The following is a 121,896-nucleotide window of genomic DNA, read 5'->3' as shown; positions in this document are numbered from 1 at the left end:
TATTTCTTATTCGTCGAAAATTTGTCCAATCAATTTCATTGTTTGTTATTTTAGCTTTTTTATGTAATTTCTTACGCTTTCGAATCATTTTTCTTATATTCGAATTCATCCAAGGTGGATCATGTTTCCTAACTTGAACCAGTTTGTTTGGGATTGATTTTTCTGCCGCTTCAAGAATTTTTTCCGTAATATTTACTGCCGCGGTATTTATGTTTTGATTATCAATTAGAGTATCCCAGTTAATTTTAAGGAGTTCGTTTTCAAACAAATCATAATCGCCTAATTTTCCTTTTAAAGGATTTTGTTAATTGTTTTTCGATATTTATTACTGCACTTATAGGACAATGATAGCGTACAGAATTTTTAAGGATGTTTTCACCAACTTCTGAGTACAGTATTATATACGGATCATTTACCATAATTAGATCTAGTAACGACACTGACCTTCACAAAAATATGTAGCATCAGTTATTATTTGATATAAGTTATTTTGGTTACATATTTCTCTTAACATTTGTTTGCTATGATTAAGTTGGTCATCGTTAAAATCACCGCAAATTATAATTTTATCTGCATTCGAATTTATGGCGAGATCTATTGAATAATTTATTTTTTCCCAGATTTGGTTATCTGAATCTGGCGGTCTATAAAAATACCCAAACAATATATCTATTCCTTTAACATGAATTTTGACCCATACACATTCCAATCCGTTTATTTTAATTCAGGTTTTTCTTCACTAAAAATATTTTCTTTCACATTATTTGTATATAACTCTCCTTACTCTTTGGAATTAGGGGAATTTGCGACCCAAATAGTTCACCAAAATTAACATTTTTATAGTATAGTAATAAGACACATGGCATCATATCTGACTTTTCCAAAATGCCGCCAATTTAATTTTTTCCGCAACTTCAGAATGGCGGGTTCTAGTATCAGTCACATTGTTGTTTTTAGAAAGTAGCAACAACGGTCGTTTCTAAGGGCTTGCTTTCCGACTGTCTAGGCGAACGACAAGGTAAGAAGGCAGACTTGTATGCTCTATGGTATTTTATTTTCTAGAAAAATGGAAAGGAAATTAAAAAATATATATATATTTAGTCTCCTCGCTTTGAATTATCAATAACAGGTATTGAAGTAAAGGTATGTACTATATACTTAGGATCGTTCGAATCAGTTGCGTAACACACACACAGCTTGTTTATTGATATTTTGCGTGATATAATCCTATTCAGTGTTTCCTTTTTTTTATTTACAGCTCAAATGGTTATCTGTTGACTGTTTACAACAGTATGGAATTTGCTAAAATGCTATACTGTGCTACTGTTTTGATATTCGGATGTATTATGTTGTCGTCTGCTTGCAAACTCTCCGAACATACTATCCTGAGAGTCGAGAAAAAGCTGAAAGAAAAGATGCTAAAAATAAATATAGGAAAGATACTTAGAAAAAATATAGACAAGATACCTACAAAAAAAGTCAAAAAAGGTATGGAAATAATATGAAACTAGTTTAACGAGTTCTGTGCCACAGGGCCGATTATCGGCCCAAAGTCATACTCCTGTCAGTGCCAAAGGGCCGATTCATCGGCCAATTGAAATAATGTTATGAACTACGTAATGTACTATGACGTCGCCGTTTTTGCGCTAAATTTAATTCCTCCATCTTGTAATTTTCGCGCGCTTTTTTACCAATATTAAAAAATATGGATTATGAAATTTATACTGAAAATAAAATTATGTAAGGATCCTTTTATAAATATTATAGAATAATAGATATATAATAATTTTATTATATTTAAAAGTACAGAATCTAAAATTTACTCTCTTTTTTTCGGCGCTTTTGCAGTATATTTTATATATGCATTTTAGGCTTACTTTCCTGAAATTTTCAAGGGTTTATTTCAAAAAATGTATCATAGTAAAAAGAATAAAAGTAAAAATGTAAATACATAAAATATAGAAGATAGTAATTATTAAAATAAGAACAAAATACCTTTACAAAGAACGGGCGAGAAAAAACGCAAGTAAAAAAATTAAAAAAAACCCTCAAAAACGTGAAAAGATGAAAAGTACGCCAAAAAGTGCAGTGCACATTAATGACGTAATTGAGCTAATGACGTCATCCATTAATGCATCCACCGGATTATGGCTTATCCTAACCCTTGGTTTCGTGTTTATCCTCCGGCCGAAGTTAGGGATCACACACAATTTTAGAAATGTAGGACATAAAAGAATGCTGCCGAGAAATGCCAGACCCATTGCCTATTTCATGCTGATTTTCAACAATTCATTCAATGAAGAAGTTTGTCTTCTCGGAAAACAAACAGGTAGTTTTAAGCCCATGTTCCTTTAAAAAAAAAAACACCAGTGAATTTTTATGCATGGAATAAATTTTAATGAAAAAACTTTACTGCGTTCAAATTTTTGAGACTATATTTATATATACGGCATACGATTGGAAAGGCCAAACAGTTAAACAGAAGTAATAAATCAAGGGGTTGGATACAAGAGATACAAATAATCTATCTTCGATCGGTTCATGTGTTTACTCATTTATTTTTTTGTCCCTTCTCTCAACGTATTGTCCCTCCATACTAGTCTTTATAAAAAAAAAGAAAGAAAGAAAAAAAAAAGCGCACACAATCCTCAGAACTTTGTGAACAATTATAAAACTTTAAATTACAATTACAGTGAATAATTATTGTACGCCTGTCCAGAATTAAGAACACGAACACATTATTTTTCATATTAAGGTACGATCCCGGGGGGTGGGGTTACTGACTATCCTTTCGGGTATAACTGTGCCGACAGCACTTGCCAAATCATACCCTGTTATAACCAGAAAACATTGAAAAACATATCCTGTTCTAAACAGAAATATTGAAAATATACCCTGTTCTAGACACGCTCAGAAAATGTATACCCTATTCTAGACACGCTCAGAAATATGCACCGGGAATGATCCTGTTCTAGACCGTATAAAATAGATGCTGTTCTAGACCCGGGTTCTAGACGGTATCTTAAACAGTCAAATAAGCGATCCTGTTCTAGACAAATCCTTTGTTTAAAAAAGACCCTGTTCTCACCAGCAGGGCATGAAAAAGCGACCCTGCTCTAACCAGCAGGACATGAAAAAGGGACCCTGTTCTAACCAGCAGGGCATGAAAAAGTGACCCTGTTTTGCGGCACACTCGTACCACTAAAAATATAGGAAGTAACACCCCCGGGGGTACGATAGAAGTTTTATATTAAGGGAACTCTCACAATGTTAGATCTCGCCTCCATTTTATACAATTATTAATTGATGACATTTTCCGAATTTTCCGAAGATCATATGACAAGAAATCGTGCCTCTCTTGGGGTCTTGAATGATGAAAGAAATAACCAACATTTGAGAAAATTGCCTGGTCGAAACTGAAGAAAGAGATTGTTCTGTATATTCTGTACGATATGTCCCTGGTGGCAGGAAAAGGTCGAAACATATATAATTATATGTGTTCTCTGTCGTAAAGTTGTTCATAAAATATGTTATAAGAAACACAGCAGACGATGTAACACTGATGAATAAAAAATCTTTCTTGATAAATGATTATATGATATGAATCTTGACTTTTGTATCCCAAGCTCATGTAATGAAATTATTCATAAAGAATAATCACAAACTTTCTTTTATAAGTAGTGATAACTTAATTTGAAATAGTTCTTTTTCATATTACGGACTTTTGACTCAGTCTGAAGTATATGATTTTTAGACAGGTTACCTTCTCTGTGGTAGGACATTTCTGGTCTCTATTCAAGTAAGAGCAACTGAAAGAAGTAGGGTCATGCTTACAATCAGTGAAATTAGTTTGTCATGTATAGAAAACATAAATCAGTTTATCCACCCCCCCTCTCCAAAAAAAAAAAGTTTTACCAATTGTAAGCTTGATTTTACTTTATCTAGTTGCTCTTACTCGAACGGGGACCAGAATATCTTTCAACAGAGTAGGTAACCTGTCTAAATATTATTAACTTCGGAGTCAAAAGTCGGTAATATGAAAATAAACTATTAAAAGGTTGAATTCCCGCCAATTTTCAGTTAAAATCTTTTGGCGCTATCAAACCTGTACTATGACGTCGACGTTATTTGCGTAATCGTAAAGACAATAAAAAAAAAGCCTTGGCATTGAAGGGGTTTTGTTTACAATTTGTTTGGCAGCGAAAGGGTTAACCCTTTCACTGCCAAACAAATTGTAAGCAAACCCCTTCAGTGCAAAGGCTTTTTTTGATTGTCTTTACGTTTACGGAATTAACGTCGACGTCACAGTACAGCTTTGATAGCGCCAACAGATTTTAATTGAAAATTGGCGGGAATTCCGGAGAGTTTAATATTTTGACAGGCTACCTACTCTGTTGTAGGACATTCTGGTCCACGTTTGAGTAAGAGCAACTAGATAAAGTAAAATCAAGCTTACAATTGGTAAAAAAAAATGAAATAAATTGTTTTATGTTTTATGTTCTCTATACATGATCAAATAATTGCACCAATTAATAAGCTTGACGTTTACTTCTTCTCTCACTTGAACAGGGACCCGAATGTCCTTCCACAGAGAAAGTAACATGTTGGAAAATCATTTACTCACGAGTCAAAAGTCGGTTATATGAAAAAGAACTATTGCAAATGGATTTGCCACTACTTATAAAAGAAAGTTTGTGATTATTCTTTATGAATAATTTCATTATATGAGCTTGGGATCATACAACATTCAAGACACATTTATCAAGAAAGATATTTTATTCATCAGCATTACATCGTCTGCTGTGTTTCTTATAACATATTTTATGAACACCGTTATGACAGAGAACACATATATGTTTCGACCTTTTCCTACCACCAGGAACATTTCGCACCGAACATACACAACAGTCTTTTTTCTTTTCTTCCCGGCTATTTTCTCAAATGTTGGTTGTTTCTTTCATCATTCAAGACCCCAAGATTGGCAGGGTTTCTTGTCATATGATCTTCGGAAAGGTCATCAATTAACAGTAACTGTTGTATAAAATGGAGACGAGATTTAGCATTGTCGGAGTTTTGTTGATATAAAATATATGCATTTATTACTATCCTGTGTATAATAAACACGATATTCTCCCACATTTTTGTCGATTTTCGCCCGTCTTCGTAAAAACTAGTGATCATGTCGTTCAAGTCAACGCCTCCCATGTATCTATTGTACTCAGTTATCATTTTAGGTTTTCGGTTTGCAACTAATTCTGCATTGTACCGGCTAGACAACAATTTGACATTTTTGCGCTTTTCTTTTTCCTTAAACGCACATACCAAAATTTCCTGCTGCCGCATGAACATACTCTGGGAAGCCCTTAAATTAGCCGATTTGATAAAGTTTGGTAACGGGCGATTACTACGCACAGTTCCAGTTGTATATGTGTGTAAGTTTAACAATCGTTTCGCTAAAGCTAAAGAGGTGAAAAACGAGTCGCAAAACACATGGTACCATTTATTCAGTAAATCAGCAACGCGAAGTAATGATGTAACAACATATGAACCTTGGGTCTCTCCTGCTGGAGTGGGATCATATCTTTTTCCTTTGTAAACATTAAAGTGAAAACAATACACAGTGATGGCTTCTGTCAACATCCATAGTTTGACACCAAATTTAGCGTGCTTTGTCGGAATGTACTGTCGCAAAACTGTACGCGATTTGGTCCCGATTAAGGATTCATCAATAGACAGGTTTTGAGACGGAGAATAATGTGTTTTCGCTTTTAGGTTGAAATGGTCAACGATAGGTTTAAATTTTGCAATTGGATCATAACTTGGTGAATTTCTAGGCGCTATCTTTCTATTGTCAACAAGATGCAGGAATTTCAACAACAATTGGAAGCAATTTCTGGTGAAAACTTTCCGGAACCAAGGAGTTGACCGACTAGAATGTTTTCTGTTCCAGTATTCAGATATTGTCGCCTTTCTGATTAAGCCCATATTCAAAATCACAGCAACGAAGGCTTTAAACTCTATTAATGTTAATTTTCCTTTCTTACGCCAATCATGAACCCTGGATTTATTGCTGATATTGTGCTGATTTCTTGTAATAAAATTTCTTGCGTACCTGGATATGAAAAATAATGAGTTTTTTAATTTCTTGACAACCGTATAATAATTATTCACTGTAATTGTAGTTTAAAATTTCACACTTGTTCAAAAAAATCTAAGGATTGTGTGTGGGTTTTTTTTCCCTTCTCTTTTCTGTGGTGAGATAAAAAGGGACAAACTAATAGATGCGTAAACACATGCATGGACCGATCAAAAACCATATTTTATATCATATATAGTCAAGCTCAATAATCTTTTTGACGATGCAATACTGGACAATGCGTTTTCCCACGATAAATGCAATATTAATTTCATGATGGAATCGAGTGCATAGCACTGTTACTATAGCTCCGTCCCCCGCATTTTGCTTTTCTTTGATATTTTTTTTTCTCTTGTATCCAACCCTTGATTTCTTATTTCTATTTAACTGTTCGGCCTTTTCTAACGTATGCCGCATTGATCTTAATCATTGGACACAGTAAAGTTTTTTGCTTTGAAATTTATTCCGTGCATTGTGTCGTTTTTAAAGGAACAAGGGCTTACACATACCTGTTTGTTTCTAAGACAAACTTCTTCATTAAATCCATTGTAAAAATCAGCATAAAATATGCAATGGGTCTGGAATTTCTTTTAGGTACATTTTGATCAAATTCTGTGTGATCCCGAATTTCAGGAGGATACACTCGAAACCAGGGATTAGGATCAGCCATAGTTCGATAGATGCGTTAATGGATGACGTCATTAGATCAATTACGTCATTTATTGAATATCGTACTTTTTGGCGTATTTTTCATTTTTCGCGTCTCTAAAAAAAAAAAATATTTGCATTTTATCTAAACCTTTCTTTGTAAAGGTATTTTGTTCTTATTCGATTAATTTCTTTATTCTATATCTAATGTATTTACATTTTTACTTGCATTTATATATATATATATATATATTTGTTTTAAGTAACTCCCTTGATGATAACTTTAGGAAAGTAAGCCTAAAATGCATACCGCTGGAAAAAAAGAGAGTGAATTTAAGACTCAATACATATAAAACTTACTTCCATAATATTTATAAAGGAATCCTCACATGATTTTATTTTCATAATTTTCAAGAAAAAAGGTTCCGTACTTTTTAATATTAGAAAAAAACGCGCGAAAATTAGATGTTAGTTATACGTCCTTGGCCACACGTGGGACATAATAAATTGGTATAATAGTCCCAGGCCATACAAATAAAAAGTTGTTGTTGGTGGAAGATTTTTCTGGTGGTTATATCGGTTCACAATCTTTTTATACTATTGTAGAGATACGGGTCTATTTTTTAGACTATTGTAGAGACACCGGTCTATCTTTTATAAGGGGACGAAGTCCCCTATAACGGTAGAAAAATCAATAAAAAAAAAAAAAAAAAAAAAATCGGGAAAATTTCCCGAAATTTTCATTCTACTAATGAACTCAAAATCGTTAACTTTTTTATTTTCAGACTTTTTTATTTTCCCGCATTTGCGCAGAAATCTACTTCCTTTTTCCGGTCTCGTTTGCATGAGTCTTTGAGTAAAATATATATTTATCAGTCTAGTAAAATATAGGAAGGAACGCAATACCAATTCCATTTTCAATAATTCCTTGAATGGATTGATATGAAAAAACGTTACCTGATAGCGTTTCTTTGTTTACATTGAATATGACGTCATAACATAAATAACGTCACAACTAAAATTCCGAACAACAGAACCGAAATCGGAAACGTAAAGGTATTTCCGTTTCTTTTTTGAACAGATTTTGAAGTTAAAATATGTTTGAATTAAAAAAAATAATTCATACAGACTTCGTCCCCTTTCACAGGTAACGCCTGCCTCATATTACTATTGTAGAGACACCGGTCTATTTTTTATACTATTGTAGAGACACCGGTCTATTTTTTTCTCAAGTAGATGTTTTTTTATGTGACGTGACGTCATACAGATTCGGGGTTTGGTAATGTCTTCAGTCGATGACGTGACGCCATACAGATTAAGGGTGTGATAAAGCCTTTACAACCGTGCTGATATCGATATCATCACGGATGGCTGATACAGTACGATTACCATTGATCGTATTGCACATACAATTTACATGCATTTACTACTAAGTATATAATAAAAGACTATATAGGCTATTGATCTCAATATCATGGAATCGCCCAACTTATAAGCAATGCTTTCTTCATCTTGTATACCAGTATACTATATAGATATAAGAAGATGTGGTATGAGTGCCAATGAGACAACTCTCCATCCAAGTCACAATTTGTAAAAGTAAACCAATATAGGTCAATGTACGGCCTTCAACACGGAGCCTTGGCTCACACCGAACAGCAAGCTATAAAGAGCCCCAAAAATGTAAAACCACTCAAACAGGAAAACCAACGGTTTAATCTATATAAAAAACGAGAAACACTTATGAACCACTTCAACTAGTTTGCTCCTTGTATACTAGTTTGATCAACTTTCACTACAACAGATATGATAGAAGTTTCCGTTATGATAAAAATATATTTAAGGTAACAGGTACGTAAATTGCTTGTGCAGCGATTTTTATAAGAAATTGTATACACTTAGAACTTTAAAAAATACAATGAAAAATTGAAAAATTTAAGTGGGTAACCAATCTTCTTTCGGAGTTACAGCTATTTGAAAATGTGAGGAAACCATTTTCAAGTACATAGACATTAGGCCTACGTCAAATGTACCTTAAAAATTTGAAAATTTAATGGTTAATTTATTCTTCCGTGAAAACCAGTCCTACGATTTTTCTATAGAAATTAGATATTGTTAGAATGGAAATTTCGTTTCTATTGGTGTATAATTTTTATGGGGTTACCGAACTCTTTTTTTTATATATATATCAGCCGTCGAAAAAGTGTTGCTGACGTAAAAAAAAAGTTGAAATTGCATGACGCATGCATGGCAGTGACGGATTTAGAGGTGTTTCCAGGGGGCCTGCCCCCCTCTTTTTGGGAAAAATTTGGTTGATTATTTAGGGAATCACTGAAGCATGACTGGAGCGGGCCCCCTCTTAGGCAGTCAGTGGGCCCCCCTTATGAAAATTTCTGGATCCGCCACTGCATGGACTTCGCGACGCCATGTCTACATCAGCAGAATCATTGTCTACCAACAGACCAAACAGTCTATTGTTTATGCGCATTAGCATGGTTAGCTAACGCAACTTGATTGTGACATGAAAGCTCTATGACGTTGTGTCCAGCTCTGTAAAATGGGGTAGATAAAAACGTCTTATTTCGCGTATTTCGCTGATGTACACATGAACATACTTTTTTTTTAAGAAAACTGAAATTTGGCAGCCGCAAATATTTAGTAAAAATCAAACAGAGATGAACTCAAAAGACAAACTTTTGAGAATTTGAACAATAGAACTTTTAATAGTTTAGGCTGACAAAAATAGTTCTTCAGAAGTTTCGATCTACTGGCACCAATTTTGACTTTTGCTGATTCCCGTAAAACATTGTTCGATCTTGTATTGAATGTTAACTTTATTTCTGCTAGGTTGACAAAATCTTTGAAAACAAAAACTGGTGCATTGTATTTTGTCATTGCCGATGATTGGTAACGCTGTCTTAAGGGAAAACATTATAACGATTTCGCTTGCTCTCGCCAAGTATCTTACTATATAGATCCTTACTCTCGCTAATACTAAAGGCAGAATTTTAAAGAAATTTTGACTACTTAAATGTGCATTAGAAAAGCCGTACATATGTAACATTTTAGTATTTATTACCTGATTGTTTCAAATTCCTTAGATTTATAATATCTAAAAATATCTAAAATTATATATCCACAAATTAAATGGAACAGTTGTTATACGCCTGACTTAGTCGGAATATTGTATGGTATATGTAACAGCCACTATGTTCCGTCAGTTACTTTGTTCCGGCGGAACTTTTCAACTAGTTATTTCGTTCCGATGGAACTTTCCAACTAGTTGTTTTATTCCGAGTGCAGTCGAAAAGTTCCGGAAAAAAGTAGCTAGTTGAATAGTCCCGGAACAATGTAGCTAGTTGAATAGTTAACCCTAACACTAACCCTAACCTAACCGTAACCCTAACCCTAACCCTAACCCTAACCCTAACCCTAACCCTAACCCCAACCCTAACCTAACCCTAACCTAACCCTAACCCTAACCCTAACCCTAACCCTAACCCTAACCCTAACCCTAACACTAACCCTAACCTAACCGTAACCCTAACCCTAACCCTAACCCTAACCCTAACCCTAACCCTAACCCTAACCCTAACCCTAACCCTAACCCTAACCCCAACCCTAACCTAACCTAACCCTAACCCTAACAAAGAGGAATTTTGTGACTAGTTGATAAGTGCCGTTTGACTTTTGTGGCTAGTATCTTTGTTCCCCTTTGAAAAGGTTCAAAGATAATATGTTGCGCTTTTACTTTGCATCAATTCTCCAAATGGAACTTGGTGACTGGTTGATAAGTTCCGTTGGAACTTTTGGGCTAGTTTGTTAGTTCCGGTTTTGACTTATTTGCCAAAGAGGAACTTTGTGGCTAGTTGATAAGTTCCTTTTGACTTTTGTAATCAGTATCTTGGTTTCCCTTTGAAAGGTTCAAATATAATATGTTGCGCTTTTACTTTGCATCAATTCTCCAAATGGAACTTTCTGCCTGGTTGATAAGTTCCGTTGGAACTTTTGTGCTAGTTTGTTAGTAACGGTTTTGACTAATTTGACAAAAAGGAACTTTCTAACTAGTTGATATGTTCCGTTGGAACTTTTCAACTAGTCACTTTGTTCCGGAACTTTTAAACCAGAGGAAGAACAAAGTAACTAGTTAATAATTTCCTCCGGAACTTTTCGGCTAGTTAGTTCTTTCCACCCGGAACTTTCCAACGTCGGAACAAAAGAGCATTTACACTTACACTAGTCCGTCCGTCAATACTCTGTAGTCCTATAAATAAGTAGATATGGTATGATTGCCAATGAGAAAACTCTCCACCAGAGATTAAATGACGAAGAAGTTAAACGTAAGTAGCAAAACTAACACTAATAAAACTAAGAGTCTAGAATTTAGACAGAGTGATCTTTCATTTTTTAATTTCAATAAATTAGCCAAAGAAAGGGAGAGAAAACAAACGGCTGATATATAAAAAGGGAATTCGGTAACCCTAGGAAAATTATATATCAATAGAAAGAAAAATTCGACCATAAAACATTTAATTTTTATAGAATTTTTGGCGTAAATTTGACGTTATGTCTATGTACTTTATGGGTGTTTCCCTAACATTTTCAAATGACTGTAACTTTGAAAGTAGATCGGTTACCCACTAAAATTTTTCGATTTTTCTTTGAATTTTTGAAATTCTACGTGTATACAATTTCTTGAAAAATCGTTGGACAAGCCATTTACGTACCTATTACCTTAAAGAGCGTCAGAGCAGTTGGAAAGCAAGTCCTTGGAAACATCCGTTGTCGTCAAGCTCTATCAGCAACAATAGCAGGGGGAATTAATTAGGTGGCGCTACAGTCGTTGGTGACATCAAAAAGTCCGCGAAATCAATCGACTAAAAAATCGACGTTTAAACTATTTTTTTAACTTGTCATGCTTTTATTGTAATTGATTTTTAAAGTTTGTAGGTTTTGTGAGCAATATAGTTTCAATACGACATAGAAACATTGTCCAAAATAACTTTTATTTGCTATTTCTTTATCCTGTCCATTCTGAAAATTATCAGCCATCTTTTTTGTACGCCAAAAACATCGAATTTAAATAACTTGACGTTTGTAAATAATCTCCATGGAAATGAGATATGCCAATGCTTATACAACTGCATACCAAATATCACCACTAGTGGTTCTCCCGCATAAACTGACCTGATCACAAACTAATACATGTAAACTAAGCAAAAGTTTCAAAGTCAATAGACCGACTGAGGGGACAGGGCCAAATAATCTCCATGGAAATGAGATGTGCCAATGCTAATGCAACTGCATACCAAATATGATTGACCCACCACTTGTGGTTCACCAAAAACTAGACCTAATCACAAACTAAATATCGCTGCCTTTTTCATCAGATCATATACAATTTAAACAAACACTTTTTCAAATAACGAACGAGAGAGAGAGAGAGAGAGAGAGAGAGAGAGAGAGATTAGGCAACTTGCACATTACTAGGTATAGTTTCTAAGCAATAATCTGTTGTCAAGCTATCACTTCGACTAATTAAGTTATATGTATAGAAATGTTTTGTGTCTCTTTGACACATTAATTGCCAATCTGCCTCAAAATTTGCAGAATTAAGCAATTAAAGAACTAGACTATTTTACCGACCGTGCGAGGGCTTTATAGTATGTGTCACCATGCTATTTTTCAAGCTACTAGTCGTGCAAAATTGCCAAAATTTGCATATATTGTTCATGAAAAATCACTTTTGTGAATAAAAAGAAATCTATGAGATAAAATAAGATAGGTTTTATAATATGTTTTAAGGAAATGAAAAGAAGAAAAAGGTGTCACCGACCTTGTTTTCTTGCTACTAGTAAAAATCATTTCTTTATTCCAATAAATAATAGCATGGTGACGCATACTTTTAATTATATTTTTGAAAAAATCATGAAAAAATCTACATTCTAGCAAAGTATAAGAAAATTCTATCTGAAGAAATATTACAAATGATCCACCTTAAAATATTTAAGGAATGACTGTACTAGTTTTATTTCGAATAGACAGAAAAAAAATATTACAGTCATTCCTTATAAATTCTAAATTCTATTTTGAAGGGGTAAATTTTGAAGAAAAAAAACTTTGGTGACGTCACGGTCACATAACAAAATTATGTCTATGAGCTGATAGACAAAACACTTTCAGCCATTCAGAAGACGTGTTACATCTAAATTTAAATTATATCTGAATATATCTGAATATATCTGAATTGCGATGGTTTCTAAGAAAGCAAACTTGTTTGTATTGTCGGGTTGCTTCCTTATTGACGTATATCCTGGTTCTCCAAAGTTTGATATGGATTAAGCATTAAACACATTATATTTTCAACTTGCATTATTTCTTTCAACTTGCAGTAGCATAATTAGTTAATGAATAGGCGTTATGGGTTGTGGACTATTGCAATGTTGATATGAATTCGTATTGTTTTTAGATTTTTTCAAACCTGTATACTTCCATACCGTTATGTGTTGACAATACACTTGCAATTCATGCATACATGTATTCATATAACGTTATGAGTTGACATACATTTGCAATTCAGACATTTATTCATATAACGTTATGAGTAGACATGTATTCCTATAACATTTTGAGTAAACATGTATTCATATAACGTTATGAGTAGACATGTATTCATATAACGTTATGAGTAGACGTGTATTAATATATATACAATATATGTACATTGTCGGAAAATATCAAATTTATTTGTATGAGCTTTAGAGACAGGACAAATAGTGAGGCTCGCCGAGCTTTTCTCCTGTTTCGCAGCGAGTACAAATAAATTTTATATTTTCCGACAATGTACATATATTGTTTTTATCTTGAAATTAACACCCAACACTTGAAACTTTAGTTGTTAAAATCTAAATCATTGTCTCTAATTTTTCAAAGAAATCGACATAGTTTACACGCGGACCGCGAAGAGGACCCCAAAATGAACTGGTACGCAAAAAAAAAAATATCCACACTACCGCTTGCTCAACATGGAAGAGGAGTAACAGGAGACTTTATTTGTCCAAGTACATGTACAAGTACAAATAAAGCAAACATTTATTTGTGTACCTGTTATTTGTACAATAGTTGGCTGATTGCAGGATAAAACGTTATGAGTAGATGTATTCATGTAACGTTATATAAAGTTGACATACATTTACAATTAAGCCATGTATTCATATATAACATTATAAGTAGACATGTATTCCTATAAAGTTATGAGATGACATACATTTGCAATGGAGATATGTTTTCATATAAGGTTAATAAGGATTCTCTTCACGTAATTGGTTATATGGTCTTATATGTTTCATACAGAGTTCTTCGTCCTAAATAATACCACCAGCTTACATCGTATTCATATAACATTATGAGACAGCATAATCATTAATGCGTTGTTTGTTGTACACAAATAGTTAAAAGATTCTTAGGAATTTGTATATAGACATAACTAATTTTTACCATATTTAGCAAAACGTCGGTTTGTGACCTTGTTCGATTTTTTTTTAATTGAATCATGACAATTCGGTTGTACGTGTGCTAATTCTTATTATATGATTTGCTTATCAACAAATACTTGAATTTGATTGGTCCGTTAAAGTTTCTTTCCTAGGTTTACACTTCGATAAACTATGTTGGTGAAACTACTTACGATACCTTGTAAAGAAAGTTGAAATCAAAAGAAATAATAAATAACGTTCCGATTTAGAATTATAAGGATTAAGGGGGTACCAAACACTTAATGGGAGTTAACTCTTTAAAAATCAGCTGAACGTTTTAATCATTTACTATTAGTAAAGTTCTCAATGATCAAAATTAGTGTTTGTCAAACTGCTATAATCCAATGAAATTATTCCTGTAAATTGTTTGGTTCAAATTTCTTGAAATTTTTATATTTCTATTATCAGATCCAAGTCACTATTTTATAAAAAATTTATGAAAATTAAACGATCCAAATCTATTTTAGTGAAAGTGTTGGGTACCCCCTTAAACACATTTTTTCTAAAGGTTATTGATGTGTGAACTGTGTCGATGACTCACAAACTAAAAATTCATTTTCTGAGTTAATCGACCAAGTTTACACATCAATAACCTCTAGAAAAAATGAGTTTAATCTTATAATGATCTTTATCATACCCAGACATGTTCTCTGCTTTAAACTGTAGCTATACAAACCCGAGCATCCATATCATGATTCACTTAGATTTAAGGACTGTACTGTATATATTAAGAGCTTGCGTGTGCGTTCATAGCGTAATGAGTCACCATTGCGCTAGGCATGTGTACATACATACAACGCCATGTGTTTAAAATTCGAACAAGATTAGAGAGTTATTTAATTTTATCTTACCTCCTATACATTTCTAGGAATATGATTGGTTAAAAACGTCCGCGTGGAGACCGTGTATATTCCATATTAGGTTAGTAGGGAGGCGGGGCTTATTTCATACACGGTTAGTAGTGGTGTTACGTCCCTTTATAAAAACAAAACGGTACTGAGAAAAAATCCAAAAGGTTTTCAACAGACGAAGAAATTGATGATGAAGATTGAAATAAATTCATAAAACACATTTAAACCTAACAAGTTGTTATTGTTGGCATCTGTTTTTGTAGTATCAATGGAAGTAGTTTCTTAATGCTAACGGTATTGAAGACTTGAGCATTTTGATAGGTCACTAGTCTAAATTTCACACGTTAAGATAGTCGGTAAGATAAATTCCTATGAATATAAAAATTAGAAGATGTGGTATGATTGCCAATGAGACAACTCTCCACAAGAGACCAAATGACATTGTACCCGTACAACAGTGTCAAATCTTATATTTGTCATGATTGTACCCTTACAACAGTGTCACATCTTATATTTGTCATTGTACCCCGTTATATACAACTTATTACACTGTCACATCTTGCATCCATCCTTGTACCCCATTATATACAACTTATCACACCGTCACATCTTACATCCATCCTTGTACACCGTTATCTACAACTTATAATACTGTCACATCACATCCATCCTTGTACTGCTACACCGTTAAATACAACTTACTACACCGTCACATCTTACATCCATCATTGAACCCTTACAGCAGTGTCACTTCTTATATTCGCCATTGTACGACGTTATATACAAATTACTACACAGTTACAACTTACATTCGTCATTGTACCCCGTTATATACAACTTATGTCACTGTCACATATCATATTTGTCATTGTACCCCGTTAAATACAACTTACTACACCGCCACATCTAACATCTATCATTGTACCCCCTTATATACAGAGTATCACACCGCCACATCTTACATCCATCCATATACCCCTTTATATACAGAGTATAACACCGCCACATCTAACATCCATCCTTGTACCCCCTTTATATACAGAGTATCACACCGCCACATCTTACATCCATCCTTGTACCCCTTTATATACAGAGTATCACACCGCCACATCTAACATCCATTCTTGTACCCCTTTATATACAGAGTATCACATCACCACATCTTACATCCATCCTTGTACCCCTTTATATACAGAGTATCACACCGCCACATCTAACATCCATCCTGGTACCCCTTTATATACAGAGTATCACACCGCCACATCTAACATCCATCTTGGTACCCCTTTATGTACAGAGTATCATACCGCCACATCTAACATCCATCCTTGTAGCCCTTTATATACAGAGCAACATTCGGTTATAAATTGCTTTTCAAAACGTATAACTTTGCACACCAATTTTTCTTTTCTGAACAATTTTGTCACGACGAATTGTATATTTATAAATATAGCAGGGCAGCTCAATGACTTTTTATTTTTTTTCACAGAACCGCTTCCACCTAAAACGTGTATCAAAGAAGTGTCATACAAGGTAAAAGCACGTCAAAAGGTAAAAGCACGTCAAAGTTCAACCTTTAAAGGATCACGTATCTACTCTGCAAGTAATGGTATTGACAAGAATCTATATACATTTTTTCATACGAGGTTTCAATCTATACCATATTGGTGGGTATTCCTCGGAAAACCCTACACAATTCATCGTGTCGAAATATGGAATAGAAAATACCACGGTAAGTAAATTAATCCCTGATGTTTGCAAAAATGTACAAAATTGGGAATAAAAATACTGGAAATCAAAGTACCCATATCTATTAAACTATTGTTATTTTAATATCACTCTTATTAAAATTCAGATCTATCGTAACTCGCTTACGAGCATAACGAAATCAGAGATATTTTAATTAGATTGTCTGAATATCGAATTGATGATGACTGGCTGATTTGTTCCATGCACTTTGCAAATGATAGCGGATTGTTGAACAAGCTTATACATGTTATATGGACCTGGGCTGTCGGTCACAAAACTTTACTCAGAACTCGGAGTACAACATTTGTGCTCGAAACACCAAATCCATGATTTTGATTGGATGATTTCTGAGTCTGAGTACGAAAATCGTGCTCGAAAGTTTTATTACCTCAAGGCCAGAACTTTCTTTTATGAAGAAAAAACTGTTCGGAAGTATTTAAAAAAGTTTTTGAGACAAGGGGTTAGATGAACTATTAAAACAAACGAGGATGGCAAATCGTCTTAATGCATACATGATAAAAAAAAAGGTTTTTTTTACTAAAATGAGAAACGAAATCGAAACGAAACGAAATATATAACGTTTGATAGATTTACTTAGAAAAATTCTAAAACGTAAATAGAAGGGTAACCGACAATCTCCAAGAAGGTAATGAATCGCTGACAAACTGTATACGTCATGATTCAAGTACAATGTATTCAAGTATTCAATATTCTATTGTCATATAAACTTTACAGTTTGTGACATATAACAAAACAAATGAAGACAATAACTAAGTAACTCAATATATATATATACAGGTTCAAGTAGATATTAAAGGGTCCCCCGTCCTCAGTTTTATTTACTTTTTAATAAAGGATCCTAGTTTATTCACTTGTATTGGTGTTGATGGGTTAAGTATATATATATAACTTTGTCATTGTCAGTGAGATTAGCAAACGAATTATCTTCTATATATAATGCAATTAAAATATGCTAATCTAATATTAGAATTGTGAAAACAATTTATTCAGAAATGTTTCTCATCATCTAGTACTTTGCATTTTTTGCAAAGTCTCTCTTCGCGAGGAATTTTAAAATGCCTTCCTTTTTCAATTAATAAAGAATGATCACTGATTCTAAGTTTTGTAATTAATTTTCTAAATTCAAAATTTGAGTTAGAGAGGTAAGGTTTTATCAATAGAATTTGATCAAGTCCTTTGTAAAAATTAAGTTTACTTTTATCATCAATAGTACTCAACCTATCAATCAACAGGTTGTTGTAATATGAGTTTATTTGGGGTTTAATATAGTTTTTAATATTTTTTAATTGTTTTAATTTATCACAGGTTTTCAGTCTATCTATATCAATGTTGGTTTCAGAAAGAATATCTTTTGCAAAAGTGAACCACGAATAGGTACCACTAGAATCAAAAGTTTTAGTTAATTGAAAAGATTCATGTAATAAGGGATTCAAATTTGAGGTGAAAAGCCGTGCTAAATACATAATAGTTTGGGTTTTTATATGACATTCAATAGTCTTCCCAATTCATTCCTTGTACCAAAATTTGAGGCGCTCTTGTTAGTGCCAAGGGTAAACTTGCAATAACCAAGATGTAAGTTTTCTATTGGAGTCTTGTCAATAAAATTAAATGGGTCAACATTTTTTCCAGAAACCAAAGCTCTTTTTTTTAGCTTTGAAATATGTTATATATGAATCTAATTATGTTATTTCAGATTTAAAAGTTAATATAGGTCTCACTAAGGCATCAAATAAGTTATTTGACACTCTGATTGGAAGGTTGCTAAGAAAATTATATGATTTAATAGAAAACAAAACCTTTTTTGCCTTTTTTGTTAATTCAGCTGTACTATGACAGAGATTGCCATTTGATTTAATCAGCAGTCCTAAGTATGGATATTCTAAAACATTCTCTATTTTTTCGTTTTTATAGACAAATATAGATGTTTCAGGCTTTTGCTTTGTTGTTGAAAAGACCATACTTTTTGTTTTATTTATGTTTCGAGAAATCTGCCAGTTTTCACAAATCATGGAAACTTTATTCAGACTATTTTGCGGACACACTGTATACGACATTCTCCAAGAAGGTAATGAATCGCGGACAAACTGTATACGACATTCTCCAAGAATGTAATCAATCGCGGACAAACTGTATACGACATTCTCAAAGAAGGCAATTAATCGCTGACAAACTGTATACGACATTCTCCAAGAAGGTAATGAATCGCGGACAAACTGTATACGACATTCTCCAAGAATGTAATCAATCGCGGACAAACTGTATACGACATTCTCAAAGAAGGCAATTAATCGCTGACAAACTGTATACCACAGTCTCCAAGACGGCAATGAATCGCTGACAAACTGTATACGACATTCTCCAAGAAGGTAATGAATCGCTGACAAACTGTATACGACATTCTCCAAGAAGGTAATGAGTCGTGGACAAACTGTTTACGACATTCTCCAAGAAGGCAATGAATCGCGGACAAACTGTATACAGCATTCTCCAAGAAGGTAATGAATCGCGGACAAACTGTATACGACATTCTCCAAGAAGGCAATGAATCGAGGACAAACTGTATACGACATTCTCCAAGAAGCCAATGAATCGCGGACAAACTGTATACGACATTCACAAAGAAGGTAATGAATCGCTGACAAACTGTATACGACATTCACAAAGAAGGTAATGAATCGCTGACAAACTGTATACGACATTCTCGAAGAAGGTAATGAATCGGGGACAAACTGTATACGACATTCTCCAAGAAGGTAATGAATCGCGGACAAACTGTATACGACATTCTCCAAGAATGTAATCAATCGCGGACAAACTGTATACGACATTCTCAAAGAAGGCAATTAATCGCTGACAAACTGTATACGACATTCTCCAAGACGGCAATGAATCGCTGACAAACTGTATACGACATTCTCCAAGAAGGTAATGAATCGCTGACAAACTGTATACGACATTCTCCAAGAAGGTAATGAGTCGTGGACAAACTGTTTACGACATTCTCCAAGAAGGCAATGAATCGCTGACAAACTGTATACAGCATTCTCCAAGAAGGTAATGAATCGCGGACAAACTGTATACGACATTCTCCAAGAAGGCAATGAATCGCGGACAAACTGTATACGACATTCTCCAAGAAGGCAATGAATCGCGGACAAACTGTATACGACATTCACAAAGAAGGTAATGAATCGCTGACAAACTGTATACGACATTCACAAAGAAGGTAATGAATCGCTGACAAACTGTATACGACATTCTCCAAGAAGGCAATGAATCGAGGACAAACTGTATACGACATTCTCCAAGAAGGTAATGAATCGCGGACAAACTGTTTACGACATTCTCCAAGAAGGCAATGAATCGCGGACAAACTGTATACGACATTCTCCAAGAAGGTAATGAATCGCAGACAAACTGTATACGACATTCACAAAGAAGGCAATTAATCGCTGACAAACTATATATGACATTCTCTCTCGCGGACAATATAAAAAATCCCAAGAACAAAACTCTTTATCTTAATATTTTTTTTTATAACTACACCTTTTCTTTTTCTTGCATGAAAAAGCACAATCGTAAGAATAAATCGCAGATATAAAGTGAATTATATAATTTCTGGAATGAAAGAATAATTCAATTCAATTCAATTCAAATGTTTATTGCCATTTAAACTTTACACAATGAGTTTGTGACAAATATAAAATAAGTATACAATATAACTGAAATTCACATATATATACACAATAATTTTAAAATAGAACAAATGAAGCCCAAAAAAAGTCAATTTAACAACCATAACTGTATCACCGTCTGCATGATTCTTAGGTGGAGCTATACTTGATAACATAAAATTGTCCAGAGTCCCCTGTCCTCAGTTTTAATGACTGTGATGGTGTTGATGGATTGAGTATAAAAATCACCTTTTTTTCATCAGACAAATCTTTTACAGAAAATTTTATTTCCAAATTATCAAAAGAGTTGTCTCTCAGTTACCTATTTAATTAACAATCGAATAAAACATGTTTTTCATCTTCTAATATGTTACCTTAGATAGATAATCTCTGTTCTCTATGAATATTAGAATTTCTTCCTTTTCTATATTTAAATTATGGAAACTAACTTATTCTTAGTTTTGTTATTAATTTTCTATATGTAAAGATAGGTTTTCTTAAATAGTCTTCAAAATATAAATTTGGTTTAAGGTTCTTATATAAATAAAGTTTACTTTTTTCATACCTAAAAATAAATACATGTATTTCAATTAAAGGTTATATAAAAACAAGCTCTAAAAACTTCTTTGAAAATTTTCATATAACCTTTAAAGGCCAAACAGCCTATTGATTATGCGCATTAGATAACGCAACTTGATTGTGACATGAAAGCTCTATGAGTTGACGTTGTGTCCAGCTCGGCAAAATGCGGCTGACAAGAACGCCCCATTTCGCGCATTTCACGAATTCCAATATGATGTACGTGTCAGAATACGTTTTATCAAGAAAAATGAGATTTAGCAGCCGCAAATATTTTTATTAAAAATCAAACAAAAAAGCACACAAAAAACTGATTGTAGTTCTACTAGTTTCCATCTACTGGCGCCAATTTTGACTTTAACTGATTCCCGTAAAACATTGTTCGATCTTGTAATGAAGTTCAATTTTAATTATACTGCTAAATTAAAAAAAAATATTTTAAAACATAAAAAGATGCATTGTATTTTGACATTGCCGAAGATTGGGATAATTTAAAATTGTCTTAAGGGAAAAAAATTATAAAGATTTCGCTTGCTCTCGCCAAGTATCTTACTATATAAATCCTTGCTCTTGCTAATGTTTAAGGTAAAATTTTCAAGAAATCAATTCCTGAATGTGAATTAAATTATAAACTTAGGTTTCCAAAGTTCTAATTTCTTAGCTTATTATAAAAAAAAAATGCTCCGAGAATAAAATCAACATTAAATGCTCACTTTTAAGAAGCTTTTAATTTTCAAAAGGACATTTAAATTCATAGGACTATAATCTTTTACATTTATTCTGTTTTAAGAAATACTTTATAGTTTCCGGGAAAGAGTAATAACATAAATCGTATTTTATAATAGACCATATACATATAACATTTTAGTATTATTACCTTTTAAATTAGTATTATTACCTTTTAAATTAGTATTATTACCTTTTAAATTAGTATTATTACCTTTAGTATTTTACCTTTAGTATTATTACCTTTTAAATTAATATTATTACCTTTAGTATTATTACCTTTTAAATTAGTATTATTACCGTTGGTATTATTACCTTTTAAATTAGTATCAATACATTTTAAATTAGTATTTTTACCTTTAGTATTATTACATTTAGTATTATTACCTTTAGTATTATTACCTTTTAAATTAGTATTATTACCTTTAGTATTATTACCTTTAGTATTATTACCTTTCAAATTAGTATTATTACCTTTAGTATTATTACCTAATTCTACCTATCATTTCAAGTTCCTTAGATTTTTGATATCTAGAAATAATGAATCTGCAAATTAAGTTGAATAGTTTTTATACACCCGACTTAATAATCAGAACGTTGTATGCATGGTATACACTTGTCCATCCGTGCATGCTTCTCTGTCCGTCCGTCAACACGCTATAGTCTAATATAAAAATAGGCAAATGTGGTATGATTGCCAATGAGACAACTCTCCACCAAAGACCAAATGACGTAGAAGTTAACCGTACGGCCTTCAACAAGTAGCAAAACTTATACTAATAAAACTAATATAAAAGTAAGAAGATGTGGTATGATTGCCAATGCGACAACTCCCCACAAGAAACCAAATGAAACAGAAATTAACAATTATCGGTCGCCGTACGGCCTTCAACAATGAGTAAAACCCATACCGCATAGTCAGCTATTAAGGGCCCCGAAATGACAAATGTAAAACAATTCAAACAAGAAAACTAACGGCCTGATTTATATACAAAATAATGAACGAAAAACAAATATGATATACAGCAACAAACGAAATAATAGTCGAGAAGTTAGTCAGTGTCATCTTTGATTTTAATTATTTTTAATTTTCAATAATTCTGTCAAAGAGAGGGAGGGGAAAAACAAACGTTCTTTTTTAAAGCGGAGTATAAAGTAGATGTACTAGTATATTGTTGCTATTATCGGAAATTTGAATGTGTGTTTCAAACGTCCAATTTGCAATATTTGCGAAAACTACGTGAAACTTGTATTATGACGTCAGATTCAGTGTAGAAAAACAACTCTTTTCTTAAAAACAAATGAGAAAAAAAACATGAAAATTACTTATAACTGTTTTGAAAGGACGGTGACATATAGTTTTGGGGCCTTATTTGAAAGAGAACACAAAGCACTTTCTTTTCTTGAATTTTTTTAAGAAGAAATCACTGGAAGATATTTTTCAGTAGTGGAAACTGTTTTCTTCTGTATTATTTTTGGCGGGAATGAAATAAATCAAACTTTTAAAGATCAAAACATCAAGAATCTTTAACTCTAGAATCTTAAATTGATAGATCCAAATCTATTGTTCAATGTGAAAAAAGAATTATGCTCCTAGGTTCGGTATTATTGGATTATTTGAAATTTTAAATAACCAAATAATGTTCATATTGCGGAAATACACGAAACTGAGGTTGCTATAGACAGTGACGTAACGAAGTCGGTGACCCCCAAATTTTTTCATCATATTTTATTCTAAAAATCATGAAATACCTTCACTCAAAATTTTAAGAAAATATCACTGGTAGAAATTAATAGGCTGTTTGGTCTTTAAATGAAACACATGTATTTATTTTTAGGTATGAACTAGTATCTTGTTGTATTTGTGCCTTATATCTAAAATAAGTTCACAAAGAATAATTTTTACATAGGTAAATCAGGAGTTTACTCATTTTGTGTCTACGTCTTTGCTAAGCATGTAAGCTTCTTTCAAAAGAGGATTTATCTTACAACATTCAAATCTCTTTAAATATGATAATGTTTGTGTTTTAATATTAAATTTTATAGGAAGTCTCCCCAATTCAGCTCTAGTTGCAAGATTAGAATCATTCTTTTTTTTTCCAAGTAAAAAATTACAAAATTCACAATGCATTTTTCAGTGGGACTTGTTCCATCAAAACTTAAAATGTTTACTTCTTTTCCAGAGTTTAAAGCTCTATCTTTTGCTCTAAAAAGATATCACTGGTGATCCGATGGATAAAATTTGTCGTAGAGTTGTCACTGGTTCAGACGTACTTATACTATAATTATTTCTGTGACTGCATCCTACATTAATTTGTCAGATCCTCTACGATAGATAATTGAGCTGATCTGTAATATTCCATCTTCATGCCTTATATATCATGTTACGACGCTAGACAAAAACTGACCTATGTGCTCCTATGCTCAACTTTGTGTATTTTAAAATAGCACTTTGCATCTGCGGGGCCATCATTTGTGTCTCCCAGACACAATAATATCTCAAAGAAAGTCCTACATTGACTTTGTTATAATATAGTTACTTCAGAGTGGAGTGCGGGGGCATCACTTTGTCTAGTTTTATTAGTTGTTATTGGCTTTGAACTTGCTGTCAGTAACTACGAGTACTCTCAGATCTGTACTTAGTGTCGTTTTGTTGTTGGGATATATAAGTACCCTGCCATGTCCACTCTGTGTTTTTGTTACTTGTTTTTGCTTTGTATCTATCTGATGAGTTAAGCCCTTTTCAATTGAGGGTTGGGCGCCCGCTAACATGTTTAATCCCGCCACATTCTTTTTGTGCCTATCCCAAGTCAGGAGTCTGTAATTAAGTGGTTGTTTTTTTGTTTCTGTATATCATATTTGTTATTCGTTTATTGTTTTGTATAGTTTGTTCTTGTGTTGTGCTGTTGCACCACTGTCCAAGGTAAGGGGAGGGTTTTTCGCCCGTCAAACATGTTTAACCCCGCTACATTCAGTATATGCCTGTCTCAAATCAGGAGCCTGTAATTCAGTGGTTGTCGTTTGTTGGTGTATATCATATTTGTTTTTCGTTCATTATTTTGTACATAGAGCAGGCCTTTAGTTTCTCGTTTGAACAGCTTTACATTTGTCATTTCGGGGACTTTTATAGCTGACTATGCGGTATGGACTTTGCTCTTTGTTGAAGCTCGTACGGTAACCTATAGTTTCTGTGTCATTTGGTCTCTTGTGGAGAGTTGTCTCATTGGCAATCATACCACATCTTCTTATTTTTATATTTACGCTATTATTTGTTTCATGACGTCTTAAAATACAGGATGTTGACTCACCTTTTACCTAAAGGTTATAATTTTCATTTTTATACTTTTTTGTAACTTTCAGTTACTATTATTTTAACGCAAAATTACACGTTCCTACCAACCAATCCGCCTTTTCCGTGTCAATTGAAAGGATCATCGCTTTCTTTCTTCATTTGTCGGACCATTGGGGTGTCGGACTAGATTTTCGTTTGATAAGTTTTTTGTATATAATCTTGTAATAAGCTTAAGTCCGAAATCCTTAAAAAGCGATGCTATGCTGCTGTGATTATAGCTAATTTTACATTACACAAGCAAAGTAGCCATATTTAACAAACGTAGATGAATTTTGGATCTTTCGTCTTAAGTTTCTGGCAAGAACAAACTGCTACTTTATTCCGCATGAAATTTAAAGATTTAGTGATACATGTCAAACATGTTGAATTGAAAAATTTGTCTTGCATGTATTGTTGGAATGACAGGCATACAGTGATATTCTTAACGTTTCTTTTCTGATTTGCACGAATTTCTTTTTAATGCAGGAACTGGTATATTTGTTCAGAGTTGCCTCATGACTATGTATTTATACTGCCTGCACAGTGTTGAACATTTTCATATTCATTTTAGGTAGAAGATTCCATGATGCGGAAATTAGGGTTGGTCAATTTTTAAGAGGCATGTATCTATGCAAGAAATACAAAGGCCCGGCCAAAAATGGAGAGCACTTAACTCTGAATTGCAACCACCCTGTAAAAGGACGGTATGTCAAGATTTCCGCACGTGTCAGGGGATTCTTACATCTAAATGAAGTTAAAGTGTTTGCGAATAGCAATAAATGTTGAATTAACTTATTAAAGATGAAATCTGCTCTGTTTTGTTTTTGGTTTTATAAGAGAATGCATATATCATTCAGTAAGGTCAAGATCACTAAGCTGCTGATAGAGCATCTGGTGATATAGCACCATCAGCTGGCAATATGGCACCTATTTGGTAAATTTGATTTACCTCCCTTTGCACAGAATCTTAAGTTTTCAGAGAAAAATTAAAATATTGGATTGCTAAAAAGAAACATTGACGAGATGTGCGCTTCCACAACCATTTTTAAATTACACATACATCCACAAAATGTATTTTCTCAAAAAGATCTAATATACAACTCTTTTCTTCTCGTTTTAACCTAATTTGAATTGTTTAGTCAGGATTTATTTGAATTGATATTTTGAAAATGTAAGTATTTTTCATTGCATGGCTTTGTAGCAAGGTCATGTTTTTCTCTGATTGTTAATGACGTCTTTACACTAAATCCATTGAATGTTGGATGTGTACTGATTGATATTTTTGTGTTAGAAACATGACTTTTTTTATTAGTTAGCTTTGAACTAGCTGTCAGTAACTGCGAGTACTCTCAGATCTGTACTTAGTGTCTTTTTTGTTGTTAGGGATGAGGGATGGGTAAATACCCTGCCATGTCCGGTCTGTTTTTTTGTTTGATGTTTTTCTGCATTGTATCAATCTGATGAGTTAAGTCTTTTTCAACTGATTTTTATAGATTGTTATAATGTTGTGCTGTTACACTACTGTCCATGGTTAGGGGAGGGTTGAGCGCTCACAAATATGTTTAACCCCGCCTCATTATTTATGTGCCTGTCCATAGTCAGGAGCCTGTAGTTCAGCAGTTGTCGTTGGTTCATGTCTGTCATATATTTGTTTTTCGTAATTTATCTTGTTATAAATTAGGCCGTTGGTTTTCTCAATTGAATTGTTTCATATTTTTAATGTTGGAACCTTTTAAAGTCGACTTTACGGTATGAAGTTTTCTCATTGTTGAAGGCCGTACGGTTGTCTATAATTGTTTACATCCACTTCATTTGAACTTGGGTGGATAGTTGTCTCATTGGCAATCATACCGCATCTCCTTATTTTTATATATAAAATAATGGGGTGCTAAAATATGCAAGTGATTGGTGTTTGCTTTACGCAGCAACAGCACAAAAAGGCTATATCGCGGCGATGCTAACATACAAAGAATAGAGACCATTGGACAAAATGAAAAGAAAAAATGACCAAAATGAATTAAAGAATAACAAAAAAAGATTGATTAAATGGTTGATTAATGGCGTTTAATGCCATTTTAGTTTTTATTGGTGGAGGAAACCGGAATGCCCGGATAAAAAACGCAGACCTTAGGCAGTCAATCAAGATTAGTCAATCAAGATTTAAGTCGAACGCACATCCACTCGAACTCACAACCTCAGCGTTGACAGGCTAGTGATAACTGCCAATAAATTACTTAGACCACTCGACCACAGAAGCCCTACAAATTTGGAGAACCCCCAACCAAACTCTCACGAATACAGTTACTTGAGATGGTTTGTAAGACACGTTTGCTTTCGCTGTCATGGGTTTTAATAGATTCCATAATATAGGACAATTAATTCTAACTACAGTTTTGTTGTTGTTCCTTTCAAACTTATTAGCCCGAGTTCGGATAAGTTTACAGGTGGTATAACATGTAAATGTAATAATGCAAAAACAAGTGCAATAGCTAGTTAACAATTGTTCTTGTGACTGCATGTAGAACTGATGTGATAACTTGAATTTATTAGAGGAAAATTTATTATAAATGCATTTAATATTCATTGAAATTTATCATGAATTTGTTCTTACAACTATTCTAAAATTAATAACAATCATTGAGAACTTAATTGACAATAGAATTTTATGAGAGTGGTACAATTTTTCCTTTCCTTTTGTTAATTTTCAATTACAGTGTTTCTCAAGCTCACGAGTATCTCAAATCATGTTGCCTTTTGATCTTAAATTTACATGGAACTCAAAAACCCTTATACATGACGCAAAACTACATAGTACTCCAAATAGATAGGATAAAGGTTTGGCTAAAATATGTTGCAGTTTATGAGTTGTTGCGGAATCCATATCCAGGAGTTACATACGAATGAACAGATGTACGACCTTCCTTAAGCTGTGGTCACACCTTACCGGATAGCTCGAACGGACGCCAAAATTTTTATCCGTTGGGTGTCCGTTGGTATAACAACTGATCAAATAAAACGAACGGGTAACGAATGCCTAACGGACACTCACAGGATATGCAACGTACGAGAAACTGAAACGTACCGGACAGAACGGACGCCGAACGTACATCCCACGGACGAGTACCGCATAAAACACCTAACAGAAGCATAACGGATAAAACGGATGAACAAGATAAGCGGAAAATTAAAAGCGATAATAATAATACATATCTTTCAGGACTAAGCAATGATCTTGCCCACTATCTCCTTTGTTTTCTCCTTCTTCTCCTTTCGACAACTAGTAGGTTTATATTTGCAACATTTATGTTCAGTCGGACATGAATAAGAGATGCTTGATAGTGAAGACATGCTCTTACTCCAAGATCCATCATGGGTAATAGACGTTCATGACACTCAAGAAATCTGACATATCAATAATTGTCATTTCTGAGTGACGCGAAATTTTCAATTGGCATTTATCCGTTTTACATTCGGTAGGTATCCGTTATCCTTCCGTTCATGTCCGTTTCCCATCCGTTTTATCCGTTATACGTTTGGTAGAAGTCCGTTGGTGAATTTGTCTACCGGACCTCTAACGGATGTATAACGGACAAATAACGGATACAAAACGGAAACGAAACGGACGAGTACCGTACAAAACGGACGCCTACCGGAAGTTCAACGGACACTTCATCCGTTGGACGTCCGTTCAAAGTTTTGAACATGCTCAAAATTTTCCACCGGACAGAACGGACGTCGACGGATAAAACGGACGCTAAACGGACATGAAACGGATATGGACGGACGTCTAACGGATAAGAACGGACGTCTAACGGACATGAACGGATTGAAAAAAAGTTATCCGTTCGGCATCCGTTCGAGCTATCCGTTAAGGTGTGACCGAGGCTTAACGAACAAACTAAATATGTTCCACAAGGATACAAATGTTTATAAAATTTGACTGATCCCTTACAGTAGTATAATAACCCAATTTTCCGACATTAACACCGCCACACCCCTCAATCCATAGAACTTTTGTCTGACAACCCATCTGTCTTACAAATATAAGAAATCCATTCTTATATAAGGAACAAGTAACAAGATTTCTTTGTTATGGCATTTTAAAGGGTATGGACTGTATACGTATTTGGGAAAATAAAAACGAGGGTTACTTTATGTTTGCAAGGCTCATGTAAAATCGCTGAGGATTGTTGAACTATAAGGTTTAACAAGTTACTAGTACACAATGAGTGGCGAAAACTAGAAAATATAACAACACCTAAAAGTTGGCAAATAAATGCAAATGTTTGCGAAATGACACATTGTTTGTGAAATACCGCATTGTTTAATAAAAAATGAAAAAATTAGCAAAGTGATGTTAAATCTTTGTGAAGTTATGAAAATTTGCGAAAAAAAAAACCCCGCAAAATATTTGCGAAATCTTGCAAAATTTCGGAAAAAAAATACCGGAAATAACACAAAAGTTTGTGAATGAACGCAGATGTTTAAAACTGAAACTAGTTATACTAAGAACTATTTGCATAGAGGTGGTCATTGCGGCTTTAGGACTGTATAGTTTATATTTAGTCAACAATACAAACCTATACAGGCTGTAAAACGTTACTCACGCAACATTCCTACAACCCATAGGATTTAAAAAAGAATCTTCGACATTTCCTCCGCAAAACAAAAAACAAAAAAATGTTAGCAAACACTAACCACTATAAAAACAAATTCAGTATATGTTTTCAATAATGTTCTTATAGCTCTTGGTCATATGCTTAGTACTAATATCTAGTATATTTGAGGATGTGAAAAAACGGATGTCCAACGTTACATTTTTGAACAACTGTTTTAACTCTTATGTATAGTGATCCTATTTCTTATTCTCTGATCTTCCTGAAACTTGGCGAGAACAACGACATGTGTCGGTTCTTTGTGGCAATTAAGTCAATATTTTGTCAAATTTCATTTGACTCGGCGGCTGCATATTTAAAAGCTGGAATAAGAAAAATGTCCAACGACGTTTTTCGTTGACTCAACGACTGAGAGTGTATTTTATAAGTAGATATAGCAGAAAATGTCTAAAAATGGTAAGATAATAATAACATCTACCAAAAGTATAAATATTTGCCTCATTGTTCGTGAGTTCAAATATAGTAGATTCTTTAAAATCTTCTCTTTGCAGTCGTTTTTCAAGCGGTAGTCATATTGTCCAAGTTGATATTTCATTTGTCAAAGCAATTAATGCGGGTTTTTACCTGATATTTCAATAAGTTATTTATAATTTATAAAAACAACAGTTAGATACACGAAGAGTACACAATGCCTAGATTTGTTTCTTATTAATTACATGCTTGGGTCTGAAAGGAATAAAATGCTACGAAACATTACAAAACGGTAGTCATTTTGTCCAAACGGGTGAAAACGTCGAAAAATCCGAAAAACGCTTATTTCCGACGTTGCATGTGCTAAATTTGTTTCAATTAAATGTTCCTGATAATAAAAACAAATCGTGTGGTGAAATTTGGAAAAAGATATTGAAGGCTGTCGAAAAAAGAATAGTGCATATTAACAAACTCGGAACATAGATTCGACACAGATTAAATTTTGATATTTTATAACCATTTTTAGCTTTTAGTGATTTATTGTTGCTAGAGGCAAATGTTTGATTCAGAATGCGAATGATATGTACAACTTTTGCAAAGACAATTTGGAGACACCAAGACAGTCCTCTATATGTTAAAGGCGATTTTTTCGGTATGTTGCAGAAGTACCCTGAAATAGATATAGATCATTCAAAGTCGCCCCTTCAGTAAGGTACATTCACAAAATTAAAAGTACAAGTACTCGAAAAGTTTTAGTTCGCGACTTTTCCTGCTACTCATGTTATAACTGTCGTACTGAAACTAATTCATGTACTAGCGAAGCCGGACCTTTTCGTCAAAATAAATTTGTGCATTAAACGGAGGTAACTGAAAGACTTATTGCAAACATCGACGAAAACAGTTTCATTGAAAAAATACAACCCGGGATTGTATTACCCGTTTTTACGGACTATCCAGGAGAAGATTTCTAAAATTTAAAAAGTACACCAGACGTTAGAAAACTTAAGCAAGAAACTATAGATGACTGGGGAAATTATTTTGAAGCTGGGGTTCAAATAATTGAAGGGCTGTATTTCGACAAATTGTGTGTCAAGGAAAGTACAATTCATTTCAATATAATCAAGGGTAAAAAAAAATGATTTACTTGCAGAGTGTCGGATATATTTGTATTGGGGTTGAATCAAGACATATGATATATGATATGCACCATAAAATTTAAGCAGCCTGTGATTAAAGTTTTGTGCTTCTAAAATTATGTTTTAATTTATTTATGGAAAACTGTATACTTAATAATTCCGTCCCATTTTGCCTTCCCACATTATTTACGACAATACAGCATTTTAAGGGGAATTAAGGGTAAACATTGTTAATCGATTTCTACAACTTGAGGTAATTCATGGTAATACATCACAAAAATTACAGAGACAGAATCAACCCATAACATATAAATAAAAAAAACGAATGAAACTAAAAAAATTAATTAATCGACGTCAAAATTTCAGAAAACATGCACTCTTTGACGTCCCATTTTTGGTGTAACATCGTGTTGTAGGAACATCGTAGCGATTCGTGCACAACGTTTTAACACTTTTCTACATTTTAAATCCATGCTATGTATTATTGTTTGGGAAAATGAGGAGGATAAACATTGAAATAATATTCTCATAGGAAAATAACAGCAATTATAAATAAAACGGGCTGGTCATAAAACCATTTTCAAACCATTCTCTAAGATAATCTTGAAATTCTTCAGTTGGGAATGAAATGATGTCATTCTTTATTATGGGCAAAAACATTATTTTACTGACTCATTTCTCGATAGTTTAGCGAAAATAAGCAGGGAAATATTTCAAAGTTTCATTTAAAACATAAATTAACAGTATTAAAACTACAAAAATGCCTGTAATTTCTGCTTTCAGTGTAAAGTTGTAATTTTGATTGCCAAATACCTTAGTCCTTTTATCAGTAAAATAAAGAAAATGAATAAACTGAAATCAAAATTTTATTCAGGGTGTTGTCTTTTGGTTACGAACAAGTATCTGTCTAAACTCTGAAAAAATTCTTGAAGGTATGATAATGTTATTCAAATTTTAAAATTTCGTGAATCTCAGTGAATGTTTGAAAAGTATTCAAAAACCCCATCAGGAACGGGAGCTAAATTACAAATATCACGTCTGTTCTTCTCTCAAATATTTCCGACACACTTTCCTGGGTGCTACTAAATAGTCTAAACAGAAAGATTTCATACTTGGTCGGCAACTTGAAAATGGCGTGATTTTTTTCTTTTGTCTAATCTGTCAGAAATCTACGTCCTGTTTTCCTAAACTTTGAATTAAAAGTGAATGTGTGCTTAGCTAAACAACGCTGTCAGACACGCACTTCTTGTTTTCCTATACTTTGAATTAAAAACCAGTGTATGTTTATCTAGACAACGCTGTCAGACATGTACCTATTTCTTGCTTTCCTAAATTTCAAATTACAAGTGCTTAGCTAGACAACACTGTCAAATATACCTCAGTCTTGTTATCCGAGACTACTAAAAAACAAGTGAATGTATGGTTAGTAGGACAACGATAACAAGTACGCTCTTATTTCTTGCTTTCATATACTTTGAATTACAAGTTATAGTCCAGCTGATTCGTGCATATTTTTAGAAGAATTGTGGGTTTGATGATAAAAGCACGAAACTTTGCACAATTCTAGATATATAATTGATAATTAATTCAAGCTATAAATCCACTCTGAAAAGTCCAATATGGCGGCCATTTTCAAGATGTCTGCCAATCAGTCCAAATTTTACAACCATGTATAATTTACAGCAAATAAAATTCAAACTAAGTCTTTTATACATATAAAATGTAATCCAACGTTTCTAGTAAGTCGTGACGTTATATTAGACTTTTCTTTTTTTTAAATGGAGGAAAATTTAAAAATGGCCGCCAAATAATGAAAATGAACAAAATTAAAACAAGGCTTTGCTGATATTACTTCTATCGAAATGCAGTTTGCAGTGCATACAATATTCTAGGGATTGCGTTTACATGATACATGGTAGCTGATTGTAAGACAATTTAATCAAAGATCCCATAAATGAAAACAATCGACCGTTTTCAGGACGCCATCAGGATTTGTTTGACCGTTAAGTACCATCTGAGTCACATATGATAATGGATAAGTTCCACTTCTCCTTGCCACAATTCTTTCTTTTTCCTCGATTGTGGTAACATCAAGATGATCAATAAAAACGAGGAATCACCGAGTTTCTACTTGCAATGAGTAACACCACGATAAACTACACACCCTTCCGGAACACCTGCGTTGACCCTTGGTTTTGAAGGAAAAGGACTTGGGTTTATGCTGTCAATGTTGTGTTATTTACTCTGTAATTTTCAATGTCTGTGTTGTCACCCAGTGAAAGTCTTGTTTATCCATCGTACAGGCATGATAAACCTTATTTTATTTCAAACGTTCACATTCGGACAAGGTTTAGATATTTTATATGACCACTGTCATATTTTCCATCATCTAAACAACAACATATGTTCAATGTTTCTTCGGGACAGCCCGTTTAGCCTTTGATTCACTCCCCACCACATTTTAAACAGCACCGTACATAACATCATTGGCCCTGCGCATTTTCATCTACCGTGACATCCGTTTTACACTGTCAGCCGCATTTTATTAGCTCATTACAAAATGCTGATAACTTTGTGATAATGTCCAATAGGGTATAAGCCATCCACATTCACTCAAAGTAGAACCTCAGGGTAAAAGGCCGAAACATTCCCCACCTAAAGCTCTCACATGCTTTGAGAATATTGTGGATTTTCTTTTAAAACCGCTCCTTATGTAGAAAATCATGTGGTTTACCTGATCACGTTTTATTTACTCAAAGGTGGATTAAAACTTGTTAATTTCTATGCCTATTTCTAGACAAAACACCATTAAATGCCGTAGTTGTGTGATATTGATGGTCAATCTGATTGACAAACCTTCTCTTTTTACAAGTGTGTAATTCTACTCATGGGCTTGATCTACATTTACCATTTTCAAATTACGTTTGCAACACTTAAAATGTATAGTTAAATAGCATAATATCGCGCACAAGTACTGGAAGCCATTATTTGGATGGAAAATGCAAAAGAGCCAATGAATAAGCAGTATAATGCTTTATTCACCCAGAAGGAACATTCTCTTAATGATCTCACATCAACATGTCCAGTTCAGTCTTTAATGATACAGACCAGTTGTGGTTAAGTGGACTCTCAATTTCTCCCTTATTACTTCACTATTTGAATTCTACATAGTTCTCACCAGAATCTCGTTTCTCAGTAAAAGTCGTGTTAGGATATTTGCCTAAGAATGAAAAGTACATCCACCGTTACCTCATGGACATTTCTTGTAATGATGCATGAGAGCCTCTTAAAAAGAATCTGCTATTCATGAAGCACTATGTTTCCTTGATTGAACACTTGTTCAACCACTGTTTTCTAACCAATCACACAAGGTTCTCATCGATGCCATTTTATATGAAGACCTAAAACAAAACTATTCTTTATTCTGCTAGAAATATGTTTGCCTAGTTCCACTGTTCCGTGCAAAGGCAAACACGATTGATCACACGTGATAATTGTCTCGGAAAAAGTAAACACATTGTTGTATTATATTCATGGAAGGTCGAATCAGTGTGACAGATTTGAACTCTTCCTGAAACAGTGGTCAATGCGGACTAATACATAAAGAAGGATGATCGTTTGTCTTGGCTCTACATGCATGGAATGCTGTCCAGACACATTTATTATTTTCATTATCATCTGCTTCAAGCCATCTTAGTTATCATTTTGTCAACTTATTTATACCATGTAAGGATAGAGTTGCACAATTGACTAATTATACCAGGCTGGCATACATGTATTTCTGGTTAGAAAATTGACAGAGTACATGTCCATAAAACAGATATTAGATGCAAGTATGAAAAGCTTTATTTGGTTAGTATTAAGGATATATCTTATTCTATAGTAATATATATACTAAGCAATTATACGAATTTGCCAAGTAAGACTAAGAACAAAATGCTGAAATATTGAAAGTGTCATACTACAAAATGTATGTACCGATTATTAGCCGTAGATGAACTCTTGTTGTTGTCAATATTGTCCACGGCTGCTGTTTGTAAAACTACCAAGATTCGAGGGAGGAACTACATATTCAATTTAGAATATTTCATAGATTGAATCCTCTAGTACTGTAGACCATTCATAAGCGACAAATGTAAATGTACATTTGGTCATTTAGTACCTCCTTTCCTGGTCCTAGCATTCAAAAGAAGTCATATATTCATTAAGAGATGAATGTAATATTAAAGAAGAATAGAGAACACAAACAGAAGAAACTTTGAATTAGATAGCGACGTATTTGCCTCAATGGAATAACTCGACTGCATCGGAATATTTCCAAACGATTATCAACTACGCAGTGATATTAAGGCACTTTACCGAGAAAAATACGTTAAAAAGCATATTATTTTTAATCAACTTTTAATTAAGATTGCCAAAATAATCTTCAGAGCAGCTGTAGTAGTGTGAATCATTAAAATCTAAATTTAATTTTTCAGTGTTTATTTATATCGAAAGTGAAAGTAGTCACGTGACCCGAGCAGCTACTGAAGGTCGTTCATTTCATTTTCAACTCAAAAGTCCAGCGTGTTGCTGGAATCTTTCAACAAAAATTAAAGTATCAATGAATTCGTCTGAATGTATATTTTCTTAAAACTGCTATCCAAAGACGACACTATACTGACAAAAGGTACAAACTGATGTAAATCTGATAGAAATAGTGACGTTTTTACGAATTACCCCGTGGACACCCATTTTTTGTATTGAAATCAAGATGTATAAGTGTTTGGATAGCAATATTCTGTTAAAAGAGACATTTCTTATTTGAAATTGGTTAAAATCAAGTAAATCTGTCTTCAGGAACACGCTGGACTTTTTAATATTCTTAATCGAGTTTTATTTTGTATCGTTTCAGGTCCATTATCAAACGCTTTGAAGACGTTGTTTGAGAACACCTTGAACATATGCGGACAAATCCAATTTTCCGGAGACCAGAGAAGTGTAAATGCCGCGAAAACTTGAATCGATGGACTGTTTTGCGCCTTTAATGCAATGTGTTATTTGTATTTATTTATATCGTTCATATATTTTTTTATTTATTTAATTGATGTATGCAACTTTTGCTACTGCCAGAATTGAAAAAAAAAATATTTTACTGATCAGATTTCTTTTTCAGTCAAGTCCAAGTACGCTTTTAGGGGTGCAACCTTTCAATGCTTTGTGAAATTTACTAGATTATGTTTTATAAAAAGCATCCAGTTGATAAATTAGAGAATAAAAATGCAGATGTACAAATTGTGTTGACCAGCATTCTTCATCACCTACTTTCACACTTTCCTACATGTGGCCCTTGCTACCTTCTGCCCCACCTTGTAGAGTTGAATATCATTTCCATCGATTCATTTTGAAGAGGACACCTTGAAATTTTCCACCAGCATATTTTGTTTAAATTTCAGTGTTTAAAATTGTATCGATCGACTTAATACCAGAAAAATATTTATATTTGGCTTAGTTTTCCATCATTTGTTGAGAAACACCTACCTTATTCCAGTCATACCTTCATATTTTCCTGAACATCAAGTTTACTATTATCACCAGCATAAAGGTAATATACGTTCTGCATATTTCAAATGTAAAAAAATTTCAGCAAACAACCCACTCTTAAAGTAAGTGTGGAATACTTCATAAAAAATCCAGGAATTAAAACAGGGGAAATGTTGGTTGGGAAAAAAAGGGTGTGTGTGTGTGTGTGTGTTCCAGAATCCAAACATGGTGTATGATTTTTTGGAAACATTTGTTGAGAAGTCTGCTGATCCAGCAAAACTCAAATCATGAATTCACTTCTTTGGTTGAAGAAATACAGATTTATTACAAGATTGCCTGCTTTCTTTTCCAATAACTAATTCCAATTTGTAGATTGAGTAATTATTACAACAATAAGAAATGCAATTATAAAGTTTTCAGGTGTAAAAAAAACAGAAAACCACTTAACACTTTATAGAAAAATCTTTGAGGTACACACTTGTTGATTCCTATTCAAAATACAACATTAGGAAGCTACAATCAAATTGATGTTAGGAGACTAAACAATTTATCTGCATTAGACTGCAATGGTTTAAAATTCCTATAAGGGCTGTTCCAGAAAATACTATGTCCCCACCATGAACAGCACTTTTTTAAACCTCACCACCCACAGAAATTATAATAAATTAGAACAACACTCCCTTTGCATTTTGGTATTTCAAATACAACCAACCACATAATATAAAAAAAAATTGCCTTCCCTGGGGGGTGACATAGTATTTTCTGGAACAGCCCTTAATGAAACATATGTAAAAGAATGAAAATATTATCTTGTCACAATTTTTTTTTATTTGAAGTCCATCCAAAATAGGATACAATAGACACACACCTCCTTGCATTCTGCCAAGTGTGCAGTGTACAAGCTTTAGCTATTTTTTTTGTTGAGACAATATGTGGTTTTTCTCTATTTATCAACTACACACTTCTAACAACCCATGCAATCTGAATCAGACCAGTTAGTAGGTATTACAGGGTTGTTTCAGTGGCAAGCATTCCACACCTCCTTATTTTATACCAAAACAATATCAACAAAAAATAAATAGTGGTTTCACTGAAACATATATACAAAAGGAATGCAGATCCAACCCTCAAATGTTGCAATGAACTTCTAAAAGCTTCCTGCTCATAAAAAGAGGGTGCTGTAAATTTTCATCTTGTTTTGCAATTTGTATTTTGTATATAAAGGAGTTGAAGGTTTGGGGTAGGTTGGTTCGCCTTCAAACTAGTTTAACCCCACCACATTCTGTATGTGCCTGTCCCAAGTCAGGAGCCTGTAATTCAGTGGTTGTCTTTTGTAGCTGTATATCATATAATTTTTTTTGTTTTTCATTCATTATTTGTCATTGTGGGGCCTTTTATAGCAGACTATGCAGTATGGGTTTCACTAACTTTTGAAGGCCATACAGTGACCTATAGTTGTTAATTTCTGTGTCATTTAGTCTCTTATGGATAGTTGTTTCATTGGCATTTATACTATATCCAATTTTTATAAATGCCTTACAACCTTTTTTTTTTTAAAACTTCAGACTGCAAATCAAGGACCTTTAATCACTTAGGTCTCAAATTTTCTAAAGAAAACAAACAAACACTGTTTTTCTCCATCATTTGCTTACAGATATTATAGCAATTGTGAAAATTTGAACCTTCGATATACAATTTCTTATTAATATATTTTTATATCATATGTTCACTGAAATTGTATTAATACCAAATTCATTTTATATTTCACTGAAATTGTACTATCAAATTTATTTCATATTTCTCTGAAATTGTATTATCAAATTTATCAAATTTACACAAAGCTATAAAGCAATATACATGTACATCAAATGCAAACTTCGGATGATTTTAAACAATTCAGTTGTAGTGTTAGTTCTTGGTCCTTTTGTTATTTTTCTCTGTGGGCTGCAACACATAAATTGATCAACCAAGTACGCTCAGGTTTTGAGAAAGTCTGAAATAAGAAATACAAAATAATTGCAGAATTGAGTGTAGAACATAATCCTTGAAGCAATGCACAAAATATAAAGTATAGCAGTCCATTAAAACGTTTAATCCCGCTGCAAATGTTTGCACCTGTCCTAAGTCAGGAATCTGATTACAGTAGTTGTCGTCTGTTTATGTAGTTCATACGTGTTTCTCGTTTTTATATAGATTAGACCGTTGGTTTTTCCGTTTGAATGGTTTTACACTAGTAATTTTTTGGGGTCCTTTATAGCTTGCTGTTCGGTGTGAGCCAATGCTCCGTGTTGAAGGCCGTACCTTGACCTATAATGGTTTACTTTTATAAATTGTAACTTGGATGGAGAGTTGTCTCATTGGCACTCATACCACATCTTCCTATATCTATAAAAACATAAAACTTTAAAAACTGCAGCTGTGCTATTTGTGCAATCAAATTGCATTGATCTTATAATCATTTGTGATCAAGTCACTGACCGTACATATATAGTGGACAAAAGTGAGTTCTCATTAAAAAAAAAAGTCCTATCATTTCAGCTAAAATCAATATTTAAATAAATGGAGAATGTGTCCACATGGACACAGATGATGCCCCTGCTTGCATACAACATTATAAAGGGACATAACTCAAAAACAATAAAAGTGACGCTACCCAAATTTGTACTTGATCTGAGTTTTGTGGTAATTAAAGAACCTCAGTGAGCGCGCTCACATACCCCACGTCCCCACATTGTCATTGGAGAAATAAAATAAGTGTAAGAAAAAAAAATTGTATCAGAAAAAAAAATGAATCATAATTTCCTGTCAATATGCACATCTACATAGTATGTCCTTATTATCTACACAGTTTCATGAAATTCTGTTGTGTGGTTTGAGAGGAGTTGCGATGACAAAAGGTTGCAGTAGTATATTGGGCAAATAAGTTCAAAGGGGTGTAACTCCTGGAAAAAAAATTGAATCGTAATTTCCTGTCGATATGCACATCTACGTAGTATGTCCTTATTATCTGAAAAGGTTTCATGAAATTCTGTTGTGTGGTTTGAGAGGAGTTGCGATGACAAAAGGTTGCAGTAGTATATTGGGCAAATAAGTTCAAAGGTGTAGAAATGACTGGTTTTATTTTTTATTCGGCCAGGAGTTTAATGTGGGTCATTCTCTTTTTCACCATTCTAATTTCATGAATTTGGTAAGATTGCATAGCAAACCTTTCCTAAAATATTTTCCTTTGTGTTCACCTTGTTCGAAATTAAAATGATGAACTTGTCCAAAATAATAAGAATCCTTATTGAAGTTATTCTTTGTATTTTGGTTTAAATCTAACAAGGTTATTGACAATAGTATATCATAACTTTATTTGACAGACATATACAAAAGAACTGTTTCTCCCAAAAATGTCCTAGTTGTAATGTGTAAACACTATTGTAGCAGCAATATTTGACCTTAAATGTTTTCTTTTTTAAATAGTCATCTACTCTTAATAACAAATAATCCCAATGACATCACTTACTGTTGTCCAGTAGTATAGATTATGAGAATGAATGCAGAAGCTCATTTGACTTCTTGTGTGTTGATTTATCAAGTTCCCCTGGTAATTTCACTAGTCTTGGTCATCAGGCTTGTAGATGAATTTGTCTATCGAATTCGATCTCCTTTCAAATCTGTTTTCTATTTTAAATGAAAGAATTAAAGATCAGTGTAAACAACTTGATCTTACTTCCAATACATTTCTAGGAATATGATTGGTTAAAAGCAACCACGTGGAGACCGTTTATATTCCATATTAGGTTATTAGGCGGGCTTATTTCAATACACTGTTAGTAGTGGTGTTATGTCCCTTTATACAAACAACACGGTGTTGATTTATCATTGCGAACATAATACTCAGTGTCAGATTTTTAACATTTATGTAATAGAAACATTGTAATAATTTCTTAATTAACAGTATTCATAATGTATAGGAAAATATGCTCTCAAAATAAATTTTGCCATTATACAATGTATGAATATTGTTTTTATCATGTAATTTAACGTTTTCCCGGAAACATAAAAGTTTTTCTTAATTTCTGGGGGAAAAAAAAGGCTGCTTGATATCCTGTAACTGTTTGAATTTTTTTATAATACTAGTCATGTCCGGGTCTTTTATAGTTTAATATACAGTATGGCTTTTGCTCATTGTTGAGGACTGTCATAACTATACGGTACAGTGACCATAGTTGCTTTCTTCTACTTGATTTGGTCTCTAGTGGATAGTTGTTTCATTGGCAATCACACCACAGCTTATCTATTTAAAACCATAAAATAAAATTAAAAAATACAGGCTGGTAATTTGATTTTTCTTCACAAGAATGTTAATTTTTTTTCTAGTGCCAATCCCAAGTCACAAATGTAATCACTAAATTAAAAAATGAGAGGCTGAAAATACAAAAAGGAAATTCACACTTACTAGTAGAGAACAATCTGACAACCAAAGGAAGAAAAAGACAACGTAAAAAACTTAAGACTGAGAAACACGAACCACAACAAAAATCAGGGATGATCTCATGAAAACTATATATATAACAAATAAAATTATCCATAGCATCAAGTTTAATAGAAGCATTTGGTTCACAGTTAATTGCTAAGAGATGATTTAAACAAATCACACAGTATAGCAAGCTTATATGAATTAAAAAAATATACAAAATTTCAGTATTAAAGTGATTTATATGTAGTTCATGAGGAAAATCTGACTGAACAGTGTATATAGGTTTGGCAGACAAACATGACATTTCTGGGCCTTTCATAGCCCATCCACATTATAGTATGGGTTTTTCTCATTGTTGAAGGGAGTATGGTTGCCAATAATTGCTTACTCCTATTTAATTGAAATTCAGTGGATAGTTGTCTCATTGGAAATCATACCTCATCTCCTTATTTTTATATTTAACAGTTTACCCCCTCATCCTTTGGGACAGGACTATAATCTTTTCATGAATATTGATTACTTTTTTGTGTTGTTGGGTTACTAGTTAATTTACACAAATAAATAGTCTTTTCCCAGTTTGGTTTCAGACTTCACATTAAGTAATATGTGTAAAGGGCAACTTATGCACAGTTATCACAAAAATTTCATTAGCTAAAAATAAAAGCTAACCTTGCTGCCTTAACCTTCCCCCAAAATATTTAAATACAATATGAATTAAATTAATTTTAGGATGAATTACTGTAACTTCGCAAAAGTGATCATCAGCAGATCTACCAAAGATATTGAGACAATAAACTGGTGGAATACACAAAAAGATAAAGAAAATGAGAAGGAGAGACTTACAAATTTTATCAACATGAAAGATAGATACTACAATTATTCAATTTTTATGGAAAAGTATCCCAAAATGTCTTTGAATTTCGATCAATTTAGAAGCAAATCCACAAAGCTACAATCATATCTCTCAGACAAGAAATACTGGAAAAATCTTAACAAATCTGGACAGCAGCATTCTTTCCTTAGCCATTTTTCACTTAAGAATTGGCTTTCACTTAGCTCCAATGAAAGGCTTCAACACCAGCTAGTTGACTGTAGACCTTGTTCCACTGTTCACTACAACTTTTCAAGTCTTCATACATCCATGGCACCTAATTTTGAAAATGCACACCAGCTTTATGAACAAGGGACAGAAAACATTTTGAAGATAACATCACCAAACAGCAATACCACCACCAAGGGAATGAAAGTAATAAAATCTATCGTCAACATCATCCAACCCATAGTAGAGCAACGTTTAGATATGAAATTTCCAAGACCCATTTCAGATTCCATCATGCTTTCCCCACCAGTAACACCAAAGGAATTGCAATCCACAAAGATTAAAGTTATGCAAGAAAGCAGAAAAAAAATCAATGAATCTTTCACCGACGGAGGTAATGACGTTTACAATTTTCTTTCTTCATCAATTTCCTTCCGTGAGCATGACAGGATTCGCCTCGGCAATTTTTTTGAAACCAAAGACCATGCCCAACAGAGAGTAAATAAGAGCCTAGAGAAAGAGAAAACTGCTAAGAGGAAACACAGAAACCACCATGGACAATTTGATTCTTACAGATTTGACAAAACAGAATTTTTGACAGAGATTAAAACCAAAAATGAAGGGGACACTATCAACTGGACAGCTCTGGCGCGTAAATATCACATCACCTGCAACGGCAAATTTCCTGCAAACGGGGGGCAAATTCTACAGGAATATGCAAGAAGCAATGGAATTAACACCATCAAATTCAAATCTAAATTTTATAATAACCATAGGGCATATTTTAGAAGGATAAGGAGGGCAAAAAAAGTGGTAACAGTCAACAGAACAAAATTTTCCCTCCCAACTCCAAGGCAGTCATCCCACTTAAAGAAAGACATAAAGGAAAAGTTAACTTCCGGAGACTTATATTTAGGAGAAGAAATAGCACCAAAGGACATCATTTCAACGACAATAACAGACGGAAAATTGCAGCAGAAAACAACTGTAATACATGGTAGAAAATTCCCCCTCATTAGACTTAGAAGAACAGCTTTGCAGGAACAGGTAAGCAGTGGGGTATTAAGGTATTTTAGTGACCAGGAATATGACAGCTTAACCATGGAACAACTAACATCTCGTTATATCAGGATCGGACAGAAACCACCAGCAGGAACTCTTTCAGATAAAATAGAACATCTCAAAAGCACTGAAAGAACAAGAAAAATGAAACTTTGGCACGACCACAGCAGCATCCTAAACCATTCCTATGTATGTTTCACCATCTCATGGCTATATGATCCTGCCAACTATTTTACTGATATAGAGTACAAAGAGAAAGTATCCAGACCGTAAGCCAATTAACGTTCAAGGTATTGTTGAAAAGCCCAAGTTATATATTTTCGGCCAATCAGGTAGCAGCGACTTAGAACAATCAAGTTACACTGCAGTTAGAAATGAAGACCTGCAAATCTTATCTGAACCTATAACAACGGACAATGGTAAAATAAATATTTTTGATGTAATGCGCGTATTCAGCGGTGACGGTCCTGCAAGACAATTTGAAATTGGACAGCAGAGAGGTGGAAATTATCCCTGTGTATGTGGGGTTCATGCTAATGATCACGGTAATTTTGTTCTCTGTTATGGCATTGAACCCCTTACACTAGATGAACGAGTCGGTGTAATAAAATCCACAAGATGTTTCGACGAGCTGAAAAAGGGAAATTTAAATCCATTCCAAAATTTAAAGAAAGACGACCTTATAGAAGAATTAGAAAGCAGAGATGTCGATATTCACAACATGTTACGTCCCGAACTACAAGAAAATCTTTCCACCCTACTTCATGGAATTTGCAGACCACCAGCTCTTATGACAACAACCCCTACTCTTTCAACCCATCATCTTAACTTGGACAACTATGAAATATTTGGCATGGAACCACTACATGATCTTTCCAACTTTATACAGAACATTATAAATGAATTACCTTCCCATATTAGCGACAAAAAACTTCAAAAAGAATTAGAGGAATACAATATTCAAATACATAGTTACATTAGTCCAGATAAACTTTACTCAATGACAGGTAGCTTTATCTTAACTTCATCATTAGATTGAGACAGTAAATACAGCATCAGCTTCATGTACTTATGAGTCAAACCCATGTATACAGCCAGCTTATTTATCCCATATTGTAGACTTAGATATAAAGTTTCCATTATCATGATCAGGATAAGATCAGTATAACATATTTACGTAGGTCAATACTGATCAGTCTCTTTACTGGATATGACACTACCAATTTGACAAATCAAATTCCTGGATATGACATTATAATCTTCACTAAATGAAATACCAATTTACTGGATATGACATCAATTTTCCAGATATGGCAAAACAATTTACTTGATATGACATAGGAATTTACTGGATATGACATCAATTTACTGGATATGACATAATAATAAATTACTGGATATGATTTTTTAAATTTCCTGGATATGACATGGAATATACCTAATATGACAAATACTACAACATTTCCTTATTAAACAAGTTTCCATGAGGGTAAGGGTAAAAGAGGAATTCCATTATCATGATTATTTTTGTAATTTTATCATATACCAAGGTGACTGTTAGAATTTCTGGACATCTAAAATGTGTTTTATAAAACAGTATCATGGTAGGTTGGCCATAGGGTTGGTCATGTGATTTATTATGATCTGTAGAGTTTTGAACTATTCTGTCTAGTATTTTAACTTATCATCTAGGATGTGATAAAATATTTTGCTAAATTATGATCTTCTTATAAATAAATAATTCTAAAAAGTAATGTTTAATGAACTTTCAAGATTATCTAACAAGTTTTTGTTTTAACTTTTTTCTTTCTTTCAAAAAGTAAAGTTCTACGAAAAAATAACTTCACTAATGACAAGAATTAAAATAAAATGAGAATGCGACACCAAAAATCATGATGACATGCATATAAAAATAGCTGAAAAATTTCATCCATATAAGGTGTTATCTTAAAATAAGGTGTATAAAAACTCAGTAGTTTCAGAGAGGGTGTACTTAAAACATGATAAAATGGCATTTAAAAACTTCCTTGCTGTATAAAATTCCCCTTTCTTTATTTCATGCCATATTTTGTATTGCAATATTTCATTTCAGTCCAAGTCCAGTGGAAATTCTTATATTGAAATAAACTTTTTTTGGTAACTTTTTTCTAGAGTAAATGTGCAAATTTAAATCTGAACAAAAGTTTTTATAAATTAAAGTAAATGATAAACATTTGAATAAGTCATATTCTATTTGAAATTAAACAGGTCAATGTTTTTAGAAAATTTAATTTAGAAAACGTCTGCATGTCATCCATCTTTATTTCTTCAAATAATGAAAAGCATTTAATTTGTTAAAACCCTTAAAATAACAAGTAATTGTAAACCGTCTACTGTTTCTTAGAATAAAAAATAAAGGTGGCCAACAAACATGGGAAAGTTATGCAATATATAAATCATAATTTATACATAAATAGAAACCAAACTAATTATTAAACAGTGATTTTGCTAAAGTGAACAGTATAAAAATAAATTTCCTCTTGGACTGAAATTTGCAATGTGGTGGTGGGTGGGGAATGCAGCCAAGATATGTAAAATCTTGCCAGTCACAAGCCTGGAAGGAAGGTAACTTCAACATATATATGTAAGTGACCTTCTGAATGCAGAGTGAACCACCATATAAGAAGGAATAAACTAGTTTAGTGTGATTTTGACCTAAATGACCTACATGTAGTTTATTTTGAAACTAAGCTACAAAGTTAAAGATTAAGTTCAAACTGTTGAGTAATCCATCAGAAAATAAATTTGTACAAATTAACAGAAGGTGTTTGAAAATGTTGTAACTAGAACAATCTATAGAGATATACTACAGATTCAGTTTTATATTTGTGGGATAAAATTGAGAATGGAAATTGGGAATGAGTCAAAGAGACAACAACCCAACCAAAGAGCAGAAAACAGCTGAAGGCCACCAATGGGTCTTCAACACAGCGAGAAAATCTCGCACCCTGAAGCGGGCTTCAGCTCGACCCTAAAAAAAAAGTTGTAAAAGTAGAACAGGAATAAAAGTCCTGTTCATTGATAATTTTCTATGTTTTCTATGTATTGTGTGCAATTTTGTCCCAAGTACATTTACTCCATATCCTTTCATTTTCTATTATCTCCAAAACATATCTAAATGAACTAAAATACAAAAAATCATACAAGACTAACAAAGGCCAGAGGCTCCTGACTTCGGAGAGGCACAGAAATGCCTATTTTCGGAGATTTCATTGGTTGGTAAAGCCAAAGGTGAACCAAAATATAAATTTTCAATGAAGTACAAATGTTCCTTATGCTAGTATTCAAACTTTGGTTAAACTAAGAAATCAAATATCCTCTAACCAAGAAAAATGGTATCCACAAAAATTGATGAATCCACAGTAAAATTATAATTTTGAAATTTGTTTTTAACATTCACTGTATGAAAACTCTCACCCATTACAATCTCATAGTTCCCATGCATGTTTATACAGGAACAACCCTTACTGGTATTATGATGAAAAACTTTAAATAAAATCAGGAGATGTGGTATAATTGCCAATAAGACAACTAACCAACAGAGTCCAAATGATGTGGATTTAATCAATTATAGGTAAATATAGGTCCATCAGCAATGAGCTGAAACCATACTATGTTAGTATTAGATATCTGCTGTGAGTGCTTGTCATGGGCAAGTCAAATCAAAACTTGACTCATCTGAAAGAAAAGTTTATATGCATGTAAAAATAAGAAGATGTGGTATGCTAATGAGACGACTCTCAATCAAAAACCAATTCACAAAGAAGTTAACAACTATAGGTCACGGTGTGGCCTTCAACATTAAGCAAAACCCATACTGCATTAATAAGCTAAGAAAGATCTGAAATCATGAAAATGACAAAATGTAAAACAATTCAATCGAAAAAGATTAAGGAGATAGAAATCCAACAAAAGAATCAAAGGACATCTAGCATGTCTAGAGGGCAATTTTGCTATGTTTCCACTGTTAAATGATGCTAGACAAAAATGCGAGATTAATTGTTACAATTTAAGAAAGAGCTGTGTACATATATATGTATCAGTTAGCAGAACTGAGTTCTTATAATATTACTGAGATACTCATCAAGTCCTTTTATTTGCATAAATAGAATCTCACAACAATTTCTTAATTTGCAGTATAAAATTTGTAATTTGCACAAAAAGTTTTCAATAATTTAAGCAAAAATGAATAAGTTTTTTCTTAGGGAAAATACCATAGTACAACAGTGTACAATGTACCTGGTAATTCTCCCATATATTTATTTTCATACTTTTGTTATTTTCTCCATGCTATATCTATTTCTTGTCAAAACTATAAGTTTCCGGGATTCAACATTCTGATTTTGTATACCCTGCTAAACTAACAGTTTTGTTTTCATTTATAAAACAATTAACAACACTTCTGGGATTAATGAACAATGATTACTTAATGTTAAGGACACAGGGGCCCATATACTTAATTACCACTGTTTATTTATGGTGTTTATTGATTCATTTAAAGTTTTGTCTAGACCATGTTGACAATTGATGATGTTACCTTATTTAATATCTCAAAATAAATTAAAGCTAGTTAGACTAGGTACATGAACAATATGTGTAGTGGTTAAACCAGTTTAGAGGGGGGGGGGGCTCGGACCTTTATGGGGACTCGGGGATTGTCCATTTTTTAGTTCAGGATTTCGGGAACAAGCTATATTATCATCGGGATTTCAGGATTTAGTTTAATCGAGACACAGGATTTACGTTTATCTACGTCCGGGAATTCAGGATTTTTATTCATAGGGACTCTTAAAAAAAAAATAGCATTAGCTTACCCTTCTGGAGCAGCTGGGTTTACTCATGGTTTTTTGGGAGTTCGTGCACGTTTATTAGTGTTTGGTTTGTGATTGTTCCTTTTGTACCCGCGTTTATTTGTTCAACCAGGAACATATATACGACATACTGTTCCCAGGTTCAGCGATTTATGTTTTTTTTTAAACTACTTGGATATATTTGCACATAAACTGTCCACCCGCTGATTGATACTTCGCCACAGATAAGATTAGAGCGAAACAACAGCAGGGGTCGTTTAATTTGCACATTGCTTGGGTCAAACTTATAAATGTAAGTGTATCAATAATTAGTAAACCAGAGGACAAGATTACACACAGAAACAAAACATGATTTAAACAAGGTGCATCAGCACAAGATAAGTATTCAAAGAAAGTCACCCTTCCAAAGCGTCTAATTTTGACCCCCCATTTAGTTTAGTGTTACACAATCTTAAGTGTCGAAGCATTCTACAAAGTTATTTACAGAATAATGTCAGTCACTGCGGCAGTGATCACCCATACCACAGGGCTAAATAGGGCCCATATTGAATTTTAAAAAAAGATGTCCAACAAAATTAAATGGGAAGACACAAATAAAGAATTACAGTACCCGAAAAAACAACATCGAATTCACTGTATACGCACAAGCAACTACTTGACACTGTATCCTGGCTTCGGACTAGCGCACTCAAAAGTTGCAGAGTAAAGTAGAATGATAACGTATACAATGTACTATCATACTCCAAGTAACTATCGAAAATTTCTTACCTTCTTTTATTGAGCCCAAACAAGCCAACTTATTTATGTGTCTTTTAAGTTTTGGAATGTCGATTTCTCCATGTATATATAATCTGTTTTAAACTAAGCTGACTAGATTATATTAAAAAGATACAGGGAATCTGCACAACAGACTGACTGATAATGCTTTGAAAAGTATACAATCATTAATTAATGTATTTTGCCAATTGTCAAATTATAAAGGCCCTGGAAATTGGGATTAGGCAAAAATAAATTTGGGATGTCGGGATTGGACCCAGTTTAACATGCACATAACCCTCCCCTTTTTTCGCCCTTTTTATACCATATGCTACTACGGATGCTAAATTTTGTATGTATCAAATAAGGCCAAATAAAATAATATGTGTGGTTCCAGTTACATCTAAAAAAAAGTTAGTGTAGGTTGGTAGGTAGTGATTTTTTTTTTATATTATGGTGGTTTTTATACGACCGCAAAAAAAATTTTGAGGTCGTATATTGGTATGACGTTGGCGTCGTCCGAAGACACATTGGTTTTCGCACTCTGGGGATTGATTTTGGGGGTTATGGTACCAACAGTTAAGGAATTAGGGGCCAAAAATAAGCATTTTTGTAACTTCCAGACATACATGTAACTTGTGTGTTAGTGTATGGATCTCTCTGACATTGTACCACAAGGTTCCATATCACAAAGGGAATGCTGGGATTGATTTTGGGGTAATTGCCTCCAAATTTTAGGAATTCGGGGCCAAAAAGGGGAAAAAAACAAGCATTTTTCTAGTTTCATGACAATAACTTGTGTGTAAGTGTATGGATCTTTATGAAATTGTACTACAAGGTTCCATATCACAAAGGGAAAGTTGGAATTGAGTTTGGGGGTAATTGCCCAAAACGTTTAGGAATAAGGGGCCAAAAATAAGCATTTTTCTAGTTTCCAAACAATAACTTGTGTTCAAGTGTATGGATCTCTCTGAAATTGTAGTGCAAGGTACCATACCACAAAGGGAAGGCTAGGATTGATTTTGGGGTAATTCCCTCAAAATTTTAGGAATTAGGGGCCATAAAAGGGCAAAAACACAAGCATTTTTCTAGTTTCAGGACAATAACTTGTGTGTAAGTGTATGGATCTTTATGAAATTGTACTGCAAGGTTCCATATCACAAAGGGAAAGCTGGGTTTGAGTTTGGGGGTAATTGCCCTAAACGTTTAGGAATTAGGGGCAAAAAAGGGACCAAAAAACAAGCATTTTTCTAGTTTCCAGACAATTATAAACTTGTGGTCAAGTGTATGGATCTCTCTGAAATTGTACTGCAAGGTACCATACCACAAAGGGAAGGCTGGGATTGAGTTTGGGGGTGATGAATCATAAGTGGGTTCAAAAAATTGGGGGGGGGGGATTTTTTTTTCTTTAAAATTTTCCATTTTAAATTGGTTATTTCTGATTTATATATAAAAGCAAATAATAATGATATGGTTTGAATAGGTAAATTAAATTTTTTTAAGTTCTTAGACCACATTCATTGTGTGTCAGAAACCTATGCTGTGTCAAATATTTAATTACAATCCAAATTCAGTGCTGTATCAAGCTTGAATGTTGTGTCCATACTTGCCCCAACTGTTCAGGGTTCGACCTCTGCGGTCATTATCAAGCTGCACCCCAGCGGAGCATTTTATTTTACATTGTTTTAGAGTCTATGGGAGCAACATTCTGACTTTAACAGTGCTTAATGAAGAATGCAAAATAAAATCTTAAGGGTAGGCTATTATAAGACTAAAAGATGCACACAAAAAAAAATATGAAATATAAATGAACAATTTTCACGATGCAAGTTGTGAATGGTGTCTTGGCAATCGGTAATGCAAGTGGTAGAAACACTAGTATACACATTTGTTTCATCCGCTACTCTATTAATTTAGAAATGGGAGTCAATTATTCCATTTTAAATATTTTTCCCCCAGTATAACTTCGATCTGACCACGTGTAGCATGTTTGCCAAAGCTAAACTCGTTTTTTTCTAATTCTCCACCTCTTTTCATCTACTGAAATGAATGAAATACAAAGTAAACAACTTATATTCCTTAATGCTTACATATTTTGTAGCTGTCACTTACTTTTGTCGGTATATTTTCACACATTAGAGAAAATAATTGCTCCAGCAAGGTGCTTTCCATTCTGCAAACTTCAAGCATCTAATGACGGCGATCGGCTTCTGATTGGTTGCTACTCGAAAGTAGGCGGGGTCTGATCCCGGCAATAAAAACATCTATTGCAACCATTTATAATATATAGTTTCATCACAAAAATGCCGTAATCGTGTTTCAATAATCAAATAACACCATACCAGTATCATTTTTTTATCCGCATGAACGCATGTAATTTGTATTCAACAATTTTATCGATGGACGCTGCTGACGGAATCCGCCATTGATGAATATATAATGAGGTAATTGCGGAGTTACCTACCCCTGACAAAAATTCCGCGAAATTGCCTTAACATCACTGCGTAATGATTTTATGACTGTTGAAAAGACTTTTGCCTTCAACATGTTTTTTTAACTACCTCCATGTGCAGCTTTTTAAAGTATCGTTGTCATACAAACAAAGTGCTGCGGTTGTTTGCTTAATTGCTACGACAAGATATTCTTTAAACAGAAGAAGCAAGCACCTGCCTTGTTAATGGCTGGGCAAGACTGAGATTACTTCATTCTTTAGGTCCTCTTCCAACTGATCATAAAGAAAACTGTTCGAGTCGAGAAGTATACATTCTAGTTAAATCTAACTTAAATATTGGAATAACGCTATTGACTATACGTGATCCCTCGTTGTAGACTTCTTTTCTGCAAGAATAGCACCGTGGTTACGTTTTTCTATACTTTCCTCACACATCTTCTAATGTTTGGCTTTAGTATATAAATGTGACATACACTTGGTAAAACGTTGGCACTTAGTTTTACTGAAGAAACGTCAACACAAAACACTTTGTACTCTTCTATAAATGATATTTGTTGATTTTGATATTTTATGGCGGCCATCTTTAAAAAGGCCGCCATATTGAAATTTCAATTTGGGTCAATAGCTTGTATTGTTCGAAGCACCCATCACTACTTAAATGTCAAATTTGAACTAATATAAGGGATATTTGTTGATTTTGATATTTTGTGGTGGCCATCTTGAAAAAAGTCGCCATATTGAAATTTCAAGGTGGATTTAAGCTAATATTTTTCGAAACTCCCAGCACTACTATTATACCAAATTTTACCCTAGATGTGAACTTATATAAGTGAAATATGTTGATTTTGTTATATTATGGCGGCCATCTTGGAAATAGCCGCCATTTTAAAATTACACGGTGGGTCCATAGCTGATATGGTTTGAAACACCAAGAACAACTACCATGCCAAACTTGTTGCTTTTATCATCAAACCAACAATTTTATCACCGATCTGCAGGAATATTATATACTGCAACTCCTATAACTGTTTCAAATGAAATATTTAGGGTAAAAACTCAACTTCACTGATGCTCATTTGTGATCTGTAAAAACAAATATTTTATTGAGGTATACAGATGGAGGTCAAATCAAAACTTGCCTCTAGTGGATGCATTAGTTCAGTATATGAATTATATACCATAGTCATCCTTTACCTATTTACAAGCAGAAAATCCAGTTATTATACGACCGCAAAAAAATTTTGCGGTCGTATATTGGTATGACGTTGGCGTCGTCGTCGTCGTCGTCCGAAGACACATTGGTTTTCGCACTCTAACTTTAGTTTAAGTAAATGGATCTCTATGAAATTTTACCATAAGGTTTAATACCACAAAAGCAAGGTTGGGATTGATTTTGGGGGTTATGGTACCAACAGTTAAGGAATTAGGGGCCAAAAAGGGGCTAAAAATAAGCATTTTTGTAACTTCCAGACATAACTTGTGTGTTAGTGTATGGATCTCTCTGACATTATACCACAAGTTTCCATATCACAAAGGGAAAGCTGGGATTGATTTTGGGGGTAAGTGCCTCAAAATTTTAGGAATAAGGGGCCAAAAAGGGGCAAAAACAAGTATTTTTCGAGTTTCATGATAATAACTTGTGTGTAAGTGTATGGATCTTTCTGAAATTGTATTACAAGGTTCCATATCACAAAGGGACAGCTGGAATTGAGTTTGGGTGTAATTGCCCAAAACGTTTAGGAATTAGGGGCCGAAAAGGGGGAAAAAAAGCATTTTTCTAGTTTCAGGACAATAACTTGTGTGTACGTGTATGGATCTTTATGAAATTGTACTACAAGGTTCCATATCACAAAGGGAAAGCTGGGTTTGAGTTTGGGGGTAATTGCCTTAAACGTTTAGGAATTTGGGGCCAACAAGGGGCCAAAAAACAAGCATTTTTCTAGTTTCCAGACAATAACTTGTGTTCAAGTGTATGGATCTCTCTGAAATTGTACTGCAAGGTACCATACCACAAAGGCGAGGTTGGGATTGAGTTAAGGGGTGCTGAATCATAAGGAGGTTAAAAAAATTTGGGGGAGGGATTTTTTTTTCCTTTTTTTTCTTTAAAAGTTTCCAGTTTAAATTGATTATTTCTGATTTATATATAAAAGCAAATAATAATGATATGGTTTGAATAGGTAAATTAATTTTTTTTAAGTTATTAGACCACATTCATTCTGTGTCAGAAACCTATGCTGTGTCAAATATTTAATCCCAATCCAAATTCAGTGCTGTATCAAGCTTGAATGTTGTGTCCATACTTGCACCAACTGTTCAGGATTCGGCCTCTGCGGTCGTATCAAGCTGCGCCCAGCGGACCATTTTATTTTTATATATGTAAGACCAATTACAGTGATTAAAATGATGGGTTATCATTGTATGAATATACGTTAGAACAAACAATATACATGTATTATATGTAAAATATCAGTCAACTTCAGAAAATCCACTTATTGTATGAGGGTTATAAACAGGGGAATGGTAAGTTTTTTCTGACATTGGCCTAATATTGTTGCAGCTAAAATGGCTACATTGACAATGAAAACACAAAAACACATTTTAAGGTATCTCTCTAAGTAAGGGTACCCAACTAATTGTTATAATTAATTTTCTATTTCATTTATTACAGTCAAATCCAGAACACTGATGTCCACTAGTAGGACAATGTTTGACCCAATTAAAACAGAAAAGCGAGACATTTTGACCAGCTTTGCCATTGCCATTAGAGGCATCTTACCAAATGCATGTATATTTAGAGGTATGTTTCTATGATTGTTTCATATTGGTATATTTCAAGCAAAAAAAAAACATATTTAAAGCAAAAGGTATAAATATTACATGTAGGATGTTAACAATAGAAATTGTGAATATGCTGGTTGTGAAAAAGGAAAATCTTTGAAACATGGGTGGATACAGGCTTTTTGAAAAGGGGGTGTATAATTCAATAAATCTGTAGAAAGATGCTTAGCAAGCCGGCAATTTTTTGTTTTGCACAATTTTTTGGTAGAATAGGATATATTTTCCAATCAAATGAGGAGGGGGGACACCCTTTGCACCCCTCCCCCTTAATCCACCACTGAGTATCAGGTAAGATTTAAATAAAATGATCGGCAGGGCGCAACTTGATACGAATTCAGAGGTCAAACCCTGAACAGATGGGGCAAGTATTGACACACCATTGACTAAACATAACAAACTTGATACCGCTCTGAATTTGGATTGTGATTAAATATTTGACACAGAATGAATGGTCTAAGAACTTAAATTTCAAATTGGATAGTTACATATCATGGTCCAATATCAAAAATCTAAATACATGGTTAGATTTAGCATATTAAAGAAACACTAGATATATCAATTTTTATTAAAATAAAAAAAAAGTTTTAATTTTGGACCCTTTGGACCACATTGTGAACCAATTTGAAAAGCAGGTCCAAAAATTAAAAATCTAAATATACTGTTAGAATGAACATATCAAAGAACCCCAACAATTCAATTTTCGTTGAAATCATACAAAAGTTTTATTCTGGACCTTAATGTGGACCAATTTGAAAATGGGACCCAAAATTATAATTCTAAATACTTGGTTGAATTCATCATATCATAGAACCCAAGTTTTTTTATTTTTGGGCTTCAATATTTTTGTAGCAGGATTTTCTTTAATCAAAATACAAATGACATGTTATTAATGAATGAAACTCCTTATATTTTCTAATGCATGATTACCCAAAGAAGATATTAATGAACATCATACAGAAGCAGACGGAGAAATTACAGAAGATCCTACTGGAACAGAAGATCCTACTGGAACAGAAGATCCTACTGGAACAGAAGATCCTACTGGAACAGAAGATCATAAAGAAACAGAAGATCCTACTGGAACAGAAGATCATAAAGAAACAGAAGATCCTACTGGAACAGAAGATCATAAAGAAACAGAAGATCCTACTGGAACAGAAGATCATAAAAAAACAGAAGATCCTACTGGAACAGAAGATCATAAAGAAACAGAAGATCCTACTGGAACAGAAGCTCCTACTGGAACAGAAGATCCCACTGAAACAGAAGATCCCACTGGAACAGAAGATCCTACTGGATCAGAAATAAGCACAGTTCATCAGCCACAGTCAACAGATATTTTATGTATTTCTAATTACACATTGCATGATATAACTTGTAAATTTAAATCACAAACATCGTGTTATGATTTTTTAATTTTTTTACCAAAACTATCAGATGATGAAGTGGTTTTTCTTATTGAGAAATCCACTGTAGGTCAACATGATAATAGTAATTGGTTTTCACTTAGAAAAGGACGTATTACAGCATCTAAATTTTATCAGATTTTTACTAAGGTTAACTCTGTGAAATCTAAATCTTCAGTTGATTGTAATTCTTTAATTAAAATAGTGATGGGATACACACGTGTCAACCCTAATATTAAAGGTTTAAACTATGGTCGTGAAACAGAACCTATTGCAGTAGATAATTATATTTCGATTTACAAAAAAAAAACATACAAATGTGACTTTCAGAAAATGTGGAATGTTTGTAGACCATAATAATTATTTTTTTATCTGTCACACCAGACCTTTTAGTATCTTGTTCATGTTGTGGTGATGGCTTGTTAGAAATCAAATGTTCTGTTGTACCTTTATGTTCAGACTGTACTGGTTTTTGTTCCTGTCATCTTCCAGGATATATTGTTTATAAAAATTGTACATTTTCTGTTAAACAGAATCATTCTTACTTTACGCAAGTTCAGGGTCAGATAGCCATAACTGGCCGAAAATGGTGTGATTTGTTCATTTTCACTGTAAATGGTTACTTACAACAAAGAATTGTGTTAGATGAGAAAACCTATTATAATGTGTTATTTCCTAATTTGAAGTATTTTTTTATAAATAACATTTTGCCAGAACTACTGTTTCCAAAATTAGACTCTGTAGAACAGTCACCAGAATCAATGGAGGTTGAAACATCTGTATGTACCACATAAAGTTATTTTTGTCCTACTTGTAACAATGTAATAAAAGAATCAGAAAATGTCTATAACTACAGTGAAAGAAGTGTGGGATGTGATAAATGTGAATTGTGGTATCATTTTCCTTGTGTCAATTTCAAAAAATCTGATTCAAAGAAAAAGACATGGATTTGTCCTAAATGTTGATAAATATATATAAAACTGTCATTACTATTTTCATGCACCATTACCACAGGTATTTTACTTAACAATAATGCTCTCTTCATTTTCAGTCAATTAGTTGTGTCTGTTATATATTTACCTTCTCAAGCAAAATGAATATGTTGTGTCACACCACTATTAAAATAAAAATCCCTATTTATTTAACATTTTTTTTAAATTTTGACAAACATCAAAATCTTTTATCTTAAGTTAAGAGTTCTTAAAATCATGTATATCCTTAATTATTCAAAATCAACTTTCTACATGCTAATTTTCAACCAATGTCTTGAGTGACACATGATGTGCCAGAAGTCCCATACTACCGGAAAATGTATAATTTTACATAGGGATGTACATGTAAATTGTGGTGTTACATCTACAATATAATTTATCTTACCTTCTATAGATTTATGGGGATATGATTGGTTAATCGACTACACGTGGTGACCATATATATTTCATATAGGGTGTCCTAAAAATGTATGGTTAATTACAATATACGGTTAGCACCATATGGGGTTAGTAAGGGGTTACTTCCCTTTTAAAACAAAAATGACATCTGAAAGGTTTAAACAGACGAAGAAACTGGTAATAAACGATTGAAATACATTCATAAAACAAATTTAAAGCTAACACGTTGTTATTGTTGGCATTTGTTTTTTGTATAGACAAATGGAAGTAGGTTCTTAAACATCATGTTAAAATTAAGTATTGAAGTCTTTTAAATCACTTTGATAGGCCGCTAGTCTTAATACCACATGGGAAGAAAGTCGGTAAGATAAATTCGTTACACGGTGTGCTAGTGACCTAATACGATATATATGGGGTCAGTAATTTCCATATGGGGATTCGAGCTTCGCTCTCACCCCATATGGAATTTACTGACCCCATATATATCGTATTAGGTCACTAACACACCATGTAACTAATAATATATACAACTGAAACTGATGTATGCAAGTATTAAAATACAATATTTTTAAAATTATATACTGATATAAAGTGAGAAATTTTTCCATATAATTCAGCTGTTACAAAGTAAATGTAATTTAATAAAACGAGATAAAATTTTAAGAAATTAGCATATTTTGCTCATTATTCTTATTATATTTTTGATATGATCTGGGATATATTTTTTATCATTAAACATTATTTTTCTACATGCATACCTCTAATTTTAGTTGCATATATAAATTTGTAATATTTTGAATCACATTGTAATATTTCTTATTTGATTTGTTTTATCTGAAAAAACTGGAATTCAATTTGCTTCAGATTTGTTTCCAGAACACTTTAATAGTTTGTTGCTGAAACTATGTGATATATACTTTGTATTATATGAGCAGCGTCAGATAGAATATAAAGCTTATTTAAAACAATCAAATACAAAATAATGTTTTGGCTTTTTTGTATGGTTCTTATATCAACTCAATTTTCAAAAAGTTATAGACTTTGCATGGATATTCACTTTCATAAGGTTGATTTCTATCAAACGCAGCTCATATATTAACATTCTAAACAAATTTTAATACATATTGAATAGCTGTAATATAATACAAGGTATATTGATAAAAATTAAAATGTGTTAGCCTACATCAGAACATGTACTTTTATTATATAAATCATATTGAATGTTGTTTTTGTTGACCAGTGAAAAATGTCTTCAAACGGGGTGCCTTATTGCTTAAAATCCTTTTTCCAAATCTAAGTCATCATTTTGAAAAGGGAAAGAACTTTAGTTAAAAGTGTTATAACAGAATCAAACAGTAACTTGCAAATAGATTTTTACATTTCATACTTTTTAGAAGACCGTTTTGTCATTTTCAAAAATATATTTTAAACAATCAAATACAAAATAATGTTTTGGCTGTTTTTGTATGGTTTTTATATCAACTCAATTTTCAAAAAGTTATAGACTTCGCAAGGATATTCACTTTCATAAGGTTGATTTCTATCAAACGCAGCTCATATATTAACATTCTAAACAAATTTTAATACATATTGAATAGCTGTAATATAATACAAGGTATATTGATAAAAATTAAAATGTGTTAGCCTACATCAGAACATGTACTTTTATTATATAAATCATATTGAATGTTGTTTTTGTTGACCAGTGAAGAAAGTCTTCAAACGGGGTGCCATATTGCTTAAAATCCTTTTTCCAAATCTAAGTCATCATTTTGTAAAGGGAAACAACTTTAGTTAAAAGTGTTATAACAGAATCAAACAGTAACTGGCTAATAGATTTTTACATTAGATACTTTTTAGAAGACCGTTTTGTCATTTTTTAAAATAATTTTTTAAGCAGCTTCATAATATTAAAGAAAATATTTTATTGCTAATACAATACTGGTTTTACAATTCGTTTTCATAATATTTGTTGAGGCAGTATAGACCAATATTTGAAGATGTTCCCTGCTGAAACTGTTCAATAAATCAAGCAAAAGTTTGGTCATTACCTTAAAGTAATTCCAAAAGAGAATATTACTGTGTAATTTTTCACAAAGCAGTTGTTTATCATAAAATAGTTGCGATCTTTCGAAAATAATAGACCACTTTCGAGTTCATCCTTCACCGGAAAAAACTCGTCAATTATGCGCGCCTTTATGACGTCATTTACAAGATAGAGGGGATCGCCTGTATCCCTGCACTATTAACTTTCATCAAGCGTCTTAGTGATCGTCATTGTGAAGGATAAACTAGAAATAATGTTTGCTTTGTAAGAACTTAATCACAATTCCCTAATGACAGTAGTGCTGATTGTCAATTATGAGAATTTAATTTGCCGAATAATTCGTGCAATATAGCATTATAGTTTTCCAACCACTTGCTCAACATTGGAACGGAAGTGACGATGCCCCTAAACGCACGAATGATGTTCACTAAAACCAGAGTTTTTGACGGAAATGAATCGAACTCGAAAGTTGTCTATTGTAACAAGAGGGCAGACTATAGTAAAGGGAGATAATAACTCTTGTCAATCTGTGCTTGCAAATAAAACATTGTACATGTAGCAAAGATTTTGTAAATTTAAGAAACAAATTTTAGTGTCTCAAAAAAGCCTTCAAAATATTTGTATCCACTTCTTTTATCTGTTTTTCAGTCTTTGGATAAAACATCTTGTTACCTCCCTAGTCCTATAGACTATAGTAATAAACACAGGAAATTAAAAATTCTGAAATTATGCTTTCCATGCTGTACCCATATTTTGACTATTTTATTTATAATGTCTGGTTTGTTCACGCATCGTTGTAAATATAACGGAATTTTATAAGACTGTCGTACAAGTGAGAGGTTTAGCGCTATAAAACCAGGTTCAATCCACCATTTTCTACATTTGACAATGCCTGTACCAAGTCAGGAATATGACAGTTGTTGTCCATTCGTTTGATGTGTTTTGTCATTTGATTTTGCCATGTGATTAGGGACTTTCCGATTGAATTTTCCTCGGAGTTCAGTATTTTTGTGATTTTACTTTTTTCCACAAGTGAGAATTTTGTGAATTTTGTCAAAATGTCTATTCATACATATGTAACAGTTTCTCTAATTCTTCGTCAATTTATCCCTTTCTGCACCCATTGTATAAAAAAAATTTAATCAACGTGTGGTTCGTTTGATCTCAGTTCTTCATTGGTTAATTCCGATTATGACGTCGAATTTACTTGCTTTCCTCTGAATTTCTTATTGTGACGGCATGAAAAAAGGCGACCATGCCTGATGACGTCACATAGAAAGAACACATCTTTTTTTTGATCATTCAAAAAGAAGGAATAAGTTTGCCTGCATATTGTTTGAAAATCATTAGAGAAACAGATTCCACCACCAAATCTCGTGTAATACGATATTTATCCACTCTCGACAGTTAAATTTTAAATATTTAAAACGCTCGGCGAGCCTCGCGTTTTAAATTTGAAAATTTAACTGTCTCGAGTGGATAAATATCGTATCACACTCGATGCAGTGGTAGAATCTATATTTATATAACACAGAGTATTATGTTGAAATTAGTTTTAGGTAAATCCTGTTTTTCACTAGATATGCTCGACAAAAACCACTTCTCAACATGATCGATAACTTACAACAGTTTTGTGTAAAAAATGTGCTTCTTTTCAATGTTGCTCAATGTAGAGTAACAAGTAAAGTTTATAGGTATGCTGATTTTTTTTAAATCTGGCAATTGAATTTTGAAATAAAAGATGTCATTAATGAGAGTTACCTCCCATAGTTCATTCCTGTTTTCATTTTCACAAGATAAAAGATCAAACCTTAAGGCATTATAACTGCATGTTTGATTTGGAATATTCAATTTTAACAGCAACAGCAAATTGGTTTTCTGTTAAAAGAATTATACTGAGTTAATTATTCAACATTTGATTGAAATGCATTTCTAAAGTATTTTCTATATCAGATATAAAATTCAATATTTTTTTAAATGAACTATGTTGTGGAAAGCATTTTGTCTGATACATGAATTAACCACAAGTTTTAAAATTCTCAAATCTATGCCAATAAACCAAGCGTTAAAAGCATTTATTTGTTGTTTCCATAACAATATCCTTTGTTGGATTGAACACTAAGCTAGTTAAAACCTTTGATACAACCTTTATCCATGTCTTAAAAATACATGACACATGTGACTGAGATGGTACAAATCTGTCTGCAAGGTCTTGATTAAGAAGACCAAGCCTTAACTTCATGAGTACCATTGCCATTTCTTCTTTTGCTGACAATTTTCGTTAAGGACCACGTTTGTTAATTATTTTGTTCTTCAATATATTGCATTTAAAGTGCTTAGGTCCTTTCCAGTATCTAAGTCTCTGTACCTTCGGTTGAATAATTTGAAACATGTCATTGAATGAAGCAATAGATGGAATTCCAGTATAAAAAGACTGTAAAGCTTTTATCTGCTTTCTTAAAGTGGCTATTGTAGAAGATTTCTCTACATAAGAAAGACAAGTAGATGAATAGTCATGGTCTGCAGGGTTATGTTTGAATGTGTTGATCAAAAAATCTTGATCAATGACAGTTCCATTAGAAACATTATTTTTTTTCTATTTTTTTTTTGGTTGAGTCGGAACTACATTGTTTCGATCAATTGGTGGTGGTCTAGCAAAATTTACTGTAGTAGCCGACTCATGACCAAGACACAATGTTGGATAAGGAAATCCATCTACAAAGTGTTTGGAGCAAATACGAGACTCTTCATTAGGGGTCCAGATTTTATTTCCAATACTTCTGTGTACATTTTTTATCCAGACTCTCCTGTTGTAAGTTTTTTTTTTCATTTGGAAATGTGAATAGTGTAAAGGGTGGTTCCCATACACAAATCTTTCAGAATATTGGTCTTCTGGATAGTATTTGGAAAACATTTTGGTGCAGATTTTTAAAACCTTTTGAGTGATTGGTGCCAACCTGATAAACAGTTAGTGATAATATCAAACACCATCTACAATGTACGTATACACATGCATCAAGGTAGTTCCTGAAAAGGGGGAGGTTAGAGAAAAGTCGTTTTATTTGCAAACATAGTTTACTGCAGTATTGATTTTGTTTATGTCAAAAAATGATTATGACGATCCGTTGGTGTATACATATTTGTTCGCCAATAACAAATGCAAAATTGACACCAGAAAAGCTAGCAAATGTGAAAATTGGAACGCCGGCTTTTAGGTCGTTTACAACTTAAAATCAATCTTTTCCGTTCAAAAAATACTAACGTGTGGTTAAAACTGTATAAATAACAGTATATATAATTATAATCAGTATTAATTGTTATTATGGGGTCTCATTTATTGCACAAAAAAAGCACTGCTGTCATTATCTAGGACGTTAACATTTGGCGGTTGTCCCGGTTGACCTTTTGACCCAAGATGGCGGATAAATAGGGGATAATGAAAGGGGGGGGGGGGGGGGGGGGTAGGGGGGCTAGGATGAAATTTGAAAAAAGGCAGGACAGGAGTTTTGAGTAAAAAAAAGTCAGGTTAAACTAATTAAAAAAAAGGCAGGACCGAATAGAGTGAAAAATAAAAAGGCAGGACAGAGACTACAACTAAAATGATACAACTGTCCACCATAGACTATCAGTCGGAAAGCAAGCCCTTAAAAACGTTGTTGCTACTTTCTAAAGACAACAATGGGACTGATATTAAAACACACCTTCATAAAAAACACATAAAACAACACTCCTGGCCATCGTTTCATAAAAAATCGTACGACAATCTTAGATCTTACGTTGGTCGTTCGTCAAATCGTAAGTTTTTGATCGTTTCATAAACAATCGTAAGTAGAATCTTATCGTAAGTTTGATCGTAAACTTACGAGTGTTAACAGGCAGTCATAAGTCAAATCGTAGTGATTTAACCTGTTGACATTTTGTTAAATTCCTGAAATAATCGTAAATTTACCATTTCTATATTTGAGTTTATTTTAATTGAACTAAAACGATCACCTTGCTTCCAAGAGTCCAAATATTTGACCATAAAAACTTAGAAGTAATTGAGCTAGCACAGCACTGCCACTAGGGACATCTGCTATAATTAAGGGGGATTTGTATACGTGCCATGCAACTTGTTACTAAATATTCTCAAAAAAGAAAATTATAAACGTTTGTTTACTAGTTCTTGATACTGCGTTCACACGTAATTCGAATTCGATTCGCATTAACTAATTCGAATTAGTTTAATTCGCATTCGAAACGTTTTACGTCCGAACGTAAATTCTAATTCGAATTTCAATGTGCGTCAAATTCGCTTTACTGTCCAAACGACGTTAACTTTTAATTCGTATTAACAAAAACGCATTTCTAATGCGAATTGAATAATGCGATTTAGCCGATTCGAATCAATTCGAATTTAAAAAAGAAGAGTGTGTGAAAGCGATTAGCGAATTCGATTCGCATTCGATTCGAATTCAATTCGAATTAAATGTACGTGTGAACGAGGCATTAATCTATGTCATACACAGCATTAAACACCCCAATTGTGGTTTTTTACACGGAGTTTATGAAGTTAACAATATATATATATATATATGTATGTCAAGTTAAAATTGCAATCATCCCCTAAACACTACAGCGGAGGACGGTGTTCTTTATTTAATAGACTTCTTTGTATATAAATTACGATTATTTGCAAACAAATAACAGTCAAGAAATTGAGAAAACAATAATTTATATACATGAATGTAATGGTAGAGTTTTTATAAATCCATAGTTTCAATGTAAAATTTTACACCAGTTGTCATGCGCTCTATCAGGTCCGCGTTTTCTTTTGAGGTACATGATGTATGCTTCAACCCCGTACTCAATACCTGCTTTGTTTTTTTTTTAATTAAATACATTTCTATAATTCTAGGTTAATTTGAAAACTATGATATTTCACTTTGCCAGTATGTGATTGTTTGTGTTAATTCTTTCATTTTCAAATTTAGAATGTTCTAGGTATAAAAAATTGAAGTTTTCAAATCCAAAATATGTTTTCTTCATTTTCAAATTTTTGTTAAGGTGACGAGATTCCTATTTTTAAGCATTTCAGTGGACGGAAGGAAACATTGGAATTTCTCTATTTTTTTCAAGACCCCACTTCCAAAGACATAAAAATACTCCTCATTTCTCAATACTTTCTTGAACACCGGTATACTACTGTTGCCTTTATTTAAGACAGTCCCTAGCATCGTCGATCATTGTACGTCTATGCATAAAAGAACACAGTGATAGAAACATCAACAAATTACAAACAAAGAAATCAACAAATAATACCATAAATTGCATTAGTTATAATACTTGGCAGGAAATTGATGTTCCGTATTGAACATACAGTGGCAATATTTAATGCAGACGAAAACAAAAAAATTCAATTCTGCAAGGTATGTCGGCAAGTATAAATGCATTTTTTTTAAAGATAGCATATTGGATAGGGCAGAAATTTTGCCTTGCAACAGGCCACCAACAGACACATAATGACGTTTGTAGCAAGGAATCTTTAACGTGCAGACAGTGTGAAATTCGCATGCACGGGACATCGTTTTCCATACCGAGTGGACGTGGTTGCGTATTTCCGAACTGACGACCACTTCAGCGAGGGTTTTACTTCGTTCCTATACGGCAATAGTTATGACATAAATGTAAAAGTACAAAAGTATACTCCTCATGTATGAAAACAACTTTTTACGGACTCCACCTATAGCACGAGACAAAATGACCAGACTCAAGCCAGCGAACAATAAGGTGTATCAAGCTAGCCAACAATAAGCTAGCGAACAATAAGAAATACGCGCCAAACTGATCATGCCTAAAAACCGAAGACTTGCATTAACATGACATGTTCATGAAAATGTGATGACAATCATTTCCAGTAGGAAGATAAAAAGCAATATATTTTCATAAGACATAATTGATTATTTATTTATTTATTTATTCATTCATTTATTTTTTTTCTTGTCAGCCGGGCATCTCTTATAGCATTAGCTACTCCTCTCCCTTTTTAGCTCACCTGGACCAAAGGGCCAAGTGAGCTTTTCTCATCACTTGGCGTCCGTCGTCCGTTAACTTTTACAAAAATTTTCTCCTCTGAAACCACTGGGCTAAATTTAACCAAACTTTGCCACAATCATCATTGAGGTATCTAGTTTAAAAAATGTGTCCGGTGACCCGGCCAACCAACCAAGATGGCCACAATGGCTAAAAATAGAACATAGGGGTAAAATGTAGATTTTGGCTTATATCTCTGAAACCAAAGCATATAGAGCAAATCTGACATGGTATAATATTGTTTATCAGGTCAAGATCTATCTGCCCTGAAATTTTCAGACAAATCTGACAACCCGTTGTTGGGTTGCTGCCCCTGAATTGGTAATTTTAAGGAAATTTTGCAGTTTTTGGTTATTATCTTGAATATTATTATGGATAGAGATAAACTGTAAACAGCAATAATGTTCAGCAAAATAAGATCTATAAATAAGTTTCATGACCAAAATTGTCAGTCGACCCCTTTAGGAGTTATTGCCCTTTATAGTCAATTTTTAATAATTTTTCGTAAATTTTTGTAATCTTTTACAAAAATCTTCTTCTCTGAAACTACTGAGACAAATTTAACCCATACTTGGCCATAATCATTATTAGGGTATCTTGTTTAAAAAATTTGTCCGATGACCCCGCCTTCCAACCATCATAGCCGACATGGTTAAAAATAGAACATAGGGGTAAAATGCAGTTTTTGGTTTATATCTCTGAAACTAAAGCATTTAGAGCAAATCTGACAGGTGGCAAAAATGTTCATCAGATTTAGATTTATCTGCCCTGAAATTTTCAGAAGAATCCGACAACCCGTTGTTGGGTTGCTGCCCCTGAGTTAGTAATTTTTCAGAAATTTTGCAGTTTTTTGTTATTATCTTAGATATCATTATAATATCTAATATCTAATACTATTAATTATGATTTTAACCTTATTTTACATGATTTCCAAAGCATCAGTAAATACAGGTGAGCGACACAGGCTCTTGAGAGCCTCTAGTTTATTACCTTTGATAAGAAAATGTTTGTCTTTATAATAATGAATTCATTAATAAAAAAAAAGAAAAATATCGTTTTTGGAACGTCAAGTACATAATTTTTCATTCATAATTATAAGTTGAAGTAAAAGCTAATGGTATCGACAGTTTTCGTTTTGTTACGATTGAAAACTTTTACCTATTAAAATTTAATGTCTACCCTTCGTTTTATGTGATAGTGACCCGCAAGTAGCACGAGATATGAATTAATAGGAAGATTTAACCTAATTTTACCAATAACAATTTCAAATCCAAGATTATTAAAAAAGTTCCTACGGCAAAGCTTTTGTCCACAATAGGTACAATTGATAGGCAATTGCCTAGGGTTGCCTGGAGTAAAAGACTCAGGTGGGTAAATTTACGGAACGTCCACAACTGAGGCTCAAAGTTAGTGTATGGCGACCCTAACCACTCCCGACTTCAATTCATAAAAAAGTCCCTACGGCAAAGCTTTTGCCCACGCTATGTACAATTGATAGGCAATTGCCTAAGGTTGCCTGGACTAAAAAACTGAGGTGGGTAAATGTACGAAACGTCCACAAGTGAGGCCCAAAGATTAGGTATGGCGACCCTACCCCTCCCGACTGTAATTCATAAAAAATTCCTATGGCAAAGGTTTTGGCCACACTAGCAACAATTGGTAAGCAATTGCCTAAAGTTGCCTGGACTAAAGACCCAGGTGGGTAAAGTTACGGAACGTCCAGAACTGATGCCCAAAATAGGGGTATGGCGACCCTACCCCCTCATATAATTTAAAGAATTTATATATGGCGTAGATGTATGAGATTACGAAACAAATATAATGATGAACTATTTCTCTATAAAACCAAGGGATATATTGTATTCCACAAAAGACTATTGACATGCGTTATATTGATTGTTTGATTTCTGATGTTTAAAGCCACTTTTATTACTCTGTGCTATTTCGTGGAAAATCCAAGTCAATTGATGTCAGAGAACGGCAACGAGCAGTGTTAGCAGGCTAGTGATCGCTGTAGTTGAACTACATAGTCAACCCGTCCACCGAGGCCTCTTTTACGTTACAAAATTCTCTTGAATACTTTTTTTTCCTTTAAAACTAAGTTTTATTAACATATTTACATTTGTTAATAGATACATCAAATACCGGTACCTTATCCCGGCCTCGTTAACATTAGTATAGAACATATATTATGGTTAGTTCTCTTGAATACTAGTTATTTATCATCTATAGTTTTGTTTGTTGATAGTATTGAGATTTTTTCTATCTTTGACATTTTCCTTCGAGTTTAGTATATTTACCACATGTATCTACAGAATAGAGAATAAAGGGCTAACATTACAGAAAATGGGTAAAAACAATAATGAATAGAGAAAAAAAAGGCCAAAATAACAAGGATAGAGAATAATGTGCAGAATAGAGAATAATGTGCAAAATTTATAAAGAATAGAGAAAAATGGTTAAAAAAATAAGGAATACAGATTTGAAGGATATTAAATTTGTTAATTAAAAAAAGGGTTATATAAGGGTCTGAATGGAGTTTACAGAATAGAGAATATAAAAGGTTTACTATGGAAAGCCGCAGTGAACCCCCCGATTATCTTTATTTTTCTCATAAGAAATGCATTAAAAATAATTATTCGGCGGCCGACGGCAGATTATAATTATTCCCGCCCGAAGATTATTATCCATCCCGCCCGCAGATTATTATCATTCCCGCCCGCAAATTATTATTTTTCTCGATTCGTTTTGTGGCGGCCGCAGATTTATTTACACAAGGCCGAAAGATTATTTCAACACAAACCCCGCTTTTTTACAACAAGGCCGAAAGATTATTTCTACACAAAACCCGCTTTTTTTCACAAGGCCGAAAGATTTTTTTTAAACAATCAAAAATAATCGGGCGGGAATCCTAAGGCCGCCGAATAATTATATTTAATGCATTTCTTATGGGAAAAATAAAAATAATTGGGGGGTTCACTGCGGCTTTCCATAGTTTTCTGTTTTGTATCGATCTGATGAGTTAAACCCTTTTCGACTGATTTTAATAGTTTGTTCTTATGTTGTACTTTTGCACCACTGTCCCAGGTTAGGAAGAGGGTTTGGCGCCAGTAAACCAGTTTAGCACTACCACATTCTATATGTGCCTCTCCCAAGTCAGGAGACTATAGTTCCGTACATGGTTGTCCTTGGTTCATGTCTGTCATACCGTGGTATTTGTTTCTCGGAAATTGTTTTGTTATAAATTAGGCCGTTTGTTTTCTCAATTCAATTGTTTCATACTTTTGAGGTCAGGACCTTTTATATCCGACTATACGGTAAGGGGTTTTCTCATTATTGAATACCGTACGGTTGCCTATGACTGCTTACATCCACTTCATTTGAACTTTGGTGGATAGATGTCTCATTTGCAATCATACAACATCTCCTAGCTTATTCTTATATGACTTTTTAACGGGATTTTGGAATGTTGTTTTGGGCGTTTATATAGCAAAATATCAGTTGTTCTATAGTAAGTCTCGATGTCGTGTCCCTTTGAAGTAAAAGTCTGATTGAATCAGAATTAAAACTCAGAGACGGATTTGAATGGGATGGGGGATGGGGGATGGGGCGCCCCCTTGTAGAGCTACACATATGTTTATGCATAGCCTTTTTACATGTCCAAGTCCTAACGTTGTCTTGCCAGTGGGTTCCTCTTTAAAAAAAAAAGTCTAGACACGCACCAGAAACTATCACGATGCTTAATGAATTTTATACCAGTTCATAACATTTGAAGATACGTATAATTTCATGTAAACAATTTAGAAATTCATTTTGATTTGGATTCAAGAAATGCCGCCGTCAAGAGTCCTAATGAATTTGTCTGTTTTTTTATGATTTCATCATTCTTCAACAATATCAAAAACAGACCCAGCTTTGCCAAAAGAAAAACCCACCTACAGCCACATTTTCTAATAAAAGCAAAGCAAAAAAATATCTTAAAACTAGACGGGACACTTACCTCACAAAACCTATTTACCATACAAACAAAAACACTGATAACCATTTCAAAATACGACTTTGAAAGCTGAGCTGAAAAAAATCTGTGATATGAATTTTCTTCCTGGTTTTGAAAGAAATATTCTTTTTTTAAACATTAACGCGGCTGTCAAAGAAAGCACCTTTTTTTCTTTGTGAACAGATTGGATTCAAAAAAGGATGCAGAACTAGTGATCACATTCTAACTTTAAAAACTATTATTGATAAAGCTTTTAAATCAAACAAAAGAATATATGCTTGTTTTATTGATTTTAAAAAAGCTTTTGACACTATAAATAGAGTGGCCCTGTTACACAAACTTGCTGAATATAACATAAATGGACCATTCCTCAATATTCTAAAAGATATGTACAAAGAAGTTTTATTTGCAGTTAAAGTCACTGAAGGCATTACTAAGATGTTTCCTTCCACAGTTGGAGTAAAACAAGGCTGCATTTTAAGCCCTACCTTATTTTCTTTTTATATGAAACTTTTTAATTCTTGTGTTAGTCCAATATTACTGTATTGTAGTGAGATATGGTCACTAAATATTGTGAAGAACAACAAAACTCTTGAATCTCAATACTTATCAATGGAATCAGTAAAACTCCAGACCAAATTTGCGAAAAGTTTTCTTAATGTTAATTCAAAGGCAGTAAATACAGCTGTAATAGCTGAATTGGGAATGTACCCTATTGGTATACAGGCCCTTCAGTCTTCTGTAGGATTTTGGTTACATATTTTAAATTCAAATGAAAATGAGTCTTTATTATATAGTGTTTATAAAGTTAACAAGCAGTTAAATGATGGATTTGCTTCAAAAATTAAAATGCTACTATCAAAATTGAATTTCACTCATGTTTGGGAAAATCAATGTACCTTTTCTAAAAAACGATTACTTTAAGCCTTCATGAAGAAGCTCAATGAAAAGTACATTATATTTTGGAAAAATTGTCTCTTTAATGATGATAATTCAATAAATGGAAATAAACTAAGAACCTACAGAAAATTTAAAGTAAAGTATGAACTAGAAAAGTACCTTTTATTGAATTTAGATAAAAATGTTACAAAAAATTATGCCAAAATAAGAATGAGTAATAGTATGCTGGCTGTTGAACGCGGTAGATACAACAAAATAGCCTTGGAAAATAGAATATGTACTTTATGCCATAAAGAGGTGGAAGATGAATACCATTTTATCATAACATGTACAGAAATTAATAAAACTAGGATCAAAATGTTTAATGAAATTTCTAGTATTGTCCCCAGTTTTAATTCAATGAGTAAAGAAAACAAATTTGATTTTATATTTTCTTGTGAAGAATGTGATATTTTACTTATCATTGTTAACAATATAAGTGAAATGTATAATGAGAGAAACAATTATAATGTCAATATATGAACTGTGTGTGATTGGTGGCTTAACTTATAATGTTATATATAATCATAATATTTGAATTGATAATTTTATAGAGGAGGCATGCTGTCAAAAATAGTATAATACTTAAGATTAATAATCTTTATTTTTTTTTCAATGCTACATGTTTGTATTGTTTAATGTCTATCGTTTTGTCATTAATATGCCTGTCTGTCTGTCTGTTTGTTTGTTTTGTTTTTGTTTTGTATTGGTTTGTTTATTTAATACAATCCTATTGTTTGGATTTTAAACTAATAAAATTCTTATTCTTATATTCTTATTCATACACGCCCGTTTTCCAATGTCGTCAAAACTATTTTTGAGAAAACCCCTCAAAGCGACCGTTTCCAAGGCGCTCGTCGTTAGAAACATGCGTTAAAATATGCGCACTGTTAAAGGGCCGAGCCACCTTAAAGGTCAAAGGACAAGACTTTTATGTTTTCATTGTACATATCTAATATCTATTATAGACTAATATATATATACGTCCTTTGCAGTCGGAAAGCAAGTCCTTAGAAACGACCGTTTAATTAATAATACGTATCTCAAAGTTAAAAAAAAATCAAGTCTAATGTTCTGTTACCCCTTAGGAGAATCTAAGAAAACCCGTTTGAACTAATTTCCTAAAGAAAGACATTTTTTGACATTGTAGTTTTTTGGTTTTACACATCGATGTCAACATGCATCTGAACAGACGAGTGTACACACATTTAGTGTCATTTAGTGTGTTTGTTTAAAAAGGCAATGGCGAGTTCAACTGTAAATTTGACTGGATTAATTATTCTCTTTAGTAAAGTGTTTGATGTTAACTAAAACAATACACCTTATCGCTATTTTTCCGCCATTACTGGACATCACAAAAGTTCCCGTAAAATTTTGACGTCATAATAGAAAATATCTGACGCCACAATGGAAAAGTGATTGTTGTATGACGTCAAAAGTTCAATCGGGACAGATTCTCGGGTCAAGCGGGAATAGCGATAAGGTGTATAAGGTAAGGACATTTTATACTGTCTGTGCACCACCTTAAGATGACTAAAAAAACTCATTCTGAGTTGTCCTTTGAACTTTAAACAATCTCTTTCAGACTTGCATTTTAATCACTCTTATTCAAAGCATTTTCATACTGACATGAAGTGTGACTTACTCATGACTTGTGATCTAAAATATAATATTGTTGACTTAGCACTCAGAAACTGCTTTGAAGTATTTTTAATATGCATAGCCAAAGTTATTTATTTTGTTTAAATAGAAGAAGGGAAATATGAAATCGAATCTTTCTCGTTCTTATTTATTCGCGAGTTCATGATTATAAACCATTTAAATCCATTGGTTTAGGCTTTTTTATAATTTGAGTCCATTCAGTAGAACTTGCATGGAATCAATGAGACAAAATTTATTGTTATATTTAAATTAGTTTAATCATACAAGAATTGCAAACCAATTTCCTTTTATTTCAAATTATGAAGAATTTACATTGGGAATACTTTGATTATTATCTCTTTTAAATGTATATCCTATAGGAAAAAGGTAGGATCAGGTATCAGTATATTGAAAAGGAATTCCTGTTTGTGATCATTTTAACCCTGCCTAGGTCAAGTATTCAAGCATATTTTGGCTACCCCTTGTCTTTATGTAGTAGAAATTAGTTCTGTGTTTATATAATTTGGTTAAAGCAGTAAAAATATTTACTAAAATATAAATATTAAAGTTACTCTTGGAATAATATATTATGGCACAGAGTAACCTGAAATTGTTGTAAAAATGATAAAATGTGTTTACCTAATTGTTTTACATATGTCTTTAAAATCAAAATCTATTTAGTAAAAAGATAATAAATTATTTTAATAACATCCACTTGAAAATAACAGCATATGGTGCTTGATAGTATCTATAAGTTTGTAAATGAAAAGTGTCAACAAAGGGACGTAACTCGTAAATTACTATCGGCACCGCTTCGTCAGAAATATCGACACATCGAAGTGGCACATTTGCGTATTACAGCGTATTAAGTGGCACAAATTTGACACGGGCCAGTTTATAAAAAGCCTTATCGCATATTTTAAATTCAGCATAGGTTCCCCAGAAGTTAATAAAGAAATTTCAACTGATGTGTTGAAAAACTTAACTCGACGAGTGACGACCTTTTCAGTACGCTTAATCAAAACAATTTTTATGTGAGAACTTCTAAAAAGTATACACAATTTGCATTTGTAACGTACAGCATGCTTTGGTTTCATTTGATATGACTTTTTTGAGGAAACAGTCGTTTCAGTTGAAGAAAAAATGACCCAAAAAATGCCCAAATATGGTAGTCACATGACTTCCATTGTTGCTTTAAGAAATGGGGTCAAACCGGGGTCAGCTTCCCGACTGTTTGGACGACCAATTTGATTTATATTTTCTTTTATAATAAGACACATGGTTAAGAGATAAAAAAGACATCACATTATTTCTGATTTTTCCAAAATGCTGCCAATTTAATTTTTTCCGCGAAATGCATTAACGCAACTTCAGAATGGCGGGTTCTAGTATCATTGTTGATTTTAGAAAGTAGCAACAGCGGTCGTTTCTAAGGGCTTGCTTTCCGACTGTCTAGGCGAACGACAAGGTAAGAAGGCAGACTTGTATGCTCTATGGTATTTTATTTTCTAGATAAATGGAGAGGGAATTAAAAAAATATATATTTAGTCTCCTCGCTTTGAATTATCAATAACAGGTATTGAAGTAAATGTTTGTACTATATACTTAGGATCGTTCGAATCAGTTGCGTAACACACACATAGCTATTTAATTGATATTTTGCGTGATATTATTCTATTCAGTGTTTCCTTTTTTTTATTTGCAGCTCAAATGGTTATCTGTTGATTGTTTACAACAGTATGAAATTTGCTAAAATGCTATACTGTGCTACTGTTTTGATATTCGGATGTATTATGTTGTCGTCTGCTTGCAAACTTTCCCAAACTATCCTGAAAATCGAGAAAGAGATAAAAGAAGAAATTAACAGTCGAGAAATGATGCTACAAAAAAATATAGGAAACATACTTAAAAAAAATATAGGATGGAAAGGTATGGAAATAATATGAAACTAGTTTAAGAAATATTAACCAAAGTCTAATGATATCATTTCGCGATACCAAGGACGTATAATAGATGTTAGTTATACGTCTTTGGCCACACCTTGGACATAATAATTATATTTGTATAATAGTCCCAGGCCATACAAATAAAAAGTTGTTGTTGGTGGAAGATTTTTCTGGTGGTTATATCGGTTAACTTATTCACACTCTTTTTATACTATTGTAAGTAAGTAAGTAAGTAATCTTTATTTAAAGTCGGGTTGCATATATACATAATAACAAGGAACATGAGGTCTTAACCCTCTAAGTCCCAAGCGGACATATATGTCCTCCACCGGCAGAGTCCCAAGAGGACATATATGTCCATTTCACCTTGTTATGAAATATAATACTAAGAGTAGAACTCTGTAAATAGCAGACAGAACTTTTAAGTATGTACTCATTTTAAAACCGTGTTCTCCGCAAACATTTTATATATATTTTCATGCAGATCTATCCGGGCAATACATCAAAAAGACGGTCAATGTTTTGAAAAATATTGTTACATTTCTCCATTTACCTAAATTCATTTTCTTTATTGGATTTTACTTCTTATAATCTGTGAATTAATTTATTCCCAGGCTGGATTTTGATTTTATTAACAACAGATTCGATATTTGCATTTGAATATTTTTCGGTATAAATGTTTAAAAAATTAAGAATATTGACAAGTTTTGTACTAAGGGTTTGGCGCTTCGTGACGTCAGCGAAATTCATCTAAATGACGTCAAATATTACGTCGTCGATTACTGTCGGGCACTCACCGTCGTCTTCATTTAGTTGATGGCTGAAAAATGCTTATCAAGAATAAATTAATAAAGCTTATAAAATAATAACCAACACAATTTTAAGAGACATATTTAATATTTATTCTTGGCACGAATAAGCTTGACAAAAACATGGTTTTTGAATTAATATATATATACTTCTATATGTCATTTGGTCTCTATAGGATGGTTGTCTCATTGGCAATCATACCACATCATATTTTTTATATTTTTGAATAATCTTAAATTCCAAATCTTAATTACTGGTCACAGAGACTGACTTAACATATATATTTTTTTTAATTTGTCAAACTGGTTCTAAAGAGGTTTTGTTGTTAAAATATACCAAGATTTTCATTTCGAATTTTGAAATGTACACAAAATAAAAATATTATCGACAAAAATTCAATGTCAGGACATCTTCAGAATTTCTAAAAATATATACGTGTAGGCCAAAATATAGATATTTAAGTCATAATTGACTTTTTTGTTCTTCTTTAGACAAACATCAGCACATCAGAATAAAATCTAACCGTAGAATTCAGAGTTTTTTTTTATCAGAGAAGGCTGAATTATGACAAAGAAAATAAACCCAGTTTGAATCAAAGATACAATGAGTTCAAATGTAGATAAAAAATGAATTTGCAAAATATGATATACTAGTAGTTTGCATCTCTATGATTTGAGTAAATTAAAAAATACTAGTAACTAATCAGTATAGTCTGCATATTTATGTTTTGAATTTGATTTGCTTTTTGTTATTTTTTTTCTTTTTAATGCTCTTCAATTTCGTTACTATTTTGGTTTCCATTTTTTTCATTTGAGAGAGACGAAACGGGCGTCTTGCAGACTTAATTATTATAAAAATTAGAAGAAGTGGTATGATTACCAACGAGACAACTCTCCACCAGAGACCGATTGGCGTAGAAGTTAGCAACTATAGGTCACCGTACGGCCTTCAACCTGATATTTTTTTTGTACAATAACCAAACATCATGACGATATATCAAACTATAAATAGCCCTAGTAAAGACAAGTTGTAAGCAACTATCACAGAGGGAGGGGGGGGGGGGGGGGGGGTGTTTATACATATACTAATTCCTCTTCTTTTCTATATCTATTAGTGAAAAATTAAAGCACATTCACACTGTAACCATTGTTCAAAAATATATAATTCTAAATGACCCATTTGAACGAAAGAAATTTGAAATAAAAATCTTTTATGAAATATTATGTTGCAAACTAGATGTTTAACAAGCCACAATCAATCAAAATACAAAGTGAAAGTTATCTGTATTATATATATGAGTATATATATAATATATTCCCCTTTCTTGTAAGATCAAAAAGAAGACAACAACATTTGCTAAATGAAAAACCAATTAACTTAAAATATACATCTCTGGTTTCATTATTTTCATAAACAAGAGTACGCGAATTACGACAGATCTTCATTTTAACCAGACTGAGGAAAAACTTATTTAGGACATTACACAATGTGTTAGTACCAAAAGTGTCTTCTAGATGTCTATTTGGGGTTTTGTTGTTTGCTTGCTGTCTCATTGATACATACCCCCTGCATATCCTTTTATTCATAACTGTTCCGTATTGAAGATATGCCTGTTTCAATAGGCACACCCGGGGCGACCCCTAAACTTAACTTTCCCCAAAACATAGTAAAGCCACACCAATTTGATTTTTAGTTCTTCGGACAAAAGCTCCAAAAAATATGGGGCGAGCGAGCGAAATTTTTTTGATTGTATATATTTCTTGAAAATGAGTTTTGTTGAGGCGGGTACTCTACAAGTGGAGCGAGCGGTATAATTTTTTTTTTAAATTGTGCAATTTAGAATTTTATGTACATATTAAAACTGGGTTTAAATTCAAAGAAAAGGAGGAGAAACATGCTCATATGCATATGATATGATATATTTGTGCCTGTAGTACAGTCTGTACCGTACCCAACTTTCTGGTTCACTTTGGTTTAGGATTATTTTGATTATTTTCGTCAAATAAGCTTTGACTGCGTGAATTTTCATTTAAATTCATACATGTGTATATATTAAGGAAGCATAGCGGATGAAGTTTAGCAAGAGGAATTATGTTAGTTAGGTAAATATATTGTGTGTAATACAATTAAAATATGTGTATATATTCCAAAAAATGCCCTTGAACAATATTAAATTTCTTTGGTATAGTTGTTTTCGTTATATGGTACTGATTGTTTATTGGCTGCTTGACATTTAGTTGGAACTATTTATCCATAATAGGATCAACATAATGAGTGAGGTGAATATTTCAACAAAATCCTGAGTAAAATAGTTATATTGCTATGCATGTAGATCTCAGTGTAATGAAACATTCCCTTAAAATACCTTAAGTTCTTTAACCACATTCACATGCATTATTCTGACTTGGCAAAGTACATTTTCCTTTTGCCCCTGAAACCTGCAATGTATTTCAAACTGGAAGTAATTGCACCAATAATACATCCCTAATTATTATTAGCATGCCAATCTCAATAACACCACTTCGGTCTCGAACGTTGGAACTTTTAAATTTTGCCCTTACAAAAGAGTTCTGATTGCATGTCAATAAACTAACGAGGGGATATGGGGTTTTCATCAAAATAGGATTAATCTGTTAATCTGTCATTTTTTAAAAAATCAGGTGCATTTAATATTAATTTCATCGAAGACAGATAGCTCTATTTATGTCTGTTGTAGTCTGAGATTACTCTGATGACCTTTTATTTACAAATCGATTTATCACACGTGCGTTTGAATCGATCGGCGCAATATATGCACAAGAAAAACGTCTATGAGAAAAAAAATGTCAAGGATAAACTAATTTTGGAGCGGCATGCGGCCCAAAAATTGGCGGAAGCGGTAACTTATTTTTTTTATTGAAGTCAATTTCTCCAAAACAGGAGCGGGAAAAATCCAAAGAACTATTAATCAAATTGGTGTGGCCTAATCACAAACTAATACATGTAAGCTAAGCAAAAGTTTCAAAGTCAATAGACCATGACTGAGGGAGCAGGGCCAAATAATCTCCATGGAAATGAGATGTGCCAATGCTATTACAACTGCATACCAAATATGAATGACCTACCACTTGTGGTTCACCATAAACTAGACCTAATCGCAAAATAAAAATTGTTGACGCCGCCGCCGCCGCCGCCGACGCCGCAAACACTATACCTATGTTTCGCTTTTTTACTCCGTCAAGGCGAGACAAAAATGGATTTTTGTCGAGCCTGCGACTTTTGTCACAGAAAGCTCGACATAGGGATAGTGATCCGGCGGCGGCGTCGGCGTCGGCGTTAGCTAACTTCTTAAAAGCTTTATATTTTAGAAGCTGGAAGATCTGGAAGATCTGGATGCTTCATACTTTGTATATGGATGCCTCATGTTACGAAGTTTTCGTCAGTCACATGTCCAATGTCCTTGACCTCATTTTCATGGTTCAGTGACTACTTGAAAAAAAAGTTAAGATTTTTTTAATGTTAAATTCTCTCTTATTATAAGTAATAAGATAACTATATTTGGTATATGTGTACCTTGCAAGGTCCTCATGCCCGTCAGACAGTTTTCACTTGACCTCGATCTCATTTCATGGATCAGTGAACAAGGTTGAGTTTTCAAGTCTATATCTTAGATCTATACTATAAGTAATAGGTCTAGTATATTCGGTGTATGGAAGGACTGTAAGGTGTACATGTCCAACTGGCAGGTGTCATCTGACCTTGACCTCATTCTCATGGTTCAGTGGTTATAGTTAAGTTTTTGTGTTTTGGTCTGTTTTTCTAATACTGTATGCAATAGGTCTACTATATTTGGTGTATGGAATGATTGTAAGGTGTACATGTCTAGCTGGCAGGTGTCATCTGACCTTGACCTCATTTTCATGGTTCAGTGGTCAAAGTTAAGTTTTTGAGTTTTGGTCTTTTTTTTTAACCCTTTCCTCCATAATGACGCCTTTTGACGCCACCCCCTTTACTCCATAATGACGCCTTTTGACGCCTCTGTATAGTACCTCAGTTGAAACACTTTGACTACGAAATGTCTGTATCAGACTTAATAAAATTTGTATCCAATATAAAACGGATATTCATAAGAATATCTGACTTGAATTGCATTGATGAAATATTTGTTTTCGCAATGCATTAATACTTTAAACGTGCCGATTTTTTTATAAATAGCCGTCGCCATTTTTTCGAGGTTCTTGTTGACAACCAAGTTTCAGAACACTGACATTGTCACGTTAACTACATTTATTGTTGGTTATTAATACCAACTGGTTATAAAATACCTAATAATCAATGTTTACGATACAGTTTGCGTAAAAAAAAATTTTCCGTAAGAAAAACTTAATTTTGCAACTCCGAGTGTTCACTGCCGCTTTTCTCGCTTTGGATTCGTACATTATTGCAACAAAAGCATTTTATTTTTAAACTTACGTTGTAATATCAGAAATTTAATGAACAACGCGGAGATATGCAGTCGAGTCCATACAATTCTTTTCTGACCCATAGAGTTAACAAATATAGCAACTTGTAAAATGTAAACATGTGTTTGGGGAATCCCATTATACGACTTCCGGCGAGTCATTAAGTGGGCGGGAACATACAAATTTTAATGACCACAAAAAAATCATTCAACGTACAATCTTTCAATGTTTTTGCTTATAGAAAGTGACATTTAAGTTTCAATCATAATTATTTTAAGTTCTTCAATTAAATTTACGAGAATAGCGAATTATGCAACAATATTCAGCATCCGTAAGTTGTGATTCTAAGCCCCGCCCACCAATAGAATTTACCGTTTTTACAGTGATGTTTACACAAACAAAAGATGATGAATATTTTTTCAGCGATGTTTATTTCAACAATCATAAAGGCATATGGTTCCGTGAACCACTTTGTTTTAGTAGTAACAATTTGACTAACAAATTACAGAGCCTTAACTTTGCGGTTCACTTCCCATTTATAAAATATGTCAGACTAAAAGAACAGACATACGTGCATTTTTCTCTTCACGATTTTCGCCGTATTTCGGGTTTCAGAGAATCAGAATGCGAGATAGAAGTAAAAATGTAGTTACTCATTTGATTAAAATCTACCTTAAATTTAAGCAACCAACTGATCAGCACATCTTATTATTAATGTTTAGTAGAGGAACAAGAGGGATATTAAATAATATTAGTATCCTAAACTTTAATGAAAGAACATGTCATGTTCATACATTGTATGTTACAAATTTTTTTCAAGTTGATTTTTGAGGAACTTGTTTTCTACTTCCACTGGCTGTTACTGACTAATATTTTGTTAGTCTGGGAGAAAACAAAATACCTATTGATAGTTATAATTAATTGGCTTTAAACTAGCTTTCAGTAACTGTGTACCCTTAGATCAATACTCACTCACTCACATGTTTTGTTTTTTTATTTTTTTTTATATGTACTTCTTGCCAATCTAATGAGTCAAGTCAGCCATTAAAGAGCAGGAGTTTGGATGGATGCTTAGCACTCCTATCGATTCAAGCCATTCAACGCAGACTTTTACATTTTATTCCTTTTTTTATGCCCCTGCCATAGCGGTGGGAGCATTAAGTTTTACCCTTGTCCGTCTATATGTACGTACGTACGTACGTACATCCCAAAATTGGTTTCCGTTCTCTAACTTGAGTTTGCCTCAACCAAATGTTATGAAACTTATACACAATGCTTATTACCACAAAACACAGATCAAATTTGAATTTGGGTAGTGTCACTTTAACCATTATTGAGTTATGCTATACACAATATTCATTACCACAAAACTAAGATCAAGTACAAATTTTTTGTTTCCGTTTTCTAACTTTATGTTGCCAAATGTTATGAAACTTATACACAATGCTTATTACTACATGATACAGATTAAGTACGAAATTTGGTGGCGACACTTTTACCATTCTAGTGTTATGTCCCTTTATTATCATAAAAATTGCTGAATTTTATGAGACTTACACACAACGCTTATTACCACAAAACTCAGATCAAGTTCAAGTTTGGGTAGCGTCACTTTTACCATTCTTCAGTTATGTCTCTTTATAACTATATGATATGCAAGCGGGGGCATCATATGTGTCCACATGCGGGAATTTCTCGCTGCATTGAAGACCTGTTGGTGACCTTCTGCTGTTGTCTGTTCTATGGTCGGGTTGTTATCTCTTTGACACATTCCCCATTTCCATTCTTAATTTTACTATCCACATTTATTGTCTATTTGAATCACTGCCCAAGTTTGTGTTGCTCAGTCTTAAGTTTTCTATATTGTGTTTTGTATACTGTTGCTTGTCTTTTTTCTTTTTCGTTGTTTACCATTGTGTTGTCAGTTTATTTCGACTTATGCGTTTGAATGTCCCTTTTGCCTCTCTTTGGGGAGTAATGTGCGCTCATAATCATAATTAACACAACCACATTATGTATGTTTCTGTCCAAAGTCAGAAGCCTATTATTCCGTGGTTGTTGTTGGTTGCTGTCTATCATCTTTTTGTTTACCCTTTTAGCATAAATCAGGCCGTTGGTTTTCTAGTGTGGATTGCTTCACATTTTGTCATAACATGCATAACACATAAACTATGAATGGTCATTGTCTTACATCCACATCATTTGGACTGTTGAAAAGTTGTCACATTGGCAATCTTACCACATTTCCTTATTTCATTATTGTATGCAAAACAGTCTACAGAAAGGTCTTTAGAAGACTAGCATTGAGAAGAGGTAAACAAATAAGGATTTATAAGGACCTCCTTCTGAATATGCATGAAATATTTGCCACTGGACGTGAAACAAGGAAGGGATTAGCTGAATTCTTTCAAGTTAATGTATTGTTATTTCTGGAGGGGAAGGGGTTTGTCTTTATAGGAAAAAACCTAAATTGAAATAATGTTTTTTTTTATAAATTCAAATTGTGATGAAACGCACAGCAGGGTATCAACATAGGAAAAAGTTTAATACCCTTCTAGATTTCAGGATTGATGTTACATTTTCGAGAGGATTTACAAAGAGAAACAGGCATATGCATAATCAGCATGTAACACCATTAACAATAACAGTGTCAGTGTTCCATTGAACACAACTAAAACCAGATGCAAAATGGTGTACAAAAATGTAATAAAAAGAAACTATACCACATGCTATTATTTTCATATTGCCTTTTCAAACTGTGATACTTATCACTACTGTAGTATACAAAAAGGTCTTTGTTAAACAACTTCACAAACATCATAGATTTTCTTTTAGAAACAAGATATCTGATAACTAATAATGCATTTTCTAATTTGTTGGCCTAAGCACCTACTTTTTAGTCTGATTCTTGGGCCTTATTTGGATGCTAGGAGCACACATATGATAAATCTTTTTCAAGTGCAATGTTGTGATAAAAAGTTTCCATTTGTTATCATCCAAAATATCTAACTGTCAACTGTTCATTTTTTACTTATTATACAGGATTTCAGTTGGTTGCTATGAACAGAAACTGTTGCTAGGGAAAAATAATGTACAATATTATTTTCCATAATATATTCCAATATATGAGTCATCTTGATTAACCTTTAAAAACCTTATTTTTAAATGTTTTCACCAGTTTTTTTTTAAATTCAAAATTTAATCACAATTTTCTTTGGTTGCTATGGAAATACTTCTGTTGCTATGAGGAAAAAAATAGACAATTTTTAAAGAAAATAAAGTTTCCATTCAGATTATTTATGTACATTCAATTCTCTCATTGTTTTCTTAGAAACAAATTGACATTACAAGATTTAACCCAAAATTTAACCATTTTAATTTTATATTTGGATAAATCTCATTATCTGTTACCATGGCAACAATATTAAAAAATTTTTTTTTAGTAAATTTTGAAGATCTGACTTAAATGTATAACTGACAAAAAATTTCAAATGTCTAACTGGTCTATTAGAGGTACAGTTAATATTTCATTAAAGTAAGCATATTTTCAGCATTTTAATGAAAAATGCTATGCAAATCAAGTATGTAAAAAAAAAATTTCCATGGAGGAAAGGGTTAATACCATATGCAATAGTTCAACTATAGTTGGTGTATGGAAATATTTTATGATCTATGTGTCAGTCACGCAGGTTTTATTTGACCTTGACCTCATTTTCAAGGTTCGTTGCTCAGTGTTAAGTTTTTGTGTTTTGGGTCTGTTTTTCTTAAACTATAAGCAATAGGTCAACTATATTTTTTGTATGGAAGAATTGTTAGCTGTACATGCCTGCCTAGCATGGTTTATCTGACCTTGACCTCATTTTCATGGTTCATTGGCCAATTTTTAGTTTACTTGGTTAATGTTAAGTTTATGTGACAGTTGTATCAAAGCTTTATATTTAGGACTATCAACATAATATCAATGATTAGTAAAGAATGCGAGACATTTCAGCGTGTGCACTCTTGTTAAACTATTAGTATTATTTAACTATATGGATTTAAATTATATAAACAAAGATACAGGTTAGTGGGCAAATTTTTTATTGGTATTACTTTTTCAAATAACGAGAGAGAGAGAGAGAGAGAGAGAGAGAGAGAGAAGAGAGAGAGAGAGAGAGAGAGAGAGAGAGAGAGAGAGAGAGAGAGAGAGATCACTTCGACTAATTAAGTTATATGTATAGTCTAGAAATGTTTTGTGTCTCTTTGACACATTCCCCATTTCCATTTTCATTTTCATTTGTGGTCAATAATTCAAAATCAGCTGTTAATTATCAAAAGATCGGTGCCACATGTGGAGCAGGATCTCCCTTTTTGAGTACCCGATATCACACCAGATTTAGAATGGGATTCGTGTTGCTCAGTCTTTAGTTTTATATCTTGAGTTTTATAGACTGTTGTTTGTCCTTTGGTCATTATTCATTTGCCACCTCTCCAGTGTCATTTTGTTTTCGTCTTATGAGACTGGAGTCGGTTTCACGAAAAATCTTACGACTAAGATTGATCGTAAGCCATGATCAATTCAGTATACTAATAGTCGTAAGTTTTATTGTGAATCTGACTCGTTGATATTCTTTTTGTACCATCCGCCTCTTTAGTATATGGACATGCTTTTTTAGGGTAGATTAACTGTATACCGCCATCTTGGATTGTAAAATAGTCTAGTTCTTTGCTTAATTCTGCAAATTTTGAGACAGATTGGCAATTAATGGGTTATACTGTTTATTAGAATAAAGAAAAATGAGTGATTTATTGCAGTAATCAAACTGATTTATCAAATACCAAATATTTGTGTTTGTTGGAATCAAATTATCAACTTAGCCTTTTAAGCGGGATAACTCAAATAGTATTTTTTTTTTATAAAGGAATGATAAGAGAAATTCTTAATGTTTACTAGTAGCAAGAAAACAAGGTCGGTCACCGTGACACCTTTTTTTCTTTTCATTTCCTTAAAGCATATTTTAAAACCTATCTTATTTTATCTCATAGATTTCTTTTTTATCATTTACAAAAATGTGTTTTCATGAACCATCTATGCAAATTTTGGTAATTTTGCACAACTAATAGCTTGAAAAGTAGCATAGTGACACATACTTTTAATTATATTTTTGAAAAATATCATGGAAAAATCTACATTCTAGCAAAGTATAAGAAAATTCTATCTGAAATATATACCAATAATCCACCTTAAAATATATCTGAATTGCGATGGTTACTAAGAAAGCAACTTGTTTGTATTGTCGGGTTGTTTCCTTATTGACGAATATCCTGGTTCTCCAAATAGAAATAAAGTTTGATTTGGATTAACTCAAAAAAGCATTACAACATTTTGTAATAAATTGCTTTTCAAAACGTATATAAACTTTGCACACCAACTTTTCTTTTCTGAATAATTTAGTCACGACGAATTGTATATTTGTATCAGGGCAGTTCAACGACTTTTTCTTTTTTCTTCTTAGTTCCAACTAAAACGTGTATTAAAGAAGTGTCATACAACAGAAAGACAGGTCAAAGTTCAACCCCAACATGGCTCTACTCTTCACGTAATGGTGTTGACCATAATCTGTTAACAATGTTTCGTACGAGGTATGAACAGAATCCATATTGGTGGGTATTCCTCGGAAAAGACTATCCAGTTCGTCATGTCGAAATATGGAATAGAAAACACTTCGGTAAGTAAATTAATCCCTGATGTTTGCAAAAATGTACAAAATTGGGAATAAAAATACTGGAAATCAAAGTACTCATATCTATTAAAATAATATTCAATGGCCATGTTATCTTAATATCAATCTGATTAAAATTCAGATCTATCATAACTCGCTTACGAGCATAACGAAATCACAGATATTTTAATTAGATTGTCTTTATATCGAATTGATGATGACTGGCTGATTTGTTACATGCACTTTGCAAATGATAGCGGATTGTTGAACAAGCTTATACATGTTATATGGACCTGGGCTCTCGGTCATAAAACTTTACTCAGTACTCGGAGTGCATGATTTGTGCTCGAAACACCAAATCCATGACTTTGATTGGTTGATTTCTAAGTCTGCAGTACGAAAATCGTGCTCGAAAGTTTTTTATCGCAAGGCCAGAACTTTCTTTTATAAAGAAAAAACTTTTCAGAAGTATTTAAAGAAGTTTTTGAGACAAGGGGTTAGATGAACAATTAAAACAAACGAGGATGGCAAACCGTCTTAATGCATACATAATAAAAAAGGGTGTTTTTACTAAAATGAGAAACGAAATCGAAACGAAACAAAATATATGACGTTTGATAAATTTACTTAAAACAATTCTAAAACGTTAATGGAAGGGTAACCAACATTCTCCAAGAAAGTAATGAATCGCTGACAAACTGTATACGACATTCTCCAAGAAGGCAATGAATCGCTGACAAACTGTATACGACATTCTCCAAGAAGGTAATGAATCGCGGATAAACTGTATACGACATTCTCCAAGAAGGTAATGAATCGCTGACAAATTGTATACGACATTCTCCAAGAAGGCAATGAATCGCTGACAAACTGTATACGACATTCTCCAAGAAGGCAATGAATCGCTGACAAACTGTATACGACATTCTCCAAGAAGGTAATGAATCGCGGACAAACTGTATACGACATTCTCCAAGAATGTAATGAATCGCGGACAAACTGTATACGACATTCTCCAAGAAGGCAATGAATCGCGGACAAACTGTATACGACATTCTCCAAGAAGGCAATGAATCGCGGACAAACTGTATACGACATTCTCCAAGAAGTTAATGAATCGCGGACAAACTGTATACAGCATTCTCCAAGAAGGTAATTAATCGTTGCATACTGTATATGACATTCTCCAAGAAGGTAATGAATCGCAGACAAACTGTAACCGACATTCTTCATGAAGGTAATGAATCGCAGACAAACTGTATATGACATTCTCCAAGAAGGTAATGAATCGCGGATAAACTGTATACGATATTCTCCAAGAAGGTAATGAATCGCGGACAAACTGTATACGACATTTTTCCAAGAAGGTAATGAATCGCGGACAACTGTATACGGCATTCTCCAAGAAGGTAATGAATCTCGGACAAACTGTATACGAAATTCTCCAAGACGGTAATGAATCGCTGACAAACTGTATACGACATTCTCCAAGAAGGCAATTAATCGCTGCATACTGTATATGACATTCTCCAAGAAGGCAATGAATCGCGGACAAACTGTAAACGAAATTCTCCAAGAAGGCAATGAATCGCGGACAAACTGTATACGACATTCTCGAAGAAGGTAATGAATCGCGGACAAACTATATACAGCATTCTCCAAGAAGGTAATGAATCGCGGACAAACTGTATACGACATTCTCCAAGAAGGTAATGAATCGCGGACAAACTGTATACGACATTCTCCAAGAATGTAATGTATCGCGGACAAACTGTATACGGCATTCTCCAAGAAGGTAATGAATCGCGGACAAACTGTATACGAAATTCTCCAAGACGGTAATGAATCGCGGACAAACTGTATACGACATTCTCCAAGAAGGCAATTAATCGCTGCATACTGTATATGACATTCTCCAAGAAGGCAATGAATCGCGGACAAACTGTAAACGACATTCTCCAAGAAGGCAATGAATCGCGGACAAACTGTAAACGACATTCTCCAAGAAGGTAATGAATCGCGGACAAACTATATACAGCATTCTCCAAGAAGGTAATGAATGGCGGACAAACTGTTTACGACATTCTCCAAGAAGGTAATGAATCGCGAACAAACTGTAACGGCAGTATCCAAGAAGGTAATGAATCGTGGACAAACTGTATACGACATTCTCCAAGAAGGTAATGAATTGCGGACAAACTGTATACGGCAGTCTCCAAGAAGGAAATGAATCGCGGACAAACTGTATACGACATTCTCCAAGAAGGTTATGAATCGCGGACAAACTGTATACGGCAGTCTCCAAGAAGGTAATGAATCGCGGACAAACTGTATACGACATTTTTCTAAGAAGGTTATGAATCGCGGACAACTGTATACGCCATTCTCAAAGAAGGTAATGAATCGCGGACAAATTGTTTTCAACATTCTCATAGAAGGTGATGAATCGCGGACAAACTGTATACGGCAGTCTCCAAGAAGGTAATGAATCGCGGGCAAACTGTATACGGCATTTTCCAAGAAGGTTATGAATCGCGGACAAACTGTATACGGCAGTCTCCAAGAAGGTTATGAATTGCGGACAAACTGTATACGGCAGTCTCCAAGAAGGTAATGAATCGCGGACAAACTGTATACGACATTCTCCAAGAAGGTTATGAATCGCGGACAAACTGTTTACGCCATTCTCAAAGAAGGTAATGAATCGTGGACAAATTGTTTTCGACATTCTCATAGAAGGTAATGAATCGCGGACAAACTGTATACGACATTCTCCAAGAAGGTAATGAATTGCGGACAAACTGTATACGGCAGTCTCCAAGAAGGTAATGAATCGCGGACAAACTGTATACGACATTCTCCAAGAAGGTTATGAATCGCGGACAAACTGTATACGGCAGTCTCCAAGAAGGTAATGAATCGCGGACAAACTGTATACGACATTTTTCTAAGAAGGTAATGAATCGCGGACAACTGTATACGCCATTCTCCAAGAAGGTACTGAATCACGGACAAACTGTATACGACATTCTCATAGAAGGTAATGAATCGCGGACAAACTGTATACGGCAGTCTCCAAGAAGGCAATTAATCGCTGCATGCTGTATATGACATTCTCCAAGAAGGCAATGAATCGCTGACAAACTGTATACGACATTCTCCAAGAAGGTTATGAATCGCAGACAAACTGTTTATGACATTCTCTCTCGCGGACAATATAAAAATCCCAGGACATACACACTAAAGAACAAAACTCTTTTTCTAAATATTTCTTTCTCTTGCATGAAAAAGCACAATAGTAAGAACAAATCGCAGATATTTAGTGAATTATATAATTTCTGGAATGAACGAATAATTCAATTCAATTCAATTCAATTCAAATGTTTATTGCCATATAAACTTTAAATAATAAGTTTGTTACAAATATAAAATAAGTATACAATATAACTGAAATTCACATATATATACACAATAATTTTAAAACATGAAATTGTCCAGAGTCCCCTGTCCTCAGTTCTAATGACTGTGGTGGTGTTGATGGATTGAGTATAAAAAATCACCTTTTTTTTCATCAGACAAATCTTTAACAGAAAAATTTATTTCCAAATTATCAAAAGAGTTGTCTCTCAATTACCTATTTAATTAACAATCGAATAAAACATGTTTTTCATCTTCTAATATGTTACCTTAAATGGATAATCTCTGTTCTCTATGAATATTAGAATATCTTCCTTCTTCTATTTTTAAACTATGGAAACTAATTCTTAGTTTTGTTATTAATTTTCTGTATGTAAAGTTTGGTTTTCTTAATTAAGGTTACACGATACCGAATGACGTTACACCACGAGTTATCATTCCTGAAAGCTAAAAGTGTACCCAGTTAGGACGACATAAAATTAATGAATTATTAGAAAATTTCCGACAGAGGGAATGAAAATAAAATAACAAACACCATTCAGATCCCGTTACATTTTTTTTCAATTCCTCAAAAATAACGTTATTCTGTATTCCGTAACGTCACTTATCTTTGTCAATTTCTAAGCGTATCGGTCATCTTTGAAGCGATTTATCTAAAAAACTAGGATGGTGACATATATTTTTTTATACATGACCATGTATGGATTTGGTATACAATCCTGGATATTATGTTAGTTTTTAGTTTTTCTCCGTATATGAGAAAATAGCCATCCATTGAAAAATCTAGAAAAGTAAGTCGAAAAAAAGGCATCTTCCCTCGATAATATATCTATGTAAATTTGGCGCCAAAATTGACATTTACTTATCAAAATTACAAAAAAACAAGCATGGTGACCCCCATTTTTTATTTCATATTCCGATGTAACTCGAATCAAAGTACAAGTGTGTCCAAAATTTTAGAAATCGGGAGATATGCCATTCGGTATCGTGTTACCTTAAATAGTCTTCAAAATATAAATTTGGTTTAAGGTTCTCATATAAATAAAGTTTACTTTTTTCATTATTTTTTTGCATCTTATTATGAATCAAATTTTCAAAGTAGTTATTCATACCTTAAAATAAATAAATGTATTTCATTTAAAGGTTATATAAAAACAAGCTCTAAAAAGTACTTTGAAAATTTTTATATAACCTTTAAATGAAATACATGTATTTATTTTTAGGTATGAACTAGTATTTTGTTGTATTTGTGCCTTACATCTAAATTAAGTTCACAAAGAATAATTTTTACAAAGGTAAATCAGGAGTTTACTCCTTTTGTGTCTACGTCTTTGCTAAGCATGTTACTTAAGCTTCTTTCAAAAGAGGATTTATCTTACAACATTCAAATCTCTTTGAATATAATAATGTTTGTGTTTTAATACTAAATTCTATAGGAAGTCTCCCAAATTCAGCTTTAGTTGCAAGATTAGAATCATTCTTTTTATTTCCAAGTAAAAAGATACAAAATTCACAATGTATTATATTATATTCATAATATTTTTTCAGTGTGGACTTGTTCCATCAAAGCTTGAAATATCTACTTCTTTTCCAGAATTTAAAGCTCTATCTTTTGCTCTAAAACATATATATATATATATATTCCTAACATCACTGAAGAGACATTAATTGTCAAAATCCGGATATGGTGTACAAAAACCTTTGCACCTTTTCTTTGCGGTATACCATCTTTTCCGCAAGTTTATTGTTTTCTGTTTAGTATTAAATTTATAATTAAGATCCATTTATTACATCTGTGATCCGTTTATTTGGCAATCGCCAATTGCAGTCAGCAGGGTTTAAGAACATTTGTTGTTCGACCTGTTAGTCAAATGCGTTTTGTTAAAATTTACTTTTTCACTTTTTTGGTCTTTTGGAAAATGTTGTTTGTGCTGTATTTAGACCCCTCTAACAATAAATTTGTTTTGCATGCACACGTATAAAAATTGCGGTTTTTATCCAACGCAATCATAGGTTTGAACGTTGTTTTCAATTTATACTTTTTTTTTTTATTTATTTATTTATTTTTATATATATATATATATATATATGTGTGTGTGTGTGTCTAAATAGTTTACTTCATAATTGGTTTTATGAGGGAATCAAAGAGGTGGCATGCCACTTTGACTGGTAAATTATTCAAAGACTTTGTATAAGCTTTCAAATCTAATAAAGCTTTTTTGGCCTTTTTTTACTAGTTCAGATCTTTAGTTCTCTATGAGACAGGTTGCCATTACATTTAAGCCTAAAAATGAATATTCTGATACATTGTCAATGTTAGTGTTTTTAAAACATACAGCTATGGTGGTTCTAGTCTTGATCATCCTTATAAGTATGATCGATTTTGTCTATTCAATATTTAATTCTATCTGCCATTTATTACATTATATGGCTAAATTATTGAGACCATTCTGAAGTCCTATTTTAGTTTCTTACAATATTAATAAGTCATCTCCAAAAAGCAGGCAACTTGTTTTTGAATCTATGATTCTCAGAGGATAACATAAATCATTTTCAAAGACCTCTGTAATATCATTAATGAAAATGTCAAATAAAATAGTGAATTACCTTGTTTTACCCTAGCTTGTAATATTAAACACTTCAGTAGCCATGTTTTGTATTTTAGTGAAGACCCAGTGTCATCATATTGATGTTAAAAAGTTTCTTTCCTACCCCCATATTATAAATATTGAACAAAAGAGCATATCTCCATACAGAGTCAAATGCCTTTCTTAAATCTACAAAAACAAGCATAAAATTTCTTTTTTTATATACTTATTTATTAGAGGTTTAAAACGAAAATGCTATCTGCAGTTCTGTGGTTCTCTCTAAAACCAAATGGACTGTTACTTAATTGGTCATCTATATTTTTAGAGTTGCATTGAATACTTTTGCAAGACAAATAATCAAGGAGACTCCACTGTAGTTATTGGGTTAATTTTTATCACAGATTTGTGCAATGGGACTTAAATAACTTTCTCCATGTTTTGGGGTATTTTTCTGTTTGTAGAATAACATTAAATATTTTTACATAATTTTTAAATTAAATCATAAATGGTTTAGGATATTATATAACTTTATTTATTATTCTATCTCGGGCAGCAACTTTCCCTAATTTAAGTCCTTTCATAACTTTTTTTTTTATTTCTGAGAAACTGAATGGTTTATCTGTTTCTAGATTTTCTATAATATTATTTTCTATTTCCCTTTGGAATTTGTGTTTGATTTGCTTGATCCATTAAGGTAGATAGGGTGTCTTCCTCCATCTTGGATTTTGAAATACCAGAAAACAATTGGTCTACTTCTATAATAAAAAGGTGCAAATGCGTAGAAAAAGATATAGTTCCTTACATTTTCTACTTTAATTTCATAAAAAAGCCATTTGCCAATGTAATAAAAAGAATAACTGGGTCATTTTAAAAAAATGTCGAATTTTGAAATTGCAAAATTGATTTAAAGTTTCTTATTCAAACAACCCTCGTCATTAGCAAATCAAAACAAACAGTACTTGTAGAACAACATATATAAAAAGATGCAATCTTGAAAATGTCATACAAGAATATATTGAAACATTTTTTGATAGGGGGTGCAATATTTTGTCACTCCTGTTACCATGTTCAAAAGAAATTTCGGGTTATTTAGAAAAGTTTTCGATAAAATTTTAAGCTTTTTTTTCGTAGCCAATAAGATGGTTTACAAGAGTAAAAACTTCTAAATATATTCATTCTGTGAAATAATAGATTATTTGCCAATTTTCCATGTTGTACTGAAAAATGCATCTAAAAATTGGTTTTCAAAGGTTATAAAAATAACCACCAATAATGCAAGTCTAAGATAGCAATTCATAATGTTCAGCATTTGTTCTCTTTTTCAAATAAACCCAACATTAAGTAAATCCCTCGCACGTTGGTTTGTCTTTATTTTATTGGTAACAGGAACGTACGTTGATGATATATCACTATATTAAGTGGTAGCTTAAATCTAATAATTGAATTTTACAATAATAATGATTTTAAAGTCAAAATTATGTCACTTATAATTTTAAGTATTATTTTTTACTAAATGTCTTGAAATTTCTTTTCTCTACACTGTTATACAAGAAACGTGCTGTGTTAAATGTTTAGGTTACTTTGCGCTTTTGAAATCAACACTGACTAGTTCAATATTCATAGAGAGAAAAAATAAACGGCTGATTTAAGTAGCGGTAACAGGATGGACATGAACTTCATGTACGCTGATTGAATATCGTTTGTAGAAAAAATGTTACGTATAATAATAAAGAAGCTACGATTTTTCGCTAGAGTAATTATTAAAGTTTTTTGCTGATATCAAGGCGATTAGAAAATAGGAAAACAATCATTTGAAATGTGTTACTCGGACACTGTACGCACATAAATTACGCAAAAATCGGACTTAAATATATTTTAATCTTATCAAAATAGATCTGAATCGTGTTTATAAATCCTACAAACTTTAATTTAAACACTTACAACTGCATTTTGCATTAGAAATAAAAATTTTAGCATGGGTGTACTGAAAATTCGACATTTTTTAAAAATGACCCATCTAATCAAGGAATTCAAATATCGAAAAATATTCAACTCGTGACCGAACAACACTGATAATTAACTCATGCGCTACGTGAATTAATGTGCTGTTCGGTCACTCGTTGAATATTTTTCTCTATTTGATTCGATTAGTTATTCTATAAGACTTTTGTTGTAAACTTGTGATGTTATTATTTGATAGATTTAATACTGGCCATACTAAATATACTTATTAACTTTCCAATTCAAGGGACCAATGAATCTTTTAATTCACATAAACACTTGTATAATTGTAAAAACTCCTTGTAAGACTGCGAATACTCTCGGGCTTTTCCCAACGCCTATGTGAGCAATATGCCCCCCCCCCCCCCCAAAAAAAAAGGCACCTTTGCTAATCGTCTCAGTGTCTTTTTGTCTCCAAACTTTGTGAAAAGGTGCGTTTTTTACCAGCTGTACATGTACATCATGTCCAACTCAAATTAAAACACCAAACAAACCCATCCCCGATGACCAAAGTTCAAATTAATATGAATCTAAAATCGAAATGTTTGTCCAGTGCGCGACTTGTTGTGGGGAACATAGAAATACAGGGCGTCCGTGCGTTTGTCCGCCCGGTCTTGTTAGCTCTCTCACGTGTACAATTTTTGCAAGATTTTTATAAAACTTGCATATTAGGTTTATGTATCAGAATTGTTGCTGATAAGTTTGAAATCAGTGATTATCATATTATTTTTTAAAGGGTTTTGCCCTTCGAAATGTTAATTATATCGGAAATTGCATTGCAATTGCTCTCAAGCCTGCAAAATTCTCTATTTACGATATTTATGGGGGAAAAAAATCAAAGAACAAACAATTTGTTTTAAAGTTATAATGGCCATTGACAGATACAATATGTACAACGCGGGAAAAGGGGGGAAGGGGGATTGGAACTCAGTTCTTTTATTTAGTTTGTTTTTTGCGTTTGAATAAACTAAGTTAATGAAAATATCTTTTTACAACTTGTTTCGTTCGAAGCGCTTTTCTGGATTTACCTTCATCGAAGCACTGATCATTCATTTAAAGTGAGGCCACAGGTTTTTAATGAATTGTTTGATTGTAAATTTCGAGAGATAATTTATTTCAGAATGGAATTGAAAGAAAAAAATGTAACGGGATCTGAATGATTTAATTTCATTTCGTCCTAACGGAGTGCACATTTAGTATTGATATCCCATATGATTAAGCTTTTGTTAAATTTCTTCTTATTCCGATGTAGCTGTCCTGTTTAGACTGTGTCTATAAGATTACAATGCTAGTAGTTTATTTTAAACAAGCTTCCGAAACCATATCAGATTTATTCTGTACAGTCTAATAAATTTCAAAGACTGTTTACACTTGAAACAAAGGGAAAGTTGTTCGGCAAAATAGCTAAGTTCAACTACTCTTCTTTTTCCATTCCATGCCAACAAACCATTTTCTGTCTGAGTTTCCACGTCTGCTTGTACGGTGCCTTTTTTCTCTCTAAATTCTATCGGTATCCTTTCTTAAATAAATTTCCACATTCTATTTTGCTAACGACGTTTTTCGGTGTCCATTTAAAAACGACTGAGCTTCTTAGCGGAATTGCATTACTTGTGGTACCATTCCCCATATTGTCACACATTATCATGCGTTTCTATAATTTGGATTTCTGCTTTAAAACAAAATTTCATCGGGAAACGACGTGCATCATTAAGGTGGTACCCAACACCTTGACTAATATTAATTTGGCTCGTTTAATTTTCATAAAATTTTGACAAAATGTTTACTTTGACCCTTTGACAAAAATATAAAAATTTCAAAAAATTTGAACCAACCACTTTATCAGAAAAATTTCATTGGTTATATAGCAGTTTGACAAACACTAATTTTGATCATTGAGAAGCTTAATATATCCTTAACAATACAACGTGATTAAAACGTTTAGCTGATTTTTACAGAGTTATCTCCCTGTAGTGTTAGGTACCACCTTAATAAGAATGAAGTGGAAAAAAACCAACCAAGAATAAAAAGGTCAGCCTGTTATACATAAAAACACATATAGATAAATCGTACAAATACTTACTTATCAATAGAAACAGAACATTAAAAAGTATATATTTAAATGAAAAGAATGAGAAGAAGAATGGGAGGAAGACGACGAAGCAATCAATGTCAAATAACGTATTGCATCAAATCCCTCAACACTCTTGAAAGGTTAATACGTGTGATTTTTTTTTCTAAGTTTTGTCCCCAACAAAAATGTAATTTGTTTTGTGATTGAATATGATACGGATGGAAAGCGACGCTAAAATGACGGTATCTTTTATATATAATCATATATATTTTGCAAATTTGAAATAAAGAAACATTTATCTTTCAACTATTTTATACAGTTGGAAAGCAAGTCCTTGGAAACGTCCGTTGTCGTCAAGCTCTATCAGCAACAATAGCAGGGGGAATTAATTAGGTGGCGCTACAGTCGTCGGTGACGTCAAAAAGTCCGCGAAATAAATCGGCTAAAATCGACGTTTAAATTAATTTTTTCAACTTGTCACGCTTTTATTATAATCGATTTTTAAAGTTTGTAGATTTTGTGAACACTATAGTTTCAATACGACATTGAAACATTGTCGAAAATAACTTTTATTTGCTATTACTTTATCCTGTCCGTTCTAAAAATGATCAGCCATCTTTTTTGTTCGCCCAAAACGTCGAATTTATATAACTTGACGTTTGCGTATCCAAATACGGAATAGAACGTTAAAAATCTTAAATGAAACCGGGTAACCTATTTCAATTTCTACACAATTATGAAGCCATCATTTTTTACTATTATACATCAATTTTGGTGACCACCAGTCATGTCAATTTGTACCTGGTTTTGGCTGCGTTTCTACTTCAAAACAGTAAAGTTCAACTTCTTTTCATTGTAGATCTACCTGTTTCCAAAGTACTCTAAAATACTGATTTTATTATAGATATGAATGAAATTGTGATTAAAAATTGTTGTTTTTCACAATTCCATACGATATCTCCATTTTAAAGTAATTAAACCCCTTTTTGATCCCCTACACAAATTGACGGTGACATTGTTTTCTTTTTCAACATACGTCATATATAACGTTTACAAAATATGTGTCAGGGTCATGTGCATAGTGAAAATTTACACATTGGACAAGTGAAACAACAAACAAAGTTCTTCTTTATGGCGTTTGAAACAATAGGTCTAAGAAAATTTCATTTATACTGGAAGCAAATATGACAAATTAATGATGGCCTATGAATAAACAAAAGCACAAAAATAGCAATAGAAAATGCATTGCAAAGAAAATTTCTGGAGGAAAAAACATATGAAAAAAGGAAATGAAGGTCAGTTAAAAGTATATTTATATTTTATAAGTTAAAAACCTTGCTTATCAATTATCTCTTTACTAAGTAAGCTACATTAATAAGAGCAAACACTAGCTTTTTAAGTCTAACAAGAAATTAATTCATAGAGATGTGTGCTTACAAAATTGAATTTATTCAAATGGCAAAATCTTGTCTAATTTAATCATCATTGATCATTATTAAAGTAAAATGCACAAGATTTGTCGAACCAACTTTCATTTCTGAGATTAATATCCAATTATTCAGGTAAAATATACAATACTTTGTTTATAAATATGTAAAGCAGCAGATACAGCAACCTGAAGAGAAGAAGCCCCAATTTTTTTTCAAAATGTTTACTTTCATAATCTATAAAATGCAAAAGTTTAAAACAGCCTTCCAAGACGTCATAATTATTTGGACTATAAAATACCCTGAGAAATTGGACAAGGGCTACTGTGCTAGCTAATCTTATAGTTGAATTTTACATAATAATGATTTTAAAATTCAAAATTATGTCACTTTCATTTATAATTTTAAACATTATTTTTTTACAGAATTTTTGTCATTTTTTTGGTAAACTTATCCTTTTTCTGTATGATATTTTCTAGGCAGTACTGTACTGTTCAACTAAGAAATATAGGCTTGAGTTAAAAGGTTTTTTTACTTTGAAGAAACTAAACTGTTACTCTTGGTCCCACTTTATCAAAATATAAAATATAAATGGTCAGTACTATTTTTTTTCAGAATTGTATACAGTCTGTTTTATTGAATTAAACATTGTTAGAAGTAGTTACATTAGGAGTGATTCCATATCCCATTATAAAAAATTACAAACTGAAAGTAAATTTCATCAGCCAGGGCTAATTGATATCAATTCAGCTAGGTTTCTAGATCTAATTTTTACCAATTTTTTTTCTTTTAATTTTTACCTGTAATCCTTCTCTGAAAAGTAGAGAAGTATCTCTTCTTAATATTATAATAACATAGTTGTTAATCGTCTTTCTTTTTTTTTCTTCTTGATTTTTGTAAAATAAACTCCTTTTTATTCATTTTGGTGGGTTTTTATTTTTTACTGGTGATATCAAGGGGAGATAACCACTTGCACAAATCGGCAAAAAAACCACCGCTTCGTGTTGAACATAACTTGACGTTTGCGTATCCAAAACTGTATTGCCTAGATATTCATATCGAGTGTTTGTCTCAATGAGATGCTTTATCAAATTTAAATTCAGCCCATCAACGGCATCATTTTTAGTTTCCTCGAAAATATTTAGATTTTTCGATCAGGAGCCTTGACAATTTTCACACAAACTTCAAGTTTGAAGATAAAATAAAGAATAAAGGACTTTGAGTTGATGTGTAAGTTTTGACGAGTTAAAACTATGTATATTCAAGATTATTTTGATCAATAAGTTTTTACTATGACAGTGGTATTTTAGTGAGTAAAAGTGAGGTTTGTCTCATCCGTAGTTTTACTGAATTTTCACGGTCACGTGACTCTATTTTTGCTGATAGACTTGGGGTCAAACCGTGACCTGCTTTCCAACTGTTAAGTTGTTATAAAACATAAGGTTTTACGTTTGTCGTTTGCCGTCAATTTCATGGATGTCGACAACAGCAGGAACGAGAACTCGTGGCATAACGTCATTCGGTATCGTGTAACCTTAAGTTTCTGACAAGAACATACTACTACTTTAGTCCGCATGAAATTGAAAGATTGAGTGATACATGTCAAACATGTTGAATTGAAAAATCCCTCTTGCATGTATTGTTAGAATGACAGGCATACAGTGATATTCTGAACGTTTCTTTTCTGATTTGCAGGAAATTCTTTTTAATGCAGGAACTGGTATATTTGTTCAGAGTTGCCTCATGATTATGTATTTATACTGCCTGCACAGTGTTGAATATTTTCATATTAATTTTAGGTACAAGACTCCGTGAAATGGAAATTACGGTTGGTCGAAATTTAGGAGCCATGGAGCTATGCCAGAGATACAGAGGCCCGGCTAGGGATGGACAAAAGTTAATTCTGAAATGCAAACACGCTGTATCAGGCCATTTTGTCAAGATTGCCATAAAAGGCAAGGGATGCTTAAATCTAAATGAAGTTAAAGTGTATGCGAATTTCAAGAAATGTTGAATTAATTTAATAAAGATGAAATCTGCTCTTTTTTGTTTTTGGTTTTATAAGAGAATGCATATATCATTCAGTAAGGTCTAGATCACTAAGCTGCTGATAGAACACCTGCTGATATAGCACCATCAGCTGGCAATATGGCACCTTTTTGGTAAAGGAGTAAGCCCAGTAAGACCCCTTTTTGGCCCCAAAATATAGCAGTTTTAACAAATTGTTAAAATGTAAATTGTTAGCTATTTATTGGAAAGAAGAATACTTCTGTTACATAAAGATGGGCTGTTTTTGACAATACAATGCACATGTATCGGGTACTAGCATCATTAAGTCATGCTAAATTACTGAAATCTTCGAAATTTTAGCATTTTGGTTAATTTTTAGACGGTTTCCGTCTGAAATGGAAGTGGCCGCATTTGTGTTCATTCTTAATATTTAAATGTAAGTTGTATTTGATGATAATACATAACATATATAAAGGTTGAGAATGAACACGGATGCGGCCACTTTCATTTTTGACAAAAACCATCTGAAAAGTGACATATTATGGCATATTTGATAGATTTTTCATATTTAAGCTTGAATTTAAGCGTCTTTCATGACTAAATCAGTTCAAATCTTTCACATAAACTAATTGAATCGACTGAAGTAGACACTTAAGTGTTTATAAAGTGTCCAAAATCTTTCATCAGATGAACCTGAATTTTGAGGCCAAAATCGGCCCTTACCGGACCTACTCCTTTAAACTATTGAATTGCTAAAAAGAAACATTGACGAGATGTGCGCTTCCACAACCATTTTTAAATGACACATACATCCACAAATGGATTTTTCTCAAAAAGATCTAATATACAACTTTTAACCTAATTTGAATTCTTTCGTCAGGATTAATTTGAATTAATATTTTGAAAATGTAAGTATTTTTCATTGGCTTTGTAGTATCTCCTTTAGATTTAAATATTATGTAAACTATAAGCTAAAAGACTAAAATGTAAATTTCGTTCTAATTATTTTTCATATAACTAGACAAATAATGAAGCCTGTCCTGCCATATGCATGAATGAAGTTCTCGATGGGGTGTTTATATAATAGAGAATAATGGACAAAGACTACAGAATGGACACAAAAAAAGGAATAAAAAATAATATGATAAAAATAAAGAATCATGTTAACTTAACTATAAACTAAAAGACTAAAATGTAAAATTCGTTCTAAATATTTTTATATAACTAGACAAATAATGATGCCAGCCATATACATGAATGAAGGTCTGGATGGGTGTTAACACAGAATAATGGACACAGACTACAGAATGGACAAAAAAATGAAAAGAAAATGATATGATAAAAATAGAGAATAATGGGATGCTAAAATATAACGAATAGAGAATAATGGGGTGCTAAAATATAACGAATAGAAGAAATGGGGTACTTAAATATAACGAAAAGAAGAAATGGGGTACTTAAATATAACGAATAGAAGAAATGGGGTGCTACAATATAACGAATAGAAGAAATGGGGTGCTAAAATATAACGAATAGAAGAAATGGGGTGCTTAAATATAACGAATAGAAGAAATGGGGTACTTAAATATAACGAATAGAAGAATTGGGGTGCTTAAATATAACGAATAGAGAATAATGGGGTACTTAAATATAACGAATAGAAGAAATGGGGTGCTTAAATATAACGAATAGAGAATAATGGGGGACTTAAATATAACGAATAGAAGAAATGGGGTGCTTAAATATAACGAATAGAAGAAATGGGGTGCTTAAATATAACGAATAGAAGAAATGGGGTACTTAAATATAACGAATAGAAGAATTGGGGTGCTTAAATATAACGAATAGAGAATAATGGGGTACTTAAATATAACGAATAGAAGAAATGGGGTGCTTAAATATAACGAATAGAGAATAATGGGGGACTTAAATATAACGAATAGAAGAAATGGGGTGCTTAAATATAACGAATAGAGAATAATGGGGGACTTAAATATAACGAATAGAAGAAATGGGGTACTTAAATATAACGAATAGAAGAAAATGGGGAGCGGTTGTTTTTCATTTGAATTTATTGTCAAAAAAGAAATGCACAACGAAATAACTGTGGTCTCGCGCCAGTTAACTACAATTTTTTTTAGAATTCTTCGACTGCACTACCTACTACTCATCCCGTAATTATGATCCAAATTCAAAGCTTTGACTTTCGGCCTCTTTTACTTATCTACTTTTAATCTATATCATATCATGATTTTAAGAAACGGTAAAATAACAAAAAACCTCTCCACACTTCGAATACCCATGTGCTTAAAAATCGCGTTCATAATATAAATTCCACTGCCGCTAATCGAAATGTACCTTCAAAATATAACACATGACGCAATCATGACAATTGTGTTAAAGGAGGCAATGCCTCTGCAGCTAGATTGTTCAACAAAAACGCACGTGGCTATCAACAAATATACCCGTGCAATGCCAGAAAATGACAAAACTGCTCCAGATTATCTTCAGATAATACTGTTCAGTCATCAGTGAACGTAAGAACCTTTCCTCTCTCCTTTTCATGTGACATTACTTGAAAAACCCAAAACCTCATATATCTTGTAACATGAACAAAACAGAAATGTAATATTCAATATGTAAGGCAAACTGGACGTGAATTTTTCAAACGAACACAAGAACATCTATACCGCCTCCGCAGACCTAAGAAATTCAAAAATTTAATTTACCAACATTTGGAAAAAAACAAACACTATATTAAATTTGTAAAATTCCAACCACTTCAAACCGTCCTGAAACAACCAGGACGTCAGTATAGCAAATAATGCTCCTTTGACATAAGACTGTGAAACATCGAAGTTTAGCTATGATCCTTATGACCTTGTACTTACAGGGGACCTCAAAATCGTTAAAGACCGAGAGGTAAACTTTCTGAAAAAAGGACCAAAATATCGTCCACCGTCAAAAATAATTGGGTAGAGTGTCGTCAGGTTATCAAAGATGTTCTTTCATCCTATTGTAAAAAGTAGTGTAAACGGGAGAAATCTGACAAAAAATCACTTGATTCCTATTCAAAAAAATAGAAATAAGAAGATGTGGTATGAGTGCCAATGAAACAACTCTCCATTCAAGTCACAATGTGTAAAAAATAAACCATTTTAGGTCAAAGAACGGCCTTCAACACGGAGCCTTGGCTCACACTGAACAGCAACCTATAAATGGTCCCAAAACGACTAGTGTAAAATGTCTATATATTCAGGATCTACAACGTACGTCACGAGTCACGTGATATTTGTAAGTTTCCAGGCGCCATTTTTTGAATTTTGAAGCGATCAAGGTAAGAATTCTATGATTTATTTGCCAAGAAAGCATGTATCGGTAAAAATATATAGACAAGCACATAACAGGGGTCAATACTGACATGGTTTAGCATTACTGTTTCATGTTAAACGTCCTAACTTTTCAAACACTCTCAAAAACCGTGAGCGGATCCTGTATCGTCTGTACAATGTCAACACTGACATTTGTAGAAATTACTATCTTTTCCCCCGTAACAGAATGATAAATGATAGCATAGACCAACATGAACATGAGACAAGAGGATGTACACTTACTTTCCTGTAAAATGGAACACGATATTTATTGATACAGGTTCAAAGAAGGCAATGAAAACATGAAAAATCGGGGTTCTCTGGTTCTTTGGTTCCGATACTGCTTTGATTGTATAATCTAATATCAATATTATGAATTTCGTTAATATGCTATTATGCTGTACCATTCAAATCCAATCTTGTTCGACAAATAAGTAAATATAATATGAAATTAAACGTAAAATAGTGATAGTTCACCAGTTTCGTGCATGTTATGTGGGGTACAGTGGGTACCTTTCTCCTTTGTCCTGCCTTTTCTCCAGCCCCTTTTCCATTTCTCTCGATCATTCTCTTGAATTCTAGTCATATCGGCACCTGGTTAAACCACATTGTTGGGCTGATGTTTAAACGAGTTGTATATACAGAATGTACACAGCCATGTATCACCATCACTGCTGGTGATCCGATGGATAAATCTGTTGTAGAGTTGTCACTAGTTCAGACGTACTTATAAATATAATTATTTCTGTGACTGTATCTTGCATTATTTGTAGGATCCTTTACAATAGATATTTCAGCTGATCTGTAACAATTCCATCTTCATGCCTTATATATCATGTACTGTATAACGACGCTAGATTAAAACTGACGAGGAAAGGTAACACCCGGCCACCGAAAGCTTTATTATTGTGAAGCCTAGGTGGTCGAGTGGTCTAGCGCGTCGGATACAGTGCAGGCGATTTGGTGTCACGATATCTCAGTAGCATGAGTTCGAATCCCGGCGACGGAAGAACTAAAAATTTGCGAAAGCAAATTTACAAATCTAACATTGTTGGGCTGATGTTTAGACGAGTTGTATATACAGAATGTACACAGCCATGTATCACCATCACTGCTAGTGATCCGATGGATAAATCTGTTGTAGAGTTGTCACTGGTTCAGACGTACTTATAAATATAATTATTTCTGTGACTGTATCTTGCATTATTTGTAGGATCCTTTACAATAGATATTTCAGCTGATCTGTGACAATTCCATCTTCATACCTTATATATCATGTACTGTATTACGACGCTAGATTAAAACTGACGAGGAAAGGTAACACCCGGCCACCGAAAGCTTTATTATTGTGAAGCATAGGTGGTCGAGTGGTCTAGCGCGTCGGATACAGTGCAGGCGATTTGGTGTCACGATATCTCAGTAGCATGAGTTCGAATCCCGGCGACGGAATAACTAAAAATTTGCGAAAGCAAATTTACAAATCTAACATTGTTGGGCTGATGTTAAGACGAGTTGTATATACAGAATGTACACAGCCATGTATCACCATCACTGCTAGTGATCCGATGGATAAATCTGTTGTAGAGTTGTCACTGGTTCAGACGTACTTATAAATATAATTATTTCTTTGACTGTATCTTGCATTATTTGTAGGATCCTTTACAATAGATATTTCAGCTGATCTGTTACAATTCCATCTTCATGCCTTATATATCATGTACTGTATTACGACGCTAGATTAAAACTGACGAGGAAAGGTAACACCCGGCCACCGAAAGCTTTATTATTGTGAAGCCTAGGTGGTCGAGTTGTCTAGCGCGTCGGATACAGTGCAGGCGATTTGATTTTGATATCTCAATAGCATGAGTTCCAATCCCGACGAGGGAAGAACTAAAAATTTGCTAAAGCAAATTTACAGATCTAACATTGTTGGGCTGATGTTTAGACGAGTTGTATATTTAGAATGCCATGTATCACCACCACTGCTGGTGATCCGATGGATAAATCTGTTGTAGAGTTGTCACTGGTTCAGACGTACTATATACATGTATATATAAGACAAAATAATGGTAAACACCAAAATACTTGAATAGTTAATTTGCAGAAGGTTAAACCAATTTGTTATAAAAACTTCATTCAGCTTAACTCTATTCCAATATTATTGGTAAGAAGCATTTTCCCTTCGCTTCTTGGAGCCGTTTCCCACCGGACCCCCAGTGTTCCTTTTAATACAGCATTTCTGTCCCTATCAATTTGTCCTTCCTTCTTTTTTCGCTTCACTCGCGTTCTTGCCTTTTCATCGAAACATGGTTTCTGAAATGTAAAAGTTACAATTAAATTTACTTAATCTAGAATTTCTTAATTGATTTTTGTTGTCACTGTTATGAAGTAAGCTTATATGCTACATATTTGTTTTTCATTCATTATTTTGAACATAAATTAAGTCGTTAGTTTCCTCATTTGAATTGTTTTACATTTGTCATTTCGGAACCTTTTACAGCTGACTATGCGGTATGGGCTTTGCTCATTGTTGAAGGCCATACCGTGACCTATAGATATTAATTTCTGTGTCATTTGGTATATTGTGAAGAGTTATCTCATTGGTAATCACACCACATCTTCTTTTTTATGTATTATGTGTTTCAATTTGTCTAAAAGGAACATTTACACGTCCCTTACATGGTGCAAAATGTTTCCTTTATCATGAATTACAATGGTGTTTTCATACTTAGTGTTAAAGGCAACGTCTCACAAATATTATGTTTTTTCATATAAGATATGATCAACAAGTAGTAAAGTCATATCAGTATTAACTGGACTAGTAACACATTACAGTCCTGACCGGAAGGTGATAAGACAGGCTGTTACGAACAACCTTGTATTGAAATCGGAAGCCTTATACATATCGGCTCTCGTATCATCCGACGATTTTTATTTATTGGGCCTCTGGATAATACTCGGGGCTATATAATACAGCCCAGTATCCATTTCTATTGAAAAAAATTTATCAAGAGCGGTTGTATTCCTGCGATTATATCTATTTTCTCATGAAAACTTACTTTGGAATAATTGAGGTTATAAGTTTAGAAGAATTGCTATCTCCACAGTAAACCATTACTGGAATTGAGTTACTTGACCATTTCTCGACAGGTTTGTACACAGTGGAGACCGATGTTCTATAAGCAAAACACCTGTACGAAAAGGAAAATAGTAAAATCATGTTTGATTAGTAGTACAAAACAACTGTAATGTATTATCAACAGTAAGAAGACATTATTCCAGCAATAAAACATTTTTCTAAACAAATATACGGGTGCTTGTAAACAAAAGTGATTTTCGTATACTATACAAATACAAATATTAGTTTTGGCTTCATATACTACGTTTTCCTTCTAGATGAATATATTCTTCTGTTACCAGAAACTTCAATTTTTAACCACGATTCTCAAAAATGTTGTTGTTCACTGTTTTTGTATTTGTATATGAAGATGTGATTACCAGAATAAAGCGCGAAAACAATCTTCGTTGCAATTGGGCCACTGATTAACATTATGCTTTTGGTTTAACTAAAAAAAATCTGATATAAACAAGATAGCAAAATAGTTGATCACTATAAATATTTGAACGCATTGTAAAAAGAATAACTTTTTAGTCAATTTCGTTATTGAAAATATTCATGAAAATGTTGGTTAAGAGAATAAAAGAGCTTTTTTCCTATCTTGGAATTACGTATAATACATCATATAGACAAAATATGACAACACAGAAAAGCTATCACAAAGGTGGACTTGAACAAATGTTCCATGCAAAAATTAACATTCGACCTTGGATGTCTTCACGGTTCCTGATTAAGGTGGTACCCAACACCTTAACTAATATCAATTTGGCTCGTTTAATTTTCAAAAAATTTTGACAAAATGTTTACTTTGACCCTTTGACAAAAATATAAAAATTTCAAAAAATTTGAACCAACCACTTTATCAGAAAAATTTCATCGGTTATATAACAGTTTGACAAACACTAATTTTGATCATTGAGAAGCTTAATATTTCCTTAACAATACAACGTAATTAAAACGTTTAGCTGATTTTTACAGAGTTATCTCCCTGTAGTGTTAGGTACCACCTTAACACAGTGGAAATTGGTAAGTCACACTTACCGCTCAGGATTGTAAGAATTCTGTCGTCGTAACTATTCCTTGGCCCCTTTTATCAAGGTTTGATAGTTCAGAAAAGAAGGTTTCTCCCATCATGCTACTAAACGATCTGACGTTGTAGGTACCGCCTTTGCAAATCGCATACAATAGTGCCTTTGCGTCTATATTAGCAAAAATAGCCTCCCATAGTTGAATAGCACAACCTTTTATACATGTTATATGCATTGTCGGTGTTGGAAATGTGTTCCAGTTTATATGACGAAGAAGACGTGTCCTTAATGGTGTTCTCATTTTCATCCTGTCAAGAGCAGATATTCCAGGGTCGTCCTCTGCAATCCACCACGTTCGTATGTCATGGCAAAGTGGAGCCGCGTCAACATCCCCATTTTCTAACATAGTGTTTTCAACAGCTTGACTGAAGTTAGTAGTCGCCATACTGACGGACATTGGATCAATTATATCTTCTATCATTACGGTTCACAAAAGTGATTTTCTACCTTTTGCTTCTTTAAGCCAAGGACCGTTTGAAATATTGTCAAGGCCCCCTTTGCAGCATTTTCGTCTAGCTCTTGTCAATAGGTGAGTCGAATCTATGCATTTTACTTCAATCTGTTGTCGAGAATTGCTATATTCTGGATGGTAAAAGCAGTAGTCGAGTTCAATTTCATGACATTTTACAGTATTTGGTACTGTGGATGTTTTTCCCCATTTTGCAAGTTCATCAATCCAGTGGTATTCAGACTGAGCAATATTCAAAGCTCTTTTTTTGGACTTTTGTCTGCAAAACCTTGATACAGATTTCTTCTGCAAGTTTCTGGACAATCCTTGTCTGGTTTCCTCTGCCAGTAGTTTTCCATTGAACAGTTTTTGAATCATACCCAAATATTGTGCATAATTTCTAAAATTTTGCCTGTTTCTTATCTGATTCCTTGAGTTTCAAATTTACTACGATAGCGTTAGATTTCATATGTCTATTCAGAAATCGTATCAACACTTTAAAATCTACATCACGAAAGAGTTTGATTTTTCCACTTGAGGACAAATGGTCTTTCAAAAAGTTAATGTCTCTGTTGTCCCAATGTCCCTTCACATTGGTATGAGAATCTGCCTGAACATAAATTAAGTCGTTAGTTTCCTCATTTGAATTGTTTTACATTTGTCATTTCGGAACCTTTTACAGCTGACTATACGGTATGAGCTTTGCTCATTGTTAAAGGCCGTACCGTGACATATAGATATTAATTTCTGTGTCATTTGGTATATTGTGAAGAGTTATCTCATTGGTAATCACACCACATCTTCTTTTTTATGTATTATGTGTTTCAATTTGTCTAAAAGGAACATTTACACGTCCCTTACATCGTGCAAAATGTTTCCTTTATCATGAATTACAATGGTGTTTTATATGCATTGTCGGTGTTGGAAATGTGTTCCAGTTTATATGACGAAGAAGACGTGTCCTTAATGGTGTTCTCATTTTCATCCTGTCAAGAGCAGATATTCCAGGGTCGTCCTCTGCAATCCACCACGTTCGTATGTCATGGCAAAGTGGAGCCGCGTCAACATCTCCATTTTCTAACATAGTGTTTTCAACAGCTTCACTGAAGTTAGTAGTCGCCATACTGACGGACATTGGATCAATTATATCTTCTATCATTACGGTTCACAAAAATGATTTTCTACCTTTTGCTTCTTTAAGCCAAGGACCGTTTGAAATATTGTCAAGGCCCCCTTTGCAGCATTTTCGTCTAGCTCTTGTCAATAGGTGAGTCGAATCTATGCATTTTACTTCAATCTGTTGTCGAGAATTGCTATATTCTGGATGGTAAAAGCAGTAGTCGAGTTCAATTTCATGACATTTTACAGTATTTGGTACAGTGGATGTTTTTCCCCATTTTGCAAGTTCATCAATCCAGTGGTATTCAGATTGAGCAATATTCAAAGCTCTTTTTTTGGGACTTTTGTCTGCAAAACTTTGATACAGATTTCTTTTGCAAGTTTCTGGACAATCCTTGTCTGGTTTCCTCTGCCAGTAGTTTTCCATTGAACAGTTTTTGAATCATACCCAAATATTGTGCATAATTTCTAAAATTTTGCCTGTTTCTTATCTGATTCCTTGAGTTTCAAATTTACTACGATAGCGTTAGATTTCATATGTCTATTCAGAAATCGTATCAACACTTTAAGATCTACATCACGAAAGAGTTTGATTTTTCCACTTGAGGACAAATGGTCTTTCAAAAAGTTAATGTCTGTTGTCCCAATGTCCCTTCACATTGGTATGAGAATCTGCCTGTAACATTTTCAGAAGAGCATCTAATTCTATATGTGCTGGATCAATAAGCGCACCTGTTTGGTCAAGTTCGTCAGGATTGCCTGAACCTATTTCATTTGTAACAGGGCCAATATTCTCTGATTGTCCTATTGTTTCGTCTGATATACACAGTAATTCATTGGTCCATGCGTCATTGTCAATAGGACAGGTTGCAATTTCTGCAACTGCTTCGTCATCCAGAGTAATATGTTTCAAAACATCATTCATCTTTCCAGGTCTATTATCCTCATCGTCAGATGATTCGTTGAATGGATCAATAGAAAGAACACTATCTGGTATATATCTGTATGCAGATTTTCATGATATCGCAATAATTAATCTCGCATTTTTGTCCATTTTTGAAAAATCGCAATAATAAATGCACGCAATAATTTCTGAATTTACAGTACTTCTTCCAACGATACTGTATCTGATGATCCTTCATCTCCATTAGACTTACTAATTTTCCTAACTACGAGTTTCAATCTCAAATCCTGAAGATGTAGATGGTAGCCTCTCTTTAATATTTGTTGCCACTATCACATTTTCTTTCTTCCAAGTAGAAGTTTTATTTAGTCTACTAAATTCTTTGATTATATCTGCTTTAGAGGTTTTCTTCGAAGATTTCAATACGTCTCTTTGAAGTTGTAGTCGTGTCAAGGGCTCTTCTACCACACTTCTACAGGCAATGTTGTGCCACTGGCCATCAAAAGCAATTGATGGAACATGCAGTCCCTGCTCTTTACATTCGTCCAAGACCCTCTCTGCTATGTCTCTCATAACATTTGATGTAAGACTGTATCCTTTTGGAAACCAGCATATAGGCGTCCATTTCAATTGATTCTTAGATCAGTTCCTATTTAGATCAAATAACAAGAAAACAACAGCCTCAGATGCCTTTTCTCGCCTCAACTCGTATGATTTTTTCACTATATCAAGGATTCTTTTGTGCAAGATAATAAGTGATTTTGGATTTGTTTCAGTAACTGTTAAGTTGGTGTCACCTTGAATACTTTGCATACGGTTATTTTGATCAATAACTACTGTTGATTGAAATTCGCCTAGAAATGAACATCCTGCTACTCCTTCCTTTATATCTATTCTTAAATTTGGTAGTTCTTCTGGGATTCTGATCGGTCTCTTTGGTTTAACTGTGCCATATAACTTCTCAGCTACAGCTAAAGCTTTGAAAAACACGATGTCATTGCTGTTAACTTCAAAAACCGTTGTGACATTCTGAGTCCAGCTTATAAAGAGTAATGTTTGAGCATCGACTGCATATATTGTCGCAAGGCATTGTAAGTAGTATCTTTCTGGTATACAACGATGGACATCTCTGTCAGGACATTTAAACTCGATTCCTACCCTTTTCTTTTAAATCAGGTGATCTTCCAATTGTTCCATCTGGAGAGACAACCATAAACTCATCAAAAAGTTTCACGCAACCCTCTTCGTAGAATTCCATATCCGATAATAGTGACGGCAGAATTTACCTACAAGTGTTGACATTGCATTTATTTCATTATCCATGCCGTGCTGCATTGCCGCAATTGTAAATTGATTTTTCGGGGCCACTTTCAAATTGCATATCACATTGTCAAAATGATCTCTCATGCTGGTCAAATTCTCTAGACCTATGGCTTTATACAAAGTACTTCCTGTTACTTTTGTCTGTTTTCTTATACTGAACCATTCTTCACTTCTCTGTTTTATCTTTCTAGTATCATCATTTCTATCTTTGTTGTCAGGTAGTAAGTTGCAATTCATTTGTAGGTCTATGGCTATGTTTCTTCCAAAAATAAAAAGATTCTCAGTGTTATTCAAATGCGTTAAATGACAGCAGATTTCGTTTATCAACTCAAAATGTGCATTCAAAAAACGATCTATGTCATACAAATAAGCACTAATGGCGCTTATTGCGTAAACAAATTTACCACTGCGCCATTCCGACCCAGTAGATAAAACATCTAGAAAAACTCGAAGTTCCTTAATGACATCACTCTTTATATCCGCTGGTATGCACTTCGTCGATGCTTCATCTCCAAATCTATTTAGGATGTTAATATTAGTTTCAAGAGCACTTACTAATTGACACAAGTCGTCTTTTCGCTGTTGCAATGTTAATCCATCCTCAAAACCGAGTAAGTCAACATCTCCTGAATTAGTGATCAAGCCTTGTTTGATTTTTTTCCCGTCAAATGATACGCATAAACTCTGGTCTTTCATTGATTGGGATACTTTCTGCATAACGTCTGTAAAGATGCCAGGTAGTCTTTTCCCAGAGCAATCATTGTAATGTTTATATTCACGTAGAACATCAATGGATGGTATGGCAAAATTGATGTTAGAGTTGGATGGATCAAAATATCCTTGTGGTGATTCACCATATAACACGTCTGAAGTGTTCTTGTACCCGCTCATGAAGCGAATAAATTTCCCTCCAAAAAGGCGCATGCCAAGCTTCCAAAACTGTTTTGTCTGCTTCAGGTATCTCATACAAGACGTGTTTTCTAAATTAAACCAACTTATAACTTCAGTCCATAGCAAAACATCAATGTTGTCAAACGGAATTTTTTTATTGCTGATTAATTCAAAGAACTGCAGCGAAGTGTCTTCAAATCCTTCTTTACGCAGTTCTTCAACAACTTTTGGAGTAAGATCAATCAATGATCTTACAATATGGTCATCTTTGCTGACATGTAAACTACTAGTTTCCAGTTCAATTGTATCATTTTCAGTAATTTCGTTTATACCCAAGTCTTCCGTGAGATAGTTCCCTGATGCGTGATGGGGTGTATCACAATCTTTTGAACAGAATTCATCATATAGTTGAATTTTTGGGGAAGACGTAGAAAATTTCAATTTTTTACAGAAAGGTGACCTGGTTGGAGTTGATCGAGATGATGGGTGGAACGAAGTTTTGATTTTTGGCGTCGAATCGATTACTCTTTCCTTTTCCACTTTGTGGGTGATTTTCACATTTATATAGTTTCTTTCCAGGCCTTTCTTTTTGTCTGTCAATTTTCGTCTTCTTCTTGTTGACCTGTGTTTCTCCAATCGTGATTTTTTTCTACTCATCCTTTTCACATCTAGAAAAATAGAAAATGTAAATTATGATTGAATACATTGGCCGGTGTTTATCTTTAATTCATCATCCATTTAAGCGTGACCGATATGACTTATATCACTGTGGCCGTTAGCATATTTCATTCAAAGATGTGACCGTTAGCATATTTCATTCATAGATGTGACCGTTACCATAATCGCTTCATCGATGTGACCGTTAGCAAATAAATGAATGAAAAAAAAAGGTTTAATAGCCATTTCTGTTAAATGTGTATTTGGTTACCTGGCTATATCAAATTGTTTTCAAATATGAGACCATTTGCTTGCCCATTATTGCCCATTATTAAGAAAATTTCAAAATATCAGATACATTAGTTGAAACGGGTAATTCTCTAACAACATAGTTGTACATACGCATGACCATGTACCGTAAACAAATATTTCTAGCGATCTAAAATTTGCTTGCCCTTTGCACATTGAGAAGATTTCCAAATACTTTAGTATCAGATACATTAGTTGAAACGGGTAATTTTCTAACAACATAGTTGTACATACCCATGACCATGTACCGTAAACAAATATTTCTATCGGTCTAAAATTTACTTACTTGAAGCATTTACAACGTGATTGAAGCCTCAAGTTTTACAAGCTATAATATTTGTTTAAAAAGGTGTAATGTCAAAACTGATTCTACACGTACCAATACAGACAGATACAGAGGAACCGGAGGACGGCGATTTTTCATGTTCGCTTTTCAACAAGTCAATAAATGCCATGAAATCTTATTTTAAACGAGAAATCTGGAAGTTGGCGTACATCATGTACATGCTCTTGCATCTTGTTGGTCTATGTTATCATTTATCTGTATGTTACGGAGGAAAAGAAAGAATGTTCTACAAATGTCAATGTTGTGTTAACATTGTGCAGACGATACAGGAGAGGGTTTGAAAAGTTAGGACGTTTAACATGAAACAGTAGTGTTAAACCATGTCAGTATTGATCCCTGTTATGTGCTTGTCTATATATTGTTGCCGATACGTGCTTTCTTGGCAAATAAATCATAGAATTCTTACCTTGATCGTTTCAAAATTCAAAAAATGGCGCCTGGAAACTTACAAATATCACGTGACTCGTGACGTACGTTGTAGATCCTGAATATTGTTGATATTCGCATATCAGTTGAACGGCAAACGCCTGAATCAGACAGATAGAGGTCAATTTGTCGACAAAAAAAGTACTCGTATGTAAAATGTTTACGCCCACAAACAGCGCCACCTATAATTTTTTCTACGGCGTCTTTGAGAACGATGTTCCGTTCTGTAGTAAATTAAAACATTAAATTAACTAAAACATAGAAAAGTAAGTGTATAAAACTAATTAAAAGATATATTTGCACATGACTGGTTATGCATGATACGCTGGCAATGTGCGCAATATCCTTTTAATCCAAGATTCAAAATTAGTTTGTTTCCTATGTCAAAATGGCGGATTCCAATGTTTACATTTTCGCATCGATTTGAGAGCTGACACAAATTCGTATCCAATCATTAATTTGCATATTATGTACTGTGTAGGGTAGCTTATCCAATGGGATTTACTGTTATAAAGTGGCTATACGTTACCATCCATCGTTACAAAAGTGCCATGTGTTTTGTGTGTATAGCTCAGGAATGATGTGTATTCAATATTTACGGTAAATAATCAATGTTATGTTCATTATATTTCCATGCATACACAAGTCATAACAGCAAATGCATTTTTTATAGAACTTATTAGGTAAACAGACATGTTTAACTGTCTGCTTTAGCAAAAATTCGTGTAAATAAACCCGATGGCTCTTTTGAATATTCAAGCACAGCAGACAAACACGTGGTAGATTATTGATGTTTGTTTACCTAAATTGCACGCTGTTGTTACTAAATACTTAGAAATAACCATTATCGTTTTATTATTGTTTAACAGCAGATAAAATTAATTTTACAATTGCATTTAACTACTTTCAAGAGTTATATAATACACCTTGCCTAAGAAATAGGTCTAGCTAGGTCCAGGGACCTCCTTTACTAGGTCCTTAAAAAAAGAGGCTGTAACAATGTACATGATGTAAATTACCATATTTACATTCCAGCATTTTTTTGCATTTGATATATTTCATATACATGTACATGTATGTACATAGAGAACAATAGAGTAAATGAACAACCATGGGTTTAATTCCCACCCTAGGTAATAATTTTAATACTCATTAGAGGTTGGAGCAAATAGGGCAGATTGCAATTGACCATAATGTAGTGTCTAAAAATGCTGATTGATGTGGCCAAGTCCTCAACATCCTTTTTTCTAAGTATACAGCAGCTCCTTTAAGGATTAGTAAGGGAACACTTTACATATAGTCCAGTGGCTAAGTCCTGTCTTTTTTGTCTCTATCATTTCCTTATTTATATTATTATATTTCTTATATTCTCTTGTACATGTAGTAAGCTAAAAAGCTACCATTACTCTTTTTCCTCATCTGCCTGATAACAATGAAATGTATTCATTGTTGATGTCTGTAAAGTGACTTATAATTTATCTGCTAACAGACATTTGGACTCTGGTGGATAGTTTCTATACTGTTATCTCATTTGCAATCATACCACATCTCTTTATTTTAGTACAGGTTAAGTATTTAAAGTAAGTGACTAACAAACATTAAATCATTTGAAAGAAAAATTCTGCAATGATTTCAGTTTACATATATCAACAATAAAATTTGGTTGTATAAATTGTGTCATTATGTTTATAATGACCACTGTAATTGTGAACTGCCATGACTGTCTTGTACAAAATATATTTGAATAAGTTCCCTAATGAATAGTATATAGATGTTTAAAAAAACAAATGTATGTACTAGTTCCAGATCTATCAATTCAAAAATAATTGATGTTTTTTTAATTAATTGAATAATAACAACTTATTGCAATAATCATGATAATCATGATATTAAAATACAAACTAGCATTCTTATATGTGATACATATATAACTTAATGCAGCTTATTTTGAAATTGTAAGGTATGTCATAAAAAAGAGATTTTTTGTAAAAGTTACCAAAATTGTCTGTATTTCAACCACATTTAGGCCTAGGAACCTTAAATTTTTAAGTGTAGAGGTTGACAAGCTAAGTCATGACTGTAAATTCAGATATTATCATGAGGTTTTTATTAAAGTAAATAATGCGATTAAATTGATTATCTCAATAAAAAGAACTCTCATTCTGATTTGATACTATGAGATTTTTTCTGATATCAGAAAAATAAATATCTCATTGTTGTCCATTCTTCAAAAAATTTCTGAACATACTGTACATGTATTTAAGTCAGCTTTGTTTTTGTCTGAGACTACTATAACATGGGAAGTGACCAATCTCTATGTTAATTGTTATAGTAGTCTCAGGTTTTTGTTTTGTAGTTCAATTGACTATGCATTTTAGAGCAGTTAAATATGAATTTGGATTAGATTTGAAGTTGATTCAGTATATTTTATGACATAATAACACTCTTTTATTTAAATAAAGCATTTTCATACTTTATTTACAGACCAGCTTAGCTAATCATTCATTATTCAATCAATAATTTAATTAAAGGACTCAACAGTTGTTTGTAGGACTTATGAATTCAAATATAAGGAAAAAAAATCAAAACCTGAAGTAATACATGTAATAGGAATTATGAGAACTGCATGATATCAGATTGCAATACAGATTTTTGTTCAGTTTTCTTTGTGTTGATTATAATGTTTTAAATCCCTTTCTGGCTTTTTGGATGTTCAGATTTTTTCTCTTGATTAAGAGCGAGCAACGGAACTTGTACATCTTATATAGTTTCTTATCTCGGGGGTGGATCAAGCCAATTTTCAAAGAGGAGGGGGGCATGTATTGTCTACATTTTCTTTTTTTCCATATTGTATTTTAATGTAATGCAAAGTTAAATTCTATTGTAACATAAGTTCCGCTGACAAATGGCTGATAAACCCCTCTTGTATGTAATTATTTGGCATGAAATGAAATATGTTTTTTCTGTATATGGAAATTAGGAATAATCCACCCTCTCTTTATAAAAGACCTGGATCTGCTTAAAAGTTCTTGCTTTTCTCAGAATTTTCCATTGTTACATCAGGAATAAAGGCTACCAATAATCATGCTTGACGATCATTGAGGTCACACATAAAGAACCCATCTCTTTGCAGATCATAGTAGAAAAACAAAGATACAATGCAGTTGGTAACATAAATGTATTTAAAAATATCAAGAGAAACATTCCCATACAGAATCTCTGTCAATAAGTTATTTTTCCACTCTTAACAGTGAAATCTTAAATATGTAAATTGATTGGCAAGCCTCGCATCTTGAAAAATAAAATGTCTGTAGGAAAGAACTATTGTTTCACAATTGATGCTGTGTTAGAATTTATAATATCACTCTTTTTTTCCCCATATGATCAGCATAAAAAGTGACAAGTTCTTCAGTCTAAATAACTTTGTTAAATCTCATTTCTGATGGAACATTTTCAGTGCACCAGATTAACAACTTTCTATGTTAGATACTTATTTAAATATAAAAATTCAAGTCTAATTTTAGAGTGAAATTTTAATATATTTAAACAAACTGTTCTAAACAACCAACATGTACAGACACTGAGTTTATTTTCATATCCTTTCTAAGAATATTGATACAAAGAAAGTAAAACAAAGACTTGTATCATTCCATCTACCAAAAGGGTGTTTGAGAATATACAAATAAGTCCAAGTTTCAGAGAAAAGTCAGTTATCTATAATTTTCTAATTTGGAAGTTTTCAAAAACCTGTTTTAGGGTACTTGAAAAAATGCCATATTCAAACATTCCATGACTTTTTTAATGTTACAAGAGTAGAGGAACATTAAATATTGAATGGTTATTCAAAAAAGTGTCGAAATATAACTACAATCATTAATTTTACTCGAATTTACTGTTGTGAACTTGCAGTTTCCTACGACGCGTTTACGGAGTTATCTCCCGTTGATCTCCGCTTCGCCACGAATAAGCTGACACAATTGCGTATCCGGGGAATTTATGATCTATAATTAATATATAAGATCCAGAAAAATGGTTTTACTTCATATTTTATACCCCTCCATACGTTACCAAACCCATTTAAGAAATGATTTGGGATTTTCCGTAGACCTACGCAAATTTTCCCAAAAAAATTTCAACTTCCATCGTTGTTTTAGAATATTTTTATAACACCTTTCATAAATAAGTATACATAATAATGAAGCTTATTCACTCAAGATTTGGACCCTACAAGTTTTATTTATGTACGAGTTACAATTAGACGAACGAGGTAAAAAACCAAGAGGTGTACACGTTCACAAGAAAACGGTAAACTCTGACCTTTTATCACGTGACCAATGTCTTGAACTTAGACGCCATTAAATCGTTTGCCGTTCAACTGTATCACATTTCGAAAACAAATAAATAAAAGAACAGTACGCCCATGTCTATGATGAAAAACAAAATTCAAATACAAAAGGGACTTGCAAAGAGTTTTGTGCTCGTAGCGGCCGACAAAGCAGCCAACAATGTGGTGTTGGTATGTCTTAAATATTTTACGGAAGTCCTTAAGAATGAAATTATACATTCAACTGCATTGAAGGCCGTACGCTCAACAGAGAATCATATTGTAAATCATCATGTCACTACCACAGCTCAGCTTAAGGTTTCCTCTGACATTTGAAGGTCCTCACTATGTATTAGTTACCTAAACTATCCGTCAAATATCGTTTCATCTCCGCCTCCAGTAAGTGTTCTACTACTAATCTTTTAGTGCTTTTAACGAGTTCCTTAACTACTATCAAAGAAATTAATTATCATTAACTTTTGTAATAAAACATATGAAAAGAGTGGAAATATAACCATTTTTGGAGTGTAAACAATTCTTTGGATGTTTTAGATAAATTACGTGCTTTTGATGGTCATTTTGATTCCGTTGACAGTGTTGACTTTTCAACTCTTTATACTACACTTCTACACATTCTTATCAAACAAAAGTTTTCCTATATAATTAAATATTCGTTTGATAAATCTGTTTGCAAATTTATTTGTTGTAACTCATATAGAGCCTTTTTCTCAAATGAGACTGGAGGTATGATGAGATGATTAAACAATATTTTTTTCCTGGACAACATTTATGTACGTTTCGGCAATACAGTTTATCGACAGATTGTAGTTATTCCCACGGGCACCTATTGTGCCCCTTTAATAGCAGACTTGTTCCTATACTGTTATGAATCACAGTTTATGGCCAAACTCAGTAAAGACCCGTCTAAATTCCATGTAACTGATAAATTCAGTAACACTTACCGTTATCTTGATGATATTTTTTCGTTAAATAATCAAGAATTCTCTAAATATACTACCGATATTTACCCAAAGGAACTTACCTTAAATCAATCAAATATTAACAGCAATATGTGTCATTTCTTTAACAAATTAATCAACTTGATTTTACAGACAAAACCCCTATTGAAAATATGCATCTTAAATTTTGTAAATCTACTCTAGGAATAAGTAAAAATGCATCCAATTTAGGAGCAAAAGTTGAATTAGGAAGATTGCCTATAGAATGTTTTATTAAAACACAAACCCTTTTATATTTAGCTAGACTATATAATAATAATATTAATTCATTGATAAAGGAAGCTTTTTCTCTAGCACAGTCTCTAGATTTGACTGGAACTTATTCATGGTATACATATGCAAAAAATATTGTTGAAGAGACTAATATTGACCTTAATATTCTTTCTGCTTGTAAGGACATAAAAGATGTAAATAAAATAAAAAACGATATAAAGTTAAAAATGAAAAATAGATATGAAGATTTAATTGAAACTAAATTTGAAAACATTGATGATAAAAGTAAATTTTATCTATATAAAAAACTTTAAAAAGATTGCAAACTAGAATCTTATCTAAATATATCTAATTTTCAGATAAGGAGATTGATTACTAAATTTAGACTAAGTGATCACTCCATCTTAATTGAAAAGGGGAGATATTTTAAAATCCCAAGAAAGGAACGACTTTGTCTTAAATGTAAAATATTAGAGGATGAGAAACATTTTTTACTCTATTGTGATTATAATAAAACACTAAGAAATGCCTTTTTTGAACACATATGTACTGAAAATAATAACTTAAATAATTTAAATGAAGAAGAAAAAATATATTATTTACTAAATCCATCAACGCCTTTACAAACAAATAAGTTAGGATCCTTCTTGAAAAAGTCAGTAGAACTGAGGGCAGGGGACTCTTAACAGCTTGTTTGTTTTTATAAATTTTGATGCTGTTTTTTATTGTGTGTATATACACGGTGTATATTGCTTCCTTTCCGATAGAATCGGTGTTTTTGCTTCCTTTCCGAGTCAGAAAACGCGTCCTTTCGGAGTTCCGATGACGACATCGCACAGGAGCACGAGCTAAAAATGAATTATGCTGCCGTCAAGAGGTAAGTTAAATAAAAATATGTAGCTCACGGAACATTTGAATGTTTTGTCTTAATTCATACCAAGTTGATTTCACTAAAAAAATAATATAAACCAGTTTAAACGGTTCCACAATCTCAGCGTCGTTGACGATTACTGATAAAAAATACATTTGTTTCCTCAGAAACTATTTTAAAATGCATCAAAATTATTTATTTTGTAAAAGTATTTCCTCTCTCTATTGGTACTGTACACGTATACCTAACAACATAATTATTTTCATTTACCTGTGTTTAAAGTTATTGCAAATGGATGGTATTTTTGTTCGAGCATATTGTTTTTCTTTTATTGTTTAACATTTCTTACCTATATAACATGTTACTTTTATTATTCTTCCCTTAGTTTATTTATTTTGTATTCTAAATTATTTATTTTGTAAAAATATTTCCTTTCTCTATTGGTACTGTACACGTATACCTAACAACAAAATTATTTTCATTTACCTGTGTTTAAAGTTATTGCAAATGGATGGTATTTTTGTTCGAGCATATTGTTTTTCTTTAATTGTTTAACATTTCTTACCGATATAATATGTTACTTTTATTATTCTTCCCTTAGTTTATTTATTTTGTATTTACATTGTGTCATAGGTCAAATTTATTTGTTCATTGTATGTTCAATGGTGTTAATATGTCCTTTGATTGAGTTAAGCTATTTCACTTGATATTTTATAGTGTGTCTTTCTATGTTGTGATGTTACACTATTGTTTCAGAAAAAAGGGTGAAGGTTTGGTACCATTAAAACGTTTAAACCCGCTGCATTTGTTTGCACCTGTCCTAAGTCAGGAATCTGATGTTCAGTAGTTGTCGTTTGTTGATGTGGTTCATAAGTGTTTCTCGTTTCTCGTTTTTTATATAGATTAGACCGTTGGTTTTCCCGTTTGAATGGTTTTACACTAGTAATTTTTTGGGGCCCTTTATAGCTTACTGTTCGGTGTGAGCCAAGGCTCCGTGTTGAAGACCGTACTATGACCTATAATGGTTTACTTTTATAAATTTTGACTTGGATGGAGAGTTGTCTCATTGGCACTTATACCACATCTTCTTATATCTATGAAGCATATTGATTCGCAAACTTTTCATTATATTTTACTTATCAAATGGTTTTACCTTGTCCCGCTAACCTGAAACATCCGTATACCTCTTTTTTTTAAAAATAAAGGAAACACTTCCTTTCCGATAAATAAGTCCCAGCGTCAATTTTAGAAACGCTTACTTTCGAAGTCTAAGGAAACGACTCCTTTCAGATTCACGTATAAGTAATGTTATTTTTAAATAAACATGTAGCCGTACGCGCAGGCTAAGAAGTAAGCACGACTTTAACTTATTGATTTTACGATATAAAAAGCATAAGATATGGACTTTTCGACAATGAGACAACATTTCATTAATATAGAACATGATAAAATGTCACCGTGTCTGATCATATCTTCGGTCAAGGTTGCATCTCCCATATCCTTTCTTATACATTAGCAAAATTGTAAGGCAGGACTTTGTATTTTGGCATTATTTAAAGAACAAAGGGCAGATTCTTAATGAAATGCATATACATATACTGTTACTTTCAGAAAAATCAATTCTAAAAGACTCTGGCTTCATGCACCGAAAAGAGCAAAGGTAACTTTAATATCTGAAGAAAACCAGACAACACCAGACACAGAATCTAGACAGCTTACGTCTGATAAAATTTTTAAAGCTCCTATTAAACGCCAAAATGGCTCAGACTGGAATACAAAGAGAAGGCTTACCCCCGCCCCTACTTATGAGGAAAATATACTAGATGAAATCCTGTTACTTATTCCCTCAGTTTTAAAAAACTTGAACAAAGAGGGATTGAGGAAAGATTTTAGTCTTTTATTCAAAGGCATTAGCTCTGGGAAATTTCCGGTCCACAACATCGCGTTCAGATTGCTCCTTGATGTTGCGAAATGGTATTCATTGAAAAACACCACACAGAGGGAATATGGATGTGAGTCCATGAAGTTTTGGAAGGTCGTTTACCGTTTATTTCACGCTAAAACCTTAAGTTTTATGTCAGGTGCAAAGTCGGTTGTCCAAGTAATAGATGGATCCTCTTCTAAAGGATTGTACGATCCACAGACAACAAAGATCAATTTTTCTGTTCCAAATATCAATTCCATTAACAACTTTGATCTTGTTGAAACAAACATCCCAAGAGGAATGTATCCTGGTGTTATTGTGCAAGCCTTAAAATTCATGCCACGCGACAAAAATTATGTCTTATCAGTTGACGGAAAGAAGTTAGCTCCTGGTTTAACAAACACTCATGAAGATCAAGACTTATTTGGCTATGAGGAGGGTAATTCGCTTCAAGATTTGAAGGACCGTCTTGAATCAGAAATTCAAGAAGTTGAAACCGTGAAACACGATTGAACAAAATGAACGACACTGATAAAAGGGACAAACTAATAAGTATAGTTAGCATAGTGTAGCGCGCAAGAGCTTATGATGATAGAGGGTATCTCAATGACCACCAAGATCTCTAAATATTATAATAGATCATGAAAGTCTCATAAAACCAAGAACTGACTAAAAGAATCACCGACCAAATACCGGGTGAACCAAATAAACACTGGAAAAGCAATATCTATGTCTGCAATCTATCTATGTCTCTGGGTTCAAAGAAATGGATACGTTTCAAGTTTAAATACTTTATTATTTTGCTAAGGCAGAATATTCATTCATTCAATAAATATGAGCAATTTGACAAACTTCAAAATGATACTGGATTGACTGTACCAGAGCTATCTTATGAGCTATCTTAAGTAAAATATGTATATAGTTTTTCTCCAGATGCACAGATACTGATATATATATATATAGAATTGTGCTAGTTCATATCGCACATTATTATTTTTATTTAAAGCATATATTTGAACTCTCTGTTGTAATTAGTCATATAACCTATGTCGTGTTTAACACATATTTAGAATTGTGCAAGCGTCTTACCTGATGTTCGGTTTGACATTTTTATTGTATAAATTTCAAGATTTGTATAGTTTAATCTAAGTAGACTGATATATGATTCATTCAACATCAC

At 33.1% G+C, this 121,896-nt stretch overlaps 2 long non-coding RNA genes across 4 annotated transcripts; one reads left to right on the top strand and one right to left on the bottom strand.

Moving 5' to 3' along the window:
* Window positions 1–978: 978 nt before the first annotated feature.
* On the top strand, window positions 979–98,394 carry LOC127718456 (uncharacterized). 3 transcript variants are annotated; one of them, XR_007989839.1, is made up of 4 exons: window positions 979–1,018; window positions 73,657–73,880; window positions 84,645–84,857; window positions 98,155–98,394. It is a non-coding gene; the product is annotated as an uncharacterized LOC127718456 (long non-coding RNA). The 3 variants fall into 3 exon arrangements; XR_007989837.1 differs by lacking the exon at window positions 979–1,018 and adding an exon at window positions 71,654–71,802; XR_007989838.1 differs by lacking the exon at window positions 979–1,018 and adding an exon at window positions 73,378–73,419.
* LOC127718460 (uncharacterized) lies at window positions 38,765–40,658 on the bottom strand. Its single transcript, XR_007989849.1, has 2 exons — window positions 40,505–40,658; window positions 38,765–38,989 (listed from the first exon to the last, which is right to left on the bottom strand). It is a non-coding gene; the product is annotated as an uncharacterized LOC127718460 (long non-coding RNA).
* Window positions 98,395–121,896: the final 23,502 nt, after the last annotated feature.

Source organism: Mytilus californianus, unplaced genomic scaffold, assembly GCF_021869535.1.
Source record: "Mytilus californianus isolate M0D057914Y unplaced genomic scaffold, xbMytCali1.0.p SCAF_10, whole genome shotgun sequence".
NCBI lineage: Eukaryota > Metazoa > Mollusca > Bivalvia > Mytilida > Mytilidae > Mytilus > Mytilus californianus.
The sequence above is the reverse complement of the archived record's forward strand: the minus strand, read 5'-3'. Positions and strand labels throughout refer to the sequence as shown.